Source organism: Desmodus rotundus, chromosome 2 (genome assembly GCF_022682495.2).
Source record: "Desmodus rotundus isolate HL8 chromosome 2, HLdesRot8A.1, whole genome shotgun sequence".
NCBI lineage: Eukaryota > Metazoa > Chordata > Mammalia > Chiroptera > Phyllostomidae > Desmodus > Desmodus rotundus.
Window position 1 is genome coordinate 173,365,306 of NC_071388.1, and position 144,179 is coordinate 173,509,484.

Sequence of the window (144,179 nt, forward strand, 5' to 3'; positions counted from 1 at the left end):
AACCTCATCTCTGGGCATTCCCCTTCGCCCACCACTCATTCTGCTCCAGCCATCACTGCTTCACTTTGCTGCTGCAGGGCTGCTTTTGCTTTGGGAAAAGCTCTTTCCAGAGCTTTTTTTCCTGGCCATCTCCTCCTTTACCTCAGGGCTCAGTTTACTGTTACTTCCTCAAAGAGGCCTTGCTTATCCTCTGACTTAAATTAATTCCTTCATTTTTCTCTTGCATGTAACACCCAGTTTTCCACCTTGTGGAAGACGCTAATTGACTCCCCAAATCTATTCTCCCCTTTTTTTTGTAATAGTAGAATTTAGCTGGACACACAGCCTCTCAGCTGAAGACTATGTTTCCTGCCTTTGCACACAGATGTGGACATGTGACTGTTTCAGCCCACGGAGTACGAATGGGTAAAGTGTGCAAATGCTAGGGCTTCCCCTTCAGTGACTAGGCTCATATTCTCCTCGTCCCATGTGGTGAGACCTGAAGCACTCACCCTGGGCCAGACGTGCAATGCATGTGCTGTTGCGTGGATGGTGGGGCCACACTGTCAGCCCTAGCCTGCCTGCTTGAGACTGTTAGAGCAGAAAAAGTTTTAATCCTATTTGACTACTAGAGCTTTGAATCTCATTGTTACAATAAAGGGGACGATGGATGGGTTTTAAATAGAGGAGTAGGGTCTGCGGGCAGCACATCTGGAGGCGCAACACAATGTGAACGCTACCCCCACAGTGGTGTGCAACCCGTGGGACTGCAAAGAAATTATAGATTAAAAAAAATTATTATTGTATTGCTTTTAGAGAGACAGGGAGAGGGAGAGAGAGAGAAACATCAATTTGTTGTTCCACTTATCGATGCATTCCTTGGTTGATGCTTGCATGTGTTCTGACCAGGATGGAACCTGCAACCTTGGTCTATCAGGACAATGCTCTCACCAGCTGAACAACCTGGCCAGGGCCACGTGGTCAGATGTTTTTAAAGATTGCTTTGGTTGCAATAGGGAAAATTGATTGGATGAGAGAACACATTGAGGCAGAGAGGCCAGAGAAATGGTTGCCATAAGGCAGAGGAGAGAGAACTTCACGGATTAGCACAGTACAGGAATAGAGAGAACAAGTTCCAGAGATATTTTGAAAGATGGACTCCAGAGGGCTTGGTGTTTGGGTGTTGTAGACAAAATCACTGCCTCTTAAAGATACCCATATCCTAATCCCAGGAACCTATAAATACGCTACCTTACATGGCAAAAAGACTTTAGTGTTGATTAACTTAAGGCTCTTGAAAGAGGATATTTTGGATTATCAGAGTGAGCCCAATGTAATCAAAAGGGTACTTATAAGGGGGAGGTAAGAAGGTCAGAGTCAGAAAAAGCAAGGCGACCACTGAAGCAGGGGTTGCAGTGATGTGCATGAAGATGGAGGGGGGGCCAGAGCTAAGTCACGTGAGCAGCCCCTAGAAGCTGGAAAAGTCAAGGAAACGGATTCTCCGCTCACACTTGCAGATGAAATTCAGCCCTGCAGACACCGAGATTTTAGTCCAGTAAAACCCATTTTGGACTTCAGATTCCTAGACTTGTAAAATAATGAGTCTGTGTTGTTTTAATCCACTAAGTTTGTGGAGACTTGGTATAGCGGCAATAGAAAACTAATATACTGGGTATAGGGGTGAGGTGAAGGGGGCATCTAGTCCAAAGGCCTTGTACAACTGGGAGGATGATACTGGGCTGGCCAAAAAGTCCATTACGTTTTTCCATACGATGGCTCTAGTAGTGCTTAGTTGTCTTTAACTTCATTCAAAACAAGTTTGTTAGGTTGTATTTTAACAGCTGTCATATCGGCATGCATTTAAAAAAACTTACCAAAATTGGTGAATTGTTGTGCAGCCATTTTAATATTGAGGATGGAAGAAGATAAGGCAACATTTTCGGCATATTATACTTTATTATTTCAAAAAGGTAAAAACTCAATTAAAATGCAAAAAAAATTGTGCAGTTTATGGAGAAGGAACTGTGACTGACTGAACATGTCAAAAGTTGGTACTGTTGACATTGTGGCCAAATAATTCTTTGCTGTGGGGCTGTCTTATGCATTGGAAGATGTTTAGCAGCACCCCTGGCCTCTCCCCACTAGAAGTCAATAGCAGGAGGTAGCTGACTTACTCAAAATATCCATATCAATACAGTTATTGGTGAAAATGAAAAATGTGTCTTTATGTTATGGAAAAAAACTAAATGGACTTTTTGGCCAACCCTATAGTTGGGAACCAGAAGTAAGAGTGAGGCAGGGAGCAGCAGATCATGAAGCATTCCTGTGGGACTTAGTGAGGCCGGAGTGCCTGCGCAACAACCGGCCGACGACTGGCCATATGGATCTGCACTCAGGAGAGAAGCTGCCTCAGAGAAAGGGATGTGGGGGATCCTCAATCTGTGATTGAAGCCAAGGCAGTGAGTGAGAGAAATCACAGAAAAAACAGAGTTAGAGGAAAGGCCTAGGCCCTGGCCGGGTAGCCCAGTTGGTTAGAGCATCTTCCCAATACACCAAGGTTGCAGGTTCCATATCTGGTCAGGACACGCAAGAAGTAACCAATGAATGAATAAATAAGTGGAAAAACAAATTGATTTCTCTCTCCTGCTCCGTCTCTGCCTTCTCTAAGATCAAAAATAAAGGAAGGAAGGAAGGAAGGAAGGAAGGAAGGAAGGAAGGAAGGAAGGAAGGCAGGCCTAGAGCAGCAATTTTCACCTGGTGGGCCATGGCACACTGGTGTGCCACAAGAATCTTTAAAACATGCAATACCTGACTATTTAGTCAGGGGCACTGACCTCTTTTCCCTTAGGCTATCAAATAAAAAAAAATGACAACAGACAACAATAGCTTTCCAGTGTGAATGAATCAAAATTATGCCATTATTTTTGCAAAACTATAATACATTTTTTGGTGTGCTGCAGAATTTTAGTAATTAGGTTTCTGTGTGCTGTGAGAGGAAAAATGTTGAAAATCACTGGCCTACAGCCTTTTTGGTGGTGATGACTCCCCATGACAACATGCCTCTCGCTAAGGACCTCCTCATCCCACTCCAGAAGAGAAGAGGAAACACAAGGGGCCCAGAATGGTGTGGCTCCTTCTTGGAGTGTTGGTTGGTTGGAGTGTTGTCCCATAACCGAAAGGTTGCAAGTTTGATTTCAAATTGCATAACATACCTAGGTTGTGGGTTCCATCCCTCGTCTGGGTATATCTGGGAGGAAACCAATAGATGCTTCTCTCTTGCGTTATTTCTCTCTCTCCATTCTTCTCTCTCTAAACCAATGGAAAAATGTCCTTGAGTGAGGATTAAAAAAAAATAGAAGTGCCTGGTGCAGAGCCCCAATTCCTACTTCATGGAGAAATGCCAAGGATGCCATAAAATCACCACCGTCTTTAGCCACACACAAATAGTAGTTTTGTGTGTTGCTGCTCCACTGTCCTCTGTCAGCCTACAGGAGAACAAGCTCGGCTCACAGAGGATGCTCCTTCAGAAGGAAGCAGCACTAAAGGCAACCTGAGTCACGATCAGGGGGAACACTCCCAATAAACACATTTTAGATTTGAAGAAGGAGGAGCAGGAGGGGTAGGATGAAGGAAGAGGAGAAGAAGGAAGAGGAGGAGGAAGGCCTAGAACAAAACTTGTGGGGAGCATCAAAGGAGAGTAGCCAGAGAGGAAAAGCAACCCAAGGCTTGGGGGTCACAGAAGTTAGAGGAAGAAAGTGTTTCAAGAGACAGGGTGGGGGGCTGGGCATCAATAGTGTCCAATGAGGCTGACAGGTAGAGAGAGAAAAGTGGAAGACAATGTTTGCATAAAAATAAAACCCCTCCCTTTTCATATGTGAACATACATGTTTGTAATTATTTACACGAGCAAGCATAAATAGGATAGTTAAGAGCAAGAGCCCTGAAGCTAGGCCAGCTAGGTTGAAATGCAGATTCCATCACTTATAAGGAGTATGACCTTTGTGAAGTTACTTCATATTTACAGGCATCAGTTTCCTCATTTGTAAACTGGTATAACAGTACCTACATGTATGTGATCATTGCAAGGATCAAATGAATAAGCATATGGAAAGTGCTTTGAACAGTGGCTGGCACAGGGTAAATCCCATATAAATGCTATTGTTCTTATTACTACCTACAGTAATGTTTTTGCTTTATTATTTAAGAATAATCCATTCCAGCCTTGGCAGTGTAGCCAAGTGCTTAGAATGTCATCTCAATATGCCAAAATTGTGGGTTTGATTCCTGGTCAGGGTACATACAAGAATCAACCAATAAATGCATAAGTAAGTGGAATAACAGATCAATGTTTCTCTCTCACCCTTCCTCTCTCTCTCAAAAAAAATAAAATGAAAAAAACATTCAATTCTGCCAAAGGAGAAAAGAAAAACAAACATTTCAAGAGAAATGAAGCAAGTAGAAGCAAGTAGTTTGTGAGATAAAGTAAGTAGTGCATATATGAGCTGAACATAAAGAGGAAGGTTGGAAAGTCCAAGTAGGCAACAAATATTCTTGATTCAGTAAATATTCATGAAGAATGTCCGGCACTCAATGTTCATCAGGAAGGCTTAAAATGACCACTCACTGGGCACACACCTACACATTTGTTCTCTGCCAAGAAATGCAGATGAAATGCATTTAGCTACTTATAAGGCTAACTGGTGAGCCAGAACTGTGGGCAAGCATACTTGCTCCCGTCTCTCAGTAGAGAAAGCAAGTGTTGGCTCTGTTTGCCAAGTCCCCTTACTCAACCTGAACTCTGGTCCTTGTAACCACACCATTAGCACAGGGAAGGCTGATACAGTAGAGAGAGAGAGGAGAGAGAGGAGAGAGAGGAGAGAGAGGAGAGAGAGGAGAGAGAGGAGAGAGAGGAGAGAGAGGAGAGAGAGGAGAGAGAGGAGAGAGAGGAGAGAGGAGAGAGAGGAGAGAGAGGAGAGAGAAGAGAGAGAGGAGAGAGAGGAGAGAGAGGAGAGAGAGAGAGAGAGGAGAGAGAGGAGAGAGAGGAGAGAGAGGAGGGAGAGAGAGAGAGTGGGGAGAGAGGGAGAAAGGAAAAGATAAAGAGAAACGCATAGGTTCTATGCATAGATCATAAAATATGCCGCCTGCTGTACCTTAGCTATCCTGTGTTGTTAATCTACCCTCTCTTTCCCCCAGCTTCTTATTCTGCATTTTAAATTGATTCAATAAGCCATGTGATTCCAACATTTTAATTTTCTCTTTGAGTCTTTCTGCCAGTGACCTCTGGGATAGCCTGCCACACTCACCGGTCACCTCACAGTGGGCAGCGAGATTCTGGAGAAGTGGCAAATCACGTTTTCTTTTTCTTTATACAAGTTTGCATCTTCTCCTTAGTTATACTGAAAAGGAGAGAGACTGCCAGGAAAAAAAACTCACGTCCTAACAAGGCCAATTAAAATATCTTGTTATGCTGACCGTTGAGGCCATCCTGTCTTATTTGAAAGAGAATCACCAGCTTCACTCTAGGAAGATTTGGCTTCACTTTTCTTTTTTACCTGTATTTATTTTTATTTTTATTGTTGTTCACTTTTCAACATGGCATTTCCTTTGAGCAGCTGTAAGTCAGGAACTGCCTTTGCCCCTCACCTGCCCCCACACCTCCCACATGCAGGAAGACCTGACTCCTGTTTAGGCCTGGAGTCTGTTTACCTTCTTGCTTTTCTTCTTCTTCCTTTTAAAAAAACTTGCTTCTTTAATGTCTGGACAGGTAGGAAGAATGATAATTCTAGTATGACAGATCCGAAATGGGTCTTTAGAAGCTGTTGAGTTTCAGATAATGCAGTGGGGAGCTTACTCCAGGCCACCCCAGACCAAAACCTGTCATTCTCTGAGTCCAGCAGCCACCTTCACCTCTTTCATTTGAAACTTTAGCACTCATGACCTTTACGTGTTTTGCTTTGATCAGTATTGCAAGTGGATTTATCACAAGACTAACATAGCTTAAGCTTCAGGGACCCTTCCTACGCTCCAGGAGGGGGGCTATGCCACTTTGTATTTGTGATTTTGTTTTATTCCTAAAGAGGGACCTCAAATCCTACAGCTTCAGGGACTATAAAACACTCATCAGTATGATTTCGTGGTTAAAAGTTTAAACTCCAGAGATAAAAGGAGGACTTCTCTCCCTTTTGCTGTTTAGTAATTTTGGATAGGTCGCATTAAATTTCAGCCTCCGTTTTCTCAGCTGTAAAATGGGAATATCACCTATACTTTTAGGATTACGGTAAACCTTAACTAGTGTTTCATATATAAGATATGTTCATAAATATTTATTGCCATTATTAGTGTTGTTATTACCAGAACAAGACCATAAGCTCCCTGAGAGCAGGATCTGGCATCCCTGAAGCCCATTAGAGACACACAAAAATATCTGCTGAAGGAACGATACCTTTTACAAACACCTTTATCTCCTCACTTCTGTCTAACCAGAAATACAACTTTACGTTCTTAGTGCCAGCAAAGAGCCAGGCAGATACGCTCAGCAGCACCTTCCCAATTTGAAAGGGTGCAGCAGCCTCGGTATATCGCTTTCCCGGTGAGTCCTGAAACCCCTGTTGTTTGTCGCCCGTCCCCGCCCAGATCCTCTCTCCCTGCTCAACTGACGATAGTCTGCCAAGGTCGATACTAGAGAAACTGAGGTAGCTCATTACTAGTGCTAGCACTATGCTTGGTCTTAATAAGCGCTTAATAAACGTCTGCTACAATTATTACTACAATTCCCAGCCAGGAGGCCCTCAACTCCCCGCTCCACCCCCCGGAGCTAGGCCTGCAGCGTTTCTCAAGCAGGCAGGTCTGAGCCCCGAGCCAGGGTGGGGTGGGGGAGAGCACCTCGCGGTCCGGTTTCCCCTCCGCAGAGGGCATCCCCAGCAAGGCTGGGGCTTGAGATCCCCGGGGGCCGCTAGGGCGGGCGCCAGGCCGGGAGGAGCGGCCGCCGACGCACCCGCCGCAGGAGGCGGAGCGCTGCACCTGGCGGCGGGTCCTTGGAGCTCGGCCCTGAAACGGGTCCAGCCGGTAGCGGGCGGCGGAGGCCCGGGAGGAGGAGGACAACAGGGAGGAAAGTCGCGCGGGTGCTTGCGACAGCTCGCCGCTCGCGATCGCCCCACCCGGCCTGCATCCCTTGGCCGGGCCCCGCCCGCCGCAGCCCCCAGGGAGCCAGAGATGGTGCGCGCCACCCGGACCGCCGCCACCTGGGCGCCCCTAGTTGCCGCCCCGCGCCGGGGGGAGATGGCTCCCCGAGCCCCGCGCAGCTGAGCGCCACCGCCTCTCGAAGCAGGTGAGTCCGGCCGGGCGCGAGGGGAGGGAACGCGCTCAGCGGCGGCCCGGCGGCCCCACCCTGGCCTCCCCCGCAGGGTCCTGCAGGGCTGCTGGACTGGGAGCTCCCCCACTCAATGCGGCGCGCACACCTGCTTTCTGGGGAGGGGGCTTTAGAGGAGGGGCCCTGAGACAGGCCGTGTGTGGGTGTCTCCGTTTCCCCTCCACTGGCCCACCGCTCCCCTCCTCCCCTTGGCTTCTGGGTCTGTTGTCATCTTTATGGGGTGCGGGGGGAGGTACAGCCGGCACCCCCTGCGCTCTGGGCGCGGGCAGCACTTCCGCAAACGTAACTGGAGTCGGGAAAACAACAAAGGCGCTGCTCGTGGGAGCCCTCGCGGGGCTCCCAAAGCAGCAGGGGAGGGGGCTGGGTGGGTGGGGACTGAGGGTTGGGCCCCAATGACCTGGCCCTTCCTGGTCCAGGCCCACTCGCGCCCTTGCGGTAAACATCCTCGGGAGAAAGGAGGCAAGACTCACCAGACAGCCCCAGTGACAAGGACGTGGCCACTTGTGTGTCAAGAGGAGGAAACTGACAGCGTCTGCTTCCTCAGGTGAATAAATACGAAAAAAATATCTCTTCCCCTGCCTGACACCATCCTAGAAGAAATCCCCCACCCCACCTCATGCTTCTTCAGCTTGGTGCGACATGTCTTTAGAGACCTTTTGGGATAGTAATAGGAGTTACCAGTCTTTCTGGGTCCCACATATTCCCTAAACAGTCCCTTTTAATTTTAAGTAGGATGGTGAGACAGTCCAAATGCAACTTTCTCCTTCATTTATCCTGTCCTCACCTGGACAGGTGGGGATCAATTACCCTAAGGCTGGTACACGGTGCGTTTTGACCCTCCCACACACACTGGCAACTGCAAACATTTCCTTTCATCCAAAAAATACTTAATAAACACCTTACTGAGCTACTGGAACAGATAAAACCTTGCTGATTAGTCCGAGGAAAGAACCCAAAATTAAAGAGTTGAGGTTCTTATCCCAGCTGCTGTCTAAATAGTTGTTTGTCCGTGGGCCTGTCACATGTGCCTGAGCCTCAGTTTTGTCTCATGTAAAAGGACATGGTTGGATAGTATAGTGGCCAAGTTTTCCCCAAACTATTCTGGAAACTTAGGATTTTGTGGAAATCTAAAACCTAAATCTAATCTAAATCTTTGGTATGGATGAACAAAAAAGGTGGGTGGTCATACAGTTGACCAACAACAGGTGATGAAAACAGATGTGTATTTGATAGATCCATGGTGTCTGCAGAGCATCCCTTTCCCAAGACATGGCCGCTAGCCAGCTAAAGGGGTATGCATTGTCGATGGCCTTGTTTAAGTAAAAGGAGAGGATAGGAAGCCTCGTCATTGGGAAGGTCAGCTTTTGACACCTTAAGCTGCTGGTCATCAGCAGCCATGGAAGGTATTTTCAGTTATTTAGTGGTAGTCAGATGGTGTACCACAAGTTGTAAGTAAAATTTAGAATTGCATAGCAAGCAGAAGGCTGGGACATTGCTAATGAGCCCAGTGCAAGACACTCTGGGGGTGTAGAAGGAGAGAGGATCATAGTTCAGTAATTCGTTAAAGCTACTAAGCATGTTTATAGTAATTAATTTTTAAGGCACTTTATATGTCTATACAAATAAGGTAAATATAAAAACATGAAGGCAAACTAAAACAAAGATTGGCAGGTATAAGGTACAGAATCATCATCTATTATACATCGTTTTTGGATTATTAACAGTAATAAAGCACTTTTTGGGCACTTATATGTTCAAGACACCATCTTAAACACTTACTTTCTAAATATCTATGAGTCTTTCCCCCAGTTTGTTGATGTTGAAAAGGAAGCCTAGAAGGAAGGAATGGTTAAGGAACTTAAACAAAACACACCATCAGTAAGAGGTGGAGTTTCATAGGACCCCTTGTTTCTGGCTCCAAAGCCCAGAAAATTTCCACATGGTGTCCCTCCCTATTTAGGACTCATTAAGCCTCACCACCTACACAGGTGCCATCCTCTGCTTATCTTTGAAAATTAATCTCATTTCAACATACTTACATATTAATGCATGTGTGTTTACCCATTTGTTATCACCATTTCTAGGTCAAAAGTGAGTGTAAAAACTAATATAACCAAAGATATATTTAGTTTTAGGCTGACAGGATTTGTTGTTTCGCTTGTTTTCATATTCAGTAAATCTTGGTTTGGCAATCTCATTGTAGGGAAAAGGAGAAATGCAATAATGTAAATGTGTCTGTTAGCTGCTGTGGTATACTGTCTTGAGAAAAATCAAGATACAGTAAGGGAAAAAAGGAAATTGCAATAGAGATGTATAGTAAGCATGTACTTAAACCTGCATGCAGCCAAACGTGTACCTCACTGTCCCCAGACTGTTGACTGTGGCTACTTGAAGGAAGTGGGATGGGATGAAGAGAAGAGGGTGCTTTTACTTTTTACCCTCTAAAATTATGGTTGGGCTTTTTTAAAAAATTGCAACAAGCACGTGTTATTTTATTATATACACTAAAAAGAAACCAAAGAAAAGTAGAGTCACTTCATACAAATCCAAAATAAGAAAAAAAATGGAATGTGCCTAAACTCTGTAATGTCAGGAAAGCGAAATGAGACTTGGGAGATCGAAGAGCAAGGTGGTGTTCTAGGGGTCGGAGGTGTTGAAACAAAGGGTGAAGAGTCTTAGATGACTGATTTTTTCCTTTTTCTAACAGTGTCTGTAGCTTTTTCTACACCACCTCCACTTTCCCTCCTCAATAAGAATGCTTTGATGCACACACAAATTTATCTGCTAGCGTGGGGCAGTAAGAATTTCCTCTGGTCTTGCTAGTTGGTGGTGGCCGTCTATGGAAGCATGATTGTTCCTTAGGTACGAGGTAGGAGGAGAAGAGGTAAATTTACCTGCTGTGTCATTTCATGAAATTATGGCATTTGGATGACTTCAGGTATAGTTATCTTTAGTATTCAGTAATTAGTAACATAATTTCAGGAGCAGCAAGTTACCAAGTTTGTCTTATTTGATGTGCATGTATAGTTATATACAGTCCCACAGTTCTGCTCAGTTTTACATAATACTAACAAAAACCATTGCTTAGAATCCTTAAAAATTAATACATTTCCCTGCTCAGACTTAGAAATCCAGAGCCCAATATATTCATACCTTTCAGAAGCAAGAAAATACTCTTCTTGGGGTTTTGTACATGAAGGGAATCTGAATAAGATTAGTTTATTTTACATTTTTAAAAAATCCTCACCCAAGGATATGTTTGATTTTTTTTCTTTAGAGAGAGAGGAAGGGAGAGAGAAAGAGAAAAACATCGATATGAGAGAGGAACTTCTGTACATGCCCAGACTGGGGATTGAACCCACAACCTAGGTATGTGCTCTGACCGGGAATCAAACCCACAGCCTTTTGGTGTATGGGACGATGCTCCAAACAACTGACAGCCACCCGGCCAGGGCCAGGGTAGTTTATTTTAAATATAACAGACAATCCTGAGGAAATGGGAACTGTAAAATTATTTTGCAGAAGGGATATTCTGACAATTTTAGGTGTCATCCAACATTTTGTTTAAGGTCCTGATTATGTTTAGGGCAGAAGGAAATCTCAGGCTTTTGATTTAAGAAGCTCTGTTGCTCAATGGCTTCTCTTTAAACCTTGAAATCAAGGGCAAAATCCTTCCCTCTTACTAAGCCAGTTTCAGTAAAACTTTTTCCTTCAAAGCAAAACAAATGTGGCATTTCCCAGGGCACAGCATTTTGGATTCCTGGAAAAGGCAAACATACATCTGATGTGAATTATGTGTGTGACAATGAAAACACCCTAATGTCTCCATTAAGAACACTCCATTTGGGTATAATTCCTCAGTGGTTAATTAACATTAGCTGTCTGTGGCCATTTACTATATTTTACTAGCATTTTGGAAGGTGAGAAGGGCCTGTGTCAGCCTGCTTTGTTGTCTTAAATCCTTAATGACACATTACTACTACTGAGCCCTGCTTTTGGATTTCAGTAACATTTGCTTTGTAGCTGTTTTTTGCTTTCCATATTTAGAAGATAGTTATTCACTACTTTGTAACATGGAATTGTCTAAATTGAGTTAGTTGGCCAGGCAGCTTTTGGAAACTAGCAGAGTCATTTGCTAAGACAAGGATTTATTGGTGTGGAGCCCAAAACAGAAAACCAAACCAAACTAAACCAAAACAAGTAAGAAAGCAAATGTAAGACACCTAAACCTTGAGCCTATATGTTAATATATGTCTGCTACTGATGTTACAATGTTGGTTGTTAGTTTGTGGCTCCAGATAACATACAAGTATACGTGTACTCTACTTCAGCACCCACAAAAACTACCCCCAGTTGTATTTTAAGCATCCTCCATCTGCAAATGTGGCTGAGCTATGGACGTGCAGATGATTGTGTTGAAGGGATGCTAAGATTCGGAAATGTGAATGAGAGCTCTGTAGCTCTGTATTACCTGGTGACCAGGTGTACTTTTGCATTTTAGGATATGTGGGGTGGAATGAAAAATAAGGGGGCAGTCTAGGCTCTTAGAAAAACCATATTCCAGAGGTATGAAATGGGATTGAGTCAAGGATGGCGAGACACCTTTTGTAACATTTGTTCTGGTGTGCACTTGAGAAGCGGAGACATTCAGGGAACATTCTGCAAGTAGAAAAGAGGAAAGTCTGACTTTGAATGACAGTGAGGAAACATTTTGATCTGAGAACAAGAGTGGGACTAAGGGATGAGAGGGAGACAGACACGTGAGTCAGCAGTGACCAGAGGGAGCTTTGGTGTGGCTTTACAGAGAATAAAAGGAGAACTAGAAAGAGGAACTGATGTTGTCTCAACAAGCCTGATTTGTGGGTTAACTGTGCCAAGGGAAAGTGAGTGAGGAGGCTGGGCTGGTGGTTAGCTCCCTGTTTGGTTATCTAGAGAGACCTCCATTGCACAGCCAGGTGTGATGAAGGGCACAGACGTGGCCAGCAGAGCCCAGGACTCTCGGAGGAACTCTGAGCCCCAGAACAGTGGAGGAGTAGGTCCTTATGAGCTTTGTGAAGTCACTGTTCATAGCTGCTCTGGGAGCGTTTCGGGGCTACATTGAAGTGGAATACCCTTGGGCCCGAGATAAACAAGGCCTCTCTCAACAGAACAAAGCCCGAAGCCCACACGTTAAACACATAAAGCAGAACCACACAAAGTGGCATGCACACTGTCTCTGACTTTTTCGGAAATGCACTGGTCTTAGGCAGCATAGGCAAGCTCCCGTAGCTATTACGCAGTGCCTTCTTAATTCTGTTTCAAGATAATACCTGTGGAGTCAGTCTCTAATGTACAAATGGAACCCAAACTCACCTTTATGGGGGAGTTTGAATAAAAGACTTTATTGTTAAACTTTCAAAATGGCAAAAATGACACACATTTTAATTTTCTATCCTATATAACGAGATTCCCTGTATTTTGAAGGTATAATCTTTTTAAAGAATGTCTCAAAGCCCTTATAACAGGTTCCTTCAGTTGCAGGATAAGCAGACTTCAATTTAGCAACTCCTCCAGACCTTTCAGGAACTTCCGGATCAAGGGCATCCCCATTGTCACTCAGATGCCTTGTATTTAAAACAACGCTTTGCAGCAAATGGATGTTTTTCTCTCACATTGATGTCTGTCTGTCTGTCTGTCTTCCCCCCCTTCCCATTCCTCTCTCTCTAAAAGCAATGAAAAAAGGTCCCCAGATGAGGATGAAAAAGATTAAAACAATGCTTTTTAAAATACAGGCATAGCTCAGCGATATTGCTGGTTCAGTTCTAGACCACCACAGTAAAGTGAGTATCACAATAAAGCAAGTCTCATTTTTTTTTTTTCTTGCTGGTAGAGAGTCTTGCCTTCAATTTATAAGACAAACAAACAAACAAACAAAAACAGAGGGATGCCTGCTGTATGTATTTTCAAAGTGATAAAATGTTCATTGAAAGAAAATTCCAGTAAAGTATAAGAAAAAAATTAAAGTAACTCCTCTAATTTTACTTCTCAGAGATAACCCTTAGGAACATTTTGGTATTATTTTCTTCAAGTCTTTTTCTAAAATGTATTTAGTATGAAGTGTATGAAACTATACAGAAGTAGTATAGAAGTACAAATGTAACTCTTATAATACATAGAAGTTTGTGTTGTACTTTTCTTTCACTTAATGTGATACATCGAGCATGAAAATTCCCCCATATTCTGTTAATTCTTTTAAATTAAGTTCTTTTAAGTTCTTTTTTAAAAAAATTTTTATTGTTATTCAATTACAGTTGTGTGCCTTTTCTCCCCATCCCTCCACCCCACCCCAGCTGAACCCACCTCCCTCCTCCACTTCCACCCTCCCCCTTGATTTTGTCCATGTGTCCCTTATAGTAGTTCCTAAATTAAGTTCTTTTAAGTTCTATTAATTAAGTCCTATTCTTCTATCCCATGGATATAAGGTTCTATTTTTCTCTCATATGGATATAACATAATTTAACTGTTTCTATTACTGCTTACCCTGTTTCATTTATGAAAACTACTGAAATGAACATTCTTACACTTAAATCTTTGTCTTCTAAAAAGTTTATACTTCTGTTCTCAGTTAGTCAGAGTGCCTGTCAATCTTCATCCTAACAGCATTGAATATTTTCATTTTCAAAAGTATTGCTGTGGCATTTATATTAAATCTTTTGCCTTTCATGAGCTATGTAATGAATATTTTTTGTTAAAGAAATTGATAGCACTTGGTAACTCTCAACTTCTTAGAATCCTAACAGCATATGAAATAAAACCATTTTAGATTATGTATACTGGAATGTGCTTAGGATATAAATTATTGTTTTAAACTACAGTGTATTTAGGGGATATAAATAAAAATAATTGGCTGTCACTACAGATCTATAGAAAAACATATTTTAAACCTTGAGGTCTATATTTTGATGTAAATTGTAAATTCATAAAAGATGTGTCTGAGAAAGAAGCATCTTTAAATTTTTGTTTTAAATGGCTTGTATTATGGATAGATACTTTCTTTAAGCCTCTGAACTTCCTCAGGGTCTAATAGTGTCAGAATAGCCAAGTAATAATGCCAATGTTTTATTAAAGAGGCATTATCAAGCACTTACAAATATAGTATTATGTCACATATGTAATACATGCACTAGTGCTGTAACTTAATGTTTTATTACTAATACCTGGAGTTGCATTTTTGTTTCTCATTACAATTTTTATTTTTCCACCATCTGCTTTTCCTGTGTTCCTAGTACTTTTAGATCTTGGGCCCATAGTCCTACGCTAATTGTATTTCCCTAGTCCTATTCTGAAAAGATCTGAAAAAAAAATTTGTAAGTGTGTTTATGTGTATAAAACAGGGATTCCATAACTAGGGTTAAAAATAAGCTAAAAAACATTTCAAAGATTTTATTTAGTTATTTTTAGAGAGGGGGAAGGGCAGGAGAAAGAGAGGGAGAGAAACATCAATCAGGTGCCTCCTATACATCCCAGCTGGGGACCGAGCCAGCAACCCAGGCAAATGCCCCTGACCAGGAATCCACCTGGCAATCTTTCTCTTTGCTAGACGATGCCCAACCCACTGGGCTACACTGGTCAGGGCCCCCAAAAAACATTTTAATAGAATTGGAATGTCTTCTTTTTTACTGAAATATATTCTATATAAATTGCTTCCAAAATAAAGAAGCAATAACTTATTAAGGAAAATCTTTCTGTAAAACCTTTGGCCCTTGCTGGGGCTGACCAGGTTTCATCTGTCCCTCTATCCCTTCTCTTCTCTTCTCTCCTTGTACCTATTCTGTTTGAAAACACCATTTCAATGTTGGTAGATTTCCCAGGCTCCCTCATGAAAATAGTTGCGCTTGTAGGGTCCCCCATTAGAGAAAATGTATAAAGATGGAAAGCTAATAAGAATTGCATTAACATTTACTAGAGAAGTAAATGTATGGTGGTAGCATCAATATATGAAAGTGAGTAGAATACATATGTGTTTATATATATATATAGTTTTCAAAGACTCCCACAGGTTGCAACCGTTGCCCTGGAGGAAGCAGGTGGCTGGAGATGCCACGCTCACTGCCCCGGCTCTTGGCTGGAGGAAAGTGAGTAGGGAAGCTCTGGGTAGGCCTGTCTTGGGAGATGTGTAACTGGCACCTCAGATTAAAAAGTAGAAAGGATTTCCTTTTAAAAGGAAATGAACCTTTATGTTCTTTTAGCACACTTGGTTCAGTAATCTGGGTACTACCACTATTTGTAATATTCTTTCAATGGGGATATGGTTTCTAAGCTTCAGCAATTGAAGTACAGTTAATACTGAAAACTCAGCCTGTTTTATCAGTTTGGTTATCCTGAAGAATTTCACTGCCCTATCTGGCTATTATTGCTCATTGTTTAGAGAGAGATGACTACAGATTGGTTCTGTTTTTACAAAGCTTCTAACCTCCTTAAATTCCTACATTGTTTTCCTTCTTGACAAATAAATGCAGAGTATCACTAGTAGCAAATTAATTTCTCTTCATCTTTAGAATATCTAGTAGATATTTTGTGTTGGAGAAACAAGATATAATTATTTAAAAAGCATTTTTTCATGCCATAATATGAACTGTTACTTGTTCCTCGCACTGAGCTTGTTTTAAGACAGGAAATAGATTTGAGAGGTAGAAGGAAATGAGGTTCTGGGGCCTGCTTCAGGTTTACATCATAAGCTACTGACACAATATTTAATCAGAAGCACAAAACTAATAAATAGGAATCTACTTCTGTCATGGTTGACAGGATCTAAGGACCTAAATTACAAAATTTTAACTGATATTTAATTTCACAAAGTGAAAGCAAAAATTGCTTGGCTTTTATTACTGAAGCCGTGTTTAGGGTTAAAGGTTATTCTTCCCTCCCCTTTAAGAGATTAAAATAATTTGTTCCTTTCACCCTCGTAGCAGGTTGAAGGGAAATATGGTAGAGAGGATTTCAGCTCCTTTTATTCACATTTATTGTATTACAAATAAAATGTTCCTGCGGGGATATATTTCAAATGAATAGTTATTTCTTGTCTGGAGATAATTATCATTCCAGCCCATAATCCAGCAGTGTGTTCTCTAGTGAGCCAGTGCCCCACCCCCTTATTAGGCTGTGGACATGGAAATGGATATGGATGTAAATCCATGACCATTGATGGATAAAATTCAAGCCTAGTTCACAGGTGGTGCCAGAGAATTCTAGAACACTTAATTGGGAAGAATGCTTTAGAATACTTGCAAAATAAGGCCCAGGGTTTTAATGAAATAGTCAAAACCACAACCACAACCAATAACAAATATTCATATGTTAGCAAATTTCTGAGTTAGAAAAATGCTTTTTTATACATTATTTCTTTTTAGCCTATGGAACCCCTCTGTGAGTTAGTTGACTTGGATTTGTGTTTTTATCCCCATTTTACAAAAAAGAGGCTAAAAGAGGCACTGATTTGTCAAAGCCAAGAGAGCAACTGCAGCTTCTCTCTGTACTTCTTAAAAGTTAATCTCGGGCCACATTAAACTTCAGTAAAACCTTGTATGTATGTTGTCATCAGGTGCTTGTCAGAAATCATGAATATTTATTGAGAGCTTACAAGAGTACAGAGCAATATCCTAAGTACTAGGTTCCTCCCTGAAGGAGTTTATAATCTACTTGGGCAGACAGGAAATATATATAAAAAGAGCAGTAAAATTACCCATAAATCCCGTAACAGCTTAGGTGTGAGAGCACTCTCCAGAAGTAGAGGACAGGGTGAGGAAAGTATTGCAAGTTTATTTCATTTCTAGGTGTTATAAAGATTGCATTAGATATAATCAATGAATCACTGTCTAAAGTTTTATCGCAGGATATTAGTATTTACAGCTAGTGTTAAAATAAAAGGTCAAATATTAGGAAATCCGTAGTAGGGGATGCAGTAGTAGCAAAACTGCCAATTGTTTTTCCACACTGATGTTGTAATGATCTTTGTAAAATACAAATGCGATCATTTTACTTTCCTGTTTAATTCTCTTCAGTGGCTCCCCATCGGGCTCAAAATGAATAATACTTATGAGTTCTTATATATATCAGGCATTATGCTTTTTCATCCTCAAAGCTCCCCTACTGGAAAAGTATTGCATTCCTCATTTTGTAGATGAAGACTTGGAGGAGTTAATAGTTTTTCCAAGGCCTGGTCACAGAGCTGGTCAGTGACAGATCTAGGATTCCAGTCTCTGCCAGCCTCTCCTCCCCTGCTCAGTAACCCCTTAGTGATGTGTAGAAGGCCCTTCTCGATCAGGCCCTCACCTGTTCCTCCTCCTGGGGCTCACTCTTACTCACCCTTTAAGACTCCCTTAAGGCCCCATCCCAGAGACTCCTGTGTCACCTGAGCTGCTCCATTTTAACACTTAGCATAGTATATATGTTGCAGTTGTGTTTACCTCTGTCTCTCTCCCACCACTGCACTTGATAGCAGGGACTGCATCTTCACCATTGGAATTATTGATCACCAAGGATGCATCCCATCCAATGGTTGGTGCTAAATTTTTATTTGTTGGAGTAAAAAGCAATGAATGTCTTTATCTTCAATAAAACTCCCTAACATAGTATTTTATCTTCCCTTCTGTCATCCCTTAGCTTGGTATATAGGGCTCTCTGTAATGTGTTGCTTTCTGCTAACCTCAAATGCCCTTTGGCCCCAGTATTACCTTTGAAGGATCTCCTGTCTTTTCTTTCCCCTATCTGGGAATAGTTTTCCCAACATCTTTGCCTGAGGCAAATCTTACACATCTTTCAAAGTTCAAGTTAAGTCCCTCATACTTTTGATAACTCCTCTCTGAAGTTTAGGCTTTGTTCTCTGAACTCCAGAAGCGCCCCATTACTGTCCTTCAGTAATGTTTTTTGTTAATTATGCAGTGCTAAGCGGCTTCTCTTCTTTTATTCTCCTGACTTGTCATTTAAAGCTTGTGTTTGGGACTCATCTTGTGACTACAAAGCAAGTCTTTGGGGCCCAGGACCAGGACTGAGTTTCTGGCATTCCTGTTTAGTAGCTGCTCAGTGCATGGAGAGGGAGTATCTGCTAGGAGCATAATATATTCAGGTTTAAGGGCCTTTTTTCTTCAAAAGATGTCTCTCTTTCCATACTCATGTGCTTGTTTGACCTCCATTATATGTTTGAACAGTTTTAATTTATATTAATAAAGCTACCAATTTTAACAAGAGTGATTTCATCACCTCTCATCAATAATTCAGAAATATCTGCTATTGGAATGACTAAGTGTAGATACTGGTAAGATGTTTATCGAGGGTTTAAAAGTCTGTCCAGGTGTTACAGTTTTACAGTAATGGTGTTGATTACTATCATTAGCGAGCACTAGGTGAGAAAACTTCAGCTTTTCTAAAAAACAAAGAGCTCCTTATCCAATTAGGATTAACTGCAACCTACAATAGAGATTTCCCCGAGAGATTTATTAAGTTTAATTCTGTGTATAATTTGAAATATCATTTCTCTTCTCTAAAAATTTCTTTTAAAAAAATCTTTGAAACTCAAGTTTAAAACAAAGTGTTAGTTTTTGGGTTCATGTTGGTGGAGTACTTAATAAACAGAACTTCCCTTTGATTTGTAAACAGATTAAGTACTTCATCCAGCATATAAATATTTTTTCTGCTTTTAATATTTGTTCTGTCAATCCTTATGGCAAATTAAATGTAATCTAAGTCAGCCAATGCATGCCCTACTTTGGTACATATTTTAATTTTATTAAAATACAAAGGTTTTTTGGTTTATTTCTTTTTGCCCTGATCCTATGATTGCACAGATGCCTAGAATCACCCTTCATTTTGTTTCTATGTTTATAATATGATTATTGTGGTTCCTTTTCATCAAAATCTAAATATGACCTGAAAATATTAAGTCTAAATATTAATGTCCTAAATTGAAACTGAAAGATTTGTTTGTATTTTTAGATTTGAAATTCATATTAAAGTAACTGAATGTGACATTCATATAAAAGGTACTGAATGTTGTATTACAGGAAAATTTCTTTAACTATTTTGCATTTGTTGATACTTTAAGAACTACTTAACGTCTGGACTCGCATAACAAAAGAACCCTTGCATAACCTTATGGTAATCGAAAATCATTTCAGCCCTGGCCGGTGTGGCTCAGTGGGTTGGAGTGTCATCCTGTAATGGAAGGGTTTCGGGTTTGATTCCTGGTTGGGGCACACACCTGGGTTGTGGGTTCAATCCTTGGTCCAGGTGTATGCGATCCAGTCCAGGTGGGTGCAGTGTCCAGTCTGGCGCATGTGGGAGGCAACTATCAATGCTTCTCTCTCCACTGATGTTCTCTCTCTAAAAGCAAAGAAAAAATGTCCTTGGGTAAGGATAAAAATATAATAAATAAATAAATATATAAATAATTTCAATAAGACAGAGAGGAAATAATGGCTTGGAAGAAAGTTACCCACCAAGGCTCAAATCAACATTAATAGTATAAGATATTTTGTAGTTTCGAGTTAGCATTTGGACATCAGTTCTTCATCATCACTAGACAGTTCAGAGACTTACGCCCTTTTAAGACTCTGTCTCCTTCTCTGACCTACTTGATAAAGTCTCTGTTGATTTATGGAGGATAATTAATTACAAGTCACCTGATTAGAATTCAGATTCATTCTGCAGTCAGAATTCATTCTGTACAATTCTAAAAACCATTTTTAGTCTGTGATAGAAGGGTTCTACTGGTGCTTTTTAATTATTATCTTTTACAAAGACAAAACTTAATTGTGTATTTCTTTTTTAGTTGGATTTTTAAAAAATCAGAACATGCATGTAAAAATGAAAAAAAACATTCTATGCCTTTCCTCCTCATTTCCCCTCCCAGAGGCAACTACTTTCTCTGCCATTTAGGCAGTTATTTTAATATTCACTTGTATGTTTTTAAATAAAATGCTTGTATTCTTAAGTCTTGATTTTTTAATGTAGGCATTATCTATTGTCTTCCCATTATGAAGGCACGCAATGAACTCTTTCCTGCCCCAACTCTATGCCCATTCAACCATCTCCTTTCTCTAGCTTTCCAATGTGATTGTATGATAATTTTGGTTAGTTCAGTACTCATTACTTACATTGATGACTATGAAATCATAGTTGAGACATGTAGTAAAGTATGATTATTTTTCTTTTCCTGTGCAACTTTTAGTTTTCTTGTAGTGTTTTATTTAATTAACTTTCTCAGTATTTATCACTAATTCATCTCCAAACTTTTCACCAAAAGTTCAGATGTATTGGTATTCTGCCCGTGTCATTTTGCTAGCAGAGACTCCAGGAGCTTCAGACCTGCCCCAGCTAGGCTAGTTGCCCCTGTGTCTGATGTACAGCTGCCATCCTGGGACCTCCAGTCACCATTGTGCCCATATTCCCTTTGCCTTGCTCCCATGTTAGATCTTTTATTTCCTATATCCTATGTCTTACTCTGTTGGTTTATTCTTGTATTTGGTGGAGCACAACCAGGGAAAGGCTATAGGAGAGGTAAATTTTTTGAGAAATTGCATCTGTAAAATGGCTTTATTTCACCGTAAACTTGAATGATTATTTAGCTTCCAGTGTTATTGCTGAGAAATCTGAAGCCGTTCTGGTTGCTGAGGCTTAGTTTGTGAGGTCATCTGTTTGTCTCAGTGTTCTGAAGCACTGACGACATGCTTTGGTTTGGGTCATTTTTGTCCATTGTGTTGGGGACTTGGTGGATCATTTCAGGCAGACAACTCATCTCTCTTTTAGTTCTGCAAAATTTTCTTGAATTTAAAAAATTTTCTTTCTCTTAATTTTCTCTATTTTCTCTTCTTGGAGTTCCTGTATTTTAGATACTTAACTTTCTGGGTGATCCTATAGTTGTCTTATCTTTTCTCTCATACTTTCATCTGTTCTTTTTTAGTTCTTCATATTCAAAGTTCTTAATATCATTTTTTTGTTGAAGAATAATATAGTTCAGTGACTTTTTACAAAGTAAACACATCATATAATAAAACCCTTTACTGTGTTGATTGTTCCAATTCATGAACATGATATGTCTCTCCATTTGTTTAGAACTTTGATTTCTTTTGTCAGCGTGTTATGGTTTTCAGCCTACAGTCCTGTACATTTTGTTAATTTATAACGAATTCTTTTAGCAATTGTAAGTGGTATTATATTTTAAATTTTGGTGTCCACATGTTCATATAGAAACACAACAGATTCTTTTGTATGTTTATCTTTATCCTGTGAACTTGTTGAACTCACTTCTTGGCTTTAGAGTTTGGAGATTTCTTGGGATTTCCTACATAGACAGTCATTTCCAATAAGGACGGTTTATATCTTCCTCTTGGATCTGCATGACTTTTGTTTCCTCTTCTTTCCTTACAGCACTGACTAGAACTTCCAGTACTGTGTTGCAGGGAAGTGGTGAGAACAGGTAGTCTTGCCTTCTTCCTTGTACAGAGAAAAAGCATTCAGTGCATTTAGTCTTTACCATTAAGTGTAATGTTATTTGCAGATTTTTGTAGGTGATTTTCATCAAGGTGATGTTCCCCTCTCTTCCTGTTTGTCTGACACTTTTCGTGAGTGTTTAATTTTGTCAGACTTTTTAGCCATCGGTTGATCATATATTTTTTTCTCTTCAGCATTTTAATATGGTGGATTACATTCATTTTCAGATACATCCAACTTGATCATAGTGTACAATTCTTTTTACATATTACTAAATATGCTTTCTAATATTTGGTAGGGATTTTTGACTCTATATTTATAAGGGGCATTGTTCTGTAGTTTTCTGGTTGTTGGGCTGTCTTTTTTTCTGAATATAGGATTCTGGGTAGACCAGTTCTGCCCCTTCCTTCTGGTGTCTGTGGTTTCCTTTTTAAAAAATATATTTTATTGATTATGCTATTAGAATTGTCCCATTTTTCCCCTTTGTCCCCTTCTACCCAGCACCTCCCATTCCCTCCAGCAATACCCCCACCCTCTGCTTAGTTCATGTCCATGGGTCATGCATGTAAGTTCTTTGGCTTCTCCATTTCCTATGCTGTTTTTAACATCTCCCTTCATATTCTGTAACTACCAATTTGTACTTCTTAATCCCTACACCTTTTCCTCCATTCTCCACCTTCTCCCTCCCAACTGGTAACCATCCAAATGATCTCCATACATATGATTCTGTTTCTTTTCTGCTTGTTTGCTTAGTTTGTTTTTTATATTCAGTCATTGATAATTGTGAATTTATTACCTTTTAATGTTCATAGTTTTGATCTTCTTTTTCTTAAATAAGTGCTTTTGACATTTCATTTAATAATGGCTTGATGATGATGAACTCCTTTAGCTTTACCTTGTCTGGGAAGCACTTTATCTGCCCTTTGATTCTAAATGATAGCCTTGCTGGATAAAGTAATCTATGTTACAGGTCCTTGTTTTTCATCACTTTGAATACTTCTTGCCAGTCCCTTCTAGCCTGCAAAGTTTCTTTTGAGAAATCAGTTGATAGTCTAATGGGAACTTCTTTGTGGGTAACTCTCTGCTTTTCTCTTGCTGCTTTTAAGATTCTTTCCTTATCTTTAACCTTTGGCATTTTAATTATGATGTGCCTTGGAGTGGGCCTCTTTGCATCCATCTTGTTTGGGATTATCTGTGCTTCCTGAACTTGTATGTCTATTTCCTTCACCAAATTAGGGAAATTTCCTTTCATTATTTTTTCAAATATATTTTCAATTTATTGCTCTTTCTCTTCTCTGTGTGGCACACCTTTGATCTGAATGTTGGTATGCCTGAAGTTGACCCAGAGGCTCTTTACCCTACTCTCAATTTTTTGGATTCTTTTTTCTTTTTGTTGTTCTGATTACATGTTTTTTCTTCCTTATGTTCTAAATCATTGATTTCTTGGCTTCATCCACTTCACGGTTGATTCCCTGTGCGTTTTTCTTTATTTCACTTAGTGTAAACTTCATTTCTGATGCAAACATTTTTATGCTATACCCACTGAGTTCCTTGAGCATCCTAATAACCAGTGTTTTGAACTGTGCATCTGATAGATTATCTCCATTTCATTTAGTTCTTTTTCTGGAGTTTTGTTCTGTTCTTTCATTTGGGCCATATTTCTTTGTCTCCTTATTTTGGCAGCCTCCCTGTGTTTGTTTCTATGTATTAGGTAGAGCTGCTTTGATGCCCTGTCTTAGTAGTGCAGCCTAATGTAGAAAAGTCACTGTTAATTGCTTGGGTGGGCCTGTAAATTGGATGGGGCAGAGGCTTAAGTAATTATCAGGGCAGGACAACTGTGTAAACCAAGTTGATGGAATCTCAGATATGGTGCCACTGCTCTGTGGCACTGTGTCGGGGAGGGCTCAGAAAAAGAACAGCGGCCACTGCCTGGCTTCTAGAGTCTTGTCCTGGAGAAAGCTGTCTTCCAGCACTCGCCCTGATGACAGATACTTCAGTTCCTCCCCATATGCCACTGGTGCCCTTCAAGCTCCTGCTCCAGTGCTAGACCACTAGACCCCAAGGGAGTAGGTCTGAGTAAATTCTAAGCCCATTGCAGGCCCTTTAAGAGGAGATGCTTGGGAAGCCTGCAGTTTATTCCACCACCCAAATCCTAGTAGTTTTTACAGCCAGAAGTTATGAGGATTTATCTTCCTGGCACTGGAACCCTGGGCTGGTTGGTCTTGTGTCCAGCTGGGATCCCTCGCTCCTGAGATATCCCTCCTAACTTTTATCCACCACACATGGGTATGGGACCAGCCTGCAGCCTGTTCTGTGTCTCTGTGTCTCTGCCCCTCCTACCCGTCTGAATGAATGTAACTTCTCTAATTCATTGGTTGTTGGACTTCCATACAGCTCAACTATCTGACAGTTCTGAGTGATATTTATTTTGTAGTTTAGTTGTAATTTTTGGTGTGGTTGTGTTAGGAGGCAAGCCATGATTACCTACGCCTCTATTTTACTGAAGTCTGTGGTATCCATGGTTTCTGGTAAGCAGTTGTGATTGCTGGAGTTGTTTGCCCCCTATTGGTACGGTGAGTTTGTAATTCCTGTTTCAGTGTTTTCAGGATTACTTCATGGACTTCAATTTTCATTTTTTTAGACCACAGTCCATAAAAGCACATCTGGAGAAATGTATGTAACATGAATACCTGAAGGCTACTTCCTTACCAGGATGTCCTTGCCGTGGCTGTAGCAACCAAGTCCTGTGGCAAATGTGAAAGTGGCTCCCTATTTCTCATTGCATTTGTGGTTGTAGTTAAGAGCTTTCTGTATTTCTCTAGAAACGGAATGGTTTTAGCTGCCTATATTTTCTGAAAATTCTAGACTTCATAGTTCAGTGGATATGTTTGAACAGTAAAACCAAGAAACTATAAAAACTATTTTCGGTTTTCTACATTGGGTTTAGACATAATCCCTATCATTTGGACATTTTCTGTAGGAATCAGTGAAAAGATTGAGAATGAACCTGAGCTATAAACCTGCCATTGGAAGATGTAATCAGTCAGTGGCCACAAAGAATATTTGTTATTCTGAAAGCTTAAAAAAAATCAGTATTATATGGCTGCAAGTGATAAATGGTGAGATTCACTCTCACAATTATTTTTTAGCTGTAGTTTCAAACTCCTCTGTTTCCTGCAAGATGAAGCTTTATGTTTAAGTGTTATCAATTTCATTACTAAGCCATCTTTTAAATTTTACTTTACAGATCAATAATCAAAATTTTGAAGGTCACACTTTCTCATGGTGGTGACAAGCCATGGCGACAGATGATAAAGTTGCCATCTTAACTGACGATGAGGAGGAACAGAAGAGAAAATACGTGCTTGCTGATCCTTTTAATGGGATTTCCAGGGAACCAGAACCACCTTCAAATGAAACACCCTCCTCCACAGAAACAGCTGCTATTCCTGAGGAGGAAATAGACTGGATAGAGAAACATTGTGTTAAAATAAACAATGATCTTCTAATATCCAAGGTCTTTTATTTTTTCTTTTATTCTGCATATGGCTCTCTTTACCCACTTTTGCCTGTATATTATAAACAGCTGGGAATGTCCCCAAGCCAGAGTGGATTGCTAGTAGGCATTCGATACTTCATTGAATTCTGCAGCGCCCCCTTTTGGGGTGTAGTTGCAGATCGCTTTAAAAAAGGCAAAATTGTTCTCCTCTTCTCTCTTCTGTGTTGGGTTTTGTTCAACCTGGGCATCGGATTCGTCAAACCTGCTACCTTGAGATGTGTACCAAAGACTCCCCCGACAGCCCACCCCACCAATTCAAGTCACCTGCTAACCATTCTGCCAACGAATTCTTCCATTATCACATCGCCAAGAATGCGTGAGAAAAGAAACCTGCTTCTTCCCAGCGGGCCAGTGATGTTTGAAACAGAGCTCAATATCACAGAAACAGCTCCAAACGAGACAAGTGCACCCACTGTGGAGCCTCAGACAGATGGAATTACAGACCATATTAAGGACCTGACCTTGAACCCAAGCACAGGAACCCCTGCCTCCCCAGGAAATGTAACCAGGGAGACAACCACTGCTATCGTTGCTACCACCAAATCTTTACTTTCTGACCAAGTCACACTTGTTTATGACCAACAAGAAGTAGAAGCTATATTCTTGGTGATCTTGGTAGTTGTCATAATAGGAGAATTTTTCAGTGCCTCTTCTGTCACCATTGTAGACACAGTAACACTCCAGTACCTGGGAAAACACAGAGACCGCTATGGACTGCAGCGCATGTGGGGCTCCCTGGGCTGGGGCCTGGCCATGCTGTCCGTGGGCATCGGGATTGACTACACCCACATAGAAGTGCTCATTGATGGAAAGGGGTGTAAGCCCCCCGAGTACCGCAACTACCAGATTGTCTTCATCGTCTTCGGAGTTCTCATGACCATGGCCTTGATTGTCGCTACACAGTTCCGCTTCCGCTACAACCACTTCAAAAATAATGAAAACAAAGGAAAAGAGGTGGAAATCCCTCAGGTGGAGAGGAACAGCCCCACAGAGTCCTCTGAGGAGACACCAACCACAACAGGCCACTCACAGACCTTCAGCTTTTGGGACCTAATCAGACTGCTGTGCAGTGTGCAGTATGGCTCGGTCTTGTTCGTGGCATGGTTTATGGGTTTTGGATACGGCTTTGTGTTCACCTTCCTCTACTGGCATTTGGAGGATCTGAATGGGACCACAACCCTTTTTGGAGTGTGTTCAGTCCTGAGTCATGTGTCTGAGCTGACGGCTTACTTTTTTAGTCACAAGCTTATTGAACTGATTGGCCACATCAGGTAAGAACCTTACTGTGTCTGCCCCATAGCAATTGGACCTTGTCATAGTTTTATAGCTCCTTTAATCACCTTTATGGATTTTATAATTTGTGTCAGGGTGGGAATGGGGCTTTCTATTGCTTTCTCTTTAAAAAAGAAACAAAAGGAAGAAAGTAATAAACCTAATTGGATTATCTAAGACAGACAAAATATGCTGCTTCCTCTCTGTATGCTGAGACTCACAGTAAATGTTTTGAGGCAGGGGGCACCAGTTTAGTGAGCTGTGTTATCTGTGGACCTTGAAGGAAGGGCCCGCCCATCTCAGGCAGGTATGAAGGAAGGCTTAAGAGGATAAAGAGGATTATGTTTTTTTAGCCTTCAGTTATTCTCAGCCCCTTAACGACACAGGGACCCTGAATATATGGTGTACAAAGATGTCTATTATATTAAATAAGGCTGTGATGTGACCCACCATAATCCCTGGTATTACATGGATGAAAATTCTTAAATCACTTTTTCCTGATTATTACATGAGTTTCTGTATTTTATCTCCCATGAAGGCTTGGGACATTTAAAAATCTTCCTAAAATTTTCCATGTAATCCTTTTAGTCAAAAATTCCTAGTGTTTCTTCTGTGTAATGTTTTTCACCATTAATGTTTTTCGGAGGCTGATGGAACAGTGCCTTGCTTGCCCTTTATATCTTTTACTTTGTCTTTGGCTCTACAGTGAAGAGCCTCTACACTTAAAGCATTCAGACATCGCAGAAAAGTATGGCACGTCTGTCCCTAAACCTGGAAGTTTGCCATAACAAGAAAAGCAGCTTGGCATGTCTGTTTCTATGTGGCAATCTCTGTGCCTGCTGTTTCTGCGACAAACTGGAAAGGAGAAATAGACACTGACAAGATTTGAGAAACATTTATCTTTTTTCTTTTAATTTCCCTTCTACTAACCGAAGAAAATATTTTCTAATTTAAAGTTTCACCATAGAATCATTCTTTCCCACAAACAGACAACTGTAAATGCTTTTTCTTGTTTGGTTTGGTTTTGCTTTAGGAGGCCGTGCCCTGTTCTTTCCCTTTCTCAAATCTCCAACCCCTTTGTTGTCACTAAACAAAGTCAGGCACCTGTGGACGGTTCCCAGATCCACAGAGTCCCCAAGTCACATTCAGTGGGAACAATCTGAGGAGAGTTTTATTATATCACAGACTTGGAATGTGCTTTAACCTTGTCCAGGTCATGTTTACATTCTCTGCGCCATGTGGACTGACCAAAGTGAGCTAGACACCTCTCTTCAGATTGGGTGTATGCGTGTAATCTCAGTTCAGCTACTAAAATCAGTCAGTTATTTCCAGAAATTACCCAGTTAGGTCTTCCCAGTGAGAGGAGTTCCCAGATATCATTATTTAATCAGTTAACAGAGTGAACTGAATGTTGACTAAGGGACAGAATTTGCATATAGCAGGGGTGTCAAACTCATTTTCACCAGGGGCCACATCAGCCTCCCAGTTGCCTTCAAAGGGCTGAATGTAATTTCAGCTCCTTAACAGTTAAGGAGTAGTTACATTTACACAGTCCTAAAATTATTTTGGCCCTTTGAAGGCAACCTTGAAGCTGATGTGGCCCCCCGTGAAAATGAGTTTGACACCCATGGTGTATAGGTTCTGTTTTCAAAGAAATTGTTAGGTTCTTCTCACGTACTAAAAGAAATTTTTTTTCTGTCTTTGCCTTTTGTCCGAGGTGTATATTTACAGGATAAAACCTAGCAGGTTTACTACTTATTTTGGTAATTACTTGAGCTTACACTTGTGTTTTTCTTTCCTAAGCATTATTAGTTGTTACTCGTCACTTGAAACCTATGGTTCACTTAACCTTAATTTTTCTGGCTTTATGTACAGTAAGCATATTCCTTTTCTTAACTATGTGACAGAAGAAGGCTCTTGTGGTCACATTGTTGCTCCCAAGAGCCTCCTGGGATTCCATCAGTTTGTGATCACTACCTCTTTTGGATTTTAATTCTGTCCAATAAAACATATTATCTTAACTCTTTTAAAAAGATTCTGAGAGCTGTAGTGAGACTATGCCCACATATTCAGGTAGAATGAATATGGATTTGTTTTTTGGGGGTGAGAATTTTGGGAACCCAGTCAGTCAGATGGTGGTGGTTGAGATTTGGGGGTTTGAAAATGTGGTGGTGACAGTATGGGAAAAATATCATACCTTAATAATTAATGAAGAGAAATTATCTCTCTATAAATTCACTCTTTATGTTTTCTTTGTTGGATCATAAGCTAGGATCTCTCTGTGGCTCTTACATATGCACATGTATTTTTCCAGTATTCTTTGTGTCATTGGGAGTTTGCTCAGGGGGGTGGTAGTCAGCACTACCATAAAAATTGTTAATATCCTAATGTAGTCAAAAGTGGATTTTCCACAAATTCTTTATAAAGACTCATAATAAAGTTCATACCATAAAATAATTTTTAAAAAATAGCATGACCAATTTTGATCCATTTCGTATTTTAACACCTCTTATAGTTTAGGCCCAGTTTTTCAGGGAATAAAACCTGTCTGTAAGTCTAAATTCACACACACACACACATACACACACACAGAGTAAATGATTTATGAATTTGACCTTGGATTTTTGTCCTTCTCTGGGAAGTGGCTTTCTCAGGCAAATAGGAAAATGCTTAGTATCTCCACTAAAAAAAAGGTAAATTTCTTTTGATTTGAAATCACAAGACTTTGGAATTTATAGCAAGTATATTTCTAGACTGATTTTTGTAAAGTTGAAACTAGACTTATTTAACTAGAAATATAAATGTATCTTAAGGGTGTATTCAATTTCTTGTTGAATATTTCAACAGCCATGAATATGGTTGTGATAAAAAATACATTGCTATTAATCATTTATAAATTTGTAAACCATTACTATCCAATACTGGGCCACCACCTATGTTATTTGATTTAAATTTATTTACATCTTAAGGGACACATGAAAATCTACTCAGTAACCATTTTTAGCCATTAATTACTACTTTAATAGTGGCTAAGTATCCAAATGAGCTAGCCAGTCCACTTGGGAAGGAAGGAAGCACTTGATGCAGAGAGCCAGAGGAGGAACAAACAGGCTTCCTGCTAGGGCCCTGCAGGAAGACCCAGGACAGATAGCAAGATGTTGGGCTACCAGCTGAGGACTGTTGCAGCTAAACAGCTCTTCACTGGAGGAGCAGAAATCAGCATTATAAAAACAAGGACACTGCAACTGGGGTGACCAGGAAAGGCTGCACAGAGAAAGCTGAATTCGAGCTGGCCACCGAAGGATCTAGAGAGGATCGTGTTTATAATTTCTTTTTCTTGTTTTGTTTCTCATTCCCTCCCTTGTTTCTACCCACCTCTTTGTGCCATTTTTGATCCTGGATCCTCAGGCTCTCAGATCCTCTCCTCGCCCTGCATGGCTGGGTGCTGATTTCTGAAGCTGCTTCTCCCAGGACTGGTCTCCTTGGCTTCTGTTGGGGTCCAGCTTGTGCAGCGCTGCTCTCCCAACTGACCCACCAGGAGAGCTTTAAAAACTCCGAATAACGCAGACCAGTTACATCCGACTCTCTATGGCATGCCCAGGCATTCATACTTTTTAAAGGTCCTCAGTTAATTCTAATGTGCAGCCAAGGTTGACAACCACTGAGCTGGGGGTACAGGTGGAGGATTAGAGAGGGGAGGAAATCCTAGCTCATGCCGTGTCTTCTGTGAGTTTAGGAGAATGTTCCCCCTGACCTTTCAGGTGGTTCTTTCCCTGGCCTCTGATAGTTTCCACAAGCGCATGTGTTGATCATTACTCAGCTGAAGTCTCGGGTAGACCCTCTGCAGCGCTCTCTGTGTAGCTCTTTCCACTCCTGGACTCTGCCCTTCTCCCCAGACTCTTAGCCCTGTCTCCTCAAATCAGGAATCTCTGTGCCCTGTCAGGCAGTGTCTCTAGTAGCTGCTGCATCTCACTATGGCTCCACTCAGAGAGGGAGACCCTGAGCTCTGGAAATGTGGCCTTCCCCCTTCATCCTTCCGACCTAGATGTTGGAGGCTGCTGTGGTTCTCTCACCATACACTGGCTTCTCACCCCTTTTCATCACCTGTCTAACCAAGTCCTTGAATTAAGACAGATTGCTGCCTGATTCTCTTATTAGATCCTGACCCATACACAATCCCTACCTGCTTAGGCGGACTTCTGATAGCAGTGAAGTCCTTTCCCACAGTGAAGGAACAGAATGGAAATAGAGTAACTCAATTCCTGATTAAAAGACAAAAAAATGGTGGACCTTAACCAACTTTTTTTTCCTTTTCATTTTTTAAGGGAGTGTTATTTCTTCCTTAAAAACAACTTTTACCGCAATAAAAAAAAATTTTAACGACTTAATTTTCATAGTAAATTTGAAATTATAAGTTGTACATGCTCTAAAGGAGCAAGTATTAATCTGTTATTTGAAAATCAAAACCCTACATATTTGCTCAATTTAGTTGAACAGTTGTTTAGGCTTCGAGAATCCCAGATTAATAGGGTGCAGATATGAGCACTAAAAGGATGGGGGTTGGAGAAAACGGGAGATCGAAGGCCAGATGGGTGCCGGCATGAGGAAAAGGAACACGTACTTTATCCTGCGGGCAGTAGGGAACCATAGCAAAGTTTACAGCGTGGGTGGGGAGGCACAGATTTTCACTTATTTGCAATGCAGTGGGTAACTCTGAGGCAGGGAGCCTACTGAGAAGTTTCTTAAAATAGTCTGAGTGGGAGGTGATACAGGCCTGAACTGCAGCAGTTGCAACAGAAATTGAGGGAAGAGATGGATTTGGAAGGTAAAATTTGCAGAATGGTTTGGATGTAGGAAGTGAGGGAGAGACCTCCACATTTGCAGCTTGGGTTTCACTAAATCCAACAGAAAATTCAGGAAGGACATGCAGAACTGGGGGAGCCGTCTGAATTCAGAGTTGGGTTTGTTTAGTTTGAAGTTGGACCATCTAGATGGAATGTCTGGCACAGTTGACTATTGTAAGCCTGAAGCTTCATGGAGAGGTTAGGATTGGGGACACAGAGCTGGGGTAGATAAAACCAGGAACAGGAATAAGATCAACAAACAAATATTGTGGAAGGAGGGAAATGGGCTAAAGAAGATTAGTTATGGTTGTTTCCCAGATTTTACTTTAAGTTTCTGATCTAATTGAAATGCTGGTCTATGCTTTATGTCTTAAAGTAAGTATCCTCATACTTAAGAATATTTTGTGTTATGAAGGATTGTGTTGTATATTATTTACTGTAACCTATGTCCACATCTTGCTGAGGAGCAAATGACTTTCTGGGCACCCCTCCAGTGCCATCGCCTGGGCCAGGCACCTTCTGTGAGGGTTTGCAAGTGGTCTGAAGACATGTCAAGGGTGGGAAAAAACTAAAGGGAACGGGAATATAAGGAAAAGAGATGGAAAGAAAGGAAAGCAGACAAAGGAAATACATATTCTTCCTAGAAGGTTTCTTTCTGTCCTTATTTGTGAAAGGCCACAGTGGTTACACAGGTGTGTACACAGTGGTTACACACATGGGCTTGGAGGCAGACTGCCTGGTTCAGAACCTGGCTCTGCCGCTTGGAACCATGTGGCCTTGGATAAGTTACATAACTCTGTTTTGTCTTCTGGAAATAGGGATAGCATTAGTACCTACCTCTTAGGGGTTTTTTGTTTGTTTTTTAATGAGGACTGAGTGAGGTAAAACAGCAGTTGTTTAGAACAGTGACTGGCATGTAATAAGAGTTCATATTTTTTTTACTACTTCTTTGTTAGTCTTCTGATACATTATGTTGCTTATAACTAAAGACCCATTGAATTTGATTACAATGCAGAGACTTAGTATAATGTCAGAAGTGTACAGATCATTAAAGCTGCAGAGTTAAAATGTATGTGGTTCCCGAAATAACTGGCATTCCCCTTCAAAAACATCTTGATCAAATTCAGATTCCCCCCTCCAATTTATGGTGACCGTAGATTTTTTTATACTCTCCTTCGTGCCATTTTTTAGAGCTTAGTGACAGAGAGCTACCATCTCGGTAATAGTTGGCATACAGTTCCTTGAAAAGAACATCTTTGCAAAGAAATATATTATATTATGTCATAGCTATTAGCCTGACTCATTAATAGGAACCTTACTGATCACTGAGCTATTCATAGTTCAGAACAAAAGGCCACTGTTGCAGGACAGCACAAGTAAATCCAGGGATTTTAGTTACTGGTGTCATATTTGGTTTGTTTTCTCTTCTACTTTTGGTGGCTGGGTTGACTGAGGCAGTCACTGAATTAAACAGAACAGAACTAACTCTGAATGTACTGTAGCTTTTGTGGTTGCTGATGGCCCCTCCTGCCATCTCATGGGCCAAGGTGGTGGTCTTTGAAGTATGCACCAGACTAAAGACAGCCCCCACAGATTCATTACCTAGATAGCCAATGTCAAGCCGGATTCAGCAATCCATTGTAATGCTCAGGTTGGACATTTTCTAGGGCCTGAAAATTGCATTTTAAGGTATATACCTGGAAACACTTACACACATGTGCAAGGATGCTTACTTGCATACTGCAGCTCTCTGGTAGCGAGAAAGAGAAGCAGTATAAATATCGATCAAATGGGAAATGGATGTGTTCAATGTGGTACTGTCATAGGATGGAATATTACACAGAAATTAGAAGAGGCAGACTAGATTGATATGTCAGCATAGAAAGCTCTCAAAAGTATGTTGAATGGGGAAAAAAGCAGTTTTGGAGTGATACATAATTTATACATATTTTTATGGATACGTCTACAAGTATAGAAGGATATTTAAATTTGTAGGGGAAAATGCATTCCAAATTCATATTAGCCTTAGCTTTCTGGACAGGACGTAAAAAGAAGGGAACTGGGATAGGGGACAAAGAGGACAGAGGACAAGGAGAACCTACACTGTATCTGTAGTAATTAATTTCTTTAAGTATATATGGGAAAGAATACTCATAATTTTCCATTCTTATGCTAGAGATATGTAGTCTCTGTTTTTATTTAGTATTTTCTATTGGAAAATAGCTTGAAGCTTAAGTCTCTGTGCAGTGGATCGACATAATTGCCCTCATATAGAAGAACCAAATATGTGTGTGTATATATTTTGAAGAGACTTATTGTATCAGACAAAATATATCTGGTAAGTACTGAAATTTTGTGCCCCTAATATGTATACTTCCCATATATTTTTCCATAAGTAGCATAAATATAAATGATTAAAAGTCTGCTTTATATCATTATCATGGTCTCAGGTCTTATTTGCCCTCTCTTTAACATGAGATCAGGTGCAAATGGATAGTATCTCATTAGGAACTCATATCAAACTGTAGCCAACAACCCTGATTTGGTCAATAATTATAATATTGCTCTCTATATAAAAGAAATCAAGGTACCAAGAAATCCAAGTGACATCCCCAAAATCATAGTTTATTACTGGCAGTGATTCTGAGAATAGGTATTTGCATGAGCTGTTTAATTTATCTTGAGTTATACATCCTTTTTTAGGTTTTATAAGTCAAAAACCTAAGTAATCTGGCTAATTATATTTCTATTTAGCCATAGAAATATTTGGTAATTGCAATTATATAATTTTGTAGGATACTCTGAAGAGTAGATAAGAAACGAAATTTTCTTAGATGCTTATTTCACAGCGTACCTCTCAGAAGCCTTTCCAACTGGAAGCAAGAATACCACTCCATTCTTATTTCAGCATCTTTTCTTTGCCTTTTCTCTGCTGAAAACAGCATCTTTGAATAGTAATCCATAGTAATAGTAGAGAGACAAATAGTAACTTGTTCACGTTTTGTTTTCTTTCCTTTAAAAAGATAATGTATCTTTTGAAGCTCAGACTGTATCAGAAGGCATCCACATTAGGTTACCTTTGTCTAATAATCTTTGGACCATGCTGCTGCATGTTGTGCTTGACTGCTGAGTACAGTGAGGAATCCTTAGTTGATGGAGTGTTGGGAATGGTCCTTGGTTATAATCGTGGGATGCTGGCCAGGCATTTCATTCCATTTAGGAGAATGAGAAAGAGAAGGGAGCAAATTGGTCCAGCCTTGAATCCAGGCATCTTCCTTGGTAGTTGGTGGCTGTCCTGATTTCTTTTATTCTTCTTTTTGTCTATTTACCCATAAAGAGAGAGAGAGTGTGTGTGTGTGTGTGTGTATGCTTGACCTAGATTCAAATCCCACACTTACCATGTCTGGCTTTGGATATGTCAGCGTTTAACTCTGTTAAGCCTCAGGTTCCTCATTTGTAAAATGGGTATAATAATTGCACCTAATTCATAGCATTGTTATTAAGATTAATGAGGCAATGCATGGTACATAGTTAGTACTCAACTATAAACGGTAGGTATTTACTAAGTATTAAGTACCTACTTTAAACAGGTATTTATTAAGCACATATGGTGGCAGGCACTTTTCTAGTCCCTGGAGATATATGGAATGCATAATGAGATAATATGGAGGGCATAATAATGTAGACAAACGCCAGTCCTCATGGGACTAACATTCTATTGGGGTAGACAATAAGCAGTAAACAGATTATTTTATTTCTGACAATGATGAGTGATATATGGCAAAAATAATGCAGGCCGTGGGATCCCAGAGTGACTGAGGAGAGGCGACCGTTTTAGCTTGGGTAGTAGGGAGGGAGGATTTCTCTGGGAAGTGACATTAGAGCAGAGATCTGAAGAGAAGCTACCTGGTGAAAATTCAGGGGCAGAGGAGACCTGCAAGCACGAATGGCCTAAGGAGGGAATGAGGAATAAGAGGAAGCCAGGGAGGTGGGCAGGGATCCTGCAGGGCCTTGAGGATTGTGCTGAGAGATAGGACGTTATTCTAAGGGAAGTGGGAAGCCATTGGTGAGTTTGAGAGGGGGGTGGTGTGAACAGATTTCTGATTTTATGTTTTTTTAGAACGATTGCATGGATGGAGAATTTCTTATCATTATTTACCTTGCTCCGCTTTAGAAGGGTCCTATTTTACTTCATTCTCTGAGTTTCACAGGAACTGAGTTGTTGTTTTTTTCCTGGAGTTATAAGCTGGTAGTTCATGCACTATCTTTTTTGATGTAGTGTCTTCCACCAATCAAGATAAAGGATTTTTTAAAGCAACTTCAAAATTTCAGAATAGCCATAGAATCTAGAGGATTAACAAAAAAATGAAAGTTTATAAATATTCAACCTTAACAAAAAATATAATTCAGGATGTCGTAAAAGTAATAATAATTGTTACACTACCATTTGAGCACTTACATATAAAAATGCTTACAGAAGCACTGGGCTGAAGGCTTGACTACCTCCAAGCCCTCATTTAGTCTTTGCGACAGCCTTGTGAGTTAGGCACTGGTATGTCCACCTTAGAGAGAAGTTCATCGTGGTTAAAAGTAAGTTGCCTGTGATGACACAGCTAGGACATAGCAGAGGTAGGATTCAAACCCAAGCCATTCAGACTCCAAAGCCTATAGATTCACTGGCACAGAGATTGGTGAGTATTTTGTTCCTTTATGCAACCTAATCTCACCTCTTCATGTTACTCTTTTTGGCTCTAAGTGACCGGTGTCTGGTACAGCTTTATCAGCTGTCACAAGCACCTTCCTCCATCTTCCTGGTAATATCTCCATTCCTACAGATTAGCTCTCCTCAAGCAGTGGGTAAGAGTAAGTGTGACTAAACTAACTCACATGGAACATAAGCGGCAAAAACTAATGTTTCTAATGGGGACTATCATACAGAAAGAGTGAGTTCACAAATGTTTTGTTCATTCACTGTTTCTTTAAAGAACCTTTTCTTAAACGACCAGATTCTGTTCTAGAGATACAATGTTGAAAAAGACAGACAAGGTCCCTCTCTCATGGATTTCACACTCCGGTAGTGGGTGAAAGACAGTAAAACAAAAAAGGGAATTTTGGGTGCTATGGAAATGTTAGTTAAGCACCTAAGACTTTGAGAGTTGGAATTAAGTGAGGCAAATAAAATTGAGAGTTCTAGTGGGCAGGTCCTATGCAGGAAGAGTGATGAAGAGTTATTTTACAGACTGGAGGCCAGATGGGTGATGGTGCCACTCACAAAAGAAGGGAACCTGGGAAGGGTGTCGGGTCCAGATAGGGGAGGGGATCCTGAAGTATGGGAGTGGTGGAAGTCCTGTGAGATGGTGGGGATGCCCTTTGGGAAGTTGTGTTTATAAGTCCAGTTCTCGGAAGAGATGATGAGGCTGGAGATGCCTTTTGGGAAACAGTGGCATGTGTGTAGGGAGGACATGTAGCTGCATACCACAGTTTGAGGCTTTCCATAATCAACTTCCTCCTCAACTTCCCTCCTTTCCCTTCAGCTAGTAAATCCACGTTGGGAAACGATCTTCGTCAGACAAGGGATCATGTTAGTAGTGTGAGTATCACTTCAGGAAGCAGTGAAACGGAGCAGGACTGCTGGGAAGAGACACGTTCAGTGTTGCTAAGCTAGGGATGAAAATTATTTCTTAAAGTCAGAACACGAAGTCTTGGTGAATACATGTCTAATACCCTCTGGTGGGGTGGTGGAGTGCGGACTCAGCCCGGGGTCTCTGACTGCGAAACCCCACGTTCTTTCCAGTATATCTGACAGTAATGTTAGTGTTCATCAGAGTAGGTGAATGCTGTTTCATCACTCTTCATCAGTTACTGTTCGTTACTAGTATCCTTTATCACTATTAAGTTTTTCTGTTAATTAGCTTATTCTTAATTCTGTTCATGAAATTTTGCTAGAAGTGTGTTGCAGATACAGCTAGACTATTATAGCAAATGTTTGTGAAAGAACATTTTTAAGGTAGAGCAGTCATTAATAATTTTGTGTGTGGAAAAAAAGCACCTTTTAAATTTCCCTCAAGTCTGATCACCAGGGTGGAGGCGGCTTTGCTGACTGTGGAAGAGGCATGGGGTTTGAAGGCAGAAGACTAGTTAGTTGAGTCTTGGTTCTGTTTAGCTGTGTGACTATGGAAACTGTCAATCTTTCAGGGCCTTGATCTCCTCAGCTACGAAATAGGATTAATGATAACTCTGTTCTTCCTATTTGAGAAGGTAATTGGCAGGAAAGCTGACATACTGAGCTATTAGCTGAGCTATAATAGCGACCATGCTCAGGTGGGGGGACATGCTTCAGAACTGGAGAGTATTACAGAAAGATTAGTGTGGAGGGGTGTACATGGCGAGGGGCCTGCTGCAAGCAGAGGTCTCAAGACCACTGAAGTTGATGCTCTTCTTTATGTCACAAAAAGGGGACAGGAGTGATTTGTACACAATCTACTACTCAGAGTTCCCTGTTTTACAGAAGATAGAGCAAATTTTTTTGTCATGTCAATTTATTAGTTGATACGTTTGGGGCAGAGGTTTATTGTAGTTGTATCTGTATTTTTTTTTTCCTTACTTGAAATTTCCATACCTTAATTTTCACTTCACAAAAAGCTGTTTAGCGTTGTGAGTTGGGATCACTTTGAATTAAGTTTGAAAGCTAGTAAAAGTTTAAGAAACAAAGGGAGATGACCCCAAAACCAGTATTGCTGGGGAGCTCAGGATCCACGTCAGGAATCAAGGAGTGGAAAAGACCAGGCTCCTTTCAGCCCCCAGTGGGGCAAGCCCTTCTCAGAGGCTCCTAGGCTGAATCAGAGACCTGCACGGTACCTGTGGCCGGACGTCCCCAAGATACAGACTTGGACAGCCCCTGTCTTTGCTCCCCGCTCCCAGTGCTGTTAGGGTGTGGCTGCATGTGTGTGTGTGTGTGCTCTGCCCTTCCCTCATTTCTGCTCCTTTCCCAGCCTAAACCAAACAGTCAGCTTCTGACTATTTGATTTCAAAGTCTGCCTGCCTAATGTGGTCCACGTCCAGCCTGCACACAGGGGCGGATGTCCTGGCTCACACCACATACTACCGCAGCGTCAACACCTGAGGTTCTGGGCTACCTCATCAGAAATGGTCTTTTGGCTCATTTTATCTCATAACACAAAATTTTGCTTCTTAGTAAACTTTTCTGTTGTAATCCAGGATACTGGGCACCTGTTGAGCAGCATTTGTTTTTCTACTTTCTTCTTAGCCTGTTCCTCCTAATGATTCATCAAAGTTTAAAATGTTAACAACTTTGAGAGCCAATTTAAATACATCCACACTTCTTAATCCAATTGCACAGCTGTTACCAAAAACATAACTACCCCTACACAGCCAATTCTTGTCTCCACTGGTCCAATCCAGAGGTATTGCTTCAAGCCCTTGTCTAGGTTTGACTTCACCTAAGGAACTTGGAATAGGGACATAGCACATTATTATCACCTACCAAAAGAGCACTGTAGGGCAAGGGGGCAGTTACCTTGACCTTCCACTGGCCAGCCAACTCTGTGGCCCCATTCTACCTCTCTGGATCTGTATTTCCTTATCTGTCTATAATAAGAGGATTGGACTTGCTTTTGGTTTTGACTCTAATGATCTAACTTTCCACATTGGTTGGTTTTGGTATGTGAAAGACCTCACCCCTCACACATCAGACCTCACCCCTCCCTCCCTCCCACCCCAACGACTCAGACTTCGAATGGTGTTTGCTGGTAAGTCAAAAGTGTGCACAAAGCCATTCATGTAAACTCATCCAGGCCATGCCCTGACAGCAGGCCGTCTAGGCACCAACAGGGGGTGTGATCTACGATAGTGAGGCTCTGGGATCTGAATAGAGAATTTTCTTTCTTCAAAGCTAGTTAACTAGTTTTGAATTGAAACTAGAACCCTGGATCTTAAACTTTATGTACTGGCTTAGACAGAATCTGTAAAAGACTTAGCTGTTCTTGCTGAAATATTTGCTTTTTACTTAATGGTGGCATACATATTTGCATGCTTGCAGTTTTACCTGACATTTGATTTGATCTTTGCAAAACCCCTATAGTGTAACCAAGGCAGTTATGACTATTCCTGGGAAAACCCACTTCTGGTGATCGTGCCATGGATTCCGCCACTTCATCCTGGGTGCAGCACAGGCCCCACCATGATGACCACTGTGAAAACGCATTTATTAGCACTGTGTGTCAGAAGCTTTCACTTTACATCAACTGCTGGGAGAGTAAAGAGTAACCCCTCAGTAATGTAAGCGAGTAACTGTAGGTGGATTAGGTGGCACACAGTGCTACCGATCCTCCTCCAAGGCTGCAGCCTCCCTCTGACTTTGGAGGCCCTGAGAAGCTGCCACTGGTTTTACACATTTTATTTCTGGTCCAAGGAGTAAGTGGCTCTTGAGTAAAACACTACCATCCTTCACTAAATTTTGCTTTAATGTTGTAGTTGTAAGTAACCTTGGAGGTAATTTTTCTGGGATGAATTGTACCCCAAGAAAAGGTACGTGTTGAGGTCCTAACCCCCATTTCCTTAGAATGTGACTGCGTTTGAAGACAGGGTCTTTAAAGAGGTAGTTAGGTTATAATGAGGTTCTTAGGGTGGGCCCTCATCTGACCTGACTGGTGCCCGTGTGGGAAGAGGAGACTGGGACACAGGCACCCACAGAGCGAAGACCATGTGCGGACACAGAGTAGATGGCCATCCATGGGCCAAGAAGAGGGGTCTCAGGAAACTAATCCTGCTGATACCTTGGTCGCAGACTTCTAGCCTCCAGAATTATAGGAAAATAAATTCTGTTGTTTAAGCCACCACATCTGTGGTGTTTGTTACGGTAGCCCCACCAAACTAATAGTCACATAGGCCTAGCTTCATCCTAGTTTAGGTCCCTCCCCTCTAATGCTTGGAGGGTAGTTACTTACCCTTGGCTTGGCTGCTTCTCGTGATGTGGAACTCGCTTCCTCACAAGGTAGCTAAGATCTTATGTCACTTAGGACTCTTTTTACTTGAGGCGGCAGAAAACCTTACCCAGAGTGGCTTAAGCAAATCAGGGAATGTACTGTGTATCTGAAAAGTCTTAGGTGTAGCTTTAACCAGGTCTCAAATGCTGCGATCAGAATCTGAGTCTTGCCATCCACCAGCTCCGTCTCCTGTTGGGCCGGCCTCATGCCCAGGCCTACACTGGAGGTCCCAGGCAGGTTCAGACACACATATTGCCAGGATCAAGCCCAGGTCGAAACAGAGAATGCTACATTCTCTTGGTTTCTGCTTAGCAGCTAAAACAATAACATCTATTGTTCTGACTGCCCACAGGTCTGACTTTGGGCTAACAGCCCACTTCTTGTTCAGCAGAAAAGCCCTTCATATATTTGAATGTCCCTGCTACAGCTTTGTGCCTCCAATTCCCTCAGGGATTTTCCCCAGGACATTGTCCCAGACTCTCCTCCCACTTGCCCCATCCTTATTCTGGCTCCCTTCTCTTTTTTTGTCAGTGATTTCATTAATTGTTCCCACTTCCTTCTGTGGTGTGGTTAAAGTCAAAAACAATGGAATTATTTTCTACTTTTAGTTTGGTCATGATGTTCTTTCAGCCTGAGTTTGGATGAACTTCTTTAGTGCCCTCAAATTTACCTTGGGGTCAGCTAAAACTCTTGAGGCCTTTTCCAAGTTAATTGCTATGCCACATGTCAATGATTATTTTCTGCAAATTATAAAATTTGTATTTTATGTATACCTGAGGCCATCTCAAGGAAAATTTTTAAACAGAATCATGGTGTGTGTGTGTGTGTGTGTGTGTGTGTGTGTGGTCATATCACTTTAACACAAATGGAAACTATAATAATAAAACAGCATAGTGTATCTTCCAAGTGGTTTGGTTCCATTAGTCAGGGTTCTGTTTTGTTTTGAACATCCTTATTTTTCTACCTGGAGGTATATACAACTTAAGAAAAAATATACAGATTAACTAAAAGAACAATGGAGAGATGTAAATATGGCCAGGAACTGGCACAGTAACCTGGTTGATGGTTACCATAATGATACTCTTCGCTTATCAATCTCTTTGGAGAGGGAAGATTTGAAAGCAGAAAAATAACAAATGACTTAAGACCAGCAAACACTCAGACTTCACTTTTACTCTTTCTTTTTCTAGAAGAAAAAGTAAAGGAAGTATTGGTAGCTACACAAAACATACACAGCTAAATGAATACCTGCCCCCCCCCCCATCCACTCTTCTGATACAGTGTGGTAGTTACGCTCTGTTCTACAAAGACGGGTCAGTGACCAGCCACACCTGCTTGGTGATAGAAGCCTGGTGGCTTCCAGGATCTCACTGGTGATTCGACTCTGCTGCGGTTGGTATGGGAGTGCCACTGACTCTTTGAGCTTTATGGCTTGTAAGCTAACTCTTGCTCTTTTGGTGAGATAGGCCTGTGAGTACTCAATAACCCTGTTATCCGCTGTGTCCATGTGTTGAGAATCCATTGCATGAGTGCTTCAGGGTGTCCCAAATAAGCAAACTGTAGTCAGCTAGTCATTGAACTATTGCTTGTCCACATAAATGACTTAATATTAATCTTCAAGCATAGCCTATTAACATTAATCAAAAATGTTGCCAAATATGGATGTCTATTTTTTTAATCATCCTAGTTCTAGGCAACTTTTGTAAGCTAGTTCATTCTTTCACATGCCACCATTTATTCCTATACCATAATCAGATATCATAATATGTATACACATGTAATTATATATGCATAGTTTGTATTTAAATCTTGTTCACCTGTACTTACACAGTGTGCAAGTTGAATGATGTTCTATTTAAAGTATTCATATTTACCCTCTAGCCACGAATATTTATTGAGTGCTGGCTCTGTGTCAAGCACTGGAGATAAAACTGAGCCAACATAATATGGAACAGACCTCACCCTGTGTGCAGCATACAGTCGGTTGTCATATGGTTACAGGTGAGATAAGGATTGTGAGGAGAGGCTTGTGGTGCTGGGACCACATATAAAGGAGCTGAGTGACTTCTGAAGGAGGAGTAAGGCATCAGGTCACAGTTAAGGATGAGCGGGAATAGTGGCCCAGTGGGTCCACTTGGCATTCACGTGTCTGGAGGACAGGGAGCTAGACAGAGCGTTATGCCAGACAGGCTACGAGGGAAGCGGTTTTATAATGGAGTCTTGTTTCCTGTTAGGAGTGTTGATTCAAAGGTTCCCATTGTACTATATATGCTTTTGATGATTCAGGGGGCTCATGAAGCAAATGAGACGTTTCTTGAAGCCAGTGTGTACAGAATGCCATTTTCTTTGTCCAGAAAGAATATGATAATGGCAATGCTGATTATTTCATGTGCCTTCCCTAACTATTTGTATGACTGGGGTTTACTCACAGCCAGTCTCACAACAGATTCAAAAGATAATGAATAGTGAATGTAACTTTGCTGGGGTATTGCTTTTCAAATTTTTATTTATTGATTTTAGAGAGAGGAGGGAGGGGCGGGGAGGGAAGTGGGGGAGAGAGAGAGAGAAAGGGTTGACTTGTTCCACTCAGGCATTCATTGGTTGCTTCTTGTATGTTGTTTCTCCTGACCGGAGATTGAACGTGCAACCTTGGCATGTTGGGGCAACGCTCTAACCAACTGAGCTACCTGGCCAGGGCCTGCCTGTTGTTTTTTAATCCAAAATAGAAACCCAAATAACGATCCCTTCAGGTTGGAGAGCCGTTGGTCAAATGATCATACATCATTTACCATGCCTATTTATAGCTGCATGAAACAATGACTGATCTCTACTCATTCTCTGAGAAAGTCGATACACACATGGAAGAAAATTCAAAGAGTACTGGAAGATATCTGGTAAAGTTCCTCTCTCACACCTGGGGCAGTCCCCTAATTCCCCTTCCTAGACACCATCAGTGATGGGAGTTTCTAGAGTGTCCTTCCAGACATGTTCTATTCTCACGTCAGCTCATGCATGCATGTGTAACTCTCCTTCCCTGACATAATGTTAGAATGCTGTACGTACTACTCTGCAGTGACTTGCAGTTCGGTTTAGGTGACAGCATCAAGTAGTTAGTGGATGAATGATAAAACGTAACATATTCACAACTTAAACTTTATAAAACACAAAAATATAAAGACATTTGCTAATCTTTTGATGCAAGGCCGAACCTTTTCTTTGAACACAATTTTGCTGAATGGGATTAAACTGTAACTATAATCTATGGTTTCCATCAGTTTCAATTTCTTTAGTGTGGAACACGAACTTAAAGATACTTTCAAACAATCTGATAGCAGAATTCTTGAGTTTTTTCATTTTAACCCTAATTTTTATGGTTGTCTTTCCCATGCCTAATTGGACAGTTTTTTTCACCTTTAAATTCTGTTATATGATTACCAAAAGGTACATAATTCTCTGTACAAACTCAAAATCTACAGAAATATACTCTTTAGACAATGAAGGGCCCCGTAATAAAAAGTTTTCAAGATGACCATCAACAGACATGGTTTGGTTTCTATCTCCTTCTAGAATTGTTTATGTATTAATATAACTTGAATATGGACACACATACACACACAACATTTTAGGACACAATGACCAGGAAGCCACTGTTTTAAGAGACTCATTCAGTAGTTCTCAACAAGTGTCACTTAGAAATGGATAGGGGGCATTTTTAGTTGTTTCAGAGACTGGCATTGAGCATGCAAGGGTCGGGGATCCTGAACATCCTGCAGTGAATGGGTAGGTGCCATATGATAAAAAATTATACCATCCACCATAGTGGCCAAATGAGAAACACTATTCTCAAGAGAACAGTTACACTTTTTGCCTTTATATTTTATCAATTTATATAAGATGATGTTGAATTATGTTACTATAGTGTCGCTGAGTACTTGAGCAAGGCAGGCTCCTTTTGAGTACAAAGGTAGAAGACACCATCCTCACCTCCCAGGAACTCACCGTCTTCTGTGTGCAACTGTGGCAGAGTGTGGCAGGTGCTCTCATGGCAGCAGAGTATAACAAAGGAACAGGGGCAGGTAGAACCAGTCACACTTGGAGACATCTGGGAAGGGTTCTTGGAAGGGATGGTCCCTTTCAAGGGTAGGACTCTCACAGTTAGAGGTAGCAGTTCCAGAAGGTGTGTCTTGGAAAAAGAGAGGACTATGTCATCAGCTCTGCCACTTCTAGCTAAGCACTTGGGCATGAGGAGTGGCAGCTCCGCCACATGTGGCAGCTCTGCCACAGAGAAGTGTCCATGTCTTCTCTACCTGTCTGGCTGCTTTTGCTACCATGGGGGCGTGAAAAGAGTGAAGGTACCATGATGGTAGCTCAGGGGAAGCCAGCTATGTTCCCTTTAAACTAGACAAAGGATGGCAGGAAATGCCACGACGAGAGGACAAGAAAGGGAAGAGAGAACAAGAGATTCTAGATCATAAAACCCTGTTACAATAAAACCCTGTTCTGCTAGAGGCGCAAAGAAACCCTGGTTGAATATTTACAGTTACATTACATCATGGAGGTTGGTTGGGAGAGCGGGATGGATATGAGAAAAGGGATTTTTTTCTAGACTAAAATTTAACTCTTTCGGGCCTAAACCTTGTTTTTTAATTATTTTCTAAACAGTTTGGATATACATTTTTTCCCTACCTTCTTCAACAAACTATAGGGAACATCATCTTACTAAGGTCATCAGTAGGAATCAGTGGTTATGCTGGAAGTAAGCTTCATTCCTGGGGAGGACCACACTGCTTACATCAAATGCTTACATTAAACACCAGAATCTTGACTGTAATTAGCAGCTGATGTCTGCCTGGTCTAGACAGACATCTGCAAAAATATCTGAAGGAGGTTTTTATTTTGTTTTTTAATGACAAGTTTATACAGACCATAAAAAGATGATTGGGAACAATGGAACCTAAATAAGTGTGAGACATACTGTTTACCATTCAGAAAACCTAAGCTGAATCATACACAAGGGACACTCTAGACTGTGTGTGCTCCAAGTACCTGGTATTAATGACCAATCTATCTCATTAGAACCGCTAAAAACTCGCTAGGTATGGCTGAGGAAATTGTCTGGGTGCCCTGTAACTTGTTCAAAACGTTGCTTTCCGAATCTTGGTCTGTTGCTAGTCTCTTCATCTCCCACCTGCCCTTGAGCAACAGTTGGATGCGCTGGAGCTTGTGCATCTTGTAACGCAGGCTGCGGAGAATTTTCAGTCTACCAGTAGGTACGTCACTTCGGATTGAAAAAATACCATCTTCATCCAGGTATTTTCTTTTTATCCAGTGGTGTTTTTTTGTTGTTGTTTTGGTTTTTGAGGAACTTTTATGCTTTTCCAGCGGAGGTTTTGTTGCTCCAGTTCCTCAGCGGGCTGAGGCGAGGCTCCCTCTGCATGGCACTGCTCTTTCGGCCCTCAGATCTGAGCATTGTGGGGGCAGGCCTGCTCAGGTCTTTCTTGGCTGCTCATACCCTCTATTGGCTCTGGAATAAAGTATAATTTCCAGATTGAATCTGGGCTAGAAAGCTTCACTCATCTTTTCATAAATCCTTAGACTTTGACCCTTTTTATATCTTTCACTTTTATATCTTTCAGACACCCTCCCTGTCTTCAAACACTTGGGATTTTTACAGTTAACCTTTGTTCCGATTGTTCCCTCTGCCTGTAATGTTCCTCCCATATTTTGGGGGAAGGGTTTATATAATTATTTCTAACCCAGGTGTCCCTGAATCCCCAGGGATAGCCAACAGCCTCACCTCTGTGTTCCCACAGCATTTTGTGCTTACTTCTTAAAGTATTATATTTTAACTTTATTTGCTTATATGTCTGTCTCACCAATAGATTGTAAGTTCCTTGAAGGTAAAGAGGATTTCTCTTCATTTTTATTCCCCTGGAGTCCTGCGTAGTGTATGTGGTACATACTGGTATCTCAACATTTGTTGAACAAAATTCATGTTCATTGTGGTTTAGAGAGGTTCTTGAAGCATTCACCCCTATTATGGATGGTTAAAATTAGAAAAGTAGGGTGTCATAACTAGCCTAAACTCTATTAGGAACTGTAAAATGACTAACAATTAATTTTATCCATATTTGAATACTGTCTGGAAAAAACGTACCAGTTTTATTATAAGATTACCACCAGTTTGTCCTGCTATTGTGTCCTGTGAATTGTGGCTGTACAAGAAATTTGAATCTCATAAACTTTTTCTCCTACTATTATATTTTGCCCCAATACAGAACCAGCTGAATTAGTTGATCCCTCCCAGCTATGTTCCTCTTTATAGAACAGTTCACTTAAACCAATCACCTGTGCTAAAATTGCCTTTATTTCTCGCCTATCTTTTATTTACTGATTTCCTGTTGTAGGAAGGGAATAGGAAAGTGATAATGTTTCTGAGCTTTTTCATTATAGGTGTTCAGTAGGTATCTGTATCTCACTGACAGAGATTTTCAGACTATTTTTCTGTACTTCCAGACTTCACAGTGGCCAGGAAAATGCTAGTACCCTAAACATGTGCTTTAGTAAATCATACTATAAATTCCAGTTTATTAGCAAATCCCTAATTTAATGAGAGAGCATGTATTTGCTAGGGATGCTATAACAAAGCACCACAGATTGTAGAAAAAAACAGAAATTTATTTCTTCACAGTTCTGGAAACTAAAATTTCAAGGTCAGAGTGTTAGCAGGGTTTATTCCTTCTGATGCCCTGTCTTCCTGGTTTACCTTAGTGATCCTCCCTCAGCCTTCCCTTTGTGAGCGCCAGTGTCCTAATCTCCTCCACTCATCAGGACACCAGTTGTATTGGATTAGCACTCACTCACCTGACATCATTTTCCCTTCACCTCTCTGTAAAGGCCCTATCTCCAAATAGTTACACTTTGAGGTGCTGGGGCTTAGGACTTAGAACTTCAACAGATGAGTGTATTTTTTTGGAGGGGAGGCATACAATTCACCCCAGAACAGTGAATAATTTGGCAGTTTAAATACTGTACTCAGATATTAAAGAGATTACTTTTCAATGAGTAGTCAATAAATACATGTCTACTTCTTTCCCTTGTCATAGATTAAAACGCTGCCTTCCTTTCTGCTCATAATCTTACCTTTGCTGATTCCTTGAAGTCACCGGCTTCCCTAGAGTGGTTGGTGAGGAAAGAATGCAGGTGCTCTTCTCCTTTAGAGTTCTTGAACAAATATTTTGTCAGAAAACAAAAGGTTACTTGGTTACCCTTCTTTAAAAAAAAATAATAAATACCATTTATTGAGTGCTTATTTTTGGCAACTCACTGGGTATAGTGATCACAACAAGCCTTCAGAGTAGATGTTTTTATCACTATTTTATATGAAGTAACTTGCCCTGGATACTTCTTTTCTTTTTTTTTAATCCTCATGTGAGGATATACTTATTGATTTTTTAAAAATTATTTTTTAGAGGAAGGCTAGGGGTGGGGGTCAGAGAGAAAGAGAGACATTGATGTGAGAAAGAACTATTGATTGGTTGCCTCCCATATGCCCCTTGACTGGAGAGAGAATCCATAGCCTAGGAATGTGCCTTGACCGGGAATTGAACCCACAACATTTTGGTGCATGGGATGATGTTCCAACCAATAAGCCGCCCAGGCAGGCCTCCCTGGATACTTCTTATTTTTGTTTTTCTCCTCTAAGGCACCTCTTGGGTCCTGAAGGATGACTGTCAACTGTGAGATTAGAATGTGGGAAAGAAGTGAAGGATATATCAAGCTCATAGCCACTTGGCTTGTTGGTGGCAATTGGAGACCTAAGGGTCACAGAAGTTACAGACTCCAGTGGCTGAATTCCACATGGGTAGAGGTTTGAAGGCATACCACAATCTCAAACTGGGTGGACTGACTCTGGGTTGCTTTAGGCCAGGGCCATTAGACTGTAGGCTGGATTAAACAATGGTTGTCATGGTAACCCTGAATCCATGTTGGGCTTAGAAGGTAGGTTCCGGAGAAGTGATATGAACACAAGGAAGGTGTATTACCAATTTGTTTTTAAATGATAGGATTATAGGAAAGTATTACTGGAAGCTGCTTGGAATGAGCTAAATCAGTGGTTTTCCATCCTGACTGAGTATCTGAATAATCCCGACCACTTTCAAAAGCACAGTGCCTGGGTGCCCACCCTAGAGATTGTCCTTGAGAGTGGCACGGGCCTCAACATCTGCAGTTTTTTAACAGTTACCTGAGTAAATCTGATGTACAGCCAAAATTAAAAAGAACTAAAGAGACAGGCCAAGGTTTGGTAAGCTATGGCCTGCTGCCTGTTTTTGTGTGGCACATGAACTAAGAATGGTGTCTGTACTTTTAAGTGGTTGAAAAGAGTCACAAGAAGAATAATTTGTGATACATGAAAATTATATGAAATTTAAATTTCAGTGTTTATAGTTCATACTTTACTGGAACACAGCCATCCATGCTCATCCACTTATGTTGTCCTGTGGTTGCTTTCGCTCTACAACAGCGGAGTTGAGTGGTCACAAGAGACAAAGGCCTAAGCTTGTTACCTTGTGGCCCCTTACAGAAAGTGTTTGCTGATCCCTGATTTAGGCTAAGTTGGGCTCATCAACAGATCTTGTGTAGAACTTAAAAAGGAGACATAGTTTTGTGTAATATGTGTGTTTGTGTAATGTATTTTGCATTTAATTTCCTGTGGGCTTTTTTGTTTGTTTCCTAGCAGAGGGACCCTGGTTGATTGATCTGTAGCAAGTTTGTTCAACAAATTTTTTATCAAAGAGGATTGAAACATACTCTTTTTCTCTCAAAACAGATAATACAAAGAACATAATGTCCACAGAATATGATGACCAGGACATTTTCAATACTGCAGCTCTCCTAAATCCCTTCTAATACTCATTTCCTATCTCATTCCAACCCCCTCAACCCTTTTTTTTTCTTTAATCTTTCTCCCATCCTTCTATTCCATATTTGTAGTTAATACCAGCTGGATGCCTCAAAGCATTTCCTTTCCTTGATCCAATGTTTGAAAAAAGGACACTATTTATAAGAATGATTTTAATATAAAAATAGAGTTGAGCAAGCAAGATAGGAAAATGCTACTGACTGTCATATTGGTTCATTTCTTTTACCTTCTAGTGTTCACCCACCTGAATTTAGAAAAAAAAAAGAAAAGCATTAAGGCTAGGAAAATGAACAGAAAATGGAGAACAACCAAGAAAGAGAAACCCCTGCCATCAGATTGTGTTTTGTACAGAGAAGCTGCCACCATTTGCTTCCAACCAGCTCATCCAATTCAGAATGAGAGATTGGAACCTTATGCTTGGAAATACCATTTTGGGCCTTTGTTTATTTTGTTTTTACTCATAATTTTAGTGGTGGTGATTGTAAGGAGGAAAGTGAGCATATGATTTCATGCTTTTTAAAAAAAAAATAAACATATAACAGTTGAACTATTAGGAAAAAGTATTTGATTTCCAAAGTTTATTGTTCATCATTGGATGATAACTTTGATGACCTTGAGAGTCTCCTTGTGAAACTGCTTGGTGTCTTGGTACTGCAGGGAAGCCCACGTTCATATTCATATGTTATCCTGTCCTTCCCCTATCATAGGAGGTAGCTACTCTCCCAGGCATAGAAGCCTGGAGAGAAGCCAGCAATGTCATTACGGATGGCAGTGTGCCCAGACTACCTTAAAAAAAAAAGCATCCTCTCTGCTACTAATTAAGTTTCAGGAAGAGTGATGCTCGCCTTTATATTAGCAAGCACTTTGAAAGGCTGAGGGCAGATATGTAGAAGCAATTTTCTTATTCCTAAGAGTTCCTGGTTAAATTTAATTGTCCTTTAGCTTCTGCACTTCTAAGTTGGGAACACTGTCTGCTGGATGATGGATGGTTTGGGCAGGGGGAAATATAGGTAATATCTGCATGTTTGTTTCCTATACCGGGGCCCTGACCTACTTTCTTTTGCTTTCCCCAGGGTTCTGTATATTGGCCTGGCTTGCAATACGGCTCGCTATATTTATATTTCCTATCTGGAAAATGCCTGGACTGTTCTCCCCATGGAAGTTCTTCAAGGTAAGTTAACAGCTGGAATTATAATGAACTTTCTACCCGACTGGGCTATGACTGTAAAAGATCTGTGACATTCTGACTGCTACAAAGGAAGGGTGGATCTACTGTTTTATCTGATTTTGAGGTGGTTGTTAAGGAAGAGGTGACATCAGTGGGGCTGGTTCTTCAGTTATTCTGAATTCTGTTCTGTGTTTGCTAAGCAAAACAAAGCTGGATTTGACCCACACCCTTGTGATTAAACAAAGAAAGAGGAACTCTAGGATAAACTCTTATGTACAGTTTTTAGGCATATACGTCCAAAGGTGTTTTTAAATTTAATGGATTTATCTTTTTTAAATTAATTATTTTTATTCAGTTACAATTGTCTGCATTTGCTCCCCTTCCCTTCACCCCACCCCAGCCAGTCCCACCTCCCTCCCCCACCTCTACCCTCCCCCTTGATTTTGTCCTTGTGTCCTTTATAGTAGCTCCTATAGACCCCTCTCCCCCCTATACACTCCCCACTCCCCTGTGGCTATTGTTACAATGTTCTTAATTTCAATGTCTCTGGTTATATTTTGTTTGCTTTTTTCTTTTGTTGATTATGTTCCAGTTAAAGGTGAGATCATATGGTATTTGTCCCTCACCACCTGGCTTATTACACTTAGCATAATGCTCTCCAATTCCATCCATGCCATTGCAAAGGGTATAAGCTCCTTCTTTCTCTCTACTGTGTAGAATTCCATTGTGTAAATGTACCATAATTTTTTGATCCACTCATTTGCTGATGGGCACTTAGGTTGCTTCCAGTACTTGGCTATTGTAAATTGTGCTGCTATGAACATTGGGGTGCATAGATTCTTTTGGATTGGTGTTTCAGGGTACTTAGGGTATAATCCCAGCAGCAGAATTGCTGGGTCAAAGGGCAGTTCCATTTTTAGTTTTCTGAGGAAATTCCATAGTGTTTTCCACAGTGGCCTCACCAGTCTGCATTCCCACCAACAGTGCACTAGGGTTCCCTTTTCTCTGCATCCTCTCCAACATTTGTTTGTGGATTTGTTTATGTTGGCCACTCTGACTGGTGTGAGATGGTACCTAATTGGGGTTTAAATTTGCATCTCTCTGATGGCTAGTGATGCTTAGCATCTTTTCATATGTCTCTGGGCCCTCTGTATGTCTTCCTTGGAGAAGTGTCTGTTCAAGTCCTTTGCCCATTTTTTAATTGGGTTGTTTGTCTTCCTGGAGTAGAGTCGTGTGAGTTCTTTATATATTTTGGAGATCGGGCCCTTGTCTGAGATATCATTGGCAAATATGTTTTCCCATACTGTTGGTTCTCTTTGTATTTTAACACAGTTTTCTTTAGCCCTGAAGAAGCTTTTTATTTTGATGACGTCCTATTTGTTTATTCTTTCCTTTATGTCCCTTGCTTTAGGGGACGTGTCTGTGAGGATGTTGCTGCGTGGAATGTCTGAGATCTTCCTGCCAATGTTTTCCTCTAGGACTTTTACGGTGTTACGACTTATATTTAAGTCTTTTATCCATCTTGAATTTATTTTTGTGTATGGTGTAAGTTGGTGATCAAGTAATGGATTTATCTTTAAAAGATTTTGGTATTTTGCTTTGGTAGGTTAAGTACACTGAATGAAAAAAGTTGTCATAGATATTTTATATCTTTAGTTATTTTTGTCACATCTAGTGATTTACAGCTAAAGCTCTAGTCAGGCTATTGTTTTCCCTTCAAATCTTTGCTCAAATATGCTGACCTGAATTCTTCTATTTGCTTTAATGCACTGTTTTCCTTTAACATATAACTTCGAAAAAATTCCTAGGAGGTTCTTTCCATGTGGCTTAAGAACACTGAAAACATGGATATCTATGTAAGCTCATTGCCATGTTAGCTGATATATTTCCAACTATATCCTGAGAACCGGTTAGTAGCTTGGCTAAACCATTTGGTGGTTGGCATTATGATTAAAATAAGGTTCAGGACAATGTCATTGGCATTGAGGTCTTCTGGGACAGCCCTGGCTCCTAAATCATTAATTATACTAAATAGTGTGTGATTATATACAATTTCATTAGCTTTATAGATTGCTATTACCATTTTCCCTAACCCTGAGGATGCAAATGCAGCACATCAACGTAATTTCTTATAATGTCTAATATGTTATAGATAGTACAATATTATAATTATAGTTATATTAACTATATTTATATTAACTATAATTATAATATTGTACTATACTATAAGATATATTGTGTTATGATATAACATAGATATTACAATATCTATAATATCTAGCTTTTCCTGTAAGTGGCCTGAGGTGACCTCTGAAAATGGTTTGCTATTCACTTGACCCAAAAACCCCACAAAATCATGCAAATCAAGAGGTTCAAATCTTTGCGTTCGCTTTAGAAACACTCGTGAAACTTCCCAGGCCATCAAGGGTATGCACATCAGAAAAGCCACCAAGTACCTGAAGGATGTCACTTTACAGAAGCAGTGTGTGCCATTCCATCATTACAATGGTGAAGTTGGCAGGTGTGCCCAGGCCAAACAGTGGTGCTGGACGCAGGGTTAGTGGCCCAAAATGAATGCTGAATTTTTGCTGCACAGGCTTAAAATGCAGAGAGTAATGCTGAACTTAAGGGTATAGATGTAGATTTTCTGGTCATTAAACACATCCGGATGGACAATGCTCCCAAGATGCAATGCAGAACTTACAGAGCTCAGGGGTGAATGACCCCAAACATGAGCTCTCAGATCTGACACATCGAGAGGATCCTTACTGAAAAGGAGTGGACTGTTCCTAAACCAGAAAAGGAGGTTGCCCAGAATAAAGATACTATAGAAGAAACTGAAGAACTAAAAACTTATGGCCTGGGAGTAAATTCAGCATCAAATAAATGCTAATAAAAATAAAAGCGGAAAAAAAAGAGAAAATTATACATCTGAACAAAATGCAAGCTCATTCATCAGATCCTGTCATGGAAATGGGGGGCGGAGCATATCCTAATTAAAAGGAAATAGAATTTATAGTTATACTATAATTATAAAATTCAAATATATACACACTTTAAAGGTGCTTTTTTTAGAAGTGATGCAAGATGTGATTGGTGAAAGGAGATCTTGTTTATAAATATGTAGAAAATGAAAATATGGTGTTATAATTAAAAAATTATTGTTTGTAATAATGAGAACTCTGGAAGAGTCTTGAGGTGGGATGCACATCTCAGCATTATGTCATTTTAGAAAAACAAGACACTAAACATGAACTGCAGGAAAGAACTGCAATAACAAGGTACATGCACCACGGTTCTTAGGCTTTTTCACCTCTAGTTCCTATTCTAAGACAGGATTCTTGCCTTACTTAACTGCTTTATTTATTGGTATGCCACAGTGTGCGGACTCTATAAAAGTAACACACACTGGTATGCCTACAAAGAAGAAAGTATATTGTAATAATATCTGCCTATTTTATCTCCTTTTTTCAAATATGAATTGCATGAAAATGGACAGTTTTCATAAGTGACTCAAGAAAAGAGTAAAGGAGAAAAACTTTTTAATGAAATGGTTAAAGGAACAAAAGAAGAATATTATAAGAGGGAAAAAGACAAATGCTGTTGTGAATCAAAAAGCTATTGAAAAGAAAATATATATTAAGTAGCTCCTAAGAGTCAGGCAGCATGCTGGGTGCTGAGAATGAAATAAAAAAGCCATTTATTAACTTGGGCCCCAAGGTCTCACCATCTGTTCCAGAAGCCAGATGTGTAAACACATCATTACTATACAGTGTGTTGTTAGATGGAGTCAGAAAATGTGCCAGGTAATGGAGGAGCTCTGCGGAAGGAATGATTAGCTTTGTGAAGCAGGGAGTGGGAGGATGGAGATGTTATTGAAAGATTCCCCAAGGAAATCACGTACAGGCTGGATTTGGAAGGGTGAATAGGAACCCACCAGGTGGCCTAAAGACAGCGGGCATTTTGGCAAAGAGAAGAGCCAAGAGCCTTGTGCCAAAGCTCAGAAGTGGGAAGCAGAATAGTGTCTTCAGGGAATCTGTGGTATGCCGCGGCCAGGGCTCAATGCATTCATCATTCCAAGCTGCCGACCCAGGACTTAGTTTTATAATACCTATGTGTACCTCAGGGCGTTATCCCAGGATTTAGGGAGTTGGTCCTGTAATGAATCTAAGAGGAAGAAATTCCTCTTCCTGAGGCAGACGATAATTTATACATCTGCGCTTCATTTCATTCTCCCCTGTGCCGGTAGAAACCCACTTACTAATCTGACGCAAGTGGGAAGGGGATCTATAAAAACAGAGTCTCCTTGTGTAATAGAGGGCTCTGTGACCAGTTCCACAGAGCTCTTTGTGTCTAAAACTGGAGGAGATGGTTTCTTTCCCTGGCAGAAGTGAGTGCTGAGTGTTTTGGCTGTATAACAAAAACAAAATCCCTTGCCTTTGTTTGACCCGTGTCCACCCCACAGAAAACAGTAAATCACCCATGTGGAATTAATACTGTGTCACAGGAACATACTTCATCCTGAAAAGGTTTGTTTTGCCAGTCTGGATCCTTCCACCTTGATGAACTTATCCAAATGACTTTAAAGTCCCAGTGCTTAAGGCAGCTCTACTTACAACACAGTAAAGACAAGAAATGATGACAAAGCACTGAGTGATTTAATTACAGTACGACAGATGTCCCTTAATCCTTTGACTGGAATTGTTACCTGATGATGTGGGGCTGTCATCATGAATGATCTTGACAGTCTGGACCCTGAACAGTCAGCACTTTCCTACTTTGATTCTCAACCAGCTTCACACAAGAGGGTCTATCTCACCTCTTTGTCCCAAATACTATCAGAACTAGTACCACCTAGTGGGCAATTGAAGGAGAGGAGAGAAGAGATGTGCTTTATCCCATATCTCCTGCTGCCAATCTCTTCCCCTTTTGCATTGCATGTGACTTATGCAGGAAGATTCCTCGTTATCCTTTATTCCTTGAAGCTCTTGATCATCATCCACATTAGTCTCCTCAGGTCATGTGGGTAATAATTAACAGATAGGAGGGGGCATTAAGCAAATATCCCCTAGGAAGGAGGCTAGGCACGTATCTATTTGAGGATCAGAGTAAGACTGTTAGATGCTGTTGGGAATTGTGAGGATGTTTCTTACCTAGGATCTTTCTCACATTTAGTAGCCGATATTTTCTTGCAGTCTTATTCTGTAAGCAGTCGGGCCACCATTTGCAGCAAATATATTGTTCTGTAGGCAACTGGCGGTGCCATATAAAGAAGCAGGAATGCCCAGAAGGAGCCTGTAATTTATTTTAAAGAGACAGTAGGTCTAAGTGCCTAAAAGCACTGCTGGGTGGAGTAGAGGGGGTGGGACAGTTTATATTTATTTCTCAAGGTCTCATTTTAAAAATCCATAGGAAATTTCTCCTTTACTTTTATACAAGAAGCATTTAATCATTCCTGATTGTGGTTTTGAGGATACACTTTTGATAAAAATCAAGCTCAAATTTCTTATGAGCTTTCCTGTGTGGGTATTGGTTGTGAACCCTTGCAAGACTTTGAGATGACTGTGATCACAATTGTCCTTGCTATTCAAATGTACTTCAGGAGAGCAAGGCCAGCCCGGGGCTGCTGTAACTAAAGAGGTCCTTAGTGCTTGAATTAATGGCTCAAGTACTAAGTGTAAAAAACGAGGCCTATGTCAGGTCTTTCTCTGCAGGATGCTTGATCAGTGGGAACTGGGTTTAGATTCTAATGAAAGACAGTTTTTTAATGTCACCAGGAGGAGGGCTTGAACTAACACTTATGAAGCTTGCTGTCTTATTTAGTATGCCTATTCAGCTGAGTAAGACATGTTTTTATTCATCTTATGTTTGGAAGAACATGGAGAAACTGTGAAAGGATTAGTATGATGCCCTTATCTTGTCAGCTGAAATTCTAGACATGATTCCAGTCTGTTACTGTCCATATTGGAAATTTTGTCTGGCTTAACCCTTGAAACGCGAGTAGCTTATCACACTAATACGTAAAATAGACAAACGGTCTAAGTTAAGCATTTGAATTGACGAAGTGGCATATGAAAGCCACTGGTGTTACTGCTAAAATTCATTTTTAATTGGAGTAGTTTTATAAATTGTAATAGAGCAATTTTATTCTTTGTCACTCCCATGCTAAAAGTTACTAAAAATTCTTATGTAACCTTTTATCCAAAACAGACTTTATTTTGCCCATTTGGAACTTATTTAAAATGTCTTCCGCTCCCGGAATCCTTTTCTGGTAATTGTATTGTACATTTAGCTCTTCCTTTTCAGAATTGTTCTCAAGTTTATGGACTGTGTCACATAGGTTAGCACCTAATTGCTACCCAATTATTTTACAAATACTATTAGTTTTACTTCCTGATTTAAAAACGTTTTAACTCTCAAATGCAAAGGCTGTACCTTGTACCTTCTGAATTCTCCAAGAGATACGCACATCAGAAGATGCACTGTAAATGTTGGTTGCTTAATTTTACAGCACCCTGAAAAAAGTACTGTAGTCAGTTTTATCTTTTTTAACTTTATTTTTATTGTTGTATAGTCAGTATTTTCTGTCATTTAAAGCTCTTTAGTGATACAGGAAGTCCTATCTCAAAAACTTATTTAAATATGTGAAGAAAATCTGAAAGGTAAATTTAAAGGCTGACACTTTATTGTGATAGCTTTTCCCTAAGATACCACCCTACCATCCATTATACATCTGTGAAGATATCAGTGTATTTTATCATTTACTTCTGCTACCTCATTCTATAATTGTATTCAATTAGTTGAGGCAGCTTAACCCCAAATATGCAGTAATCTGGAAACCATAAAGTGTTTAGGTTTGAATTAAGTTTTTTTAATTATACGTTATTATGCTATTACAGGTGTCCCAATTATCCCCCCTTTGTCCCCTCCACTCAGCACCCCCAATCCCCTCAAGGCAACCCTGCCCCCCATTGTTCATGTCCATGGGTCATGCATAGGTTCCTTGGCTACTCCATTTCCTATACTGTACTTTACATCCCCAATGGCTATTCTGTAACTACTGTTTGTACTTCTTAATCCCCTCACCTCTTCACCCATTCCCCCAAAACCTCCTCCCATCTGGCAACCATCAAAATGCTCTCTGTATCTATTATTCTGTCTCTGTTCTTGTTTGTTTAGTTTTTTAGATTCAGTTGTTCATAGATACATATTTATTACTGTTTTGTTGTTCAGAGTTTTGATCTTCTTTTTCTTAAGTAAGTCCCTTTAACATTTCATACAATAATGGTTTGGTGATGATAAACTCCATTATTTTTTCCTTGTCTGGGAAGCTCTTTATCTGTCCTTCGATTCTAAACAATAGCTTTGCTGGGTAGAGCAGTCTTGGCTGAAGGTCCCTGCTTGTCATGACTCTGAATATTTCTTGCCAATCCTTTCTGGCCTGCAACATTTTTTTTTGAGAAATTAGCTGACAGTCTTATGGGAATTCTCCTGTAGGTAACTAACTGATATTTTCTTGTTGCTTTTAAGATTCTCTCTTTATCTTTAAACTTTAGCACTTTAATTATGATATGTCTTGGAGTGGGCCTCTTTGAGTCCAACTTGTTTGGGACTCTCTCTGCTTCCTGAACTTGTGTGTCTATTTCCTTCACCAAATTAGTTTTTTATTATTTTTCAAATAGGTTTCCAATTTGTTGCTCTTTCTTTTCTCCTTCTGGCACCCCTATGGTGTGAATGTTGGGACACTTGAAGTTGTCCCAGAGGCTGCTTACACTATCCTCATTTTTAAAAAAAAAAATTTTTTTTCTTCTTGCTGTTCTGATTGGTTGTTTTTTTCTTCCTTGTGTTCCAAATCATTGATTTGATTCTGGGCTTCATCCACTCTATTGTTGTTTCCCTATAAATTGTTCTTTATTTTATTTAGAACAATTGTTCTGTGTACCCTATGTTTCTGACTAGATCTTTTTATGCTGTTGAGGCCCTCACTAAGTTCCTTGAGCATCTTTATAACCAGTGTTTTGAACTCTGCATCCAATAGATTGCTCATCTCCTTTTTGTTTAGTTCTTTTTCTGGAGTTTTGATCTGTTCATTTGGGCCATGTTTCTTTGATTCCTCATTTTGGTAGCCTCCCTATGTTTGCTTCTATGTATTAAGTAGAGCTGCTATGACTCCCTGTCTTGGTAGTGTGGCCTAATGTAGTAGGGTATCCTCTAGGGCCCAGTGGCACAGCCTATCTTGTCACCCAAGTTGGGTACTCAAGGTGCAACCCTTCATGTGGGCTGAGTACACCCTCCTCTTGTAGTTGTGCCTTGGTTGCTCCTTGCAGATCAATGGGAGGGATTTACTCAGGCCAGTCAGACGCAAGGAATGACTGTGACCACTGACTACCAACCTCCACCCTCTGTGGAGGATCAGCTGTGTGGGGGCAGGTTGGTGGTGCTCCTACATGGTCTATAGCTGTCCTGGGTGCACAGGCTCTCGGATTTCCCAGATGGTACAGGTCAAGGTCAGCCCCAACCTGTGTTTTTTTCTGTGGCCACCCTGCCTAAAGTATAAAGCAATCAGAGATGGCTGCTACTTGTGCTGGGCTTTGAGATTCCCAAGTGAAGCCAAGCTGTGAATCTAGGCTGGTTGCTGCTAGTGCCAGGCCTGAGGCCACTTAGCAAAAGGTATGGGGGCTGGGGACTCACTGAAGCTAGCTGTTGCTTGTTTGAATAGATTTAGAAAGTTATGAAGCATGAGCCAAGACCAGCCATTCATGTGGAAAAGCTGATCGGGTGGGTCCATAAGTTGGGTGGGACTGAGTCTCTGGGGATCTCCAGGGTGGGGCAAACAGTATTAGCCAGGTTAATGGAGTCTGCCAGCCTGCCAGCTCTGTGGCACTGTTGGGGGAGTGTTCAGAAAAGGGATGTGGCCCCTGCCCACATTTCTGTCTGGAAGAAACTGTTCCCTAGCTCTCACTTTGATGCCAGACACTTCAGTTCCTCCCTGTATGTCACTGGTGCCTTTCAAGCAGCTACCCCAGTACTGGAGCTCAGATGGAATGAGTCTGAGTGAGTCCATGTGTGGGTTCTTTAAGGGGAACTGCTTGGGACTCTAAAAGTTTCTTCCACATACTCATTCCCCGATGGTTTTTGCAGCCAGAAGTTATGGGGACTTATCTTCCTGTCACTGGAACCCTGGGCTGGGGGCACTGGTGTGGGGCTGGGATACCTCACTCCTGAGATATCCCTTGGACGGATGTGGTTTCTTTAATTCTGTCGTTGCCAGACTTCCATTCTACTTGATTTCTGACGGTTCTGAGTAATGTTTGTTCTATATTTTAATTGTAATTTTGATTGGGTTTTGCAAGGAGGCAAACCACCATCTTGACCAGATGTGAATGAGATTATTTGTATCCCAACTCCCCAACCTAAAAGCTCTGTGTCTTTGGAAAATGCTTAACTGTCTAAACCGCAGACTCTTGTGCTATAGAATAGACTGATAGAGTATTAAATTAATCTATGCAAAGTACTTAGCACATTACCGGGCATATAGTTAGCCATCAGTAAACATTAAGTAATATAAAATTACAAAAGTAAAATAAAAAACTGTAAATAAATAAATATCAGTATAGGGGGAATACAGGGTGAGGAAAAGTAGATTTATAGTTTGTGTGGAACATATACAATAATTAATAAATAATAATACAAGAATAAACACTGTATTTCACATACAACTGTTTGCCCCACCCTATATAATTTAGAAGATTCTACTCTAAGAGGTTAAATTGCAGTTACTTATTAAAAGCCTGGTCACAAATGACTAGTCAGTGCCCACTATTCTTAAAGTTATCATTGGGGAAGTGAAATTTTACTGGCTTTGTTATAAAATCACTTCTCATGTGTGGCTTGATATGGGGAAGCACTGAGCATGAAATCTGAGTTGTCAAGTCTTGACAGTAAACACAGTGAGTTTGGGGGTCGGAGTCTCCTAAAATCTGCTTTAATGTATGCTAAGGACATAATGCCAGTGTGCAGAATTCATGAGGGCCCCCAAAACATTGTTGTATCAGTTACAGAATTTTTTAAGTGTCTTTAAAAAAAAAATCTTGCAAGGTGAAGCTTATAGAAGCTTTATTTCCTCTGTCATTTTTTACTCATACATGAGGTTTGGACGTTTTCTCCAGCCTCACCCAGGGTACCTCTCATCCATGAATGCTTTTGTTCTCATATTCCAACATACAGACCACACCTTAGTTTCATTTCAACATTCTTTTGCTCAGCTGTCATTACATGTCAAGCCTTGTGCTAGGTGCTGGGTATTTTTGTTCTCCTCAAGGAGCTTGGTCTGCTCCTCTTTCAGGTAAATCCTGCTCCCTTTCACCCGTCTGACTATAAACTCCATGGTGATTAGGGATGTATTTTATATGTTGTATTCTCAGAGCAGAGCAGGGATTCTGGCACATAGTCTCGATGTTCAATAGGGCTGTTGAACGGATGCACAAAGGAGATTCTTGTAGTGCTGTACCCTGGTAGATATTGGACTATAAAAATAATTGTTGCATGTTTTATATAAAGTCTCTTCCATGCGACACACAGAAGGTTCATTCAGGCAGCTGCTGCTAGGTCTATTACTCTTTGTAGGATCCCCTGCTATTTTTGAAAGGTCCTTAGCTGTTGGTGGCTCTGACTTTGGCAGAGATATTGGCTTGCTGTTCACCTGCTGTTTCCTTTCCTTCATGGGCACACACACACAGGCAGCTAGATTCTATTTCCTAGTCTCCACTGCAATTAGGTATGACTGATTCTGCATAAATGGACTGTGAGAAGAAACGATGTATGTCACTTCTAAACCTAGCCCGTAAAAGTTCGCATGTGCCATCTTCTGCTTCCTCCTCTGCTGGGGGAGCTAGGTACTGAATGACTATAAGGAGCAGAGCTGCTACTCATCCTCTCCCCAGGCCATTAGACTTTGTGTGAGAAAGAAAACATCTAATGTGTGAACCTCAGCATTTTTTTTTAAATCCCAGCATCTGAGAGGTACACTGAACTAATTGAAGTTTATGCTTTGGTCCCTCCATGGAAAGGGGTTGTCACAATTGATTCAGTGTACTAATGCTAAAGGGATTCTTATGTTTTGTTCAGTGAGCTCAAGCCAGTGGCAGAAGAAAAACAAAATAAAACAAAAAGTTCTAGTTTGCCAATACTTGGTCAGTTTTCACCCCACCCAGACATTATGTGATTTCCCCCAGCCAAGCAGAATTTTACAAAGAACAACTGTCCACCCGGGAAGAAAGGCTGTTCTTGCTCAGACATGACGTGCGTTGCAATAGAGCCTTTCTTGTGGGCCAAGACTAAACAACCTTGACATTCATGTTGCAGAATCAGGTACCAATGTTGAACATTGTAAGGTAAAGAGTTACTTGGGGGCGTATAGAAAATTGGATAATATGTATATTGTGAGCTCTTAGGGAAGGAGAGAAAAAAGGTAGTAAGAATACACATTTTTAAAAAATTGATAGCTTGTTGGGCATGTTTGATGTTATCAATAAAACTTCTCAAAGTACCGTATTTTGCCATTTATAATGTGTACTTTGTTGCCCAAATTTTTGAGGGAAAAATAAGGATGAGTATTAAACATGGGTAGTACCTGAAATATCTTGTCTCTGTTCTTATGTTTTGTAATTATTTGTTACATAAAATTTCTTGTACCATAATGTTCTAAAGTAAATGCTAACATTCATTTATAATACAAAAAACAAGTTATCTAAATATAAATAAATACAAAATTTAATTAAAAAATTAAAACGGAAGTTTTCCTGAAAGTTTGGGCCAAAAACATGCGTGCTCATTATATGCAGCAAAATACAGGTAGATGGTTATATTTATTACAGAATATTTGCAGTTGTTATGAAGACTTACAGTGTACTTAAGCACTGAAGTTCCCCTTAGACACCTTGGGTTCATATATTGTTTTACTACCCTGTTGTCTTGTGTGGTTTTGGATGAGGGACTAATCTCTCTAGGGTTTAGTTTCCTTGTTGAAAAATGAAGGGAAAAAATAGCACCTGTTACTGGGAGGAATAAATGGGATAATCTGTGTAAAACACAGCACAATTCCTGTTAGAGTAAGCTGCTGCAATCTTAATGAGAAAAAGTTTAATGTTAGTCATACTTATTTCTAATCGAATGTTATTCGAATGTTAGTGTGTCCCCAAATAGTTAAGGTCTCGATAGTAGATGGTATGAAAATATCTCTTATGTTCCTGTTAGGTGTAGAAGATAATCTCGAGAAACCCCAGTTAAAGGTAAGGAAGGAATGACTGGGAAGCTAAGTTTCCATGACCTGAGAAGCTGTTTATGTGACCTATGTGGTCTTTGAGAGTCATTCATTGTCAATTAACATCCAGTGTTGAATTGCCACTCAAACATATTTATGAAGTACCTATTATATTAGGTTGGTATTGAATTATCCACAGATATCAGCAGCTTTGTGACAAGTAGCAGGGTTAAAATATTGCAAGGAGAGTCCATTTGTATACTTTTGTTACTGTTATTAGTGGTGGTGTAACATCTTTTTATTCTGTTTGATACTTTTTTTTTATTCTTACTGTGTGATCCACCAACTTAGTTATTTCATACTAAAAGTTTTTAAAAAATTGTTGCTCCAGTGTAACACATGGCACTGAATAAATCTGTTCATTCATTTCATCAAATGGAGAGTAATCAAGTATTACTTTTTCACAGTTCTCTAAGAAAAAGTAAGAAAGTAGAAGCATTTTCTTTTCCCAGCTTATGATATATTTTATCCCCCAAGTTTTAGAGGTGGGCTGTTTTAGGCAGCACAGTTGTCAAGATTTCCTTTCATATCTTACGAATATGTAAAGTGGTAGAGGATTTTTAGATTTCTAGATTGCTTTTTTATTTTAAATTAGAGGATGAGAACAGAACTATGGTAAAAATATTGGCAAATTTTTCAGATTATTAATATGATTGCTAGAACACTGCATACTCAAATTTAAGAGCAAGAACCAAAATTCTGCAATTGTCTTTGTGTACAAAGGTAATGTTAACCACCCAGTCTCCTCTTGTGGATTGCTTAGTCTTGCTACTTTCTTTTCAAGGAAATGGTATCGATTCGTCCATTTACACGATATTTTGAAACAAGGTATTTCAGGGAAGCAAATTTGAATTCTACATCTGCCTTGGAAAATGCTGGAGGATACAGGCAGATTAGCTTTCATTCTTCTGCTTTTAGTACCAGGAACAGTTTTTTTTACTGTATGCTTTACTATTTTTCCTTCAGTTAATGCCCTGAGCTGCTTTACAGAATGTAGTTCCATTATCGAATCAGGTCTCAAAAAGCTATAAGGAAACTAGCAATCTGTCAAGAATCTTTTATATCTGCCACTTAATGCCAATCAACAAATGCTAAGAACAGTTTAAAAGCATCCTGACTTAAGTCATCCTGTTGGAAGGGCTTCAATTATCTTAGAAGATTCAAAGTTTTGGAAAACCCTTAGAATTAAAAAAAAAGAAAAGAAAAGAAAACCCTATTATTAGAAGATGGTGTGCGCCCAAGCTGTCACACTTAAGAGAATTAACTGCTAAAATTATAGTTGATCTAGAATCATAGCAAAAATATATTTGTTACTGTTTTTGTTGCATAAATACATAGGCCCATCTTTCTCTACTTGCAAGTCCTGCAATTGATTGCTCATAGACACAATAAATTTGGTAGCGCCATTAAAGTTTATTTATAACCATTTGATATAGTTTTAGGTTTTTGATGATTCATCTTTAAGAAACTATTTCTAAAACCTATGCTGGATGTTACTATTGAATCTAACTTAATTTTGAATAATTTTATTTCCTGAGATATTTTTTCCTTAGTGTGGTTAATGGAAAATGTGTATCTGAAAAGAAATGCAGTTGACAGCATCTTTAATAATATATTTAATAATCCTACTGTGTCAACATTTATCATTAGGATTCTATGCAGGCATTACTCGGTTCTGAGAAAGCCAGCATTATCTAAGGTACTGAAATTGTTTAGTCAGATAAAGCAAAAGTTTTATTTGACTTCTGTGGAAATAAGTGTGCATAGTACTTCTGATCATCTAGTCCGTATTTTCAGTTAAAAAATAACCTAGTTAAAATGATTACAGAAATATAATAAGCCTAAGAAAAACTATTTTGATGTTTTCGTGTTAACTATAGCGCACATACTCTAATGCCGGTAAAAACAGTGTTTATTCTATTATGGGCCTACTTAAGTAAGATCATCCCTGGTAATTGGACTGTATGCCAGGACAGTGTGAGTTTTTACCTTGTTGGGTGATGGATGTATTTGTATTCTTATATTCTTGAGCTTTGTTGTGGGACACAGCTAAATTACTTGGAAATAGTATGATCCTTTAGGGTCTTGCTTTTGGAGGCTACTTAGGTGGAACTAGAGCAGTGTTTAGACCTGGGCTGATTCTCCCATAATACTACTACACATGTTTAGAGTACTCTACCAATCCCAGGAATCTAGTTTTTCCAGTTTGGCTGGTGAAACCAGTACTGTTACTGTCCCTGCATGGGTTCTGAGTACTGTTTCTGTAATGTTTTCTGGTGGTTCCTTCCCTGGCTTTGCAGTTTCTACACATGCTTTTGCTGATCAGTACTCTGCTGAATACTGGAGGAAAACAAACCACTTGCAGACTTCTGGAGTTTCTCTCTGTGAAGCTCCTTCCTCCCTGGCACTTTCCTCTGGAGCTCTAGCTGCCTTGGGTCTCCCTCAGATTGCCAGCTCCATCTCCTCAACCCAGTGGTTTCCCCTCTATGCCTTGAAGCTTTCAACTCTAACCAGGCAGTAAACAGGGGGTCCTCATATTTTCCCCTTCTCTTAGAGATTACTGTCCCTGTTGCTGATGTCCAGTATCTTGGGAACTGTTACTTCATATATTTTGTCAAGGTTTTGGTTGTTTCAGGAAGGAGGGTCAATCCAATCCCTATTTATTTTGGCAAGAAGCGGACTAATGTCAAATGAAATCTTAAATTTATATTAATCTTTTAGTTTAACTTTCTAAAACATAGGTTAAGAGTGTCTTATGATATTATCTCCAAATGAGGTTATTTTTCAGGGAGCAGGCAAGTCCATGACTTAGTCTAGGCAGAACCAAATGATTTCTTAATCCCTTTCATTTATAAAAACCTATCCTGCCATTATCTTTTTATTACACTTAAAGCAGTGCTGTAATAAAGATTTAAATTCAGACAATGTGCAGTTACTGTACATTAAAATAACAACCAAATTTTTTTCCCACTAGTTATCTTTCTCCCCTCCTCCCTCCCAACAAATGGCGAAGATATAATGAAACTGGTAACGAGTCATTGTAAATGGTCTACACTCTTTTGGAAAACAAATTGGAACTATTTGTTAAAAGGCATAAAAATTGTTATACCTTTTGAATAACTAATCCCACTTGTAGAATTATAGCCAATATAAATAATCTGGGACGTGTAAAAAGTCATATCTCCAACAATGTTAATTATGGTACTAATTATAATGAAAAATTGGAAGTAATTTTAATGTCAATATAAGTGCCCAATAAGGGTTTAATATCCAAAATATATAAAGAACTTCTCAACAGCAAAACAGAACAACTCAACAGCAAAAAAACCCAAACAAACAGGGGGTTGATAAATGATGATGGACGGAGTCTTGCCTTGGGGTGGTGGTCATACAATACAACATACAGATGGCGTGTTGTAGAACTGTGCACCTGAAACCTCTATACTTTTGTTAGCTAGTGTCACCCCAAGAAATTCAATAAAACGGGAAAAAATCCAAAACCCTCAAAACAACCCAACAACCCAATTAAAATATGGGCAAAGGATTAGATTAGACACTTCTTCAAAGAAGACATACAAATGGCCAATAAACGCAAAAATAAAAAAGTAAAATATGCTCATCAGCCTCACGAATCATTAGGGAATGCAAATCAAATGACAATGAGATGTCCTTTATACCCATCAGGATTGCTATTGTAAAAAACATGAAAATAACAAGTGCTGGTGAGGATGTGGAGAAATTGGAACTCTTGTGCATTTCTGGTGGGACTACAATGGTGAGCTACTGTGGAAAACAGGCAGTTCCTCAAAGTTTTAAATATGTTGTTACCCATATGACCTGGTAATTCCACCGCTCAGTGTACACCCACAAGAACTGACAGCAGGGACTCAGACACCCACACAGCAGTGTTCACAGCAGTAGCGTTTGCAATAGTAGCCAAAACTTGGACATAGTCCAAATGCCCAACAACAGATGAATGGATTAAAAAATGTGTCTTCTATATACAATGGAATATTAGCCTTAAAAAGAAAGGAAATTTGGACACATACTACAACATGTGTCCCTCTGAACTCTGGATGAACTGAAGACATACTAAGTGAAATAAGCCAGACACAAAAGGACAAATAGTGTATGGGTCCACTCATACGAGGTACCTAGACTACTCAAATTCATAGACAAGGCCTGGAGGAAGTTAACATAATGGATACAGAGTTTCAGTTCAGGATGATAAAAAATGTTGTGGAAATGGATGGTATTGATGGTTGCACATCATTGCGAATGTACTTAATATGAACTAATTACACACTTAAAAATGGTTAAAACAATAAATTTTGTTATGTATAAGTATTTTATAGGTAAATGTTTATGTATTGACTTTATATACATATAAATGAACAATTCATGTTTGAAGAAAGAATAACGTAAGGAATGCTGCTCAGACAATCCTCCCTGCTCTTCTTCCTCTCCAGGAGTGACACATGCGGCCATCTGGGCAGCCTGCATTTCCTATCTCAGTGCAGCTGTTCCGCCGGAGCTGAGGACATCCGCTCAGGGCATCCTGCAGGGCCTCCACCTGGGCTTGGGGAGAGGTTGCGGTGCCATGATTGGAGGCGTGTTAGTCAATTATTTTGGTAAGAATGGCTTTCTCTTTTTCCCTTTCTTCTTTGGTGAAGACTTATGATTTCTCAGCAACACCTCAGTAAGCACTCAGATTTCTGAAGACTGCCAGAAGCTAAACTCCAGTGGTCATATTCTCTTTCTAGCTTTCACGGTAGTCATAATTGTTAAGCAGAGTGCTGAAGTCGTTAGGGTGAGTGGAACTAGCCTGTAAATGTGCACACTTCTCTGACAAACAGCTTAATGAGATGCTACACAGATACCTCAAAGGAGCCAAGCAAACAAATAAGCTCATATGCTGTTGGTTTGAAGGAAATGACCTGAAACCTGCTGATGATAATGCTACAGGAAAGAAAATTCATCATTGTTATCCTATTATGAGATTCGGAACCAAAAAAACTAACTATATGCTTGCTTTGGTACTGTCACTGTGTCTATGACAATACAGTCTGTGTGCCCTGTCAGGTCTCCCTTATTGGAAACACAGGGAGGGGAGGAGATAAAGTCATTCTGCTCTAGGATCTTAATTGCTCAGTCATCTATGGAAGGTGGGCCCGGGGGTATCTACATTTATAGCACTGTTTGAATTCCAACTACAGATTAATCGGGCTGTTTAATAGTTAGGTAAATGGTCTTTATGAAGAAGAAAGCACCACTGAATTTTATGGTAAAAGGCTTTCAAAGACAATCATTTACAAATACAGTTTTACATTTTGACCAATGACAGATCCAACAGCAGTGCCTGGGTCTCCTGACACCTACCTAGACATGTGTGTTTTCCACTATATGAAGCTAATGGTCATTTGCCATTCTCTGATTCATCCCAAGTGCTGCTGCCTTTGTCCCGAACTTCAGAACATTGATAGTTTTGGATGAGGGCTACCTGCATTTCCTGGAATTACTCTACAGAGTGCTCTCGTTTTCACAGGGGCTGCTGCAACCTTCCGAGGAATTGGCATGGCCTGTCTGGTGATCCTCCTGCTCTTTGCCCTGATCCAGTGGCTGGCAGTGCCAGATGAGGAAGAAGGTAGACATGTCCATTCTTCTTAGTGGTTCTAAAGGTTGAAGCCCTGGGGAATTCCACACATACCCCTCAGAAACCCAGAGGTGGTAACAGAGTGTTCAGTAGACCTGCTTGGCTAGATCTCCTCAGTGGTGTATCAGTGGACTCCTGATTGCTGGAGAGAAGCTGTCTACTGTGTTGGAAAGAATATTGGTCATTTTAGGTAGCTTGGGATGTTCTTGATTTTGCTTTGGTTTATTGGTGGTTTTGTATTTCCCTAGTATTCTAAAGGGATTTAAATTTTAAATGAAATAGATTTAAGGCTATGTAGTAATTTTCTTAGTAGGGCTAGGAAGGGGTATTAATCTCTATGATTTATGATTTTACCTTCCTTTGGGAAAAAAATATCTAAACCTTAACTTTGAAGTTTTCCCTCAATTAGGCATGACCTTAATTAATGTTTAGATGAGAACAAATTTTCAAGTGAGTTTTTTTTTCCCATGAAGAAGGCCAACGGTAGGATGGAAATATTCCTGCTAAGCTCTTAGGTTCCAGTACAGGGCTTACCTTCTTTTGTGTCCTATTCTTTGAGTGGCATTTGCCTCAAGTACCTGAAGTGCTTCTGTTAGAAAAACTAGTTTGTTACAGAAACTCCAGAGACAGATTTTACTTTCAACAAGTAATTAAGAAAGAAAGACTAATACTAGTTTTTCCTACTCTTGTTCTTTTATAATCTTAACTAGATCATACTTCTTAAAAAGCTTTGATCTCCATGCCTTTAGTATGGGGTTGGCCAAAAAGTCTATGATTTTTTCTGTAAAGACACATTTTTCTTTTTCACCAATAACTTTATTGATTTGGATATTTTAGGTATGTTGGCTCTCTCCTGTGTGGTAGAACATTGATTGTTCTCAATTAATGTCTTGATTTGATTGCTTCAACTCGTCTACCCAACCGTGGAGCACCGTCCAGCGAGAAATTTCCAGCATGAAAGTCCACATACCACTTTTGACATGGTCGATCAGGCACAGCACCTTCTCCATATACTGCACAAATTTTTTTTTTTTTTTTGCTTTTCAGTTGCATTTTACCTTTCTTGAAATAGTAAAGCATAATACACCAAAAAAGTTGCATGTTTTCTTCCACCTTCAATATTAAAATGGCTATACAAAAATTCACAAATTTTGATAAGTTTTTTTAAGTGCATGCTGATATGACAGCTGTCACAATACAATCTAACAAAATTGTTTCAAGTGAAGTTGAAGACAGCTAAGTGCTACTGGAGCCTTCTTACGGAAAAAACTAAATAAACTTTTTGGCTAACCCAATAAAAGGCCAGTAAAAACAGCTATCATGTGGCTTTTTCTGTTTCGATGCTTATTTTTAAAATCTCAGCCCCTAAGTGCTCCTGGGGCACCGTTCACTGCAAACTGTGCCCCACTGATGTTATATTTAAGTTGAATGAACAATACATTTCATAAGTAAATATAAATTCTTGTCTATTAAGCCCTATAAGGAGACCCTGGACGATAACCTCATGTTCCTTTGCTCAGTACTTGTACCAAGTAAAGAAGCAACCCTTACTACACAGCAATTAATGTTGCCAAGCACACTAGAATGGGCCTATCTGCTTATTTAGTTTATTTTTATGTTTGTTTAAATATGTTTGTAGAAATGTTTATAGATATGTTATGTTTGTAGAAATCTCAAAAATGATTTAAACATGCTTTTCTCTAAAGACAAGACAATGTTGGCAGAAAGGATTCCTGTTCCATCAAGTCCTGTTCCCATAGCAACCATCGACTTGGTACAGCAACAGACAGAAGATGTCATGCCACGCATTGAGCCCAGACTTCCACCCAAGAAAACCAAGCATCAGGAAGAACAGGAGGATGTGAACAAGCCAGCCTGGGGAGTCAGCTCCTCTCCCTGGGTAACCTTTGTCTACGCACTCTACCAAATTAAAGAGATGATGCAGCTAACAAGGGACAACCGTGCTTCTGAGATACAGCCTTTACAGGTAAAGTTCCTCTGCTGGCTTACCTTAAGTGGGCTCAGAGTTCATTATTCAGTTATTCAGTCACAAGATTATGGAAGGTCTGGTGGGGAAAACAGACATGAAGACAAGTAATTTCAGTACTCTGTGTATACAATGACAAGGTCCCATAGAGGGAAAACCCTGCCTTATAGTGATCAGGAAGGCTTCACAGAGAAGATAATTGCTTCTTGAGAGAAAGAAAATAAATCTGATTTTGTGTATTTCTTTATATTTTCAGTATAGGTGGATACCAGCTGCAGTGAGGATGTATTATCTCTTGCTTTGGGGGGCATTAATCTCTGTAACTATAAAATTATAGTGGGGACAGTATAAGTAATAGAATCTTACTAAACATCTGATGAATTAATGAATACATTGAGCCTCTGTATGGGTCTCATGAGGACATTTAACTCAGTGGAAGTGTAGTTTTGCTGGTGACCTCACATGAAAAATAAAAAGTATGATTTTTCTTATCCTTAGAGGTATGGTCTCTCCTGAGTAAAGTTAAATCACCACGTTGGCAAAACTGTGGGCAATTGTAAATAAAACTATATACTGCCCTTGGAAAATGATTAAGTGTGACTTCTATGAACACTTTTGCCAAAGTAATGAATCCACTTCCTTGCGTTTGTCAGTCACTCCCTGTCACTTGATGTGTCATGTCTGTATCTAGAGTAGCTTCAGAGGACACATAGCAGTTAAACATAAAAAGGAATTTGAGTAACTACCTTTTTAGAAAATTTTAACTGCCTTTATCACAACTTTGTAAATTAACATATAGTATTTCTATAACTTAAACCAAACCTCATTCTTCACTAACTGTAATGCATTCTGGTCAATGCATGATCCTACTTATGAAGATAATAAACTCACACGAATCCTCTACCTAGTCAAAAAGGAGAATGTGGGGGTGAGAGGGGCATATGAAAGATATAAAGCAGGGAAGTGAATGAAGCAGGAGAAAGGATATCTTTTACTTGAAGAGCATCCTCGTTTTCACAGAAGCTTGTGAGGCTTAAGTATCATTAAATTTTTTTCTGATATGGTAAGATTAATGAAATCTGGCTGACATGGCTCAGTTATTCTTATGAAGAAGCCATTATGCTAAGATTTTGTTTTCATTTTAGAATCAATCATAGAAATAAAACTATTTTTTTTTTGGTACTCATCTATTTCAAGTGATAGGTACTAATTTAGAGGAAAACCCTTTAAAAAAAATGTGTCCTGACTTATAAACACCAGTAACGTAGCAGGAGATGGAGCCATGTGGCATTTTACAGACATGCTATGGGTGGTGTGCTGGAGTGTGTTTTCACAGTTACTTACAATCTGGTATCGAAATGCTTGTTTACATTCCCTTTATGTGCTTGTTCTGTCTTATTTAACCTTTAGTGTATACTTTTAAATCCCAAATATACATAAGAATCTTAATTTCAGGACATTCTTTTCCTGGCCCTGTCGCCAAGGCCTTACTTCCTTAGAGACAAGGTACCTTCCAGCTGTTGAATTCTGTGGTCTCAGTAAGTGGTCTGAGTTTCAAGTGCATGCTGCTGGCCCAGTGACTTGCCACAGTGGCTGGTGAGAACTCCATAAATCTTTGTGGTGTAAATTGTATTCCTAGTGGTAACAGGCATTTTGATAGTAATGTCCCTTTATCCGCAAGGTATGTCTGCTTATAGTGTTTGTGTTTTTCATGCGGCTCTGGCAGTTGCACATAGGAAAAGAAGTGAAAGGTAAGACATTCTATCCTTATTCCATTATTATCCCTGAAGCGGTCACTTGAGGATGATCTCAAGTTTCCTATGTCTTACTGGAAAGCATATGTAAAAGGTGTTGGATTAGTTTGCTAACACTGACTGTAAGGCATCTCCTATTTTTTCCTTCTAGGGGACCAGTGAGAATCGGGGAGATTCTCCAGCTGGTGGAGTACAGCCTGTCCCATGTGAGATTCACTCCGAACTATCTGGAAACCAAACATCCCCTCAAACAGCAACATCTCAGACACAGAGCAGCTCCGCTCACCCCAGTGTGGACCAGCGTGCAGAGGAGAGTGAGGACCAGCAGGCTCAGCCTGCCACTGGGGGACACTGAGGGGTCCTGCTCATCTCACACCCTGCATGGAACTGGGCTCCTCTGCCAGGACAGAGGGGGAGGTGTCCCAAACCCAGGACATGCTTCACCTTGAGGAGCACTGCACCGCATACGCTTCTAGATACCTAAACTCATTTACATGGAAACACACACACATAGTAGCTACAGTACATATTGGCAGAAACAACCAACTGGAATCACAGAAGGGAAATGGAGTTCAATGAGGACTTTCTGTTCTTTGGTGGTTAGGCTAAGGACTACAGGACTTTTCTGCCAGGGTGGTATGAGTTGAAACCAGCAGTTACACTAAGTAAGTGTCGGGAAGGAAAGCATTATGAAGTGAGTGCTGATATAATTTCCCTCTTCTGATTATTTATTCTAATTATTTGGTTCTTAATGCAAACCGGGAAGAAACAGAATACACTTATAATTTTGTTTCTCTTAAAGAGAACCATTTAAAAATTGTAAGATTTAAAAATTGCAGTAAGCAGAAAAAGTTAGTAGCATATATACTTTTGTTTAGAACAAGTTTCATAAGAAACTTGGCATATCTTTAGCAAATATATTTTTATATGTGTACGGTATACAATGAAAATAGTTAATTCTTTGAGCAAAGCTGTTATTGACTACTGCAAGTAAGCTGAGCTTTAAAATGCCTTTTGTTTTAAATGGGCTTTAAGACCAGAGGAGGGAATATTCCAAATAAACCAACTCAGTATCCTGTGACCTAATAGACAGGGTTAACTAAATATATTGATACTGTAAGTAGCCTATATCACTGTATACAGTTTTATAGTGATTCAGGCTCTACTCAGCTGATGGAATTTTTTTTTTAAATCACTGAATTCCTAAGAGTTTCTTTTAAGCAGTACTATTTACAAATAACAGTATAAGATTTAAGTGCCTGGGGGAGGGATACAATTTTTAAAAATTATAAAATGGGTCAGTTTTTGTTGTGTTTTTGGTGAGGGGGAAAGGTGGTGAATAGGAAACTAGGAATGAAAGGACAGGAATAGAAGTAAGTATACTTTTCAGTGACTAAGGAAACAAACTCGGTATCTTTTTTCCCAGGAAGACACAGTCAGACACTGGACGGTTCAGATATGGGTATGCTACTGTAAATATTACAGCTGCTGTCAGCACAGTCACTGGGTGAACCACGCATAAAGCTTGCTGCTAAAATTGAAAGCTGAGGTTAACAGAAAGCCTTAGGAGAGGGCTGTGGAAAAGGGAACACTGCCCTAGCTGAATGAAGGTCAATTATAGTGCATATAATAGCTGTGGATGAGCACAGGAGAAAGGAAGGAACAGAACAGTTAAAAAACAGCAACTCACTTTACCCCCTGACCCTGACTAAACAGGATCAATTGTAAAGTAAGAGTTTCTCCATGATATCATCCTTCTGCCTCAAACTGCATCTGGGAGAAGAAATTTCACACCTGGATATCTAGCACCACAAAACACAGCTTAAAAAAAATAATGGAAAGAAATGGAATTAAGCAAATAATTATTTTTGCACTTGAACTGAAATGTACTGTACTATAAATTATCATGACTCATTTTAAGTGACCTTTAAAAATCAGATGTATTTATTATGCTTATGTAATTATAGAAATAAAGAAATGTGTGACAGGCTGAACCTCACCTATGAATGTACAGTATGTGGACTTGTGGAACTGACTGTAGGAAGTCAAAAACGTATACTGTATCTTGTGTTTACAGTTCTCATTTATTCATTGAAAAGCCTGCTGTTTTGGAAATGCACAGTTGATATGTTGAGACAAAAATAAATACCATTTTTAAATATTTCTTAAATGATAAAGATGTGAACAAACCAATAGAAGTCCTTTACTCTGTAACGGATAAAACCAGATTCAACAGGCCTTTGTTATGAAACCTGTCCTGTGAGGGTTGATTCAGTAATGCAGTAATTTCCATTCTTTTAGAACAGACACCTTCATGGGTGTGTGGACTTTGTGACCTTTCTTCCTGTCCTCCAAGTGCCATTTTAAAACATATTAAGGTGAATTCAATTTAAACTTTGTTTAGAGAATTTTATAACCCCTCTTGAGATTCCCTGGAAATTCCCAGGGGTGTCACAAAGCCCAGGCTGGTAATCACTGCTTTAATGACTCTTCCCTTTATGATTGAAGAGTGAATTACCCAGAGTGCTGAGCTTGTGTGGATCCAAAAAGATTAGTTGCTAATAATGAAACTATAACCAAAGTCTTAAGTAAAATAATAGATGGTACTACATACAGCTCCACTAGCCAGTATAACTCATGAAAAGCCTAAACAATCCATAGGAAGACAACGCTGCTTCTCTGGCCATGTGAAGCAAAAAGCTGGCTAAGTGCTTCCCTCTGATTTGCAGTACCTCCAATACTGATGGGGTAGGGCTGCTGGGCCCATTACTTAAGCAGTATTTCCTGCAGCCAATATGGAGTTAAACAGTGCATTCAGGAAAAGGGGAACCACACCCAATAGTTACTGGTTGTTTGTTATGTGCTGATGAGATTCCCATCTTATCCTTACCACTATCCCCACTTTAAATATGAAGTTTCTGGAGCTAACACAGCTTAGTTATGGGACCAAGTTCATACCAGAATTGCAACTCAAAACTGATGCTAAAGTGGAGGTCTACCAACACCTTCCTTCACTCTGGGATGCATGGCAGTCACTCCTGCTTCTGTTGTACAATAAGCCAGAAAGCAGTCCTGGCCTGAACCCCTCCCTCATGTGCCTGGTAACTGTTATGTGTGTGGCTGTATTTCCATGTACGGGTGTCCAACCTGCGGCCTCTGGGCCGCATGCAGCCCAGGATGGCTGTGAATGTGGCCCAACACAAAAATCGTAAATTTACTTAAAACATCATTTTTTGTGTGTGATTACATGTCACAATGTATTTAATGTGTGGCCCAGAGATGCCAAAAGTTTGGACACCCCTGAAGGATTTCTAGATAGTCCCAGATACCTAGAAATCTAGCTGCTTTGTTAGTTGTGAGTGCCGGACCCCATATACTCTGGAGGGGACTTGGATGGTGTGGCAGCCCAGCAGAGAGAACTCAGGAGGTTGGCAGGGACTCTGAAGATCAGTGACCCAGAAATCAGGAAGGGTTTATATCTGGTATGTCTTTTAGAAAAAGTATTCAATTTTTCTAATTTATTTTTAGTGTATTTTACAAAAGTATTGTTAGATTAGGATCACTGTTGCGGACCTTTATCTACTGTACACGTAACTGCAAGGCACAAGTCACTGGCACGTGCATAACATCAACAGATGCAGTCATCTCTTGAATGGATTCACTATGAGGCCCCTTCTTGGACTAACTTTTTTTTAAAGATGTCAATAAAGGAAGTAGAAAGGGCATGGGCACTGACACACTGGGGCTTTAATTTTGATTCTACCACATTAGCTATGTATGTTCTTCGGCAACCTTCTCTTACTTCTCTGAGTCTTTCTTCAACTGTAAAGTGGAAATACTACTAAAATGCATTAGAGTGGTTCTGAGGTTCAAATGAGGTTGCACCGAAAGTGCCTGGTATACTGCCTGATAGATCTCCAATGAATACTAATACTCGCATTTTCTCCTTTTCATCACTGCTTTTTAGGAAAATGGACCAAATCTAAAAACAAAAAATCCCCCCCAAATTATTAAAATAATAAACAAGAACAGCTATCCCACTGAATGCACCTCCTAAGATTTATCCTGGTAAATATATACTTATCCCTAATCTCTGGGGATCCAACACAATCCCTGAAATTTATATTCAGGGATTGTAGGCCAGAGGAAGACTGAAGATTTTAACATATTTTAATGAACATGCCCACTAAAAGGGATTTCAGATGTTGATGAACAATGAAAGATGAGAAAAACAGCAGTCACAAGGAGGAAAACAGTTGTCAGGGCCATAAAGGAAGGGGTGGTCTTTGTCAATAAACTGGGTATCTATCACTTTAGCAAGGCTAGTCCCATTGTGGGGTGTTTGCAGAAGACTTTTTGGTTTGATGACATTAAACATGTGAATAACACATCCTCTTTCTGTTCACCAAGCAATGTTCTTACTACAATTTGACCCCTTGCAGATCTGTCTTCTGAGAGAGAATCCCCTGGTTATATAGATTCAACTGTTTTTATCCTAATGCTAGTTATATTGTTGGCTATGAATCACTAAATGGACAGACTACATGAACTGGCTGATGTGCGAAAGGTCTTCTAAGGGTGCAATGACAAAAATGAAGGTTCTGAATCAATAAGGCTGAGAGTCACATCCATACTCATCAATGTCATCCCCAGTGGGGAATCTCAAAAGGCAGCTGGCTCCTGGAGTCACCTAAAATTCCTCTAACTGCAGTCTTCTTCAAAACTCCACATTCATTATGTTACCTATACACAGCATCCTTCTATCAGACAAAAAGCTGATTTAAAAAATTGCGCTTCTCTAACTCTGTGGAATAATCACATACAGAATAATGTAAGATCCTTTTTCTTGACATCATTTTACGGGTCTTAATTCATCCAAATGTTTAGATAGATTGATATAACCCATCATCTATTTTAAAGCTCTTGAAATCTAAAATCTCTTAAATTTCTAATTTTTAAAAAAGGTGTTAAGTTCAACTATCCTACATGTCAGATGGGCACTCTCCTGTAATTCATCCCGAAATATCACTGGCAAACAAATACACTAATTCACAAAACATTTTTTGTGATATGTAAAATGTGTTTTAAAACCTTTTAAAAACAGCACTGAATGATATGAATGTTTAAGCATGGCTGCCTCCACTATATCTCACCTACGCTTTTTGGTGTCAAACAGTCCAGCTAGTTAACAACTGTAAGGTTTTGTGAGGCACTTAGGGTAAGCAAAAACACAACAAAGGGTTCTCTGTCAGGCTCCACAGTGGCACACCTCTGACGGTGTGAAACACAAAGCAAACTTTCAACCACCTGTGAAGGACAGAGCTATTTTACTTAATGGTTACTTAAATTGCTTAAAGGTCTTTAAGTAAAGAAAGGAAGGGGGAGGGAGAAAGAGACTGGGAAAGGAGGAAGAAATGGAGGGCAAAAGATCTCTTATGAGAGTTATCTGTATGTGATCAGCTCTATAATAAACCCCAAATCAAATAAACACAACAGAAATAATACCAAATATATGACAAGCAATGCTTTTAATTGTTTAGCCTTTCACAGTACTCATATAACAAACACTGACAATTCCATGACTTCCTCTTAAAAAAAAAATGAAAAACAACATCCTGGAAGACTGTTGCTCTTTTTCTTTAGCTGTTTTTATTGTGATGGTGACACCTAGCTTGGTCAGCAGCTCTCCACCCTGGCACAGGTAAGGCCTGGTGGCAGTCTTGGCTGGGATATTTCCTGGGAATGCCAGCAGATTCTTCGTATGTTATTCGCACACATTTTGTAGGACACAAAGTGCCTCTTGGGAGATGAACGTGGTGAGCACAACTGCTGACGCATCTGACATATTTATAATGTGTGACCAATAAATATAATTATCAAAAAATCAAGTTGAACCATAACAAAAATGATGTCAGAACCGTTTACACTTAGAAAACAGCATGATCATAAATCTGAATGGAAGATATTTTATTTCTAAAATCAGAGTCTATGTGAAAGCACACATTGAATTTAGTGCATTTCACAAAAATAACAAAGCTCCTAATATTAAAAGGTGTCTGGCAACAACGGAGACCTGTAAAACACTGACACGCGGCTTAAAGAGGAAATATCATTTGGAAATCAATCTAGAAAGTTCCAAATGGGTAGACATGCTCTTATTCAATAAGTTAGAACAACTATTAAATTTGGCTCAGGAAAGCAGTGCCTGAATTCTCTACACATCCCACCTCCGTAACCTCTCTTCTAGTGAAAGAGTCCTCATTCTTTATGGTCCCATCACAGCAAAAATGCCTCAGTTTAACTCTTAAAGAGAATCAATTTAGCAACATCTTAACACTTAGATGGTTTTGCCATGTTCAGATCTTTTCTTAGACCTGTTTAGGTCTCTGTTACTCAGGGTCAAAAGTCACAGTTTCACTCTGAGGTTTAACATCATGAATTAGGAAAAACAAGATGTGTTCTCTGTAAGAAACATCACAAATCTGTTTTGTAGGAAACTGTTACCAGCATTTGCAACTAAAGTTTTAAAAATGAACCAGTCAGCTTGCAATGTCACAAGACATTAAATGTCTTCAATTTCAAAATATAAAAAAATACAAAACATAATTCTAATTTCTAACCCTTATTATATGTCTATAAAAAGTCTTATCAAAACTTTAAAATATAATCTTAGGAAATGTTTCTCTTTATCACAATTACCAAATAACTAGTTGGCCATTATTAAAAAATAAAGTCACCAATACTGTGAGACCCAAGGCTGTAGGGAGTTGCCCTCTTAGCTTGCCTTTAAAGGTCTCTTTTTACCTGAGTCATAGGAAATGCCTGGGCTGAAGAACTAGTTCCAGTGCTGCCTTAAATAGCTCTGTGGTCTTCAACATGTTGTTTAAAGTCCCCAAACCTCAATTCCTCCATCATTAGCGTTTTCTAAACAGGTGTACCAAGGAGTATCAACCTCCTGAAAAATGGTTCTGTGGTCAAATTAAGTTGAAAACTGTTACACACAATATTCCTCTTTAGGAGATTCACAGTGTGCATTAGCATTTTTAAAGGTTCTGAGAAGTCCTGCAGTATTTTTGTCTAACTTTTTATCAATCTTAGTTGACCTCAGAATCCCTTTACTGATTAACACTAGCATCAGTGGAGTATACATCCAGCATATCTCAGGTCTCTGCCAGCACTTATATTGGTAACATTTAGAAAGAGCAATGCAGAGTCTTTTGACACAGGTTCTGGGGTTTGAGAGGATTTAATGCCCTGTGTTGACAAGGCACCTGTTCACACTTACTGGCCCCTTGAAGATCAACACAATTCCCTTGTTCCTAATGAAAGTCTTCACTCAAGGGAAGTGGTAATGACAGTCATATAATCTTGGTGGCCTACAGTACAATAAATAGCAGAACTGGCCAAGAATGATCAGTTATCTTCCATAGTTCAGTTTTCCTTTCCAGTATGACTTGATTTTTCTCCATAGCAAATGCTTTTGCTACTGTTCCATAGAACTGGAAGACGATTCTTTTTACCCAGTTCGTCCTGCAGATGAAGTCAATGTGCAGGTAGATTGTCAGGTAGTTCTCTCAGGTTAAAGAGCTGCTCTTCCAAAAAGGCACCCCCAAGGCCGTATTGTTCTTCATGAAGACTAATTTCTTCAGGCGACAAGTGGCTTCCTCCAAGAACAAAGTCTGCAAACCTATTAAGTTTTTGTTTTAAATAAAGTTAATGTTATCACAGAAAGGTTTATTTGAAAGATAACAGTTCCCTTGCTACATATCCTCCTTAATTAAATTGGACTTCGAAGCAACAGAGAATGGCATTTCCACAGTGTGTGTAAAAACAGGAATGGCTTATGTGACGCTTCTAGAGACATTCAGGGACAGCATAGAGAAACAGGCACAAGCACTGAGTGCTGCCAAATGTACCCACTCCTGTTTTCTAATTCCTCTCTTCTTTCTTTCTCATTAGTTTAGATTTATTATTTATTATTTTAGGGTCAATACTTTCTGATCTATAATTTGAGTGTACTGGTATGTGAATAAAGCTATGAAGAAGGGAAAGCAGTAAGGGAAAAGATGCTGGGGCAGATATGCCTCTCTTAGTGACCTTTAAAAATTATTTTCCACATCAGTAGAATGAGAAGCAGATAACAAAGCCCATTCCACCTTTCCCCTCATATGAAAGTTATCATATGGCCTTCCCTATAAAACACATCAGATCAATAATTATTCTGACATTAGCAGTTCTACTGTGTGAGTCAGAGCACTGGGGAGAAGGAAGAGCCTCTGAAAGCCTCCACAGCATGTGTTATCCAGGGAAGTAGTCTGTTTCTAATCTGAAGTAACTGTACCAAACCATCATGGTAGTTTCATAGTAATTCTAACCCAAGCAGTAGTCTGAGTAGCTAAACAGGGCTTACTTCTTAGGAGCCTGGAGTCTGGAGACGGCCAGCCATGATGGAAAACCGGGTCTGCGGCAGGCTTGGCGCAGTTCCTCCAAAGCGCTGGTGGTTTCAGCATCAGCTTGCTCTCTGTATTCATCTTCAGTGAGATACTTGACTGCCAGCTTTTTTGACGTAAACCATTTCTTCATTTTCCTAAGACACGTGGGGCATTTGGTTGCTAGATTCCTAGCTATGTTCAATTATTCAATTTAACCCTTAAGATTTTGAAAATACATTTCTTTGACAGTAACAGTAGTATTTCTTAACTTCCTTTATACCATACTATACTTTTTATTGTTGTTATTGTGAATGAGGTACTTAGAACATGCAGTTTGGGCTTGAGAGTACATTACCCCTCCTCTGGACCATCCTAAAAAATGACCTAAGGCATTTGATAATCAATTTCCAATATATATTATGAAGGAATTCCGGCCAAGATGGAGGATTAGGTAGAAATGCTTTGCTTCCTCACACAACCAAAAGAAGGATAACAACCAATTGAAAAACAATAAACAACCAGAACTGCCAAAATAGCAAACTGCATGGAACTCTGACAACCAAGGGTTAAAGAAACATTCATCTAGACCAGTAGGAGGGAGCTGAGATGGGCATCTGGGCGGGCAGACAAGACTCGTGCAAGGCAGTGGACTATACCAGCAAGGAGGGGCTGGCTCACCAGGAAGCTAGACTCAAAACCTCTAGCAGTAAAATACTATAGGGGTTGGGAAAGCAGGAGAAACTCCCAGTCTCACAGAAGAGTTGTTGGAAAGTGGGGCTAGAGAGGAGCAAGCAAGCAGCATTATTCCCTCTGTGATCCCTCCCCCATAGACAGCGCCACAACCCAGCCAACAGGGTTGCCCCGCCCTGGCAAATAGCTGAGGCTCCACCCCTTACAATATAACAGGTGTGCCGAAACAAAGAAATATGGCCCAAATGAAAGAACAGATCAAAACTACAGAAAAAGAGCTAAGTGATGAGGAGATAGACAACATATCTGATGAAGAGTTCAAAACACTGGTAATTAGGATGCTCACAGAAGTGATTGAGCTTGGTCACAAAATGAAGGAAGAAATGAAGGCTAAACAAAGTGAAATAAAGCAAAATATACAGGGAACCAACAGTGAAGGGAAGGAAATCGGGACTCAAATCAGTATTTGGAACAAAAGGAAGAAATAAATATCCAGCCAGAACAGAAGAAACAAGAATTCAAAAAAATGAGGAGAGGCTTTGGAACCTCTGGGACAACAATTACATGCTCCAATATCTGAATCATAGGGCTGTCAGGAGAAGAGGGACAGCAAGGAATAGAAAACTTATTTGAACAAATAATGAAGGAAAACATCCCCAATCTGGCAAAGGAAATAGACTTCCAGGAAGCCCAGAGAGTCCCAAAGAAATTGAACCCAAGGAAGCACACACCAAGGCACATCATAATTACATTACCCAAGATTAAAGATAAGGAAAGAATCTTAAAAGCAGCAAGAGGAAAGGAGACAGTTACCTTCAAAGCAGTGCCCCTAAGACTGTCAGCTGATTTCTCAAAAGAAACCTGCAGGAAAGAAGGGGCTGAAAAGAAGTATTCAAATCATGAAACACAAGGACCTACATCCAAGATTGCTCTATCCAGCAAAGCTATCATTTAGAATACAAGGGCAGATAAAGTGCTTCCCAGATAAGGTCAAGTTAAAGTAGTTTATCATCACCAAGCCCTTACTATATGAAATGTTGAAGGGACTTATCTAAGAAATAGAAGAAGATAAAAAACTATGAAGAATAAAATGACAACAGACTCATAACTATCAACAACTGAACCTAAAAAACAAAAACAAAAACTAAAGCAAACAACTAGAACAGGAACAGAATCACAGAAATGAAGATCACATGGAGGGTTATCAATGGGGAGGGCAAGGAGGAGAATGGGAGGGAAAGGTACAGGGAATAAGAAGCATAATTGGTAGGTACAAAATAGACAGGGGGAAGTTAAGAATAGTATAGGAAATGGAGAAGCCAAAGAATTTATACTTACAACCTATGGACATGAACTAAGGGGTGAGGGGATGCTGGAGGGTAGGGGGCTGCAGGATGTAGGGAGGATAAAGGGGTGAAAAAATATGGAACTATAATAGCATAATCAATAAAATATACTTAAAATCAATGTCCAATAGAAATGCTAATTGTATCTTTCTTCCTCAGTGACTTCTAATCACACAACCAGACAATTAAAAGTCTGGCTTCTTTATTCTTGGCCTTCTGATTTTCTTGGGCACTAACAGAAGCAAGCCTTTGGGATGTCCTTTTATGGAGTCCCAGTAATCATTCACCACTTATCTTCTAGAGAGAAAAGCAGAAGGATTTGTGGGATGTCACCTCCACCTAGTGGTGGTGATTCTGACTAATCCTAGACAGAGGGAGTAAATACTGTACAAGGGTCATATATGTACAATAAGTTATAATAATTCTTGCTTTGCTACATGCTGAAGGGTTCATGACTAGAACTTTGTCCTAACAGGAAGGTCCTAAAGGAAACAATCTCATAAAAATGGTAACAATGATAAGGTTTTAACATACATATTTATAAATGAATTTTTTAGAAAAGGTTTTGGGTAGCTTAAATTTTAATTTAACCAGATTCCAAAACCTGGATGAGCATCAAAATTACCAGCAGGTGTATTGAACATACGTTTTTTTGAGGATAGGGACCTGAGAAATCTTTTAACTTTTAATGATCGTCTGGTGGTTGATATGCTAGATTAGGGAACTGCTGACATTATTTCCTTCTCCTTTTCTGAATGCCTAGGCTGGTCTCCTTAGAGGAAAAGCCCTGGCCTCTGAGCAGAGGACTGAGGCACAGTCCTGGCTTTGGGGTTCACCCACTGTGTGAACTGGGGCAATTTCTTAACAGTTCTGAGCCTCAGTTTGCTCATATGAAAAAAATAAAAACAGTGACATCTACCTTATGAGGTCACAGTAAAATTAAATGAAATATTTTGTATAAAGTGCTGTTAGCACAGCGAGTGGTCCATAGTAAGTGTTCAATTAAGTATAATAATAAAAAAAATAGGATCTGGCACTTCCAGCCAAGATGGAGGCACAGGTAGATACACTTTGCCTCCTCACACAACCAAAAGGACAACAACAAATTTAAAAACAAAAAACAACCAGATCTGCCAAAAAATCAAACTGTATGAAAGTCCAACAATCAAGGGGTTAAAGAAACATTCATCCATACTGGTAGGAGGGGTGGAGATGGTCAGCCAGGGTGGAGAGGACACACAGCAAGGTGGTGGCTAGAGCACTGGGTGGACAAGACAGCAGCTGGCAGTCCCACATACACGTGCAGATAAACAGGGAGGAACAATCAGGAAGCGAGACAGACTGCACAACCCAGGGTTCCATCTCAGGGAAAGAAAGTCTCAAAACCTCTGGCTGTAAAAACCTGTGGGGGTTGTGGCAATAGGAGAAACTCCTAATCTCACAGGAGAGTTCATTGGAGAAACCCACAGGGTCCTAGAATGTACACAAACCCACCTACCCGGGAATCAGCACCAGAAGGGCCAGATTTATTTGTGGGTAGCAGGGGAAGTGACTGAAAGCCGGCTGAGAGCTGAACAAGAGGCATGCTCTAGGAACCCTCCCCCACATACAGTGCCACAATGCAGTGACGTGAATTGACCCGGCATGGTGAATACCTAAGGCTCCACCCCTTACAACATAATATGTGCGTAAGACAAAGAAATACAGCCCAAATAAAAGAACAAAGCAAAGCTCCAAAAATAGAATGAAGCCATGAAGAGATATCCAACCTATCAGATGCAGAGTTCAAAACACTGGTAATCAGGATGCTCATGAATCGTTGAGTATGACTGCAAAATAGAGGAAAAAGTGAAGCCTATGTGTGCAAAGTGAAATGAAGAGAAATGTACAAGGAACCAACAGGGAAGGGAAGGCATCAGGACTCAAATCAACGGTTTGGAGCAGAATGAAGAAATAAACATTCAACAGGAACAGAATGAAGAAACAATAATTCAAAAAAACAAGGAGAGGCTTAGGAACCTCCAGGACATCTTCAAACATTCCAACATCCAAATCATAGGGGTGCCAGAAGTAGAAGAGGAAGAACAAGAAATTGAAAATTTATCTGAACAAATAAAGAACTTCCCCAATCTGGCAAAGGAAATAGACTTCTAGGAAGTCTAGGAGGCCCAGAAAGTCCCAAAGTTGGACCCAAGGAAGCACACGCCAAGGCACATCATAATTACATTACTCAAGATTAAAGATAAGGGGAGAATCTTAAGAGTAACAAGAAAATAGAGTTACCTACAAAGGAGTTCCCATAAGACTGTCAGATGATTTTTTAAAAGAAATCTTGCCGGCAAGAAGGGGCTCGAAAGAAGCATTCAAATCATGAAACACAAGGACCTACATCCAAGATTACTCTATCCAGCAAAGCTTTCATTTAGAATGGAAGGGAAGATAAAGTGCTTCCCAGATAAGGTCAAGTTAAAGTAGTTTATCATCACGAAGCCCTTACTATATGAAATGTTAAAGGGATTTACCTAAGAAAAAGAAGATGATAAAAAAGATGAACAGTAAAATGGCAATAAACTCACAACTATTAAAAACTGAACATAATAAAAAAACAAAAGCAAAAACAAACTAAGTAAACAACTAGAACAGAAACAGAAAGAAAGATCACATGGTTATCAGCAGGGAGAGGGAGCGAGGAGAATGGGGAAAAAGGTACAGGGAATAAGAAGAATAATTGGTATGTATAAAATAGACAGAGGGAGGCTAAGAATAGTATAGGAAATGGAGAAGCCAAAGAACTTACATGTACGACCCACGGACATGCACTAAAGTGGCGGAATACTGGTGGGAGGGGGAGTGCAGGATGGAAGGGAATAAAGGAGAGAAAAAATGGGACAACTGTAATAGCATAATCAATAAAATATACTTAAAAATCATTAAAAATAGCCACCTTATATTATTAAAATATATTCAGACAGCTCTTTGCAAACTAGGAAGTGCTCTAGAAATCAAGATATTATTTCTCTGGTTTATTATTTAACCTATAAATAAATTCCTGTTTTGTCTTCTAGGTCTTCACATAATTATTCACTAGCAAAATGAAAATTTGAGGAAGTTATATTACATTTTGATTATTATGTTCATGATAACAGAATGCACAAGTGCTTAAAAGAACCATCATACAAAAAATTCTATCCTGGGTTCCTCAAAATACAAGCCTGGCAAATGGCCAGAGGCCTGGAGGATGTGAAGTGGTCAGCATCCTCCTGGCAGAGGGACCTCTGGTAATCCCAGTCACTATCGGGTCCTGACACAGGGCAGAGAGATCAGCCAGCAACAGCCCCTCCAACCTGGCCCTGCCGCTTCTCAGCCTCACCAACATCGGCTGCGTGAGGGCTCTGTCCTGACACTGGTGCACTCCTGAACCTGCGACATCACCACACATGCAGTCACTAGATCCATAAACTACCAGTTATCACAGAGTCTCCTTTGTTTCAGCCAAGTTTACCTCAGAAACATTTCTCAACTCCCTCTTCCACCCTGGTCTCCCTGCCTTACTCCGAGTCCTCATCCTCTCTTGCCTGGAGCATTGTGACGTCTGATGACTGGTCTCCTGCCCCAGATTCTCCCCTTACATCTACCCTCTTCCAGATGACAGACAGAGCCCGACCCACTGCCTGATGAGTGATCATGGTCTCAACTGTGATTCTGGCTTACTGAATCATTTTATTTTCAGATTAGTTGCCAACATTTAAAAATCATTAGAACTCACATTCTAATCCATACTGGCAGCTTTTCGAGAAAACCAGAGGATCTGGTAAAGTAGGGCCCACATTCCCACATGGCAACAATCAGCTCAAGCTGAGTAGTAACTGCCCCGTTTTCAATGAAGCTGCATTGTAAAATCTCCAATAGCCCTCATGGTTACCCCACTGCCTTACCCTGCTCATATTACTCACTCAGTACCTGCTGGGGCCCCGATCATTTGGATACATAACTCCTGTCTAGGCATCAGTCAGGGCGCACTGACTAAAATGCATACTGGTTACCTCCTTCCACTGTATACAGGCTCAGACTAGACTTACTAGCATGGCCTATGATGCCTCCATGAACATCCAAAGCCCATCTCCCTCGCCTGCCTCGTGATGGTGCCAAACTGGGCTTTCTCTCTGTCAGGAAAGCCCTTCCTACATTTAATGCATCCGGTTATTTTGACTCATTAAGGTTCAACCCAGTAATATCACCTCCAGAAACTTTCCTGAACTTTGTATGCTATAGTCCCCGGGCAGGCCTATTTTAACACTTCAAATGTATGGCAATGTATGCCTCTGTCTCAGCAAGTACACCTCAAGGGAAAGGACAGTATCCTTAATCTGTGCACCCCACATGAAAACAGGTGTTCAGTCAGACTCAGTGAATGAGAACAGAGATGAACAACAAAGCTATCACAATAGTAGTTACTTCACCTTTCTATACTTTCAAAAGGTTTAAGCCTTAACTTAAAACCTAAAAGAAAGTCCTAAATATAAATAATACCTTTCTACCATTTATGATTCATTTCTGTTCCCTAACTCTTATCTCATAAACACAACAAATACCTCTAAAGCAGTGTTTGGCCCTAATGCAAGGAAAGATAGAATGAAAGTAGAAATTTTAGGTAACCCAGAGCCCAAGTAATTTTGCCACTGACTTTAGTGAATTCTGGGTGAGCTGTAATAACCTAATGATGGGTGGTACACCTCTAAACACTGCAACGGAGATTAGATCAGATGCTTCCATTCTCTATCCTCCACTCTCTCAGAGGGAAATCTCCAGATGAAATGTAGTTAATTTTGAGATTAAATATGGTATGTCCAAATATTCCCCCAAACAATAAATAAAACCAGAGCTCAAAATGTCACATTTATCAGGAAAAAAGATGCATACCACATCATATAACTGAATGCTTTCACTGGGCGGTGCAGGTTCCTGGACAACAGCATGAGGATCATAACTGCATATGCGAACTGAGGAACGGTGGCACCACCATAGATGAGAAACAGGGACAGGAGCTGCAGTGTCCACGTCAGGAGACATATGCTCTTCTCATCAACCAGGGGCCCGTGTTTGTAACAGAGAACAAAGCTGAAAAACCCAGCTATCAAGACATAGCCTGTAAAAGCAAAAGAATGTAAACTAATATAAATCTGAACTTGAAAATTTATGTGAAAAACCTGTCAGAGCCTTGACTGAGACCTAAGAACATACCAGAAAAAACCTTTAGTTTTGTTTTCTTTTTCCAAAGGAGTAAAACTGAAAAAGGCATTAATAAGGCTAGTTATTCCCTCCATGTGAGATACAAGGCTGACTTGCAATAATTAAGGATATATAGTCATAAATTATTATAATATATGTCTATTTTTTAGTCCAGAGTCCTAAAGGGCAAATGTTATTATGATTGCTTTGGTCAGGGATAAGCCTCAGCATATGTCACAATGTGCCACAAACCCTATTTTTCATTTTTACTTTCTAGTCAAACACAAAAATAAAATTTTACAGTGGAGGTATCAGGCTGTCACTCTTGCAATCCAGTGCTCAGTGTCAGCATTAATAATGGTAGGATGATAAGATATTCTGTGTCCCCTGTGGTGATCCAGTAAAGTGCACATGGCTTCTTAGATATTCCACCAACTGTTTCATTTGTGTCTAACCGGGCCTCAAGATCTCATTTCCAGTTAACAGGAAATACAGGGGAGAGAAAAACAAAGTTAAATTATACCACGAAGGAGTAATCAGAGAAATCCTTGTGAGATATTCTAAGGACAACTAGCTTGGTCTCTTCAGCATATCACTGTGATAAAAAAAGAACTATTACAGATTAAAAGATACAGGACATAACAGATATAAAATATGATTGTGGACTGTATCCCAGCTTATAAAAACCAACCATCAAAGACATTTAGGTAATTTAAACATGGTCTGGGTAATTGATAATTTTATGTTAATTACTAAATATTTTTTAGATTTAATACTTGCTTGACTGTAGAGGAAAATGCTGTCATTTTTTTTAGAGATGCTTAGTGAAGTATTTAGGACAGTGATTTTCAACCCATTTCATTTCATGGCACACATAAACTAATTACTAAAATTCTGTGGCATATGAAAAATTTTTTTTGCTGATCTGACAAAAAATAAGTATAATTTTGATTCATTCACACCCAATGGCTATTGTTGTGTTGGCTATTGTTATTTTTTTTATTTGACAGTCTAAGGGAAAAGAGGTCAGTGTCCCTGACTAAATAGGTACAGCATATTTTAAAAATTCTTGTGGCACACTGGCTCACTGATTTGGGGGAACACATCATGATATCAGTAATTTACTTTAAAAACACTTTAGCATAAAAAGAAAAATGAACTGAAAACATAAAGTCTTAACAAGAAACAAAAAATTTACTGCTTTTGTTTTGGATAAGTAAAGTTATGTGAGAAATTTGGGGTTAGAAGAAAACTAATTCTCTCATTCTCCATTGTTTTTCAATTAAAAATAATTAGAAAAAGGTTTTTTTTTTTGTATCATGAAACAAGGAGAACAAGTAGTTTCTTTTCTTCTTTTTTTTTAATCCTCACCCAAGGACATTTTTTCATTCCTTTTAGAAGGAGGAAGGGGATGAGAGAGAGAGAGTGACACTGATATAAGAGAAAAACACTGATTGGTTGCCTCCCACAGGCACCCTGACTGGGCACCAAACCCACAGCCTAGATGTGTTCCCTGACCAGGAATCAAACTCAAAACTTTTCAGTGTACAGGACAATGCTCTGACCAACTGAGCCACACCAGCCTGGGCCAAGTGGTTTCTTAATAGCCTGTCTGTTTCTGAAAAGTTAAGTTTTCTTTAGTCATTTATATTTAGAATTCCTCATCTTTCATACTGAATACATCAAGAAAAAGATATAAAGAGCCACATTTTAGAGAAGTTTTTTCATTACAAGTTAGATGTGGTCAGAGTTTAACTACAATTCAAAAGCATATGCAGTCAAAAGGGGCAAACAATATTTTGCTCTTTTGATTAATAGTACAGAAAACTAAGTAGGATGTCATAGGGAAAGAGTCTAAAACAAGATCTAATGAACCAAAATCATCAAATATGGGAATAAAATAAAATATTACTTTTAACAGCACTTCTTAGTTCAAAATGAAAATTTAGATGCTGGAAATATAAGCCAAAAGGTGGCCTCTAGTTGTACTTTTCAGATTTCCAATAATTGAATGTATTTTTAAAAAATTTTACCTACCTAATATATATATTCTGTTTTCATACCACAGCCACTTCAGATTTTCCATCAATAGGTACACCATATACACTGAAGCAAACCAACAACCAACCATTAAAGCCCCAAAGGTGCTATACTGTGTGTGGAAGAAAATAAATGGCACAGTTTTTGGTTCATTCACTCTCATAAAAATAGAAGTAAACAAATAAACCCTTTGTATTAGACATTTTTTATATCAAACTACACTGAAGTCAATTCACTACTCTCTAGTGACTGATTAAAGGTATGGTTCGTGAACCAGCAGCTTTGACATCACCTGGGAGCTTGCTGGAATGCAGACTCTCAGGCCCCTGAAACCAAAGACTCCTGAATCACAATCTGCATCTCAGCAGAATACTCAAGTGACTTGCATGTACATTAAATTTGGAGAAGCACTGTTCTAAAGAATAAATTTATCTCAAAATAATGCTGGAATTGCAAGCTTTATCAGAAAAATTAAAACATTATCATCATGAACAACTATTTATTTATCTTCAACTAAGCATAAAGCATTCTGTGTTAGGGAACTAATAATAATAAAGAAATCCCCAGATGTAGCAATACTATTATTCAAAGCATCATGAGAGTCCTCAGCTATGCCAAGACAGGAGAAATTTTCACTTAGCATAGAATGAGCCCCTGTCTCTCATAAGAAAAACACATTATCTAGAAAATAAAGGGGTCTCAAAAAAAAGTACCACCAAGAATTACTATGTAAGCCTACATACAATAACAAGTAAATATGGAATCTCTAGAAAAAGATACATTTTAAAGCAAATTTATACAATGTAGAAATATAATTTGAATTAGGAATTGCCATAATCAATGAGCATTATTTTGATCAATTTTTCACGTCTGTGGATATCTGATTTCCATTTTTATTCATCTGCACATAGTATACATACCTTAGGAATAAACCTTTTCACCAGCAGCAGGAAAAAGACAAATATCATCAGAATACCTAGCACAGTCCCCGAAGAGTAATAAAAAGTAGGGCTTCTGTCAAGACAAGCAGATGAAAGCTATTTAAATGACAAGCCCCAATTCATTATAAAAACATGTTTAACTTGACAGTAGCCATACTCTTATAAAATGAAATGTCTACTTGAAATTTATGATAAATAGCTCACCACTAACTCAAAACAGAATGTCTGGGCTATCTTCTGTTCAGAATCTGGTCCAGCAGTGATTTTTGAGCACCTACCATGTAGCAGGCACTTGTCTGAGAGCTTTACATGCATGAACAACAGCCCCGTGAAACAGCTACCCAGGTCTGAATTTCACAGGGAAGTAAACTAAGGCACCAAGAAGTTAAAGACCTTCCCCAAGTCAGTATCCGCTAACTAGAGGATTCAGGATTCCAGCTCAGCTCCTCTCAGTCCAAGCTTTATGCTTCAGGCTATATAAGCAACATCTCATTTATAAGAACCATGGATATTAAACACATGATTATGCTACAAGGAAGAGCTCAAAAGTAAACGATGTTAAGAATAGCAAGCTAAGAAGTAAAATGTTATTGCAAAGAGATTCCTCTTTCACTAGTGAAGTTGTTAGCAACAAAATATTAGCATAATATGTTTATCAGAAATTTGTTAAATTCAGTCTTCTGTATCAGAGCCTCAAATCTGGAAGGCAGCCTGAATATAATAGAGAGAGCAAGGCATCTGGCATCAGGAAACCCGAGTATAAATCTCAGCCCTGGCAAGAACTAGTCATGTGATGACAGATAATTGTTTTCTCATCTACAAAATGAGAATAATAATACAGAGCTCACATAGTTAAGAGGATCATATAAATTAAAATAATATATGTTAATACGTAATACAAAGTAATATATGAGGAAGCATCCTGTAACATTTACATATCATTACAGTATGAATAACTATTGCTGGTTTTAAAGGCTTTTCAAGCATGAGTTTCAGACCTATTGTTTGCAAAACCTAAAGAAAGAACTACCTACAAACTAGTGTGGTAACATTTAGCATAGCATCAAATATGCCCTATACTTTTTTTGATTCACAAAGTTAAGAAAGTAAAAATGAATACTTACTGACTCAAGGTCTTTGCATAAAAGAAGAGGAAAATGCCTGCCACAAATACAAGGAGGAGTTTGAAATCCACAACTGGAGTAAAAAAAACACATACACAAAACAAAGATTTTGTGTCAATGTAGTGTTAGTGACTAAAGAGAAAAGTCAATATACAGAAATGTCACTCCAGAAAAACTGACCCGAGAAAGTCCAGTATAATAAAAACAGACTTACTGTTGCGATTCACGCGTATTGTATAATTTCTGACAGGCTTCACAGCAAAGCACACAGTCTCCCCATGTGAATCAATGGTTATGGTTATTTCATGAGAGTCATTTGGTGCCCAAAATTTATGAATCACACATTTGATAACAGATAGAATGGTTTCTGGATACTGGCAATTTTGTCTTTCTGTGATATATACAATACTGAGCAGGTCTGAACTGGTAATTTTCACCTATAAAAGAAGAATAAACAATTCCATAAACACAAGAAACTTCTTAAAATGATAAACAGAGGAGTAAAGAGAGCCCAAGACTGGTGAGTAAAGAACAGGCAGATGTATGTGGCATTGTTTTGATGCCACGGACAAACCTACATGCACTGCAGCACAGACACTTTTGAAAGTGGATGTTTGTTCCCCTGAGGTGTGATTGATTAAACTCCCTCTTCTAGCAGGTTATTGTGGCCAAGGGACATGTAAACAAAGAGACAGAAAGTAATAGGTGGCAAACTATTTGGTTATAAACATATGAGAATAGGGTTTATCTATCCACCATTTTCCACTGAGACTGAGAACAGTGCTTCCATCTTCTAGATCAGCCGAACATATGTAATTCTGGCTTCTCCCACCAGCCTCTTGAAGAAGGACCAGAATCCAACCTCTGGTCCCATTCAAGACTCACAGCAAAGCACTAGCTACAATGCCAAGCATGGTGACAACCCAGTCACCATTAAATGGCAACTCTGCTGCTGCCTTTGTCTGTCCTCTATTTCTCTTCTTTGTCCAAGACTAGGGCAAGCCTGAAAAGGAGAGTGAGAGCACCAGCTTTGAATCTCAGGCATCAGGTGGTATCACCTACTGTCTACGTACCCCTCATTTCTCTTGGACTTTAGTCTCTGGCTTACTGTTGTTCTTTCATCATACACGGGATACGCACCAAACTCCTTCTAACACCCTGACCTCTCAGTTCCTTGAACTCCTCTCGTCTTCTGTTCTTGCCCTCTACCCACCTCAGCTAATCACTTCTATGGCCACATGCTGGACCTTGTCAGTCCCAACTGAGCCCCAAATACAGGACGTATTTCATACATCTCACTAGCTGACCACTACCTCCTATTTTCCAGCATGTCCCCTTTAGCACCCTGACTCCAGCAAGCCTTTGATCCCCCCCCAATATCAAGCCTCTTTATCCTGCTCCTCACCCTCTTGATGAACTCAGCCCCTTCTTATCCAGCTGAATTCCAAAATGCATCATTAGGAACCACTGCCTTACAAGTACCCTTGACTCTTGCATCCCTCTTCTTTTGTGATGCCCACCTCCGAAATCCAATGCTCCACATATTCCATTCTTGCATTTGTGCCACTGACTATGCAGGAGAAACATACAGTGGTCTCACTTCACACCCATAACTGTGAACCTGAATGGGACCTGAAAGCTGCAGGTACTCATACCACACATTCCTACCCAGTCACTCTTCTACTCTCTTCCACAAGGATTTCACAACTTCTCCTTCATCAATTCCCCAACACCTCCTCCACCTCCTCCACCTCCTCCATCTTGGCTGGTGATCCTCCTACTTTAAATGGAAAACATCAGAAAATAATGTTGACCAGCCCCTACCCCATAACCCCACCCGTCGGCATCTGCAGGCACATGTTCTACTTCTGGCCTGTGGGGAGGCAACTCTGCCACAGATATCTGCGTGTTCGATTCTCAAAGCAAGCCCCCAACTTTTCCACTGGATCTGATCCACCTTTGCCTACTCAAAAACATCCCACAGTACTTATTCCTGCTCTTCTAGACCATTTCTATCAGCATACAAATATGCCGACATTTTCTCAATAAAAAAGCCTTCTATTGATGCGACTTTCCCCTGCAGTCTGCAGTTCCTCTCCTCCTGTTCTCTTTAACCAACTCCAGTCAGGCTTTCGTTTCCATCAAGCTGTCCTTGACACAGTCACCAGTGGCCTCCGTGTTCCTAATTCAAATGATCAATTCATTCTCAATTATCTTATTTAATCCATCAACAGTATTTGGCACTGTTGATCATTCCCTTTTCCTTATTACACTTTCTTCCCCCAGGGCTTCTTGGACATCTTCACTAATTGCTTCTTCTCCCTCTCCTCTGCTGACCCCTTTCTCGTCATGACCCAGGCTTAGTCATTGGTCCTCTTCTCTTCTCCATCTAAACTCACTCCTTAGCCTCACTGCTTTAAGCACCATTTATAAATATGCATCGCTGCTCACTTTTGGGAAAAGAAACACAGGAAAGATATACCAGAAACTAATAAGACTACCAACAAGGGTTTGCAGAGAGGGACAGTGACACTTCTCTGAAAATACCTTTGTGTATTTGTGAATATTAATATTGTACATACCAAAACATAACAAAATCAACCCTGAAATGGGAACAAATAAAAACAAATATATCTCAAATGAATAATATAACCATATTGAAGGAAGAAGGGTGGAAATAAATTGACCCAAGTAACTTCTGAGCCCAGTATTTACACTATATACCCTCAAAATAAAGATAAAAACACACTGTAAACAAATATTGAACTCTTATTACTAGGTTTATTTTATACAATGCTATGGCTTACAAATATGAAATTATTTTTCAGTGTATTCTAGGATTAGGCAAATAAATCAATATATTGAGTACAATGGAAACCAGGTTTTTCTAAGAAGGAAATTACAAATATGGAAAAGAGGAAGGTTAGAATTAACTCAATAAATAGTATTGGAGAAATCAGAACGGATGGCTTTCAATACAGATAGAAATAGATATGTTTGCAGGTAAATGGTAAATGGTTGTGTATGTGTGTATATACATATGACAGTGATATTGTAGTAGCAATAAACATAACTAACACTGAATGCTCCTTGGAAAAATATATGATTCCAGAGCTGGGTCTAAGAAATTACGAGATAAGCCTGGAACTTCTTGTTTGCAGAAGGTAAGGCAGTGATCAAATAATGGGCACAAGTTTAAAGGTCACAGGAGCTAGTTTGAAGGGGCTCCTACTGGCCAAATCTAGGGCAATTTTAATACCAAAACAAAAATCAAAAAGCCCAACTAATGGATTTTAGTCCAATGAATGATTGGCAATCCCTGAGATTATGTGGATATAAGTAAATTGGAGGAGGAAAAACTCATGAATGTAGAAGATAATGGAATTAGAAAAATCACCCTTTGACAAACATCAGGATAACTGACTCAGGCAAGCATCATTAATGGATAATAAAACCAGGTGATGAAAGTTTGAGGAGGAATTGGATCTCAACATAGTCTTAAATTATGTGCTGAAAATATTCTCTCCCTACATAGGTGAAATTAGTCATTTTATAGCAGTAAAACTCTAAATTGACAGGTACAACCTTAACCAAGTGATCAAAGAGTGTATAAATTATCAGTAATGATACAAATCAACATCGTGTAACTACTAATATATCCTAGCTATCCCGCAGCCTAGAACACTCTTTGCCCAGATACCTTCTTGGGTAATGTACTCGCTTTGTTGAAATCTTATTCAAATGTTACCTTCTACCTTGACTACTCCTTTTAAATACTGCAAAGTGCCTTCCATCTCCCTCAATCCACTTACCTTATACTACATTTTCTTTTTTCATAGCACTTAACTAGTTTTATAATTTTCTTCTCTTTTACATTCATAGCTTACCCCACCATATCCCACCAAGAGTGTAAACATTATAGGAAGAAGTATCTGTTTTGTTTACTGATATATCCTAAGAGCCTAAAATTCCTGGTAATTAGTAGGTGCTCAATAAATATTTGTTAAATGTTGAATGAGGTAAAGTACTGTGCTGTCAAGAGTAACCACTATATCTTGGCCATACCTGGGATCAGAGGTAAACTCAGAATTTCTAGAGGGGCTTGGGATAGCAATTATTTTGGAAAGTAAGCAAGAAGGTATTTTCTTGACCTCTGTCTACATAGCAAGTACACTGTACTCACTTAGATAGTGTATTTATTTGGAGTGGTTTGGAGAAAGGCTGGTAAAGAAAATGCAGAATTAAATGTTCCTTCCCCCCCACCCCTCCTCTTAAGCCACTGTGTATGATCTGCAAGTCAGCTTTCATACTGATACACAGCTCTAAGTCATACAAAAGCTACTTTTTACTCTTGAACTAGTACATTTTAATTCCCTGTTCCTAAGACATGATTTAAAAGAACTGTCTTACCTGCACAGTTGACCATATGTATTTCCACTTCCACTCCACTTGGGAATTTTGATTGTAGCAATAACAGTGTGATTCAGAAGTACTAATTAAATCCATTTCCTTCAAAGCTTTGCACACTGGAACTGAGATATAGAAAAGAAAATACATTTCCTAAATATTTAATTTCCCAGAATCTTATTTTTTCTTTTTTATTCACAGGGATAATGGTAACTTTTTATATTCTATGGCCGATAAATTTTTCTACATGGTAATTATAGTGCTTCAGTCCTCCCAACCTAGCAGGAGATAGACCAAAAATTACAGTCCGGTGTCAATATTTTTACGACATTTGGAGGACGCTATAAGAGCACAAAGAATAGTCATTTCTTCAATCCTGAAGTAGAGGGAAAGAATTGAAGGCAGATTCCCGGAAAAGAGGTAATGTGAGTGAGGTGCTCAATAATTAAGCTGGAGGCAATGAAACAGAAGTCAGGAGTAGGGGTGGTGAATATGTACAAAATCTGGAAATGAGGGAAATCACAGAAGTGGTTCAGCCATTCACAAGGATGGAATGTAGGAAACACATGAGGACATTTCAACACCTGCAGTTAGAGAGGTAAGCAGTGGTTACTATTACACTACGGAATGTGGACTTCATGCTGAAAGCAGAGCATAAAGGAGGTAAGTACCGAAGTCTCAGCAAGAAACTGTTGACACTCAAAAGGATTTAACTGAAAAGAATTAACGAACCTGTAGGCAGGTTAAGGCATTGATGATAAGGCACCACCAACAACAGAAAGCCTTCAACACCCTAGGCCAGGGGTGTCAAACTCATTTTCACTGGGGGCACATCAGCCTTGTGGTTGCCTTCGAAGGGCTGAAATAATTTTAGGACTGTATAAATGTAACTACTCCTTACCTGTTAAGGAGTTAAGATTACATCCAGCTCTTTGAATGCAACTGAGAGGCTGATGTGACCCCCAGTGAAAATGAGTTTGACACCCCTGCCCTAGGCCTTAAATGGTAAAGGGAGGACCAGGCCTTATTGGAGCTACTGGTGGGTGGGGGTGGGGGGTGAGCTAGTCTGATGGAATGTAATCACTGTCAGAACTTCAGTGGATCGGTGGGGTAAGGGTATGGGTACCTCAGCCTGTCTCTCCTGCCTCCCCTACAGTGCTTCTCACTGGCCAAACCCAAGGGGAAGCCAGGGGGCAAAGAAGCAGGTGATACCATAGAAGTCAGCTTCCAGGCACTGAGCAGGGGAGGAAAGGGCAAAAATGGATCAGTGGTAACAAAGAAAGAATAACCAGTTCAATAAAGAAGTCACAGGAACACAGTCATGTTTTAGAAAGAGCATTCTTTAAGCAATATGAGATATTAGAGGGGAAGAAGACTGAAAGCAGAACCACTAAGGAGACTACTGAAACAATTCCAGCAAGGCATGAACTAAGTAGGAAGTAGAAAAAAACAGACTGAAGAGCACTTAGGAAGTGGAATCAACACCCTTAAGAGATTCATTAGGTAAGGGAGACCAAGATGATGTGAAGGCTCTGATAAATGGAGAGATGGCAAGGTCCTTCACCCAGATAAGGAATACAGGGTGAAACTTGTGCAGGGAATGGAGAGATGAGTTCAATTTTGGATATACTGAATTTTGGTTGGTGGGACTAAGTGAAGATGGGTAGGTCTGCAGCACAGGAGAAATATGAACTAGAGACAGATGTAGACACACACACGTGTGTGTATGTAAATATATGTATGTTACATATAATACACAAATATATAATAATTAACATATAACATAACACAATACAATATAATAGAGAAAGGCAGGCGTTCGTTATATTAGAGTGGCTAAATATAGTAAATGCCGTAAGAAAATTATAAAGTGATAGGGTTCATCTGCTGCTGTACTTGAATTTATTGTGAAATGAAGTGAGATGAAAATAATAAATTCTTCTAGATCCAGGATAGGGTGTAACCACTATATCTGTCAACAGGAAACAGCAACAGGGATTGATTATGGGCACAGAGAAATGGTATTTATCATCCAATTCCACCCTCTCCCCATCCCCCTAAAGAATGTGTGGTCAGCTATTTCTCCAGAAAAAACTCAAATGAAGTTAGCACAACCTGCTGCACCAAAGTTGGGGAAGAATTGAGTAACCAGTAAAAACTAGTCAACAATTACTTTCATTTAGGGGATAGTATTGAATAAGCCCAAATAGGTTCGTGTTCTGGCTAGAAGCATCCTTGGCATTAGGCTAGAGAAAAGTGAGACAGACTTGGGGAAAAGACACTGTGAATGCCCACTACTTCCTGAAACATAACTGCATAAAGGTCACAAACCTACCAAAGCAAGAAAGTCACACAAGGATCCAGTATCTTCCACTGTGACACTGTCAAATCATTTAATCGTCACTGTTAACATTTTGAGGAAATGAGTATGTTTTTAAATATACCAACAAACTTACAGTCTGAGAGTCTGAGGTGCAATTACAAGAATTCAGGTTAAGAGGCTGGTGTTAAAAAGGCATGAGAAGAAAGCCTTAGAGGCTGTTAAATACAAGACACTAACAATGAAAAATGCATTCCTGCATCATCTGTTTATATATAAGAGCGAAAAGGAGAATGCAGACACAGTGCTACCAACACATGAAGCAGCCAATGCTGAGGTGTATTCTTAGGTATATCTGAGATGCAAATACTCCTGGGTGAGGGCTGCACACCGGAGAGGGCACTTCAGGGACATGAAAGGGCTGCGGCCAGCTGTATAATGGACAAATGTCAAAGAAGACAGTGTAGAACTTGGAAGAGCCTGAGCAACTGTGATGAGAACATACCAACACATTCACAATCCTCAACTAGTGAGCAGGAGAAGCAGGAGAGAAAGAAGGGCTCTGGATTCACCTTCCAATCTCCCATGTTCTGCCTCCACACAGCTTCCTGTGGGCTCTCTGAGCAGGAACAGAACTAAATCAGGTGGCTAGAGTTGGGAACTTTATGATGGAGATCCCTAACAAGAGAGGAAGTCCTATGTGTCGTTGGAAAGGGAGTACATTCCAGTGGGGCAGGTGACGAGCATGAAGTCTAAGGGCCCCAGACCATTACAGTAATGTTAACTTCCAGGCAGTTCTTTCTTCAGAGTTACTTCTATTACCAAATACTCAGTACCAGGAACTTTTCTTGTTGGGGCTTCCAGAGTCCCTCCCTGCTGTCCCCTCTCCTAATGGGCTCCACTACTTCAAGGGCTGCAACACTTCCCATAACAGGGAACTGCCATCTCGTTAGTGGTCTAAGGGAATATCTTCTTTGGGCCTGAGCTTTGCAAACAAGCACTATCTTCACACTGAGGTTTTCTTTCATTTGGTCTTAAGACTGTCTCCTAAATCATTGATATTTATAACTCTTAAGAGCATGATGGTCAGTTTAAGTATACTGCAATAGTTTGAATTTAGGTGTAATGCTTCTCTGTTGTCCAAGCTACCGTCCTCTCGCACTTGGACTACTGTAATGGCCTTGTAGCTGGTCTCCCTGCTCCCAGAATTGCCACTATGATTTCTCCCACAACCTGTTCTCTAATCAGCACATAGGTCTTTCAAAACCATCAATCAGAGTACATGAATGACCTACTTAAAACCCTCCATAACTTCTCATCGAGCCCATAATGAAATTCACCCTCACTTCGAAGGACCTGAGTACCTATGACCTCTTCCACTTTCCCTTCCCTCCACTTGGCTGCTCTGGCCATACCAACCCAAATTTTCCTACTATTCTGTGCAAGGGCACTCCCAATTTCTCACCTGCGTCTTCAAGTACTAAAGGAGGTAGGTTGCCCTACTAATACCTATAGAAACATCAATGTGTGGTTGCCTCTCGAGTGCCCCCAACTAGGGACCTGGCCCGCAACCTAGGCACCTGCCCTGACTGGGAATCGAACCAGCAACCCCTTGGTTCATAGGCCTGCGCTCACTCCACTGAGCTACACCAGTCAGGTCTTCTGACACCTATAGAAACACTACTGAAACCATGTTGCAAACAATGTCTCCCTAGGAATTGTCCAGGCTTTTGAGATGTAGTTGATCTAGAATTTATACAATACACGAGACATTACAATGTGTCAACATTTCATGGTATCCTCTGGCTGCCCTCATTTTTATCACTTCTCTCCTCAGGTGAATGCATTTCAATCAACCCACACAAGAATTCCTAAATATCTAAGTAATTAGAAACTCACAGCCACAAGAAGCTACAAGCCTAGCTCCAAGAGAGTTCATGTGAACCTTAAGGCCTAGGCTAGTTGGATGAGGCATAAGACAGTGACTTGTGACAATCAAGATTGTTATCATGGCTAGACTAGTGTCTTCCTAGAGACAAACAGATCTTTTTATCTTCGATCAGCTTCAAGAGGCACACTGGTGTGCTGCAAGAATTTTTAAAGCACGCAATACCTGACTCTTCAGTCAGGAGCATTGACATCTTTTCCCTTAGTTTGTCAAATAAAAAAATGACAACAGCCAACACAAGAGCTGTCCAATGTGAATGAATTAAAATTATACCTATTTTTTTGTCAGATTGGCAAAAAATATATTTTTTGGTGTGCTGCAGAATTTTAGTAATTAGTTTATGTGTGCCACGGGATGGAAAAGGTTGGAAACCACTATCTTAGACTGTTTATAAAGGTATGTCTTTCCTAGGCCTCTCTTCCCTTCCTCAATCTTCTTCTAAAAACATTTCATTGTTCAGTTTCTACTTCTATCTCCACCTGAGGGTGGGAAATAGGAAATGCAGCCAGCTTCACAACTTCATCTGAATGCTCTCACAGTTCAAGCCCTGACACTGAAGGCTGTTTGCAGATGTCATTTGTTCATGGGGCCTCAGTCTTAGCTGGTTCATTCCACTAGGACGGGACTAGCTGGCCCACAACAATATCAACAAAATCTCCTTACAATGCAATCCAAAAAACAAAAGTTTCTAAGGATTCATAAAAAGGCAACAATAATCATTCATTTGTCAGGAGAGAACAGCTGCCTGGGGAGACCTACTGCTTCCATTTGGGGCTGAAATATGTCTGCACCTGGGAGGGTACCCCATAATTTAGGTATTTACATCCTCAAACCTGATTCAGATCAGGAGAAAGATCTGGAAGTAATAGCTATCCCAGCTCTGGCTCATTTCCCAAGCACTTAGTGGTATCTGGGGACCTAGCCTGAATGCCATCTTACTATGGCTCCCCCAACAAAGCTGCATCTCTAAGCCATGGAATGAGCATTGCCTTCCTTAACTCCCTACCATCTTTGGCAGACTCTCTTATCTTTTCAATCAACCTGAATATAGAGACAGTATATTTCTGGACAGTCGTGCCCCAACTGCTAAGACAAAGCACAATTACTTATATTATCAGAGGATTTAAGTCAGGATTACCTTAACCAATGAGATCCCTTAGTTCATTTTAAATATCACTCAATTTATAAATATTAAATTCATCTAAGACTACCTATTCTATATAAAAAGGGACAGCTGCATATCACCTGCTTTAACTAATAAATTTAAAATCACTCCTTTGTAGTTCTTTTGTCATTAATTAGTTTTCCTAAATGTATAGATAAATTTAAGTTAAAAGAGTTTAGTCATACAACAAGCAAAGAATTTAGTCATTCATAAGGTAAAGGATTCAGTCAAAACTTCAGAAAAGGGCAGGTAGTACTTAAATTTACTTGTATTATAGAATACAATTATGCCAAGAGTAAAAAACACAAATACTCCTCAAACCTTAGCAGATCTTAAATGACCTCCAACATGAAAATATTTCAGCAATGTTTCTCCTGAAAATTTAACCTTACATGGCCCTCATATGAGAAAAAAAAAAACTTCAGGTGGAAATATAACAGAACAATAAAATCACTTATTAGACTGTCACTTTCTCTAGTTGGACTATAACTGCTTCTCTTTTGGGACAAGGAGAATAGGGGAAAAAAGCAAAAACCCACACTGTCAAAGGAGTTGTTAGCATGTAGCACCAAAGTTACAAAGGTAACCTCTTTTCCACTAACCTTAGGTTTTTTTAAAACATGAATTCAATAGAAATCTTAATTTTTTTATTTCCCCAAGAACATGCATAGAAAATGAAACTGAAAGTAGCACATGCTAATGCATATTTAGGTATGATTTTTAACTTCAAGTATTGATTTTTCTTCTCCCATAAGTGAATTTGAATACTGTGGTTTCAAATGGCCTGTTGCTATATAGTTCAAGCCTGGGAATTCAATGCAGTGGCCTGAACTTCATCACAGGACAACCCATGGTTTCTAGGAACCTCCCCCTCAGTCTCAAACTACTGGTGATTCTCAGCTTGAAGTTTCTCTTCCTCTCAGCCAGACCTGCCCTCCTGTGTCAACTGCCTCTGACTTTACTTCAGATAGGGTGACAGAAAGCTGGCCTCAGTGTAGATGTTCTCCATTCCATGGCAAGGTGTATATGTGTGGCAGAGATGGAAATTTAGAGCAGGAAGTATCGCCTAATCCAAGCCTTTCACATTAAAGATGTCCCCTATTTAAAAGGAAGAACCAGTTGTTTGATCTCAAGGTCCCTCATTAAAACTAGGACTTTTAGGGCAGCAATGGGTCTTAGACTTAGCGTAATCCAGAGGTTCCAGCAGTGCCATTGGCCCACCACAGGATCAAAGATGCTTCATAGTCTGTGTTGTGAAGCCTATCTGGAATGGCAAATGTCGCTCTAAGGCTCATAAATTGCTTTTTTTCTTTTTAGCTGTGGGCTACAATTTTATCAACTCAGTGGGCATCCTGCATGTGTCAGGCAGAAGAGAAGCTCTAACAGGCACTTAGGTATGGCTTTGATTAACAAAATACAGAAGTGAAATGTTAACACTCAAGTCTGGTGATAAAAACTTGAAAAACATTGGATTCATTGAGGCAAATAAAAAGGTGAGGAAATATGGAAAACATTCAGCAATATAACGCCTTCATTTTACTGATGAGAAAACTACAGTCTGTAAAGATTCGTGCTGGCTGGTATAGCTCAGTGGATTGAGAACAGGCCTGCAAACCAAAGGGTCGCTGGTTTGATTCCCAGTCAGGGAACATGCCTGGGTTGCAGGCCAGGTCCCCAGTGGGGAGCACGTGAGAGGCAACCACACACTGATGTTTCTCTCCCTCTCTCCTTTCCTTCCTCTCCCTCTTAAAATAAAATAAATGAAATCTTAAAAAAATATATATTATGTGCCCGAACCAAGGCAATTCTATAAATGGGTGGATGCATGTAACGACTGTGCTAGAACACAAGGTTCTGGGTGTTGGTCCAGGGCTCCTCATACTATTCCGGCTGGTATCTTGCTCAAAAACCCTCCTGCTTGCCAGTACTGTGATTTACTTTTCCATCAGTACATGCTGGCCACATTTCTTACTAAGCACTCATTTTCCGATCTGTAAAATGGGTTTATCAATGCTACCCCCACCCAGGGCTACTATGGGTATCGAATAAAATAATGCAGTTAAAGCACTTTAACACTGCCTAACACAAAGGAAACACTCCACAAATGTCTATTCAATGTAAACTGACGTAAAACAGTTCCCCCAGGTGATTCCCCAAGATTTCCTCTGGTTGGCAGCTGTGGCACACTCTCATAATCGCCTTATCCTTAGACAAAGAACCCTGATTTACTGAGGTGGGGATGGCTGGGCAGCTAAAAGCCCACACCCGTTGCCTCCGTGGCCACTAGAGGTGGCCAATGGGATGGCTGGCGCGGCTCAGTTGGTTGGGCGTAAGTCCCGCAAACCTGAAGGGTCACAGGCCCGCTTTCTGGTCAGGGCTAGTGCCTGGGCCTCTGTCCCCTCCCCAGTACCAGTGATTGATGTTTCTCTCACAGGCATGGTCCTCTCCTCTCTGGAATCAATAAAAGGAAAAGCGAGACAGAATTGCTGGGCAGTGATTCCAGGAAACCTTTTAAAGTACTTCATGGGAGTAAAGTGGAATAGAAATGTTAAGCTCATAGGAAATTAGTAGCAGTTCTAGAGTTAGAATTTGTGCCAGGATCCTGAGAGCAATGGACATATAACCCGTAACAACACTAGGAGCAGCTACCATTTCTTGTTTCTCTGAGCTTTATGTGTGAGCAGTTAAGGGACTCGCTTAAGGTCACAGAGCTAGTCAGGGGCAGGGGAACTTCAGTCATATTCCGAAGCCGAAGCTGAACAGAGAATACGGCCTTCAACCTAAATGTACGTACCAGACAAAGCCCTGTGCTGCAAGCCGGCAGACTAGGGTCAGCTGTGCCAGTGACTAGCTGTGTGACTTGGAGCGAATCAAAACATCTCTGACCTTAGGTTGCTGCTTCTGTAAAAGGAGAGAATGGGCCAGACTTAGAACTGTGCGGTTGCTTCTGGTCCTAAAAACACAAACTGTCCACGGCCCAGCAGAGATCAGGGAAGGCCCCGCGGGCAGAAAGGAAGGTGGGGGGCGCCCGCGTGGTGCGCCTCACGCGGGGCAGGGGCGCGCCCACCGGCACCCCAGGCCTCGCCGCCCCGGGCGGGGGGAGCGCCCGCGCGCGGACCTGGCGGACGGGCTGGAGTCGGGGAGCCGGGGAGGGCGTGTTCGCACCTGCCGCCAGTGCCCGCGGTTACCTGACAAGGCCGCCACGACCGCCTCCTCCCCGCGCACCGCGCCTGCGGGCCGTGCCGCCAAAGGCGGCAGCCAGAGCAGCACCCAGCACCACCTCGGGGGCCGCCGCATTCCGCCCGGAGATCAGCTCAGCGCGGCGAGACCCCTGGAGGGCCTCTCGGGCCCAGAGCAGCAGAAATGGCGCGGGGTCCAGCGGGGGAGAGGGGCGGGGCGGGGCAAGGAAACAGGAGGCGTCCTCTGGCGGGAAAGGCGGCGGCCCCACCCCCGGAGGCAGGGGCGGGGCCGCCCGACGCTCCCGCCTCCGCCGCACCCGCGCCCGCGAGGCAGGTCGCCGCAGCAGGTGCTGCTCGGGCAGCACTCTCGGCTCCTTCCGGCCTCGGCGCTTCCGGGTCTCATCCGCGCCTCGGGCGCCTGGGCTTCGTCCCAGCGGCCGCGGCTCGAGGCCCGGGCTTGTGGGAAGGAGGGGCCACGCCTGTGAGAATTTTGCTTAAAATTTGCCTGACCAGTGACTCAGGGGATTTAGGGCTCAGTTCTCACAGCTCCCGGCAGTGATATCCTGTAAAGGGGGAGGCCCTCCGGAAGCGTCCTTTTTCATAAGTAAAAGACAGTTTATTTTTTCTTTGTTTTCATTTTCCTTTTTGTAACACGCAACAACAAATTGGCAACTTGGTTGCTTAATTAAGTAACATTGACTTGTAAGTCTATACTCAAATACACCCCATATTTCAGTATAGAGAGTCTGGAAAAGGTTCCTTCACCAATAAAACATACCGATTAAAATTACCTTGCATGAAAAAAAAAGATAATAGAAAACAGATTAGTGGATGCCAAAGAGAAGGAGTGCGAGGAAGTGGGCAAATTGGGTAAAAGTGATCAAAAGGTGCAAACTTCCAGGTACAAATAAGTTCTTCCCATTTAATGTATAGTATGGTAACTAAAACTATTAACACTAATATTTGAAAGTTGTGAAGAGTAGAACTTAAAAATTCTCATCACAAGAAAAAAGTTTTCTAACTGTGAGGTGATGGATGCTAATTAAACTTACTTTGATGGCCATTTTGAAATGTATACATAGATGAAACCATTATGTCGTACATCTAATATGAATACAATATGACAATTATATCCCAATAAAGCTGGAAAAAATTAGTATAGAACTATCAATACTAATATATATACATATATTTTTAATCCTCACCCAATGATATGTTTATTCATTTTAGAGAGAAAAACATCGATTAGTGCCTCCCATACACGCCCTGACTAGGGATTGAACCTGCACCATTTTAGTTACTGGATGATGCTCCAACTAGCTGAGCCACCCAGCCAGCTCTCAATATTAACATCGAATATTAGTGTAGAACTTGCAACCTTAACTAATATTATACTGTACTTTTTCTTTTCTTTTTTTTTTTTTTTAGAACATACCCTCCTTAGGCTCTGGAACCCATTAATGTGATTCAATGTTTCATATTAAACATTTACTGGAATAAGGGTCATTTCCTCTGTTCTAATTATGGTCTTCTGCTGAAGTACCTCAGAGAACCCAATTGTGACAGTAATCACCCTCTAAAAATAGCTCAGCTTCATTTTCCCTAAAAGTCTGAGGAGGACTCAATAGCCTTTCCCTGGCTTCAAAGAAACATTTGGCAACTGCTGTCAAACCCCTGTCACACCTATATATGGCTTTTACAAAGTTCAGAAATCTTGTTAAGGACTTTTGGGGAATGATTTTCACAAGTAAACTATTACGACTTGACCTCCCACCTTGTCTGACTCTGCAGACTGTCTCCAGAGAAATGGAGAGCCCAGGTGTTCACTTGGCTCTTGCACAACGGTTGTTTTTTCTTTTTTCCCAATCACATTGATTTTGATTCAGTTTAATTCTGGGTAGTACTATGGAAAGTGGCTAAAAGAAACAGGTAGGTTCTTGAAAGACAAATGTGTTTTCCTGCAACTGTATCTGGTAGAGAAATAAAGAGCAGGCATACTAAACTAGTATTTAAAATGCTATCCATATAGAATATCCTTAATAAATATCTGTGAATAAGCTAAATTGAAACACTACATTCCTCTCCATGGAATAGCAATAAATATTTTTCCAGAGATAACAAGAATATTAGAAGGTCATAGTTCTGTAAAGAAACCCCTCCTAACAACCATCCCTAAACCTTTCTCTCATATGAAAACCTTAAGCCACTGAGAGAGGGGCAGAAAACACTATCACCAATGGGGCTACGGCAAAGATCCACTGCTTCTGGGGGAGAGACAGAAACACAAACCCTCTGCCCCTTGGGAAGCAGCAGGACACACCAGGGCTCAGTGTCCTGAACTGATAAAAACTAAAGGTTGGATACTGCTGGGAAACCCTCTCTCATTCAAGACATATCACAGACACATGGTGGAATTTGGCAGCAATGGGTCAGAGGGGTAGAAAGGCTAAGAAAGCCTCATTCTTGTCTCAGGTACACAGGACCTGCTTAAGACCAAAGCTGGACCAGGAGTTTGCCTCCTTACCCCACTACAAGCCTAGCACCAGTAACAAGCAACACTAGTTTTTGAGTATAAAAAAAAATTTGTGGGGAGAGATTCCTTCTGTAGCGAAACTGCTGAAAACCGAGGGACACTGAGGAAAACTCTCTAGCTCCCAGGCCCCACATTAAGCACCATATAAGAGCAGAAGAATTTGAATCCTGTGGTACACCAAAGGTAACGATAACAACAATAAAACACAAACTTAGCTGAACTCTTGAGTACATTAACTCAACCACCCACATTATTAGCCTGACCAAAGAGGTATGCACATTTCTGGGTTTAAATATTATTTACCCCCATCTTTACCATTCTTCTACACGTGAGATCCATTACTCAATCAAAACTTATAAGATACCCCCCAAAAGCAGAGGAAAAATCTATTATCAAGAGCTAAAACAATCAAGTGAACCATATTCAGAAATGACCCAGATGTTGGGCTATGATTAATACATTAAAAATTTGAGTGGAAAAGGTGAACAATATGTGTGAACATATAGGGAATTTCAGCAGAGATGAAAATTATCAAAAATGTGAAATAGAAATGCTAGAAAATTAAAAATACATGATTAGACGTATAGAATTCCTACAATGTGCTTTTCAGAAGACTAGGTATTGCTGAGGAAAGAACCAGTGAACTTAAGAGAAGTAAATAGAAATTATCCAGACTGAAACTCTAGGCAAGAAGAGAATTTTTTAAAAAAATCTAAGCATACAAGAGCTGTGAGACAATGTCAAGTAGTTTCAAAAACACAACTGGAGTCCCAGAAGGAGGAGACAGGAAGGATGAGGCAGGGGAAATATTTTAAGGTATAAAGCTGAGAAGTTTTCAAAATTAATGAAAACAGAAGATAAAGAGAAAAACCTCAAAGGCAATCAGAGAAAAATGACACATTGCAAAAAGAGGAATAAAACTTAGAGTAGGTTTCTTATTAGAAACCATGTAAGCCACAAGATAAACAAAAAACCTCCAAGGCAATCAGAGAAAAATGACACATTGCAAAAAGAGGAATAAAACTTAGAGTAGGTTTCTTATTAGAAACCATGTAAGCCACAAGATAATGGAGTGACATCTTTGAAGTAGTGAAAGAAAAATACTGTCAATCCAGAATTCTATACCCAACTACAATATCTCTCAAAAATGAAGGCAAATAAAAATTTTTCATTTCCAGTACACTTTCACTACAATAAATTTTAAAAGAAGTTCTTAGGCAGGAAGAGTATAGCAGATGGATATCTGAATCTACGAAGCAAAAAGTAGCTTCAGAAATGATAAAGATAAAAGTAAATATAAGCTTTTTAATTATTTTAAGCACTTTAAAAGATAATTGTCAAAAGCAAAAACAGTTGCAATACTTTGTGGGGATTTTATGTAGAATTAAAATGAATGACAACAATACCACAAAAGACGAGAGGAAAGAAATGGAAGTATACTACCGTGAGGTTCTTTCACTATACATGAGTGACATAATAGTACTTGAAGATAGACTATGAAAAATTAAAGATGTATGTTAAACCTTAGATCAACCACTAAAATCTTTTTAAAAGAGGTATAACTAGTAAGCCAATAGTGGAGATAAAATGAAACAATAAAAAAATCTAAAAGAAGGCAAGAATATAAGGGAAATAAGAATAAAGAGTGGATTCCCAGTCAAGATAGCGGTGTAGGCAGACATGAATTGCTTCCTTGTGTAACCATAAAAAGAACTCAACCAGATCTCAAAACTAGTAACACCCAGAACCTTCAGAGCTGTATGGAAATCTGACAACCAAGGATTTAAAAAAGACACATTTGACCAGACGGGTAGGAGGGGCAGAGTCATGGAGATGTGTAGAGATGGTGTGGTAAGGAAGGCAGTGGTGGTAGCAGTGGCAGAAGAGACAGGAGGGATACCTTTGGAGATGAGTGGTCCCAGCCCCAGGCCACATAGCCCAGGGGTCTAGCACTGGGAAGATAGAACCCTGTTACCTCTGGCTGTAAAAATGAGTGGGGGTTCAGGTAGCAGAAAAAAACTGCCAGATTTTCACCACTAAAGGGCCGGCATGGTCTTAGAATGTAACAAACCCACCAACTCCAGGATTCACTACTGGGGCACAGCTGGAAGGGTACCAATTGCACATGGGAAGGGGGTGAAGTGACTGGAAAGAGGGCAAGCACCGGGCGAACACACCAATGCCAAGTGGTGGCATTGTCCCCTCTCCAAGCACTCCCCACACAGCCACAAAGTGGTGAAGTGAGTGCCCCGACCGAGCAATTACTTAAGTCCCCACCCAACACAATTTACAGGTGCCTTTTCAAAATAGGCCACATTACTTGGACAGGAAATAAAAGCAGCTCTACCTAATACACAGAAAGAAACACAGGGAGGCTGCTAAATTGAGGAGACAAAAAAATATGGCCCAAATGAAAGAACAGAACAAAACCCCAGAAAAAGAACTAAGTGAAATGGAGATAGCCAACCTATCAGATGCAGAGTTCAAAATACTGGTTATCAGGATGCTCAGAGAACTCCTTGAGTATGACAAAAAAGTTAAAAAATAAAGGAAAGAACAAAGCTTATACTGAATGAAATGAAGAATAATCCACAGGAAACCAATAGAGAAGGGAAGGTAGCTGGGATTCAAACCAACAATTGAGAACATAAGGAAGAGATAAACATTCAGCCAGAATAAAAAGAAGAAAGAAGAATTCAAAAAAAAATGAGGATAGGCTGAGGAACCTCTGAGACATCTCCAAACGTGCCAACATCCGAATCATACGGATGCCAGAAGGAGAAGAGGAAGAGCAAGAAATTGAAAACTTATTTGAACAAATAACAAAGGAGAACTTCCCAGATCTGGCAAAGGAAATACACATACCAGTCCAGGAAGCACAGAGACTCCAAAACAAGTTGAACCCAAAGAGAAACACACCAAGACACATCATAATTAAAATGCCAAAGGTTAAAGAGAAAGAGAGAATCTTAAAAGCAACAAGAGGAAAGGAGAGAGTTACCTACAAAGGAGTTCCCATAAAACTGTCAGCTGATTTCTCAAAAGAAACTTTGCAGGCAAGAAGGGACTGGAAAGAAGTATTCAAAGTGATGAAAAGCAAGGACCTACATCCAAGATTACTCTATTAAGCAAAACTATCATTTAGAAAAGAAGGGCAGATAAAGTGCTTCCCAGACAAGGTAATGCTAAAGGAGTTCATCACCACCAAGCCACTATTACAGGAAATGTTAAAGGGACTTATTTAAGAACAAGAAGAATATCAAAGCTGTGAACACTAAAATTGCAACAAATTCACAACTATCAACAACTGAATCTAAAAAGAAAACCAAATAAACAAACTAAGCAAACAACCAGGACAGAAATAGAATCATAGATATGGAAATCATTTGGAGGGTTATCAGCTGGGAGAAGGAAGGGGGAGAATTCAGAAATGGTGCAGGGATTAAGAAGCACAATTGATAGACACAAAATAGACTGGAGGGGGTGTTAAGAATAGTGTAGGAAATGGAGAAGCCAAAGTATTTACACGTATGACCCATAGATATGAACTAAGTGAGGGGGGGGATTCTAGAGAGCAGGGAAGTACCAGGTGGAAAGGGGAAAAAGGGAAAGTTAGGACAACTTTAATAGCATAATCAATAAAATATAACAAAAAATTTAAAGAAATAATAAAGAACTAATTTATAAATACAAAACACCTTAAAAGATGGTAGATTTAAATCCAATCATATCAATAATTACATTCAATATAAGGGCCTCAAAACCATAATTAAAAGGCAGACATTGTCAGACTGGAAAAGCTTATTTATATGCTATTTACTAGAAATACACTCTAAGTATAAAAATATACTTACATAGGTTAAAAAGAAAAGGACAGAAAAAGATATTCCAAACACCATTCAAAAGAAAGTTGAGTGGCTATCTTAACAGCAGATAAAGTACACTCTGCAACAAGGAATATTACCATTAAATCAGTGGGTCTAAGGAAAGGCCTGAGATTCCGCATATCTAAAACACTCACTGGTGGTCTAAGGGTTGCCCTTGAGCAGCAAGTTAGAACACTAGGCCCATAGATAAATTGGCAGAATGAGGGCACTTAGAAAGATTCCAAGGTCAAACAGTTGGGAAAATATAGCTTACTACATTATCCCCCTTAGACGTTCAAGATGATGAAGAGCATACTAAATACTTAAGAATTCCTGCAGTTGGAAGAATCGACATTGTTAAAATATACATACTACTCAAAGCAATCTATAGATTCAACACAATCCCTATTAAAATACCAATGACATATTTCACAGATATAGAACAAATATTTCAAAAATTTATATGGAACCAAAAATGACCCCAAATAGCCACAGCAATCTTGAGAAAGAACAACGAAGTAGGAGGGGTCACAATACCTGATATCAAATTATACTACAAGGCCACTGTAATCAAAACAGCCTGGTACTGGCATAAGAACAGACACATAGAACAATGGAACAGAATAGAGAGCCCAGAAATAAACCCATGTCTCTATGGTCAATTAATATATGACAAAGGGGGCAGAAGCATAAAATGGAGTAAAAGTAGCCTCTTCAACAAATGGTGCAGGGAGATCTGGAATGGTACATGCAAAATAATGAAACTAGACCACCAACTTACACCATACACTAGAATAAACTCAAAGTGGATAAAAGACTTAAACATAAGCCATAACACCATAAAAGTCCTAGAGGAAAAGGTAGGTGGTAAAATTTCAGATATCCCACACAGCAATATTTTCACCAATACATGCTCTTGCAGGGGTGTCCAACTTTTTGGCAACTCTGGGCCACACTGGAAGAAGAAGAACTGTCTTGGGCCACATACTAAATACACTGCAACACATAATCAAAAAAATTTTCATAATGTTTTAAGTAAATTTACAATTTTGTGTTGGGCTGCATTAATAGTCATCCTGAGCCACATGTGGCCTGTGGGCTGCAAGTTAGACACCCCTGCCTAGAGCAAGGGAAGTAAAGGAAAGAATAAACAAATGGGACTTCCAAATAAAAAGCTTCTGCATGGCTAAAGAAAACATCAGAAAAATGAAAAGGGAACCAAGTGTATGAAAAAACATATTTGCCAATGATACCTCAGACAACAGTTCAATCTCCAAAATATATAAAGACTCATATGACTCATTGCCAGGAAGACAGACAATCCAATTAAAAAATGGGCAAAGGACCTGAACAGATACTTCTCCAAGGAGGACATACAGAGGGCCCATAGGCATATGAAAGAATGCTCAACATCACTAGCCATCAGAGAGATGCCAATTAAAACCACAGTGAGATAACACTTCACACTGGTCAGAATGGCCATCATTAACAAATCAACTAACAAGTGCTGGTGAGGATGTGGAGCAAGGGAACTCTAGTGCACTGTTGGTGGGAATGCAGACTGGTGCAGCCACTGTGGAAAACAGTATAGAATTTCCTCAAAAACTAAAAATGGAACTGCCTTTTGACCTAGCAATTCCACTGCTGGGATTATACCCTAAGAATCCCGAAACACCAGTTCAAAGGATCCCATTTACCTCTATGTTCATAGCAGCATTATTTACAATAGCCAAGTGCTGGAAGCAACCTAAGTGCCCATCAATAAATGAGTAGATTGATAAACTGTGGTACATTTACACAATGGAACACTACACAGCAGAAAGAAAGAAGGAACTACTACCCTTCGTGACAACATGGATGAGTATTATGCTAAGTGAAATAAGCCAGGAAGTAAATGACAAATACCATATGATCTCATCTATAGGAACCTAATGAACAAAAGAAACAAACTTGAAAAATAGAACCAGAGACATGGAAACAAGGAATAAACTGACAGGAACCGAGGTTTGGGGGGGTGGGAGGGGAGTTAAGGCAGGAAAGAAGGGGAAGGGCCTAAAGAACAAGTATAAATGACCTATGAACATGGACAACAGGTTGGGGATTGACTGTGGGGGTGGGGGAGGTAGGCAGCATAGAGGAGAGCAACAGGGGAAAATTGGGACAACTGTAATAGATACAATAAGAAAAATAAAAATAAAAATCCCTGCAGTCAAAAAATTTGTAGTAAGCAGCCTCTAGAATGGCCTCCAATGATAACCTCTATTTTCTGGTGTAAACATGCTGTTGTGTAAACAGTCCTCTCCCCTTCTATGTGGATTTGTTTCTAATGAATAATAATAATATATAGCAGAAGTGATGAGATGTCACTTCCAAGATTAGGTTATTGAAAGACTGTGGCTTCTGGCTCAGGTTTTCTCTCTCACTCCCTCTCTGGAACACTGGCACCAGGGAAGCCAGCTACCATGCTGTGAGGCAGCCCTGTGAAGAGACCCAGGTGAACAAACAGATCTTCCCGAGTAGAACTTTGAGAGGGCTGCAGTGCTGACTGACACTTCAGTTGCAGTCTTGGAGTGACACTGAGCCAGAACCACCAAGTTAAGCTGCTCCTAAATTCCTGACACTCAAAAACTATAAGATCGTAAATGTGTATTCTTTCCACCTGCTAAGATTAAGATTAATTTGTTATGCGGCAATAGATAGCTAATATAAAACTAGCTTAACCTTCCCTACCCAGTGTTTAGATCCAAGGATTTGTTTTTACTGTACTCATGCTGTTGTTTCTGTAACGACCTCTCTCTCTCGGTATTGAGGATTCTGGATGAGACGCTTGATTTGTGCATATCCTCTACGCAAATTTAAGCCTGATAATTATTTTTTCCAAATAAAATCTATTAACATCTCAATCATACATAGTTTAGAAAACACTACACTTAATCTTTAGTAAAGTCTTATTTCAAAGTCGAGTGACAGCTGTATAAAGAAAGAGCTTTGGGGTACTTACACCAGTACCTTGTGTTAAAGGAGTTAACAGGTGAACATTATGCCTAAGCTTCCTTGTGGTGGAAAAGACACCAGCGAGAAGGAGAAATACAAGAAGACAGAATCGGGACTGTCATTAGATTTAGGAAGACTTGTAGGTCCTTTGAATCATCACAGAACATTGCTTCTTCTCATACAAAGCAGAGGGATTAACACACTGATTTTTGCAGTCTATTGTTCTTAAACTACACCAGCATTTGTGTATCTCTTTCTAAACTAATTAAACAAAACCCCATATAAATAGGACACCCACAGAATCTTATGTTGAAAGCCTCCTAGGACATTATGCAGACTTACTTTCTATCTCTCCACTAGAAAATAGAGAAAAAGTTTGCCCATCAGTGTGTAGTAAGGTGAGCAAGTTGTAACTGGACTCACCATTGCCCAGGTGGCATAAGAAAACTGTATCTGGATATTAATACCAGCCCATAAATTTCTACACCAAAAGGGATTACTGAAAAGAACAAGATTCACTGACTCCTTGAAGCAGTTGCCCAACTGTGCCCACAGATGTTATCTGCAGACTTCTGGTAAACACCCCAGAATGAAGCACTGATGCTTCGGCAATCCACACCTCACAGAGTGAAGAAGTTAGCACTCTCACCAGAATGCTAGCGATGTGGGTAATAAGTACATGTACAGCATTGTAAATGCAGATTCCCAGGACACATCCTCTAAGACTGAGTCAGTCCATCTGGGGTAGAGACCAAAATATCCTTTTTAATATTTACCCAAGTGATTCAAAAGCATTAGGACTAAACTTTGAGTTTTACAAGTTGCATGCTTGACATAATAAGTAGCATTTTAGACAAGTTTGTAATCATAGCTAAAGTATTGTGTATGCATCTTAAGTAATTCATATCACTGTAATATGACATGTATTTATTGAGAATAAGGCCAATGTATAATAAAGGGCTTCTTTTATATTACTTGACCCACCTGAGTTCTTTAATCCCATTAACCAATTCCACATGGTGTGAAAAAGATTACAAATCAATTTTCATCCTCTGCATTTTTATTTCTAGAGTTCTTGTTCTTCATAACTAATTAATTTTCCATAAATGTCATTGCGTTACAACCAGTCATTACGAATCAGAAGTAAAATTTAGCTCATGTCAGAAATTATTTAGGAGCTTTCACTCGGTTTATAGATAGTAGAACATTTAATTAAATAAAATAGAAGAAAATAGACAAAGTTTTAGTACTTTGGGTTCTTTCATGAACAAATATTTACTTGTTCTATTACTTCAATGATAACTGCCAATGCCATAAAGATTACAAAAATTATGTCATCATTTCTTCCTTTAAAAAATTCCCACTTTTAGAAGTTTATATAGAGAAGAAAAAAAGGCCATTTGAGAGTTCTCCATAAAGAAAAAAAGTAAAAATAGAAGTTGACTTGTTGGATCATGGTTTTCTTAGCGTATTCCATGTACAAAATACTTTAAATTTGACTTGCCATATACTAGTTTAGTAGCTTTTATAATAATTCATATCAAAACTGAAAGATAGCTTTTCAGTATGAATAAATGATATTGAGGGGGATTAGAACAAAAATATTATCAAGAAATAGATAATATGTTTTCTACACTAAATTGCTAAAGCCTTCTGTAAAAAAATAATTGGTCAAATTCTGTTCAAATTTTTCAATTCCAACAGAAAGTGAAATTCTTTAAAGCACTGGTCCTCAAATTTTGGTGTGAAAAAGAGTACTATCTCCAAAGATCCTTATTGAATAGGTCCAGTGTATATAGCCTGGCAATCTACATTTAGGATTCTGAGGCAAATAGTTTTTGACCACATTGTATTAGTGGTAGGAAGAATATTCAAAAGTGATTGATGATTAGTAGATGATGGCTGGAAAATATTACTTATGGGAAAAGATTGATGATGTATGTACTTGGTTAATCTAAAGAAAAGCAGTTTGAAGAGTTACAGCTTTCTGCCCTGACTGGTGTAGCTCCGTGGAATGAGCAGGTGAACCAAAGGGTCTCCAGTTTGATTTCCAGTCAGGGCACATGCCTGGGTTGTAGGGCCAGGTCCCCAGTATGGGGCGCTCGAGAGGCAACCAAACACTGATATTTCTCACCCTCTCTTTCTCCTCCTCTTCCCCTCTGTCTAAAAATGAATAAATAAAATCTTTTAAAAAAAGAGTTACAGCTTTCTTTTTATTTATTTATTTATTTACCAACTTACTTACTTACTTATTTATTTATTTTTATCCTCACCCGAGGACATGCTTATTGATTTTTAAAGAGCAGGGAAGGGAAGGAGAAAGACAGAGAGAGAAACATTGATTGGCTGCCTTTCATATGTGCTCCAACCAGGGGTCTGCAACCGAGGCATCTGCCCTGACTGGGAATCAAATCTATGACATTTTGGTTCATGGCATGATGCACACTGGCCAGGGTGAAGAGTCATAGTTTTCTAAGAATTAATTTAAGGAACTAGGATACAGAAAACTGCTTACCATGTTAACGAACACAAAAAGAGGGGTTTGTCTGCCTGCTGCCAAAAGAGCCAAACTTATGAGGCAGATGTTAGTATAAACGGAAAGAGGTTTTTTCAGGTGCTGCATGATCTGGGAGAATGGTGGAATCCCCATCTCAAAGCTTATCTCTTCAGCAAAACCATGGAAAAGTCAGTGTCCAGAGTTCCTGCTTCATTCCAAAGCACAGTCCTTTGGAGCCCACAGGCAGCTGCTAAGCAGTCATTCCTGTAGCTTAGCTTGTTTCTGGCTGCTATCCATTTCAGGCTCACTCCTGAAGTCTGTGTGTGTAGTTCACATGGCCATGGGCCATGTGACTGCTAGGCCATGTGAAACCACTGGCCTGTGCATCACCAGGTGGGCAAGAGAGTGAGAGAGGTTCCTTCCTGGCGGCTATGGGCCACGTGGCCGTAGCAGCCACGTGAGAGAACAGGTGAGTCCACCTTGCAAGTACAAGTCTGTGCAAGCCAACTACAAGCAAGAGAACATTTCTTAGTTCCCTGGAGCTACATTTGCTTGGGTGTTGGACCCACCAGGTGCTTGACACTTTGGGTGTTGGATCCACCTTCCAACCAATCCCTTCTTTCCCCAGACTAGACTGGCAAGCCTCTTTGGTCCCGCACCCACCCCCCACCCCCCATCCCCCACCTGATTTTGACGGCTATTATATGCCTGCCTTCCCCTGGTGAAACCCTCAATCTGGTCCTGGAGTGGGGTAGGTATTTTTCCTATCCAGTTATCTTGCTAGCTTTTCCCCATGCTTGGGTCCTATCCACGGACATTTCTAGCTTTGCATGCACCCAGTATAAAAACCTCCCCCAGCTGCCATTGTAGGCCATGGGGGATTTTCCCCAGGCTCCAACCCACTGACCCTCCACTGGTAACAACCAGTTAATTGTTACGTTTCAAACAAAGAGTAAGGAAGCAATAGGTTTAAACTGCAGCAAGTAAATGTAGGATTGCACTGTAAATACATTTTTCCAGCATTGGGACCCTAGTTTATCTCTTACCTGGACACCACCCAATCCCACCACTTCATTTGATTCCTACAGAACCTCTGTCAAAGTTTTCTTTGCTGCCAACACACACTTAGGAGACATTTTTCTTAATGGGATATTTGATATAATCTAGTATTTTCACCCCACCAGAAAAGTCTTATTAAAACAATTTATAGTGAAATAATTATATTTGAAAGTGTTTTTTTTTTCTTTCAAGGAAAGCTATAAACTTCAGATAGTCTTTTCATTTAAGTTCTTTCACTGATTTTTTAGTCATTTGTTGGCAATGAAAAAAATCTGTGTTTGTCCTGGCTGGGAAGCTCAGTGAGTTGGAGCATCATCCAGATAAGCCAAAGTTGTGGGTTTGATTCCTGGTCAGGGCACATAAAAGAATCAACCAATGAATGCATAAATGAGTGGAAAAACAAATCACTGTTTCTCTCTTCCTCTCTCTCTCCCTTCCGCTCTACAAAATCAATTAAAAGAAAAAGGATTTGTGTATGATTTAGGAGTCCTTCTATTCAATTAAAACAGGAATTTTCTCATCTCATTTTCTGTTGCTGATCACATACCTCAGAATATTCCCATTGGTCACAGTCTATTCAGAAAATTCTTCAATCTATTTTCTTCCATGTATTTTTGGAAAGAACTCAAATATTTTTTTAAAAGGGCATGTGGGGGCTGGGAGATAGAGATAAATATAACAGTCTCATATTTTGTTCTTCTGCTATATGTTCCCTCACCTACCCCGCCCCTCATTCTCTTGCTCTAAATCAGATCTCAGTAACTTCTACTTCCAATACTGCTGTCTATTTTTAGTCTATCTCTGGCCAGACCCCAGTGTATTTTAGAGTTGTTATACAGATTTTTGACTCCCTTATTTTTCCAGGACGTGATTGCTGATCATGAGAGTGGAAAGAAAGTGTCAGCACAAGTTAGGAAGAAGATTATAATGTTTTATTTATAATAAAAATATTTTATTTTATGAATAAAATTGATACAAAGAGTCTATTTGTTCTGAACTGTTTCTATTACAAAACCATAATTTCTAGGTTAGTCATGTTTCAATGAAGATTATGAAGAACAGAAAGTATAAATAATTCAACCAATATACTTCTAATTTTTGCTAATGTTGTTAATTATATTTTGCCTGTAAAGTCTATCTGCCTGGAATTTGATATATTTTTGCTTATATTAAGCAAAGTTTGTAAGACTAGGTGAAAAAGAATAATTGTACTTAGTACATTTCAGTAACCACCCCTCCCAATTACATTTATTTGCTGTGATTAGCAGGCCCTGTCAATACTGACAGGTCCAGGAGTCTACCTGTATTATCAGAGTACGTATTAGTTAGGATGTTTCCGACTACAAGTAACAGAATTTCCAACAAAGTGTTGATGTAGCAGCTTAAGCATATTATCGAGGTTTCAGACTGTTTTAAGCTTTCTACTCCACCACACTCAGCTTCGTGGACATTGTCCTTAAGCTTTTCTCCTCCTAACTGAAAAAAGGCTGCCACTGCTGCTGATACTGTGTCCTCATACAACTGTGACCAAAGGCAGGGGCCACTAATTCCCCTTCTATCCCTTAAACGGGGAAGTAAATCCATTCTTAGAAACTCTCACCATAACACTCTGAGCAGACTGACTCCCTTGCTGACCCCACTAGCAAGTGATTGGCCTAGGCTCTTGCTAAATGGGGTAGAGTGGGTGTCTGGCACTTTCAACCTGGACAGTGAGAGGTACTTTCATCGAAGACAAAAACTGGAATAGCAATAGACAGGGAAAAATCACTATGTGACACTTTTGACAGTTCCCCAAGCCTTCATAGGTGTCTGAAAATGGTAATCTGGAGTTTTATGCTGACTTGATAAATGAGTTTGACAAATGTGTTTTCTTTTTTTTGAAACTTACTCATTGACTTCAAAGAGGAGTTGCTTCTATACCAAGTGTGTATTTTGCCTTCTGTTGATCTTGTTTAGTAGATTTACATAACATCTTTATTCTAAAGTATTCAATTTCCTATATAGCAAATATTTTCTATTCTCATAATGAAAGAGAAGATAAATCAGCCAAAGGAGTATGATTTACATTGGGGAAAGTAAGGAGAGGATAATAGGAATCATAGAGAAAAAAAGGAGGGGAGGAGTAGAATAAGCAGTGACTAATCTGGATGTTCTAACGTGAGAGTTCAGTTAATTAGGTCACTTGCCACTTGGAATGATGGGCAGGAGAAGCCATTAAGACATCGGAGCAACTAGAAGGGAAGGGGGAGGAAGTCGACTCTTTTTTCAGGCATGCATTTTGCAGGTTAGAACTTGTCTGTCCTAACCACATTGTAGGTGTATCCTGGAAATGCATGTTCATATAGGTTGGCAGTCTTTTGGGGTTTTTTTTTTTTCACTTAAAGATAATTTGCCTAACAATGATATTTAAAATAATCCATCTAAACATTTAAGTCTCTTAACTTCTCTCAGCAACAATGAAAGCAAGGTTAGAATAGGTCAAGGAAAGTTTTAGGCTCTGAGTTTCAAACCTCCAGTGACTAGGACTCGATAAAGATTTATTCCTCTATGTAACATTTAAGCCCACTTTATAGAAAAAGGATCACCTAAACCCCATAATATTTCTTGGATTTATTTTAGGATTAAGAGGTTACCCTTCCTGCCTTCCATTTCACCAGGCTCTTTATTGCCATTTCCTAGTTTTCCTTCTTTCTACTCTTCGCCAAGTATGCTAATCTGGAAATATTCTTTTTAATACTTTATCAATCTTGAATAATACATGAAAGAATCTTGTTGAAATTCTCCTTTTCTTGTAATAGCTATTGTTTATGTTAAATAGGTTTTGCTACTTTAAATCATATCTATTGTAAAATAAAAGATTTAGAAAACAATACAAAATAAACATTTACCCTAATGAGTTGTTACATGGCAAACATTCTTATAGTCAACACCCAAACTCCAGCTATTCCAGAAGCCCTCCATGTGCCTCATCTCAATTTCAGACCACCTCCCTCCCCGCAAAGTATACACATTCTGATTTTCACAGTAATTGTTTCTACGTGTTTTTTTATACTTATATGACCCAAGCCCACCTCATAGAGAGCTCAGTTTTGAAGAGATCCCCAACCAGCACGTGGGAGAAGTGGAACCTGACTAACAGCTCTATCAGTCTCATACTTCCTGAGGACCCATGGGGTGACAGGTGTTATAGGCAGATCTCTCTATTAAAAGCCTTGCCTAACTCCTTAGAAAGGGCAGAGGGGCATTTGAACCTATGTGTTTAGGCTCTAGACCCTATCGTACCTTTTCCTGTGAGCTAAGTCTGCTTCAGCAGTGAGCTCAGTGTGACCTGCAGCATAAGTAGCTCCATGGGCATCACTGCACCTGCATGTTTCGGGACACGAGTAGCTTGTATTCATGGTAGATATGAAAGGACAGTGTTGGAGCATTTCCGGTGCTTGTGGCAGTTCTCCAATGTTTACTCTAAGCAGCACAGAAGAAAATCCTTATACCTTTAGGGAATCTTTCATTACATTCTAGTATTAAAATTCACGAGACTTTGAAATTCTACTTTGCAGTATATCTGTGCTATTAGAATACAAAAAGAGTATTTTCCACACTTGCCAGCAAGTAGAATTGTTATAGGGAGATCTAGACTGCTTCTCCAGTGGCGTTTAGTAGCTCCTGGCATATTACCATGTACTCCTAAAGTGTTCCCCAGTTTAAAAGCATGAGAGGAAGTGGACAGAAGTAGGCTGTGGCTCCATCATGGAAGTTTGAAGGTTTTCCCAAATACTTGGACTCTATTCTGAGACACTGAGAAGCCTATGAAGCATTTCAAGAAAGGACGTGCATGGCATGATCAGTTCTGTATTTTAGAGGAATGTGTCAATGAGTAGACTCTGACTCCCGGAGACCCTGTGAACGAATGATGTCCACAATGTCCTGTGCTCAACAGCCCTGCTCAACTCCTGTCGACTCGTGACTATGGCTTCCTTTATGGAGTCAGTCCATCTCATATTTGGTCTTCCTCTTTTACTGCTGCCTTCTATTTTTCTTAGCATTACTGTCCTTTCCAAAGAATTTGCCTTTTCCTGGTTTCCTGAAGTAGGACAGCTTCAGTTTTGTCATTTTTGTCTCCAGCAATGCTTCAGGCTTAATTTCCTCTATGATTAATTTGCTCGTCTTCCTGGAGGTCCAGGGTATCCCTAGAGCTCTCCCTCAACACCATATTCCAATGAATCAATGGTTTTCCTTTTCGCCTCCTTCACTGTTCAACTTTCACATCCATACATAGTAATTGGGAATACAAGGGTATGGATGATCTTAGCTTTGGTTTTTAGCTGCCCTTTCAAGTCTCAGTCTTATCTTGATTTCTTGGCTGCATTCTCCATTTAAATTGATTGCTGAACCAAGGATGACAAAATTTTTTGAATGACTTCAGTGTCTTGTTTTTGTTATGTGTATTTCTTCCATAGTCATGATTTTTGTCTTTTTGATGTTCAAATACAGTCCTGCTTTAGTGCTTTCTTCTTTCACTTTCACCAGAAGTTGGTTCAAATCATTGTTACTTTTTGTCTGTATATATATACATACATATGTGTGTATATATTTTCATTACATATATTTTTTTCATTTCTTATATACATATAAGAAATGAAAACTTGATGAAACTTCACTTATCCTTATATTTTCCATTCTGGTCTATTTCATCTAGGAAAAGTTGATACAATTCACTAAACTGGTTGCACAACCCCTAATGGATTGCACTTAAAATTTTCTGAAAATTGTTTTGGTAGCACGACGGAGGAAGGACCGTGGAAGGGAAACAGCAAGACCATTCAAAGTGCAGATAGGTCAGAATAATTAAGATATAAAGCCAGGCAATGGCAGTAGGTAGGTATCCAGTTGCCCATTAAAGTGGTTTGGGTTTCTGGCTTGAATGATTATCCATACTATTAACTGAGAAAACAAAAATACAAGTTGAGAAAGAAAAATAATGAATTCTGTATGTGCTTCAAATTCTGATTTTGAAGCACATGCAAGACATCTAACACATATGTGGGTAAGAGAGCTGAAGCTTAGGAAGGAGATGTGGGCAAGATTTGGGTCTTAGTTGAAGCCAAAGATATGGTGATAAAAGATAGCCAGAGTGAGTGGGAAGAGTCAAATGAGAAGACAGGCAAGGACAGAACCCTGAAGAGCACCTTCACTTAAGAGGAGGGCAGAAAATGAAGGGCTCCAGAAGCAAACCAGGAGAGCAGAGTGTCACGTAAGCCAAAGGAAGAGAATTTCCAAGGAGAGAGTGGTCAGCAGCGTCCAATGCCAGAGGAAAGTGTAGTAGGATAAGATTTAGCAACGAGGAGGATATTATTTTTGAGAAATAGTAACAAAAGGGGATGGTGGCCTTGGCAAGCAGTTGGTGAAGTAGGGTCATAAAAATGACAGGTATGTCCTGGGAGGTAAGCGGAAAGGGGTACCCTGATCCCTGACAGAGGGTCCCGGAGGAGATGAGGTTAGGCTGCTCCAGGAGGTAGTTGGCACCTGGGAAAGCTGTCAGTAAGTTGCAGACTTGCCTTAGTTCTGGGATTCAGGAACGAGTCACTAGTTTCTGGTGAGAATGAGGCAGGAGCTCATCCCTAAGGAGGTGGCAGTTCTAGTCAGGTCTCTGAGACTGCAATTGACGTACAGGGATTAAGGCAACCACCAACTCTGGTGTATATTGTGTGGGTCAGACTTAGGACACAGGGCAGTGGGCCACTTGGAAGTACTGATATATAAGTTTAGAGAAAAATAAGAAGTCAGGGGATTTAACTGCTGAGTTCTAGAGTGTTCAGACAAAATCTCCTTCCATTTTCCAACCTGGAAGGAGTACTGAATTAAGTTATGAGCCTGCAGGGAGGAGTCAAGCAGTCCCTGCCGCAGGGACAGGAATGTTTAAGAGGGTTGGTTGGGAGCAGTGGGCAGAGGCAAATAATGAATGAAGTGGCTGCAGAGTAGTTACCATCGTCAGATTATACTTCTTCCTTCTGTCAACTGCCTGTATACACCTAGCTCTTCAAATGCTCACTGCACTGGTTTTAACGTCTTACTGCTCTCTCACTTTTAAAAATATTAAACTATAGTTGACATACAATATTATATTAATTTCAGATGTGTAACATAATGTAATTCTGCATTTAAATATGTGCCTTATGATGTGATTACATGATAAGTGTAATAATCACCTGTCACTGGACAAAGGTATTCCTGTGCTGCTCCTGCTCTCTCATTTTTAATGGGTTGAGCAAAAGCTTTCTATGTATTCACTTATCATTTGCATGTTGCTCATTTTCACTTTTGAAAATTATACTCTAACAGCATAAATAATCCAAAATTAAACAAACTATGACATTTGCCTTCTTTTAAGGAGCTCCTACCCTTTGCGACAGCATGGATGGAACTGGAGAGCATTATGCTAAGTGAAATAAGCCACGGGGCGAGGGACAAATACCATATGACCTCACATTTAACTGGAACATAACCAACAAAAGAAAAGAGCAAACAAAATATAACAAGAGACATGAAATTAAGAACAATCTAACAATAACCAGAGGGGAGGGGGGAGGGGACAGTGGGGAGAAGGGTTTTCAGGAACTACTATAAAGGACACATGGACAAAACCAAGGGAGAGGGTGGAAGCAAGGGAGGGAGGGAGGTTTGGCTGGCGGGGGGGGCGGTTGGTGGGGGGAAAATGCAGACAACTGTAATTGAACAACAATAAAATAATAATTAAAAAAATGCTTCCTTTAAAAACAAGTTGGACATCTGCATTAAATTTTTGAACTTCTGGACAAATATGCCATTCATTGGTGTTATCTTGATTTTAGGTGATATTCTCTTTAATTCAACAAATATTTATGAAGAGCCTACTCTGGTCAAGCAGTTTACATCTATTAACTTCTAAAAAAAAGAATGTTCAATGTTGTTTTATAGTACTATGGAATTATTGTGAATTCAGTTCATTCACATAGCTGATCCTCCAGGTGTGTAGGAGGTATAATCACTTTGACTCAATCCTGTCAACTGTAAGCTTAATGGGTTGAGTTCATGGTAGCATTAGCAATCCAAATATCAGTTTTCATATTTCAGACTATTTTTAAGTTCTGAAATACTGTATTTGTGCTGGCATGATATCATTAGTTTTGTATTTTTAAAAATCAGAAATCTGAATCATTCATGTGAAAGGTATCCAGAGAATTTACACACTGTATATTTCACATGTAGCAGAGCTGTAATCATAAGAAGCATTTTAATGCTATTGGACAGGAAAAGGAGGGGAGTTCCCAGACCCCATTACTACCATTCTCCCAGGAGCCTACACCTTTTTTCTCTGAGGCCAGATTCTCTCTTCTCCTCTCAGCACTACTCATTCTCTTGCAGCCTGCCCCCCTTCTCTCCTAGGATAACTGATTTCAAACATAGCCTTCTCCAATCATTCGACTTGAGAAGACTCAAGAAGTAGGTGAGGGTAATCTCTGCCTTGAACTTCAACCCTCTCTCGGATAGAAAACACCTGAAGGCAAAGTGCATAACATAATGAAGACCATAGGTATTAGTTCGCTAGGGCTGCCATAACAAAGTACCACAGACTGGGGGACTCGAACAACAATCTTTATTTCCTTAAGATTGTGGAGGCTAGACATCCAAGATCAAGATGTCACCTGGGTTGGTTTATTCGGAGGCCTCCCTCCTTGGCTTCTAAGTGGTCAACTTCTTCTTGTGTCTTCACATGGTTTTCATTCTGTGTGTGTCTGTGTCCTAATCTCTTTTTATAAAACCAATCACATTGAATTAAAGCACATCCATATAACCCCATTTTAACTTAATCACTCTTTTAAAGGCCCTATCCCCAAATATAGTTACATTTTGAGGTACTGTGGTTAAGATTTCAACGTGTGAATTTTTCTTTTTTGGGGGGGTGGGGGGTGGGGTGACACAATTCAGGCCATAACACTATACATGTTTATTTCTTAAAAATCAAATAGAGGCATTTATACATTTTGCAAAATAAATACCAAAAATACCAGTATTAGAAATAACATCACAGCTATTCTATAATAAGTGTAGTTGTTACTTAAGAGTATCATAGACAGATTTTCTATTTTAGTGCCCCTGGAAGAGTCTTGGAGGCTACCAACTTTATATTTTAAAACTAAGGGAATCTATGTCCTCAACACATAGAAAACATTGGTGTCAAAATCTAGCTTTAAAGGGGTTATTAAAGGACTTCCATAAAAGAGAAGAGAAAGATAAGAAATATTTGGTTTGGGATTCACTGGGCTGACTAAAGGAAAAGAACAGTCCTCTCCCTCTTTGGGAAGTTCAACAAGAAGCAAGCCCAGTAGATCTGAATCAGCTCAAAGGGAAAACACAGGCTAAGACCAGTGGAAATGGGATCCAAACTCATTAGCTAAGCTATAGTCTGATAAGGCCACCTCCTGGCCAGGAAGGTCACACTGTTACATACTTACTTGGTGTCCCCAGCGCCCCTCCCAGCTACCCATAGATAGGCTTTCAGCACCAGAGTGGAGCTCTTTCTAGCCTGCATCCAGCTGTGCCAGTGCCGTGCTGGTCCTCTGGGTGGAGTCATAAACACGCCTCAGCTTCCGCCTCCTAGTTTCCCATTTCACATTTATTCTAGGAGCCTGCTGTGGGTGGAGGTCAGTGCCTTTGTATTCCATTCATGTTTGCTGATTGATTGACTCATTGATCAAACTTCATGGACTCTACTGCATTCCTTGGCCAAGTCCTTTTGAGCTCTTGAGTCTCAGTATAATTCATTTTGTAAAGGTGGTTGTTCATCAGGACGATTTCTATGATCCCATTAATATTATATGAGTCTGTGCTTCAGTTTCCGACTGTAATGCAGATTTTTTTTTTTAAATCCCATTTAAAGTTACAAAAGAAACAATATAAATGCCTTTGGCTAACAAGGAAAGAAAAGTACCCCTTCCTCCCTGGGATTTTAAGGCTTATTTTAGATGGAAAATTGAATCTCACTTCAACCATGAGTTTTTACCTCATTTCTTTGCACTGCCTTATGCCACTTCTGTCTATGGAGGCACCTCAGAGTTCACTCTTAAAACTAATATATAGGTTTGGAACATTCTTCAGCAATGACATTGGCAGGTTCACCAACAATTCTCAGGCTAAACAACACAGAAATAATAATTCTTAAAAACAACTTTAAAAATTCAAAACAGCTCTCTGTAAGATGGCATTAGCAGAAACCTTTGCTTTTTAAAATTAGAATCGCTAATGAATTGTTTACTAATGCTTTTTTGTATGGTTCTATGGCTATTTTCTTAAAACCTTCACATTTGCAAAATGGCTTTGTACTGTTTTCTCCTTTGGCTCACTCATCACCCACACATACCTGGCTTCCTACTCCCTGCTGACTCATGGGCCCAGCCTCCTCCCACGCACACACTCAGTGACCTGGCACCCGCTATCCACTCACTCCTTTGTTCTCCCACAAATCCACTCACTCATCTTCTCTCCTTCACATAGGTAGACATATTCACACTCCCACTGCTCAGCAGCCAAAGAACAATAATGGCTTAGGCAGGAAAAAATAATAATTTTTCCAATGACCATTATGGGTTTTTAAAATAAATTAACAAGCTCTAGCCACAAATGACTAATTGCAAAACAGTTCTTTTATTATATTATTTTTTCAGAACTCCCCCATACACAATAACTGGATTTTCTATTTCTGAAAACTCTACCAAAATGTATGAGCCCATCTGAGTGTTGTAACTTTTTTTCAGTGAAAACAGATGCCCTTATCTTTTGTTCAAACTGAAATGTTTTACTCGCATTTTGAAGTGAATGGGTGTATCGAGACAATGGCTCATAGGGATGGTTATTTGTAATGACAGTGCTGGAATCAATAGGCTGCTTGACAAGATTAATCGGCTGTGAATTATGATGGAGCAACTCCTGAGCCAACATCAGAAATAAGGGCCAGCCAGCTTAACGAAGCCCTGCCAAGCCTTCCTACTTTGTGGGGCAGGCCGCTGGGGAGGTGGGGAGGCCAGCCTCTGCTACTTGTGCGTGTGTGTTGAGGCTACCAGAAAGGTCTTCCTCAAAGCACCTTCACCTTGACGTTGCTATGTCTAAAACTGCAGAACTAGAGAATAATTCCTGAACTGTCTCAATATTTAAGGTATGAAGAATTAGAAAGATATTGCTGGAGTTTTCCCCCCATTTTTGGCAACTATTCTTATCTTTTCAAGAAGCTCAGATTATATGCCACATAATGTGAACAGAATCTATTCAGCAATATTACAAATTGACTCTTTAATAGGAAATATGATAATAATGGGTTTTAAGGAATGCACAATTGAATTTGTATTGGTATTTTTCTGTTCTGTTTTATGTTTTGGCTTTCTCATTATTGTAATTGATGTGAACTCCTGGAAGGAAGGCTGTGACTATTTCCCCTCCTCATATATCTCTCTAGTACCGTGCCTCACAGGTAGAGACACTCATGTAGAGGCTGGAAAATTGCTTCCTATCCCTGGTAATTTCTCTAGTCAGTGCTAACCCTCAGGGTCCATTTCATTCTACCTTTTATCGACCAGTATTTTACCCTTTATTTTGAATAGAACTACTCTTTCCTTCAAATTTCCACAATGCCAGATCTGCTTTCTTAGGTATTCATCACTGTCACTTGTATATCATATTTAATATTGACCTCTTTGTGGCTCATAAGAACTTTTAAGTTAGATCTCTATATGATTTAACTTTATATCCTCACATAAAGCAAAGCTCCTTATAATAAAAAATTCCTTGCACAAAAAGATGCAAGCAAAATGGAAAAAAAACAAACAAACAAGAAATAAATCTCCCAGCCCATTCCACAGATACAGTGGTGATACAATTGCCATAAAATTTCTAGTTGCTGGCTCCTAGCTAAAGATGGTAGAATGAACAAAGGTATATAGCTCCTCTCAGTACAGACCAGGAGAGGGGTTATGAAGGGAGAGAGATAGCAACAAATATTTGATGGAAAACGAATAGAGCAGTGGGGGATACCGAAAATAAGAGACTGAGGACATAGGGCCACCAGATTTGAAAGAGATTGGGGATGAGATGTGGGTTGTCAAGCAGGAGATAAGTTAAAAGCTTATATATGGGACAGCCAACTACTCGTGTACCCCCCCCACCCACAGAAAATCAGTAGCCAAGCTACTCCCTCCTGCCCCAGGAGGAAAGGAGATGGGATGATTATTTCCTGCAGACACTCAGTAGGAAAGGCCTGAGCATCAGAGAAATTGTACCTGATAGAAGACACAGACAAGTCATAGGATGTAAACAGTTAAGTGACTTGGAAGTCTATGCAGGTAATGGTTGGATTACCCGTACTCTCTCCCCTGCCACACAATCAAAGCCCTGTTAATCAGGCAACTAACCACTAGGCCAGTGTTTTTCAAGCTGTGGGTTATGAAGTCAGTTATGATTAGTGGATTACGGAGTCAGTTTAATGAGTCATAACCAACATTGTCATGGGTTGGTTTCCCCAGGAAGCAGACTCTCAGACAGAGCTGAGCGTTCAGAATTTTTGTCAGGGCATACATACCCTTGGGATCCACACCTGTAGAAAGAAGAAGTGGAACTGAGATTCAAGGCGCAATGACCTTTTTAGCCAAGCCCACAGGGCATACTGAAGAAGCTCTTAAGAATTGCCCCAAGTCAGGTTAAGAAGGCAGGCTTTTATCCCCTTTATTCTTTATTTGGGGCTGAGGCCTTTAAAGGGGTGATTAAGTTAAGATGAGGCCCTCAGGGTACAGCAGTAATCCAATGTGACTGGTGTCCTTATAAAAAAGGGAAGAAACTCCAGGGGCTTGTATACACAGACAAAAGGCCATGTGAAGACACAGCAAGAAGGTGGCCATCTGCAAGCCAAGGAGAGAGGCCCCAGTAGGAAACCAACTGCTGACACCTTGATCTTGGACTTTCAGCATACAGAATTGTGAGAAAATACATTTCGGTTAAGTCACCCAGACTGTGGTATTTTGTTATGGCAGCCTTGGCAAATTAATACATCCCTTCTCACAGGATGTGGCCATCCCAGGAAGTGTGACCTTGGGCATGGAAGCTCTCTGAACTGAGACAGTCCCTGAAGGGGCTGACAGCTCAAGGTTGCCCACCAGTGGCACTTTCAGTGACTGGGGCAATCAGCCCTTCATTGCAGGGGATCTGATTAGTACATAACAAGCTAGGTCACAAACATTAAGGAAAATAACATGTTAAAGACTAGAAAGATAATAGAGTGTATTATATATTAAAAAAGTAAATATTGTTTCACGAAACTTTTTTGCATGTATCTATATATGTATAAGTGTGGATTGGGATGTGATGAAAAATCATTTCTTACTTTCAAAAATGTTTAAAAGTAATTTACCTAGGCAAGAAATTAGAGGAATGTTTTCTGAAAGAGCTAAAGAGACCCAGAGAAGAAACAAAATGTTTCTTTCCTCCACCATCGAAAAGTGAAGCCCATTACTCCATAACACCCATCTACCCATGTAGAGTTCCTCTTAGCTTTTTAGCACCCTACTCTTAAATCTGAATGGGCAACAACAACGAAAGACCACCAGCGTGTAAGACAGCCTCTAACCTAAAAGAGAAGGATCAATATGAAAAACAGAAAGTAGAATACAGAGGAAACTATACAGAATAAAAAAATACTGTCTATATGCTAATTTATAGCCTCAAAAATTATAAGAAGATTTGTATACATAAAATGAAAACAATGTACAATGAAAAACAGGTAAGAAAAACAGGAAAGCAAACCATCGTGCTGTATGCCTTAAAGTTATACAGTGATGTCTGCCAATTATTTCCCAATAAAACTGGAAAGAAAAACTATATGTTGTTAGATAAAAAACAAAACAAAGCAGAAGAAAACAGGAGAGAGGGCTCTTGAAACTTAAAAAATGTAATAATAAAAAACTTCAGTAGAAGAATTGAAAGATAAAGTCATGAAAATACGCTGAAAATAGAACCAAAAGATGGGTAGATGAACAATAAGAAATTAATGAAATTTGGAGATTCAATCCAGCAGGTACATCATCTGACTAGAAGGAACTTCAAAAAATTAAGAAGTAGATGAAAAATTATACAAGAAAAGTTCCCAAAACTGGAAAGCATAAGTCTCAAAATTGAAAGTTCCCATCAAATAACATAGACAACAAATAAAAAAGAGCACATTACTGAGAAGTGTGAAACCACTGGAAATAATGAAGAAATGTCAAAAGCTTCTAGAAAAAGAAAAATAAGTTTTATACTAAACAGTAGAAATAGAATGCCTCAGACTTCTCAACCACAATATTGGACTCAAGGAAGCAATGGAGAAATGCCTTAAGAATTATGAGGGATAATTTTTTTAAAGCTAGAATGCGACACCCAGACAAACTATCAGTAAAGTCTAAGGGCAGAATAAAGATATTTTCAGACAGAAGAATTCAGAAAATTTACCTCCCATGTATCTTTTGTAAGAAGCTATTGCAAAATATGATTTACAAAAAAAAGGGGAAAGCAAAAGAAAGAGGGGGACATCAGATCCAAGAAATGGGATCCATCACGTTTGACATGAAGAAGGAATCCATATGATTATAGTGAAGGTGGTGTGAGCACCGCAGCTCTGCAAGAAGCCTAGAGAGCAGTAAGTTCCGGTTGATGCAAGAGGACGCAGGGCTTCAGGAAGGGCGTCTCCAAGAAAGTAAAGAAACATAATGCTTCATGAATTTGAATGTATTGAGAGATTTACATTTCTGGAAGAAGGGCATTAATTTTTGACAGGTGCACAGAAAAGTAAGCATACAAATAAAATGAGATAATTATCAATTCCAGGGAAAACAAATATGTACCAAGAAAGGCAATATAATCACAATATATTATGTGCCTCAGCCTTAAGTAATATTTACATCATCTTAATTATGTAAAAACTGAATAATGATCTGAGAAAAACATTGTCATACAACTATATTGGGAGAATAAGAGGACGGTATAAGAAACTAAATCCATATTTTCCATACAGGGAAGCCATAGATACTATTTACAACTTTGGAAAAAATCAAGAAACAGCAGTTAGAAATGTGGAGATAAAAACCAGAAGAAATGGCTGACAGAGTTGAGTGTGGTTGCTCTTGGGAATGGGAATGAGCTAGAGCTTGTGGGCTGTGAAGGTAAAGGGGCTGCTCTTTTACTTTCAGACTTTAAAGGGATATATTTGGCTGTTAAATTCTACATATTTATAACTTAAATGAAAATGTAAGCAATTTTAGAAAGAAAAATGACAATATAGGCCTATTGTTTTTGAGATTTGGAGGAAACCACCCTGAAAGCTAAAGGGCAAAGCTTGCAAGTGGTTACCTCTGCGGGAGTTGGCAGGCACTATAAGCACTATTAAACCATCTGATTCTGTAGACGGTTGAGGACATAACACTCAAGAAAATTTTTAAATAAAAATAAAAACAATTAATTTGAAGGAATAGATCCAGGCATGTAGACCCTTAGGAAGGTCTTCAAATTTTAACTCTGCTGCTTGCAGGTTCTTAATATTTAAAGTCTTTAACATCTTTCTTACCAAGGGTAAAGAGTTCATGAGAAAACATATTTAGAAGCTCCTAGTAGATTGAAAATGATCAGTAAAATTTGCCTTCTTTCCTCTTACAAATAAAAGCAGGGCACCGGTTTTCAGTAGTAAAATCTCATTTTTTGAAACTCCTCTCTTTGCCTGGATTCACAAAGATCCTTTCATTACACCTTGGGTATAAAAAGAATACTCAGTGTACATGTGAATAATGAAGTCATTTAAAAAATATTCTATGTGAAATAAGACATGTCCTTTGTGTAATCTGACTAACCTTTCAATGAGTGAATTTTTCAACAATAAAGTACAATTCATAGTTTACTCACTTGACTTTTCTCAAGCCTTAATGATTTTTTAATGGACTCCAGATCAAATTTTATCTAATAGTAATTAGAAGCAACCCACCAATCGTGAAATGCCATTAAAGGTGGGCTGCGGTAAGTGAATTAGGAGTGGGGACCAAGGCTTTGACCCCCACATTTCTGGGAATAAGCACACAGCTTGGATCAGTAGCCTCTGGTGGAATGCCACCTGTTTTACATGGTACTAAACAATTATAATTTTTCTTGTGGTATGCCATAAAAAAAAGTTGGAAACACTGCCTAAAACAGATGCCATAAAAGTCCATTGTAAGAACTGATGGTCATTTAGGTAAAGCCTTTTTCAGTTACTTATTAAATTTATAAGAAAAGCAAAATATAACCAGAGACATTGAAATAAAGAACAAACTGATAGTAACCAGTTTGTTCCAAGGCGGGAGGGAATAACGAGGGGAAAAAGGGGAAGGGTCATCAAGGAACATGTATAAAGGATACATGGACAAAGCCAAAGGGGGCTAGGATCGAGGGTGGGATGTGGGGATGTGTGAGCAGTGGGGAGTGGTGAGGGGAAAATGGAGATAACTGTACTCGAACAACAATACAAACATTTTATAAGAGAAGCAGTTGAATTTGCAAGTCTTTAAGTAATATTTAGCTGTCTTCCCAACCTGAGAGGAAATTAGGTAACCTTAAATTTAAATATGAGTTTGGATTAAGTTCAGCTACAAGTAACAGAGTCTCCAAGAGAGCAGTTTCAACAGTTAGATGATTATTATCTGCTGTGGTGGCTTCTTCATCATCAAAGATCCCACTGCTCTCAGCTTTTGCTATTACATTGCCAAGGGTGAGTCTCAGCTCAGGGAATGAAAGCCGGCACATCCACACCCCGAAGAGCAGGATGGAGAAGGAGAAGAAAGGTGTGTCCTTTCCCTCTCAGGGAGACTTCCCAGAAGCCACCATCCTATTTCCATTGAGGTCTCATTGTGAGGAACTTAATCACAATGCAAGCATGGCTATATATGAGGGAGAACCCCCCCCAAACCCCCAGAATTTATTTATAAAACATTGTGTGTTTAGTCTTACATGTTTAAACTTCAGTCATCTTCAAAGTACTCTCCATTTGTTGCAATACACCTATTGAGACTTTTTCCCATGGCTCAAAACAGTTTTTGAACTCATCTATTTAGTGTTTCTGATGTTTTTTGTTTCACCTCTTCCACATTGGCGGATTGTTTCCCTTCGAGGACTTTTTTTCATCTGGGGAAACAAAAAAAAAATTGTTCCAGGTGAGACTGGGTGAATAGGGAGGGTGGGACACGGGGCTCATGCTGGTTTTTGGTCAAAAACTGCTGAACATTCAGCACGGTGTGGGCAGGTGCGCTTGTAAATCACCCATCATGATATGGGTAAACGCATTGAAAGAGTCTTAAAAAAAAAATTCACTGAAGCCGAATGCAGCCTCTCACAATAACGTCAGCTGTTATACACTGATACAGATGGGTTCCTAGAACACTCACCTAGAGGGGGAAGCCTGTACTACCAGGGGCCTGCCCTCCAGAAAATAATTCTTATTGGTTTTGGGGGGTACGCCCTCGTATTGTGGTCTTTTAGCTAGATGGCACTATGTCTAGCTTAAAATAGATGTGTCAATCTGAGAGAGAAGAATGTGTAATTGCTATGTGAACAGCTGTCTTTACATGTTTTAGTAACTGCCATGTAATTCATTTCAAACAAAATCAACCTGTCAACTAGTTATTTTATACACATTGCTATAAATGGTGACATACGCATTAAGGAAGACCAATTAGCAAACTCATTATTTGAAGTCTTGATTATATACATTGTTTGTTAGATTTAATAATTCATGATTAGGGCAGTGTAGCTAGGGGGTAAAAACTCAGGTTCTGAAGCACACTGCCTGACTTCCATTTGTTAGTAGTGTGATCTTCAGAAAATCGCTTAAGTGCTTTGTGCCTTCTTTGTGTTTTCTTTTTGGTAAGGTGGAGATAAAAATAATACCTATTTAATAGGATTTGGGAGGATTAAGTGAGTTAAGACATGTAACATACTTAGAATAGTATCTGGCATATAGTAAGTGCTCAACAAATATTAGCTATTCATATATCTTTTACTTAAAACTTTTCCCTTTAACATCATAGGTAGTTGTGACAATCTCTCTATTAAGAATTTCCAGGTATGCAATATTTTCCTGGTTTTGTACTTGTAGATACTTAAAAATGCTGACCCCTGGAGTTAAACCATAAGGCTTTTACTTGAGCTAATAAATGTTATATTCCATACTAGCATTATGAAAGGAAAAGGACTTAGACACTGGTAAAAACTGAAAAATAACTGGCCTGTCCCTTTTTTCCCTCCCTTTCTCCCACTTCTTCCTTTTAATAGGTTCTAATGATGACATTACACCCCACCCGCCACACACAGGTCTACCAGTCTCCCGTTGCCCCAGGCCTGAACAGACTCTTGCTATTTCTACCCCCAGCACGGAGCATGCCTTGCCCAACCAGAGTCCTTCCCAGTCATGCTCCCTGAATGTTTCTGGCTACTCAAAATTATAAACTGCCCAGATTGGTGCAAAAATATCATTTACGTATGTTTGTTTATTACTTTATTTTTTTTATCAAGATTTTCCTCAAACATCTCCACAAATATGAGGATCTACTTCCTTTTAAGAAAAGTAATATTTAAGTGAAATTTTGATGATTACTTGCACTAAAACTATAACTAAAATACTCTCTCACTTTTTTAATAATAAAGATTGTATTAAGGTAGTCTTAGAAAAAAATGTCATATTTCCATTTATATGTAGCTTTCACCTTTGGACCTGAGGCAACTGCTTTGGTTGCTGCCATTACCTTTTTAGAGAGAAAGGGGAAATAAGGCATGAAGAGACTGTGCCTCATCACTTTTCTGTGCAAAACTGGGAAGTTGCACACATTTCTTATGCTCACATTCTACTGGTGAGAACCAAGTCACATGGCAATACCTGGATTCAAGGGAGGTAGGGAGATGTGGTCCATAGCTGGGTGTTCCTGTGTGGCTTAAACTGAATCTGGTTTCTGTTACAAAAAGGAAAAGGGGAGAACAATTATGGAGTGTGCTAGCAGTCTTTGTTATACAAATGTATCACATAGCTGCAATATGGTAAAAAAAAATTTTATTTTGTTTTTTTACTTAACATTATATCAAAAGGTTTTCTTATGTTACTACATAGTCTTTATAATTATAAAGTTTTATAAGTATGCTTTATAGTAACTCACTGAGTATATAATCAATTGACGCAGACTCTGGCCAGCAGCGACTGTGGTGTTGTAGAAGCGACAAACAAACTCACACGGACTACAGAAGTCCTGTGGAGAAAAAGGGATGGCACAGCCACTCTCTGAAAGAGAGCCTTGACCCTTGCCTGGACAGGCTTTTACTGCTTTCTAATAGCATATATCAAAGAAGGTTTTCATTTATTATGCTCAGGTTTGCTTTAGGTGATTACTTTTTACAGATAACAAAGGAAAGGATGTTACTGATTACTTACAGATTAACAAAGAAAAATGTTGCAAATGCAAGGGACTGATAAGAGTGATTGGTTTGGTTACACTCAGTCCTTGGGAGAATTAGCACAGACATCAGGAAGTTACTTTAAAGATATGCAGTAAACACTTGCTGCTTCAACTCAGGGTGAGGGAGTTTTAGCAAGAGCAAGCCTCAAAGCAACCTAGGTATATTGCAGGCCTGGTTTCCCATGGGAAAGCGGATCCCTGGGTTTGGCTTCCTGCGTGCTGACTTATGCCTATCGGTTTTCCAATAGGGCTGGGCTACATTCGCCACGCCAAGCAGATCGGTTCCCTATAATCAATAAATTCTTTAACTCTTCCTACTGTCAAAAATGTAGATTCTTTCCAGTTCTACACTATTATAAACAATGTCACAATAGATCTTTTCATGAGTACAGTTTTTTTCATCTTCTTGGGATGATACTCTTAGGATAGATTCCCAGAACTAGAATTCTTAGGTCAAAGGGTATGTGAACAGTTTATGATTCTTAATGTTTTTATTCCAAATTGGTTTCTGAGAAGGCAGTACCAATTTGTTCCCAAAGAAAATATGCACATTTTTTTATGAATGTGGAGTGGGAGACATATCCACACATCCTTGTGGGTAGAATAGTTTGTTTTCAGGGTCTCGCTGTAATGATAGGAGACAACACAAGACTTGGGTTTGAATCTCTTATTTTGCCATTTCCCAGCTGTCTCGGAGGCAGGTACTTACCCCATGCCTCAGATATCTTATTTTAAAATTAAGAGTAAAAGTATTTCCCTCATGAGGTTGTTTAGTAATCATTAAGGCTGCTGACAAATATTTCTTTTATCATCTTCTATGCACGTGTTAAAAAATGTAATTTCCTGGTCCCTTGAAGATAGATATGGCCATGTGACTAGCTTTAGCCAGTGAAATGGAAGCAAAGTAACGTGTCATCTCCAGGTATACATTTAAAAAATCTGTGTGTGATTTGTCATATTCTTTTTTTCCTTTGCCATGTGACCAGAAGTATTCTAGATCATACCAGCTCTTTAAATGAGTCCTAGAATAAGAATGGCACAGAGTGGAGCCCCAAGCCAACCAAAGATGAGCATGTAAATTGAGAAAAAAAATAAATCTTTGGGTTGCTTTTTTTAAGCCCCAGAGACTTTGGTATTATTTGTTACCTCAACATAACCTAGCCTACCTTGACAGCTGCAGGTATTCTCGGGATTAATAAAATAATATACTTAAGATAGTGGACCAATGGTACAGCCTCAACACATGTCTTTTATGATAACAATTACTATGATTCATTCAGTGCCTGCGTGTGCCAGGCAATTCTTTATGAACTTCACATTTATTCCTGCAACAAAACCTTTATTTTCTTAAACTTGTTGCAAGATAAACAGAAAATGGGTCAAAGGTACAGTGGCTTGCTACTCAAGCCCCTACTAGTTCCCCCAGAAGAAGCCTCATGAACTCAAGTAGCTTTTACATTTTTCTTGGCTTGAATATACCTGAGAGCAATTAAGATTTATATGCTTATGAAAACAAAAATGGTTTCAAAATTGGAGTGGAATGAGTCAGAATAGAATGTGTTAGATGAAATTAAATAAATTCTCAAACCCATCTTTACTGTCTCTCAATTTCTTTTAACAGTTTTTAATAAGATACAATTCACATACCATACAATTCAACAGCTTTTAGTATATTTATTGTGCCCATTACCCTAATCAATTTTAGAATATTTTCATTACCTCAAAAAATAATATTCCACACCCCTTAGCTGTCACCCCAACCTTCCCACCCTCTCCCCCACCCCACCACAGCCCTAGGCAACTACTCATTCACTTTCTGTACTCCGCCTCTTTGCACAGTGTCTCCCAGAATGTCAGTTTCCCACCATCCTAAATGAATGGTTCTTCTCTCCCCCAGTCCAGCCCTGCTCCCAACCTGTAAACTCTGTTCAATTATTTTTAACTCAAAGCTCAAATTCGGAAGTATCTGATGTAATGAAATAATTTTTTTCTATAGAAATTTTTACTTTACTAAACTCAGAATTACTTTGCAGTGTAATACCAAAGGTTAAAAAAAAAAACAAAAACCAGTTTAACTATTTTGAGCTCTCATCTGTTCATGACCCGGTCATGCAGTCTGAGATGCATTCAAAATCTTTTCTTCTTTCATTGTTCTCTTGTAAACCACTTCACAACTTCTTAGTACCTCTAATTCAGTGTATAAAGTAGTCAAACATGAGATTAAATTAAATTGCTCTCTTATATGAATCTGGTTTTTAAAATGTGTTGGTTAAGAGAAAGGCAGAAATTGAAATTAATGGTCAGAAAGAACATTAATGATCATCTGTGAATTTTAATGACCTATATTCACAATTACTGTGAAGAGTTTCTGATTTATTTTATATATTGCTCGTTGCCATGAAAAATTATTGACAATTTGTTTAATCAGGTTGTGTTTGTTGCCATGGAACTTAAATTATCTGAATCACCTGGCTGGAAATAGTGATTTCTAGAACTAGCCCGAACTTCCAGGGCTTGTTGATGGAAGGTAGTCCGGATGTTAAAAAAACTTAATGATGTTAAATAAAACAGGAAGCCACAAAATGCAGTTAAGCATTAAGAGGATGGGAAAACGGGAGAGAATTGCTCCCTATGAGGAAAGAATGAAACATGTGAATGCTAATACACCCCTAAAGACTGTATTTCTACAACATACTGAATTGAACTAATTTATGGGGGGGTCTGGTTCTAGTCTCCACTTGTGCTGTGATGACTTGTTTTCTGTGTGTTTTGGATACGGGTGGTGACAGCAACCTGTTAGGCTCTGGTAAAACCCAGTCCAAAGAGATGTGAAGCCTGGACATGTGAGGGTGAATAAGCACATCCTAGAGCCATAATATATATTCACATTGTCAGGCAGTTATGGCAACAGAGAAACTGCTGATGAACAAGAATGCTTCAAGGGTAATAGCATTAGAAAAAAATAGGCACTTTCTAGGTAGTAGACATGACATACCCTTTCAACTTTATTCATTGTGCTTTGCAAATTCTAATTTTGCCCTAATTATAACTGCCCTGTTCTCATGAAGCTTATCTTCAGCAAATGTTTATTCAGCAACTACAAAATTATGCATAAATCGCTGGGCTACGAACTATGAGAAATACCATAAAGAGATGACAGGATTCCTAGCCTTGAGCTCTGTGGAAAAGCTCAGACTGTGTTTGGGAATCAATGAGTCCAGTGCATAGACTACTACCTTGGTGGGAAAACGGAAGACAGAATTGAAAAGGAGTATAGGACTCAAATTAGTAGGTTCTTGAATCCCAAATTTAGGACTTTATTCCTTGGAAAGCAGGGAATCACTATTTTTTTCTTTTTAATGTAAAAAGGAAGTGATCAAAGCTGTTTCTGGCTATTTATTCACATATTCTTTTTTGTCCCATTGAAATAATCCTTTTTACAATGGTCAATTTTCAGTGAAGAAAAACAGTATCTATCTTGCTTGTTTAACATCCAACGCAATGTGGTAGGCTATGCTTAATATTTAGTTCATGCAAACAGCAGCTGTTATTAAAAATTCATGTGTTCTTAGTGCGGAAAGGAAAAAGGACTCCCCATTGTTCATAATATTTATTTAGCTAAACTACCATCTGCCTCACCAAAGAAAAATAAGAAACCCAGGCAACTGTGGCAGATCATTTGCCCAAGAAGACCACTTTTAAATCCTTGTGAAGTTATTGGTGCTATCATGGAGTACAGAAACACTATAAATTGGTTATCTTCTGTATTTCATTGATTCAGCATTTTTTTTCAACGTTATGTCTATAGATAGACTCCAGGGGGATTAGGAAATATTTAAATTATCTAAGATTCTGGTTAAACACAATCAATCTTACCTCTTTCATTGTCCTTTATATCCTCCATGGGATCCCCTAGCCCTGAGTAGTTTGTCACAATGGACAGGATGTGAGGGAGGCCACCACGGGCACCCTACTGTCAGGGCATCTGAAGAAAGGAGGGGAGATCTACAACAGAGTCAGAGGGAAGCAGGAATGATGTCGGTTAATGTGGGGCTTACACTGGTTCCTCCAGGAATTTAAAGGGGAGGAGGGACAAGAGTTTTTATAGTTTCCAGAAATAGGACTGACTGCCAGCTTCTTTCCATCCCCCGTCTTAGCCTAGCTGTGGGTGAAGAACAGGCAGGCACATGTAGGCTGACTACTTTCCTGCTTGTGACAGCTCCAGATTACAAATGTGCAGAACAGGATTACAGTGCCAGCATTCCCAGGCCCGGGGAGCAACTGGGGTGGGCTGGGATGAGGTGAAGGAAAACCATACAATAAGATGGAGATAATGAGAAGAGGAAGTAGGGGTAGTAGATATGCTTTTACGGTAACATGAGAAGGCAGAGTGGAGAAGAGGATGAGGGCAGGAGACAGAGAGCCTTGCGTTGCCTTGGTGTGCATCCGAGAGCTATGTGGGTGTGTTTGCAGAGGAAGTTGTGGGGGCATGTGTGTGTGCAGAATGTACATTAGGGAGGGGTTTTATTGATGTAGGAGTGGGAGGGTGTGTGCGGTAGGGTGTGGAGTGCGGGGGTGGAGAGAAAAAAGAGTGCACAGGGAGGGAGGAATTTCATGGAGTGCCAGGAACACCCATTTCACAAAGGAAAATTGTCAGCTGCCAGATAATCAAATCTCCTTTGTGGGAATATTTCAGCTCCCCATGGTGGATTCTGACTGTAGATCCTACTCCGGGATGTTTGCCAGATGTTTGACCCATGAAAGGAGGGACACAATTTCTGGATTTTTACCACACCCTCATCCATGATCTTTCCCAGGAACTGATGTTTTTGCTTGTGTATATCACAGCACTGGTCACAGAGCAGCATTTCTTGGCAGACAGTCTAGTGAACAGAACTGTAAATTACAGAGAAAGGAATACTTTCTAGTCTTGGTTTCTTCATGTGCTTTTTGATGGCCTTTGGAACTTTACTATAATATTTCTACATCTTGGTTCCCAATTTTCCTAGTAACAAAAAAGAATATACTAACTAGCTAAGGGAAATATAGTATAGAATTAATAACTGCAATGAATAAAAAATTATAAAGACCAATGGGTGACAAATTTTAAACCAGTATGAGAAAGAACTTCTACAAATTAGAACTGTTCAAAACTAGAAGAGATGGATGTAGGAGGAAGTATGTGTTATGTCTTTAGAAGTATTCAAACAGAAGGAAGATGTCCAATTGTTGGATGTTTAGGGGGAATTCCAGCAGCAAATAAGAGGTGTACTTTAAACACCCTGAAGAATTACACAAAAACTCTGAAATGTTATGATTGTAGGACGAAACCGTGCTATAAGCAATACAGAATGATTTCAAATATTAAAGTACTACATTAAACATGAAATAGTCAAGGTGTTAAATGATCAACTAACAAAGAATGTCTTGTGTAACTAGCACTGTTATTGTACAGGCTGTATGTATAGCAGATAAATGTAGAGAGAACTTGAGGCGCAAGTATTCCACAGGAACCTTGAAACAAACTTTCTAAATATAGAAAGAAGGCTATGCTATGTACCAGGGAGAAGTAGTCAATAAAAACAGGCTAGAACTCATCAGTCATTCCTGAATAGCCTCCATTTCTATAAGCAATCCATTTCAACTTTGTGTAGTGATTAAAGAATCCTACAAGTTTTCTCTTCAGTGACAAAACTTCTAGATATTTATAGACCACCAAGTTCAGCTATATACCAGATGCTTGTCTGAGAAATGGTACAGCTGGCCTCAGAGCTCCCGTAGCTTTGCAAGTACTGTTGATGACTCTCCTCACACATTAATGTGCATTTTAATCATCAGGGGACCTATTAAAATGCAGAGTCTGATTTAGCAGGTCTGGGGTGAAGTCTAAGATTCTATATTTCTAGAGAAGCTTGTCCATAGGCCACTCAAAGAAGCAAGGCTGTAGATGAAAGCATTTAGGGAATTCTAGGTACTCACCTATTTGCCTGGGCAAGGGCTCACACTGGGGATAAGATTCAATACTATGCGATTTATGGAATCACATAAGTAGTAGGTAAAAGGAGAGGAGCTTTGAGAGGCCATCTAAAAAACAATTTGGCTCTTTTCATTGGTGTATGTGAAGGAATACAAAATCTATGTGGGCTGGATTGGGGTCTCCTTAGGGTGATGATAACATGGTCCATTAGGGTAAATGTCAGGGGCTTCTTGGGAATTCCAGACTACACTGTCAAGTAGATGAAGTTTGTTTTAGTCCCCTCTCACTTTGTCTCTCCCTCTTTAGAACAAACCTTTCCCTAGGAGGAAACTTTGATCTTTTCTCTCAGGACTTTGACCTCCACTAATTGTCTTAATGTCTCTAAGGAATCAGATAGCAAAGAATTTAAGATGTGATCTTTCCCAGGAAACTCTTTAAGACTCCAGACTTTCAGGAGATGAAAGGATAAAGCTCTATCGGCAAAATGTCAGACTTTATGACAGGTATAAAAGTATACTTTGATAGGAAGGCTTGCTTAAAGTGCCTTTTGCTTCGTCCACAGACTGACCTGACCTACAATAAAAGGAGTAAGAAGTGGCAGTGTTGGGGGAGAGTCCTAAGAAGGGTTTCAGTCTCATTCTAACTCATCAGGGTTGAGAGGATATAGGATGAAAGCATTGGTCCAAAGGAAAGACATTCGAGGACATAAACTAGTTAAGTTTGTTAACTATTCTCTGAATGGTTATTTATTTATTTTTCCATCAATGAATCACAAATAATTGGATTCTACTCTGTCTCCTACCTTAAAATAAACAGCAACAAATGCTGCACCATACATTTTAAACCATAATAGAAATGTAAGAATTATTTGCTCTAACCATCCACAACTTAGCTCTCCAGCTGCTTTGTCCATCTGAAACACAACTAAAAGCCAGGAATTATGCAAAATGTTCCCTGAGTAGGTAACACAGATGTCATTAAATTTATATGCAAAAGCTCATATAAGATAACGGTTTTAGTGGCTATATAATTGACATCTCCCACTTAATGTCAGTTATGCATTACTGAAAATCGGATTCTGCACACACAAAAAAAGCTGACTGGAAGCTTTTTTTAAATTTTAAATGGGAAAATTTATAATGTGTGTGCTTTATATAAAGTGTGTTTTATAACCACACTTTAATGTGTGTGGTTTAGGGAATTAGCCCTAAACCACCAAAAACTTCTTAATAAAAACATAGAAAGATGTATACATGTAAGTTACAAGCTACATGTTATGATGTAAAATGACTAAACAATGCTTGTAGATCAAAGAATCGACACAGTTCTTTTTTTTAAAAATTTTTATTGTTATTCAATTACAGTTGTATGCCTTTTCTTCCCATCCCTCCACCCCACCCCAGCTGAACCCACCTCCACCCTCCCCCTTGGTTTTGTCCATGTGTCCTTTATAGTAGTTCCTGTAATCCCCTCTTCCCACTGTCCCCGCCCTGGCTATTGTTAGATTGTTCTTAACTTCAATGTCTCTGGTTATATTTTGTTTCCTTTTTTTCTTTTGTTGATTATGTTCCAGTTAAAGGTGAGATCATATGGTATTTGTCCCTCACCTCCTG

At 39.7% G+C, this 144,179-nt stretch overlaps 2 protein-coding genes across 7 annotated transcripts; one reads left to right on the forward strand and one right to left on the reverse strand.

Annotated features, from left to right (window-relative positions):
* Nucleotides 1-6,907: 6,907 nt before the first annotated feature.
* On the forward strand, nucleotides 6,908-74,462 carry MFSD6 (major facilitator superfamily domain containing 6). Of its 3 annotated transcripts, none has more exons than XM_053918876.2 (9): nucleotides 6,908-7,306; nucleotides 7,765-7,892; nucleotides 25,062-26,644; nucleotides 50,491-50,588; nucleotides 67,377-67,538; nucleotides 68,453-68,551; nucleotides 70,267-70,547; nucleotides 72,274-72,298; nucleotides 72,453-72,595. In XM_053918876.2, exons 3-9 carry the CDS (start codon nucleotides 25,113-25,115, stop codon nucleotides 72,461-72,463), a joined length of 2,208 nt encoding a protein of 735 aa, XP_053774851.1. In that variant the 5' UTR covers nucleotides 6,908-7,306; nucleotides 7,765-7,892; nucleotides 25,062-25,112; the 3' UTR covers nucleotides 72,464-72,595. The 3 variants fall into 3 exon arrangements, with proteins under 3 accessions (XP_053774851.1, XP_053774850.1, XP_053774849.1); XM_053918875.2 differs by lacking the exon at nucleotides 72,274-72,298 and adding an exon at nucleotides 10,626-10,717 and having other exon boundaries at nucleotides 6,914-7,306; nucleotides 72,453-74,462; XM_053918874.2 differs by lacking the exon at nucleotides 72,274-72,298 and having other exon boundaries at nucleotides 6,915-7,306; nucleotides 72,453-74,462.
* Nucleotides 74,463-77,820: 3,358 nt separating this feature from the next.
* NEMP2 (nuclear envelope integral membrane protein 2) lies at nucleotides 77,821-105,412 on the reverse strand. 4 transcript variants are annotated; one of them, XM_053918878.2, is made up of 10 exons: nucleotides 105,132-105,410; nucleotides 104,738-104,844; nucleotides 96,514-96,635; nucleotides 92,318-92,540; nucleotides 92,104-92,176; nucleotides 90,959-91,052; nucleotides 90,036-90,150; nucleotides 87,690-87,915; nucleotides 80,712-80,888; nucleotides 77,821-79,988 (listed from the first exon to the last, which is right to left on the reverse strand). In XM_053918878.2, the coding sequence occupies exons 3-10, from the start codon at nucleotides 96,607-96,609 to the stop codon at nucleotides 79,844-79,846; spliced, it is 1,149 nt and encodes a 382-aa protein (XP_053774853.1). In that variant the 5' UTR covers nucleotides 96,610-96,635; nucleotides 104,738-104,844; nucleotides 105,132-105,410; the 3' UTR covers nucleotides 77,821-79,843. The 4 variants fall into 4 exon arrangements, with proteins under 4 accessions (XP_053774853.1, XP_053774854.1, XP_053774852.1 ...); XM_053918879.1 differs by having other exon boundaries at nucleotides 105,109-105,237; XM_053918877.1 differs by lacking the exon at nucleotides 104,738-104,844 and having other exon boundaries at nucleotides 105,132-105,412.
* Between the last annotated feature and the right edge of the window lie 38,767 nt (nucleotides 105,413-144,179).

Excerpts from the sequence above, each read along its gene's own strand:
- NEMP2 (XM_053918877.1), bottom strand. The coding sequence starts at position 105,240 with ATGCGGCGGCCCCCGAGGTGGTGCTGGGTGCTGCTCTGGCTGCCGCCT. Across the intron at positions 87,916-90,035 it reads AAACAGAATATATATATTAG|GCTATGTCTTGATAGCTGGG; the intron begins GTAGGTAAAATT and ends TTGCTTTTACAG. Across the intron at positions 80,889-87,689 it reads GCATTCAGTTATATGATGTG|GAAAATGAAGAAATGGTTTA; the intron begins GTATGCATCTTT and ends CACGTGTCTTAG.
- MFSD6 (XM_053918875.2), top strand. The coding sequence starts at position 25,113 with ATGGCGACAGATGATAAAGTTGCCATCTTAACTGACGATGAGGAGGAA. Across the intron at positions 26,645-50,490 it reads GAACTGATTGGCCACATCAG|GGTTCTGTATATTGGCCTGG; the intron begins GTAAGAACCTTA and ends TGCTTTCCCCAG. Across the intron at positions 70,548-72,452 it reads CTGAGATACAGCCTTTACAG|GGGACCAGTGAGAATCGGGG; the intron begins GTAAAGTTCCTC and ends TTTTCCTTCTAG.